Genomic DNA, 131,700 nt, shown 5'->3' on the forward strand with positions numbered 1-131,700 from the left:
ATTATGGGGATCTTCTAAGTCACTTCAGACACTGGAAGACATTCACATTGGAGCCGCGAGATTTATTTTTAACCTAAAGGAATCTACCCCCAATACTGAAGTTCTGGCAGCGACAAAATGGAAGTCCTTATCATATTTCTATAAAAAGAGGATTGCCACTATATCCTATCAGGCATTTTACAATAGAGCTCCGGCTGCTATAAGCTCTTTGTTTACTAAACACTCTCCGTTGAGAAATCTAAGGGACAATCTGAAGCTATTCGTGCAACGCCCTAAAAGTGACTTCCGTCGATCTTCTTTTTCTCACCATGCGTCTGTTCTATGGAACAACTTACCCGTGTACTTGAAGAGCAAACCGAACATTGTTTCTTTCAAATCTGCTCTCAAAGCAAAATCCGACATTTTAGATAAAATAACATTTAATGGTTTACAGGGACTAAATAAAGACGTTGTAAATTACATATATTAAAGCTATTTTACTACTTTTATTTATTTTATTACTTTTTATTACTACTGTAAATCAACTGTATATTATCTTACTAGGTCTTACATCCTTTCTTACTTACCATAATTTCGCAACTTGTTATTGTTATTATTTAAATTTTGTAGACACTCTTTAGTTTTGTAGGTCCACATCAGCTTTTTAGCTGCCATTTATCGACCTACGTGACAAATAAAGTATGTATGTATGTATGTATGTATGTATTCTCGTGTTCAACTCGAAGAGAAATTTCATATCTACGCGCGCCCATGTATTAATCTCCATGATATAGGTGGCAGCGCCCGCAAAACAAACAATTGCGTGGAGCGAAGTTTGAAACTTTTTTTGCGATAGATTCGCAAAAAGCGGAAGAGGACAATCGAAACAAAGAAAACATAAATGACTCTCGAGAGCTTATTGTGCTACAACCACAGTTGGCTTTATTTCTAGGCTCTCGAAACGAACAGGTCGTTCTTAATTGTCGTTGAAGAGAAATCTTTTTGCTAGATATAATTGGTCCAGGGATAAAGTGGCTATCGAGTAATTGACTTGATACGAATCGCATAATTCTTTCTTTGATTTTATTCGATCTGTAAGAGACAATACATAATTCTTAAGAAATCTAATGGCGAGCGATTCGTGAAATTACATGCGGAAAATACGAAATTACAATACTGAAAATCAAACTGGTTACAAAACAAATTACTCACTTCTGTGGCGTTATCCAGTCAGAAATTACTACAGAACAGGTCAGCGCGATGGGTCAGCAGAAAAACTACAGGTCGGCGAGGAATAGTACTTTCTCTTTCACAACTGAAAAACGTGTCATTTTATCTCAAGGTAAACTTACTAAAATGATTGCGCCATCGATTGTCATCAAGGCTACAATCAAATATCAATCAGCTAATTTGTAAAAATCAATCGACGAAACAATAATAGATCCTTTATTGACCAAGCTTGTGCGGCCAAGATGGCTGGATAATAGCCTCGTTCCTTTTTCTTAGCGGGCTTTTATGGACTTCGCCTTCATCTCAGCCATAACAAAGCGAAATAGACTCGACCAACATCCAGCCATCTTAACCCCACGCTAAGTGAATAACGCATGTTTATAATTAGAAATATACAGACTCTTGATTTTCATCAAGTTTATAAATGATACTCGATATGTCTATTTGGTTATCTAACTCTTTCTAAACATCTCAGCGTATCAAACACTGCCATAAATTTTTTTCTTATAATTATTTTTCTCAGGGAGGCACTTTACAGAAGAAAATGTCAGCACCTTAACGGATTAATATCTGGGAATGTTTTGAGTTGAATGACCTCGACCAGGCGGAAATGCTTTTGTCTGAAGTAGTGAAATATTAAGCCTTGAGTCAGTCTGACATTTTGATCGACACAAGAGTGTTCTGCATAATATAAAGACCAAACTGTGGATACAAACTTTATTGAGCACCCAACATCGGGGGTCTAAGAGATTGAACATAAAAAATAACATCGTAAACACATAGTCAAAAGTGAATTTGAAGCGGAATGTTTACAAAAAAGCAGCAATCAATCTGATTAAGGTACTTTATCTTTGGCTTAATAACACAAGAATAAGAGATATTCATCACATAACTTCTGCGCTTTCTGCTAAACTTTATCATACTTGATCTAATATCAGAATCTTGGTGACTTGATACTATTTTACCAGATATTTTACAAATCACAGCCGATGAAATCCTGAAGCTATTAAAATTGACCTCTGACAGTTATTACCAGAGGGATCTAAAATAAACCTAATTAAATGAATGCTTGGGTGGCAAAGGCGCGCCATTCAAGATATTTATCCTAATCTCATACGTCAATATCTTCTACATTTTTCATTTTTCTGCGGTAATCGAAATAGTTAACGCTTATTGAAAGTTTTGAAATTGAAGCATAATACTCTAATAAAGATGTGTGAGTAGTATAGTAGGCTTCATAAAGGCATTAACTGGTTTCTTAAAGGACTACATGCGTGAAAGCTCAATGTAGTCTTCATTTACTAAAATTACTTCGTCGGTCTTTACATTTCTGCCTCTCTGTTCACGATTTGTCTCAGAGGTTTCACTTAAGAATTTTTCTACAATTTTTGGAACTTTTTCTTCAACAACCATTGTTCGCTTTTTTTCTTGCCATCCTCCATCAACGTAAATAGCAACGATCTTAGGAGACGATAAAGTGAGGAACGTCAACAAAGTTTTCATCAGAGGCGTAGTCTCAGAGGTGGACAATATGGTCAACGTAAATACAATCAACACAGAAGACACGATCAATATGATCTTCAAAATTAGTTTACAGACACCTTCTCTGAGAGGCATAAGTTCTTCACATGCCATATCGAAGAGCCTTTTTGGAATTGCCATTATGTTTTCAAGGTCGTTGTCCGCAGTACTGGGTAAATTTTGCAGCTGATTAGAGCTGTGAGGAACGTAATTGACCTGATTTTGTCTTGAATTCTTGTTGTAATAAAATAAAGCGAAGGCAAGCTCGTGGTATGTTTTCGTAAAATAGCTATAGCTTGACCAGATGTAATATAAAACAAAAACGGAACAAGCCACGTAAGGAAGGTGTTTCTCTGAGAAAGAGAGTGCGAAAACGTTTAGAACAGCAAGTAGAGTACCGAAACCTGAAAATAATAAAAGTATAGCGGCACCCATTATGGGAAAAAACGAGAGCATCCAATGTAAGAAGTTCATCAATAAAATACGTCTTTTTGATTTTGTATTGCTCGGCCTGTATTGAGCGGAGCATAAGGCTGCGACAGGAGAGGTCAATAGAATACCTATTAAAGTTAACAAACAGACTACGATCACTAGCACTATTATTACAACGGGTATACAGAGAAACAGAATGATAAAAAGGGCAAAACGAACTGGCGCTGAGATTATAGAAACTCTGCGGGAGGGAATCACCGAAGCGGACGTTTTTACATAATCTACCAAACACCTTTTAAAAAGCCCCCAACATTCTACAAATATCAAAGGTTGGAGGCGTAAGTGATTTATGATGAGCCGAGGAAGTTCATCTTGACATGAAAGGATTGTTGGTTTAACCAACTTACAAACGGTGCAAGGCTTTGCTTTCATTGGCCTTTTCAAGTAAAACGATATGTAAAAAGCCTGAACGCAATAACAAAAACTGGATTCTATAGTGAATCTTTGCAAGGATGACGGCATTTCTAAAAAGCCATCAATTTTGTATTTTAAATATATTGCACTAAACAGAAATGGAAGAGGTATAATAAAAACTCGCAAAAAGAATGTTTTTATGTTGTGCCAGACTCCTTCGCTTCTAGAGAAAAAGCAATTTCCCGCTGAGCTTCGGAGACTGACGGGACTTGCTCCTTCAAGATTGATATATGGAACGCCATTTTGCAAGATTTCCGTCGGGTAGAAAAGACAAAGGAAGGCCAGAGAGTAATACATGAACACTGCGACGAATATAATGGAAAAGCAAATTAAAACCCTACTTGGCCATGCCCTTTGCTCCAATGCTCCTTTAGCGCTGTTGGTCCCGTTTGATATGGTAACATTAATGCATGATCGAAGATCATCTTTTTCCACCGCTTGATAACCGATTCTATCAAATTCAGCTTCTAAATTAATGAGATGACAAATGGTGGAAGAACGGCTGCTGTAGTTCGTGGGGCTTGAAACACTTGTTCTTGCTGGGTTCAAGCTACAAATGGCGCGAATTTCTCTTTGATCTACATTAGAAAATACATTATTTATCAATCGTTTAATCACCGTAGTCGATTGAGAGGGTCTTTTGTTTACCAAGCAAAGTTGACAATATTCAGAAGCATATTCGCTTGAGTGAACAGACGTCTCGTTCGCGCATTTGTCGTCCACTGTCTTCTCGTACCGTACACCAAGTTTGATCAATTTGTTGGTCGCCATTGAGGTTTCCATTTCACGCGTGAGTGCTGTTAGATCAGCAGTATGGACAGAACAATTCCAGTTACATCGAATTTCACTGCCGGAGTTGTAACTGTACGAGTTGTATGCAACGTGACTCAGAACAACCATAAAAACCACCAAACGAATTCGAGAAGTTGAAAGCATCCTTAAGGATCGATAGATGTCTACAACCGTCTAACTGAGGCTAAAGTTAGTGAAATATCAAATCCCCTCTAAAACCAAAGTCGTGTTTACGGCTGCACAAGCGGATAAATTTGCCGAATCAGCATTATTTACGCTCGCTTGCGCTTCAAGAAAAGTCTACGTAATGCACTAATTTGTAAATTGAAACTGAAAGTAAAATAATATGACCGGAAGCAATAAGATAGTGAGGGGGGGAGGGTGGGGGAAGAGTGGTCCTGTGGAATGAAAAATAATTTAAGTTAATGATTCTTTCTCAATGAAATTATTAGACGAGTGAAACCTTGTGTAAGTTGCAATGCTCCTTAAGCGTGGAATTCAGCGTAAGAAGAGTATTTCATTCAAAAGAATTTCACCATGAATTTCTTTTCACAAAGAATGCATTAGTGAAAGAGACAACTGTAAGATTTTTGAACAAAAGGACCGTAAAAAGGCAAGCAAAACTAAGTCCAGTTACCAAATGCGGAACTCGTGATTCGGAGTGAATCTGTAAGCTTTCGTCCGAGTTTAGGATATAAATAGCTGATTAAGAGAGAGGAAAGTTAGAGAGGTCTTAAAATCTGCCATTCCTGTCAATTGACTGTGGTTTAGCGTGGTATATTCTCTTATCGACAACGATATTCGTCATCACAGTGGTCAAAATGCGTGACTATTGCGTGACACGTTGACGTAAGCAGCATTAAACCAAAACACAGACACGAGTATGTAGAGATGCTTGTTACTGTTGTAGCCACCTTCCCGGGCATTGCTTAGGTTTCGCCTGCTAATTTAGTCCGTTATAAATACTCGTGTCTGTGTTTTGGTTGTAGGACTCCATCGCTTTAACGAGGAGCTTGTTCCTTCAACATCTGATAGGAATCAGTTGTCCTCACGACAATTGTTACTTGTCCCTGACTTCTGTTAAGCCTACTTTTAATGTTTTGGGCATCCCTAGAGGAGGGTCTCAGTAGCGTAATAGCTTTTACAGCTAATGGTAAAAATTTTAGCCAGTTTACAGCTAACAGGTGAGATCTTTTCATTGCGGTCGCCTAAAACGCTGTGACGGCGGTTTCGAAGTGTTTTGGTATCCACTTACCAAATAGGAGGCAATACCTATGTGACCTCTTTGTCATGCGAAACATAAACAGAAAATGACATGATTTACTTTGGTGAAGCTCCTAAATGGTAGCTTGGATAGCTGAAAATATCTTGTAGCTTAGAAGATAGCACGGTAGCACTCTCTTAACAGCAAATAGCAACTAACTTGACATAATCAGGACACTTATTTATTAAATGTGTAACACGATCTAACTTACGTAACATCGATTATTATGTAATTATTACGGATACCAAGAAACGTGATTCAAATGATCATTAAGTAAAGTGTAAACAGTCAAACGAAAGAGTAAAGTATAAAAAAGGGCGTTTCAAAACGAACCACATAAATCCCTAGTGATATGAGTTTCCCTTCTGATTTGCTTGCCAATTTCCTGATACCTCCTTGATAAATAATAACTTTCTTATTTTTAATTTTAATGGAGAAATTTGGTTATTATTATATCATTCAGAAGATCTCACAGGGAAGACCTGGGGAAAAGAAAAAAACTCCATGCTGTGGAGGGAATATTACCCAAATGTTTATGATGACATTGGTATCCGTTCTAATTTAGTTATCAAATTATTGGTCAACACCTGTCATATTTGATTGACCCACTTTTTTGTTGTCTTTTAGCTGCCATGTATAACAGTTCAAATAAATATGTTAAAAACAAATAATGTTGTGTTTTCGATTTAGAATTAAAAGAAGAGCGGTGCCCAATCCTTAGTGAAAAGGGTATCCCTTCCCAGATTGATGATAGCCATTCCCCACACCTGTCTTCAACAGATCCAAATAAATTGTTTACGTACCCTCGCAGTCATTACAAGATTTGGAGGAGGGAATTTTCAAGTCTCTCGTGAATCCTGTTCAATGTCATATTCTTGGTGGAATATTGTCATATTTTCCTGTTTACACATCCTATTTTGTAGTCGTTATTCTTATCTCCAATATACACAGAAGATCACAGTCATATGAACTATGCAAACAAATATTGCTTCTCAACTACAGTCTTCGTGTCTGATTTAACAAACACCAAAATTCTTAGGGATATTTGTATGTCTTTTATCAATGTGGAATATTTTCCAATAGGCCATGTGACCTGGTAAACCATGTAAACTACTAGGGAAGAATCTGATTTGAAATATCACAGTTGTTTACCTTTACCTTAGCATAGAAAAGATTAATTAATTCAGTGATATACCAGCAGGTGCCCTTTCCCAATGAGGCTGCCTGCAGTGTTTTCAATATGTGAACAAATTTTTATTAACCGTACTGCAGTGAAGTTGGAACAACTTATGAAAAGCTTAGAATGTGCAATATTTCTACGGCAGAATTGAAAATTAAATCACTGATTACTCTTCGATGCTGGGTCTTTTTACACAAATGCTTGTGAAAGCGAGGCTTTGATGTATACCTTCGCCGAAGGTATACCTCGCTACCGGAGAAGTTTCTGTTGATGTAGTAGCAAAACAGTGGCAAGATATATATATTTATCCAATTATTTCTTAAACATGTATTGTAATGTTTTATAGATTCTGTTTATAAATTGATAATAGATTCTCTGTAATGGAAATGCTTGATGTGAAGTTATTACACATTTGCATTTAACCTTTGTTTGTCGTCAAGTGGGCCAAGGCCAACACGCAATAGATGTAAACAGCACACCATACTTGGTGATCAAGAACCGCAGCGAAACTTGGTTTTTGTAATACAATATGCCATTACAAAAATTAAGCCATTATCTCTAAATTTTGTCTAATAAACCCACAGAACATCGATCACTAGTTATGTTACGATCATTTCGTCTTTATCTTTCATTTTTCAACTGTTTCTTCATCGTCAATTAACGAGGTTTTCCAGAAAACTTTAAACCAACATTGCTTGTACTGGAAAAAAAGCGTGGATAAGTAACTTCGTTTTGCTACAGCTCCTTTACCAGTGAATACCAGGAACTCGGCTTCATGCCATATAGACATTGCAAAAAGCAAACTACAGTTTTATTTCTTCACCTGTGGTGATTATCCCAAAAGAACTTTCGAAAGAGCACGCGCACTACTGATGCCTGTTAGAGTAATGATCTGCAAATTGTTGCTAAGAATGACGTTTTTCTTGGCTTTGTTAGCTCAGTTTTTCTTTTTCTCTATCAAAACCAGCATTAATGCTGAACCTGCTATAAGATTTCTCCTAACTGTACTGAGTGGTTCATTTCCCAAAATGATTGAGATACTTCAATTTGCAAGGCAGAAAAATATTGAAGCTCGTAAAATTTTTGATAGGTACAAGAAGATCATGACAGTTAAGACTGTTTGAAGGGGTAATTGAACATTGCGCGTTATGGTTGGCCTGTTTCGGCATTTACGAGTGAGTTCAGTAAGGCATTCCCCGGTGTATGGGATGTGTGGTCATAGACTTTCGTTTCGTTGTCAATATTGAACCACTGAAACATAGACTGATGATGTTGACAATCAATGTTAAGTGCAAATTTTGGACGGGGCCATTTGATTGAAACAGAGAAAGAGAGAAAAGAAGACAGCGAAAGAAAAGAAGAAAGAAAAAGAGAAATAGTAAAGAAAAATGAAAGAAAGTAAGACGAAATAGATCAAAGATGCAATAGATATGTTTATAGATATGTTTTTCTGGAGCTTGCGAATATGTCTGTTATAGATGTTGCAAGATAATATATGTAAATGTAATGTTTTCAAACACTCTCTTTTGTGGAAGAGGAATAATTTTCGACATCATCTGGAACATAGGAAATATGGTCAACATTGACAAGTAACGAGTAGATTTACCTATCCGTTTAGATAAGATCGTATGCAGTCACATGACCATCAGCCATATTTCTTGTTGAAATAAGAGCACTCAGTGTGACTAAAAAGAGAACCAACTGGTAAAGGTAACAATGATTTCTCGTGCAATTTGGTGTTCATAAGCAAGAGTAAATTGTTTCAAAGAAAACAAAATTGAACGAGCCCGTAGGGCAAGTGCGATTTGTAGTCTTTGAAAAATTTACAAGTGCTTATTACACCAAATTGCACAAGAATTCATGTCGTTACTTGTTAATAATGTATATGATAAAACATCTCGGAGTCAAGACAGACGTAAATTTTGAAAGCGTACAAGTGCTATTTGTAATTTGCACTTGTGTTACAACTTTGCATTCGTATTACACGAGAATGCACTCATTTTAAGACAATCAGAAGCGCGTAATTTTTTTCAACTATTTCAATATATGCAAAATAGTGTTGTTTGGGTATATATCAATATGGTGGTTATGCCATTATGTGCTTTTGTGAAGCCCTTTGCAATGTTATTAATCGTTATAATATACATCTCTTTATATAATGGTTAACGCTTTAGACACCAAGATTGATGGTATCACATTTCTCTTCATAATATTCTTGACAAGTAAAGATCATGAGAATCTAAGAAGTGATCACTGATACTCCCATGTTGAAAAATTACTCACACTTTTTGTTGCCATTAGTGAAAAACCGCATTCTGTTATGATAAAATATCTTTAATTTACGGTTACTCAGCTCGACTAGTCAAAAACACCTTTTCCAAAAACCTCGTGGTCTCTAAAACACATGTAAGAAGTACCGTCTAGTCCTTCTCTTGCATCATCCCCTCCATTATAGGCCTGAATCTCCTGATTCAGAGTAAACTATAGAAAAATCTGCCCTATGAAACTTGAAACGAAACGCTAAACACTTGAAACGCTAAGTTCTCAAAACAACGTACAATTTACGAGCACGCTGATACATTTCTCTTCGCTTCCCTTACTTCACTTGACGGCATCATACTCTGCCTGAGTGCCTGCTCTAGCTGCTGCAGGTCACTGTTCCCTTCGTTCGATTTTTTCTTCATTGATTTCTCCGGCTTATGTTCCCGCGGAAAATCTAGCAGTAAACCGCTCTCGGCGCCTTCGGGTACTTTCATTTCGTTCCTGTTCATTTCGTCGACTCATCCCATGCAGGATGCAATAATTGTTCCAAAATTGTTACCTTAAATTTTCGCCTCCTTCAGTCATGGGACGTAAAAGACCCTCTCTCAGTCCTGACGCAAAGTTCTTCAAATGACTCATGCAAAAGGGACTAATAGATTGATTTTCAAAGTGTTCACTTATAAATAGCTTCTCTTGTATCCAATTTTATACAAACCTTTTATGATAAGATTGCTTTACGGCCTGAAAACTACGAACCTACAAAAATTTGTAAAATCAGCTCCAAAGGGGGGGGGGGGGGGGGGGGGGGGGGGCTTTGTTGTTCAGCCGGTAAAGACACTAAAACTAGAAGTTGCGAGGCACGGCTGAGTTCCTAATCTCGCCTTTCCTTAAACTTTTCTAAGCTTGTTTTACCTAATTTGTTCAACTGGAAATCGCTTATGAAGATTTCATGACTCTCAATTTAGTAACAACACCGAGATAACTCAAGCAATTAATGTTTGATAGCCGTCATACTTAGGTCTCGATTGGGAATTGGTCAATAGGTTACAAAAAATACAGACAGAGGCGAAGTTTTCAATACTAATGTCTGAACACTTGGTGGGCTTCCCGCCGTCTGGCGGGACGCGTAATTATGCACACAGTGGTAAAGGGCCTTTCCACACTAGCTACCAGACGCTGACAAAACTTTTTTCTCTTCACCGAAAATCACATCAAAGTTTGTCCTTGCTAAATTTCAAGTGCGCTACACGTATCAGCATCCCTCGGGGAACCCCTATCCATAAGATGAAATAATTATAAAAAGGTACCTGAGTCTTATCCGTGTGGGAGTAACAACAACTGATGTCTGATGCATCCTCACGACAAACATCCTCACCCATTTCCGTACTTTTTTTTGTTTTGTTCGTCTTGACATAATTTGGTGGGGATTAAAATAACAGTACATCTGCATTTGTTAAACAGACTATTCAAGTGCATCTAGAACTCGATGTGTGCACTTCTAGTGCATTGAGTATTCTTTTGTAACATAGCCAAAGATCTTGCGATATCTACTGTTCAAGCCTTTTTTTCTTTTCAAAGATGCATTAGAATTATTTTCATGCCCAATTTGTAGTAAACTGCTTGCCTGTCACCCTTTGTTTTCGAGGTGTCCGACCAAGTATGACTGAAAATGGCACCTCGCTTTGATAGGAATCCTTTTGTTGTTGCTTCTTACTTCCTGAAATTATCACTTGAAATTCGCTCGCTATTACAAGAAAAAAAAAACAACGCGGGTAATACATATATATTCAAATTTTTTCATCACATAAAAAGTTGTAGGACCTGATAGCATCTTAGGGACGGACCATTAGATTTTTGATTGAGGTGGGGTTGTTGGGGGGTTGGGCGATAACCTCCCAAAAAATTAGCTCTTTAAAGAAATGTGTTCTTTTTTTATTTTGCATTTTGGTATGGAAATTCTGCAGTGGGTCATAACATGCTTGGAGAAACTGTGAAAAGGCTTTGCAAAGTCGAAGAAATCGAGGGCCAATTCACCAAGCACAGCCCCCATGCAACAACAAAAACTCGAGCACTGAATAAGGGAATCCCAGATAAGTTTGTTATGCAGCGTACCGGGCATAGAGATGATAGGTCTTTGCAAAAATATGAACTCCCGGAAACTTCAACTAAGATTGAGTTTTCAAAAGCTTTCGATGGTAGTGAAGCCGTGTCACTGTCTGATTCCATTGTTAGTGAAAAGGTGCCATTAAAGCGTGAAGTCGAGCTGCAAGAAGAAATCACTTGTAAATTGTCTAATCTCGAAAGACTGGAAACTTAATTGAAAAGAAATATTTATTTTCTTTCTATATCGTTTGTAGTAAAGTACATTTGTCGGAAATTTAGGCTGAAATTTGTCAAGAGGAAGAATATGATGTTCTCAGGAAGAGCAAGGATCAACTGAGTAATTGGAAAGTAAATAATTGATGAGGGATTAATATGTAGAAATTCTAATAAATTCTTCGCTTCAGGTATTTATTTGTATAAATTCCTGAAATGAGGGATCTATACAGATAAATCCCTCATTTACAATCAAATTTAATTCATCAGCTCTTCCCTGCTACATTATCAAGCCCTCCCCGGACTTTCAGTTAGTTAATATTCAAGAGGGTAGTAAGTTAAATAAAGGTTGCTGAATAACGAAAGAAAAGTTGTGCATCATGAAATATTAGAATTTAAAAAAATTAACACTCGTTTTCGCAGTACTATAATTGAGGATGGCTTCTTTCGAACAATTCTCCTTGTTGATAAAAGATGGGGATATGGGTCACATAAGTTAAACATTGCCCAAAATTTTGTGAAACAAATAACACATTTTTGACGTTGTGCTACCTATTTTTAAATCATCTTCTCCTGTTAAACCAAATATTAACTATCTTAGATATAACGTCGTCAAAGAAAGAACATTACTTGCTAATTTTAAATTGTATTATTAGTTATTTTCCCATGCTTTGATTTGTGAAACTGTACCCTGGAATCACGAGAAAAACATTGTCATTTATACAAAGTATTTTTTTTATCTCTTTGAATTAAGAACAATTTTATCATGACTTTCGTTACACATAGAATGCACCAAAGACAGAAATAACAGTAAGATTTTACGATCTAAAAGACCGCAAAAAGGAATGAAAAAATGATGATAAGTTTAAGAGCCCATTCAGTGATAAACCAGCTTCAAATATTCCTTCAGGCATAAGGATTTTTCCACAGCGAATTGGGAACCAAGCACATTTACCTTTTTATCTTTCCCCTTCTTTCGTTAACAATTTCATTAAATTAAAAGTACAACTAATCCACGTTCTGTTTTAATTTACACAATATTATTTGCAGGAGCCTCCTGCATTTACGCAATTTCAGGAATTATCCCATCCGCCCTTAGTTATCTGAAACCGTTCCCATCAACTCATTTGCTTCCGGTCATTCATTTCTAAATTTAACTATTGCGTGAACATTTATCAAAACGCAAGCGAGCAACTCGGCGAATTCATCCGCTTGTGCAGTCATTGCAAACCTTGCAAATCATCAAAACGGTAGTCTCGTTTACACAGTTTTGGACATCTATCAATCCTTGAGGATGCTGTCAACTTTTCAAATTCGTTTTGTGGTTTTGATAGTTGTTCTAAGTTACATCGTAGACAACTCGCTCAGCGACAGCCCCGGCAGTGAAATACAATGTAAGTGGAATTGTTTTGTCCACATGGCTGATCTAACGGCGCTTATGCGAGAAATGGCGAATTCATCGACGATGAACAACAAATTAATCAAACTCAGTGTACAGTACGAGAAGCTAATAGACGACAAATGCGCGAACGAGAAGTCTGTTAACTCGAGCGAATTCTCTTCTGAACATTGTCAAGTCTGCTTGGTAAACAAACGACTCTTTCCCTCAATGACATCGAATAAAAGCTCGATAAATCTGTCTCTTCATAAAGAACACAGAGAAATACGTGCCATTTGTATTTTGAAACCAACGAGAATAACTGTTTCAAGCCCTATGGACTACAGCAGCCGTTCTTCCACCATTTGTCATCTTATTAATTTCGAAGCTGGATTTGAAAGCATCGCTTATTATGCTATGGAAACAGATCCTCTTGGACTGTGCATGAATTTTACCATACCAGACAGGACGAACAGCACTAAAGGACTACAAGGAGCTTTGGATCCTAGGAGATGGCCAAAGATGGTGTTGGATGTCTTCGTAGTTGTCTTCTTCGAAATTTTCCAGTATTACTCTCTGGCCTTTCTTTGTCTGTTCTACCCGACGGAAATCTTACAAGATGGCGTTACTCATATCATTCTTGAGGGAGTAAGTCCTGTTAGTCTCCGAAGCTTTGCAGGAAATTATTTCTTTTCTAGAAAAGAGGGAATTTGGTACAAGGCAAAAACATTCATTTTGAGAGTTTTTATTATACCTCTTCCATTTCTGGTTACTGCAACCGTCTTTGCGGATTTTGAACTTTATGACCCTTTGACAAAGATATCATTCAATAGGCTCTTCATAGTGTCCGGGTTTTGTTATTGTTGTCAGGCTTTTTACATATCATTTTACTCAAAAAGGTCATTAAAAGCAAAGCCTTGTTTCCTTTGTAAGTTTTTCAAGCCAGCAATCCCTTCTTGTCATGATGAAATTCCTCGGCTAATTAAAAACCATTTGCGCCTCCAGCCTTTGATCTTAGTAGAATGTTGGAGGTTTTACAAATGGTGTTTTATAAAGTCTTTTGAAAAGTGTGCCACGGTGGTTCCTTCCTGCAGATGTTCTCGAGTCTTTGTGATTCGTCTTGTACTATTTATCTCTTTGTTGCTCTGTATACCCGTTGTGGTAGTAGCGTTATTGATTGTTGTAAGTTTATTAACTCTCATAGGAATTTATTTCACAACTCCTGCAACTGCCTTATGCATGGATCACTATGACAGACCGAGTACGAAAGAAGTATCGATTTCATTATACATCTTCTCTTTTCTCCCACGTTTTGTCCTTTGGAGCGTTTCATGGTATGGTGTCTCTAATCTTTTGCATTTAGCAGGTTACGGTGCTCTGAATGCTTCATGGGGTGTTTTACAACTCTCTTTCTGGGAGGAACATTTTCCATACGTGTCTTGTTCTATTTTTGTTTTGTATTACACTTGGTCAAGCTACAGCTCTTTTACGAAAACATACCACGAGCTTGCCCTGACTTTATACGATTGCTACAAGGGCTCAAAACGAACCCAATCTCAAGATTTTCCTTTCACCTCTGATCAGCTGCCAAAACTACCCAACAATTCGCACGATCTTGACAACGTGATAGCAATCCCAAAAGAGCTCTTCGAAATGGCACGCGAAGAACTTTCGCCTCTCAGAGAAGGTGTCTCCATACTAATTTTGAAGATCACGATGATCGTGTCTTTTGTGCTTATTGTGTTTTCGTTAGCTATGGTGTCCAGCTTTGACACAACGCCTTTGGTGAAAACTTTGTTAACGTTTTTCACTTTATCGCTTCCCAAGATCGTCGCCATCTACATTGATGAAGGGTGGCAGAAAAAATTGCGAGCAAAGGTTATGGAGGAAAAGGTTCCAAAGATTGTGGAAAAATTCATCAGTGAAACTTCTATGACAACTCGAGGACTGAGAGACAGAAATGCAAACAGCGACGAAGTGATTTTAATAAATGAAGACTGGGTTGAACTTGCCATCATGTAGTCCTTAAAGATACCAGCTTATGGCTGAAAAACAAGGTAATTTGGTATTATCAACAGAGTTCATGATGTAAATTGGCCACCGCAGAGAGTCTCAAAGCTGACGTTTCGAGCGTTCGTCAGTCGCTCTGACAGCCTTAGGGCTTTTTTCTGTGTCTTGTAAATTATCTGAAAATAATCGCATTGATGGTAGTATAGGTAACAACATAATTTCAAGTGCAATTTGGTGTTAATTTGCACGGGTAAATTTTTGAAAGATAAGAAAATTGCACGAGCCCGTAGTACAAGTGCAATTTGAAGTCTTTGAAATATTTACACGTGCTTATTACACCACATTGCAAGAGAAATCATTTTATCACTTGTTAATAATGAACATGAAAAAAACATCACAGAAAGTCGAGACAGACAGACAAATTTTGAAAGCGTGCTATTTGTAATTTGCACTTGTATTAAAACTTTGCACTCGTGTTACACGAGAATGCTCTCATTTTCAGCCAATCAAAAGCGCGTATTTTTTTCCTGTACATCATTATATGTAATATACTGTTGTCTTGGTATATTAATATTCTGGTTGTGCCATCATGTGTTTTTGTGAAGCCCTTTGCACTGTCATTAATTGTCATTAATCTCGTTATATAATGGTTAACACTTTAGACCCCAAGATTGATTGTGTCACATTTCTCCTCACAATATTCTCACGAGTAAAGATCATGAGAATCTAGGAGATGATCACCGAAAAGAGACTACTCTCATGTTGAACAATTACCCACAATTCTTGTTCTAAGAAAATGTAAGGAGACCAGAGATGAGAATTTACATGTTTATCAAGGGGCTTAAAGAGTTCAACTCGATAAGTTTGTTCCTCTCATAACTTGTTTTTTAGATAATTTATGAAGTGGAGTTTTACAACGCTTTAAATATTTCCGCCAAGGAGCAATTGTAATCGTGAATATTAAGAGAGCATATACAAAGTAGGTTAAAGATGAGAAGTTTTACAAGTAATTATCATTTCATTACGCGACGATTTCTTAAATCTGTTATATCTACAAAAACAGACAAAAAGTTGTGTTCGTTTTACATTATATTCTGTTACTAGTTCCATATCCATTAGTAAAAACCGCATTCTGTAAATAGTACACTTAAGTTTAATTCCTAGTTTAAAACACTGTGCTGAAGAAAGCCTTAGAGGGATAAAACTGTTAAGGAATGTAAACCGTCTTTGTTTACGTCATGAGGATGACCACGTTATTTTTAAAACGTGTCATATTAAGATTAGATTTAAAAAGTAATGTTCTCTGGTTGTTTGAATACAGTTTTTCATTAAAAAATATACTTTGTGTTTGACACTAACTCTGCTGTCACTTAAGGACTCCTTATAACAACATGCCCGGCCAAAAAAAGACAACATAAAACACTTGTAAAAGCCTGGACTGGAAGCGGAGAGAGAGAGGGTTGTGTCTGACAATAAACCCTGCCAATAAAAAGCTGAAACCAATATTAGGGGGTGAAGAGGAGGAAAATGGGGACAGGGGGTAGGGTGAAGTGGTAAATGAAGGGAGGAGGGGAGGGGGAAAGGGGTAAATGAAATGAAAAGGGGAAGGATAATTTTCCAAATGCATTTTTGGTCGTAGATTAGAATTTCAAGGAGAAGGTAATTCAAGAGCACAAATGCAAAATAATTGGTTCTAATTAACAACTATACACATTGCTAGCGAATCGAGATCAGCCCAACACCGCACAGTTCACACCAAGTTGTCTGCTACGACTAAAATAACTGATATCATTTCCTTTTTCTTTATTTTCTAGCTAATACTGCCAAAATATCCTTTCCGACAGCATCTCGGAAATTGGCTATTTCTTGGCTGACCAACACTGAAAACAGGCTGAGAAAAATGACATTACTCGTAGTCTTGAGATTCAGCCAAAAAGGCAAAGACACACCGATTCCCTTAAGGTAAGAGATAATTCCCCCTCAGAATTTCGGACGCTATTCGAATCTGTCAGTTAACGAAACTTAAGTTCCAAACTTATAACCTTAAATTTTCGCCTCCTTCAGTCACGGGATGTAAAAGACCCTCTTCCAGTCCTGACGCAAAGTTCTTCAAATGACACATGCAAAAGGGACTGATAGCTTGATTTTCAAAATGTTCACTTATGAATAGCTTCTCTTGTATCCAATTTTGCACAAAATTTTGCAATAAGATTTCTTACGGCCGGAAAACAAAGCACTTACAAAAATTTGCAAAATCAGTTGTTACCTAATTTGTTCAACTGGGAATCGCTTATGAAGATTTCATGACTCAGAGTTTAATAACAACACCAAGATAACTCAAGCAAGTAATGTTTAATAACAATGAAGGTAATGATCATGCATGTATGCTGATTACCACAAGTTGAATCAGCGAAGTGTGAGGCACCAGTGGAATAGCAATTGCACTCACCGACTCTATGAATCACATGGTCCAACTTCGAGGATTAACTTTCCCTTCTTTTGCGATTTGAATCGAATGAACAACCAGCCCGTCAGCAAATTAGTACCCGCCAAACCGGCCCGAAATATGTCGGAATTGCTTTGTAGTCAGCCCTTTGTTGTGACGGTAAACAAAGGTGACAACTCGCAATTTTTTTAGAATTATGCAGCTGGAAAACAGAAGGTCAAAGATTGTTTTTGATGATTCCTTTGCAAAACTTACACTTGATGGATAAGAATATCAAACCAAACTCTAAGGTGGTAGCCTGCTCCGGTCTTCCAGTCAGTAAAACGGAGAGCGATATTAAAGAATTGCGTACAATTCAAACCTACTGGGCCTTAGCTAGCATAATTGCCTCGTCTTGATTTTGGTCCAAGATTGACTTTTCTGAAGAAAAATGCCACTGGAAATGCTTAATAGAGCGTTTCTGAGCTTCCAGATTTCAAAATTTTCTTGGGGGGGGGGGGGGGGGAGGGCATGCCCCTAGGCCCCCCTTAGCGGCTCGCGCCTTCCGCGCTCGAAACTTGCCTCGTCTTGTTCTGAAGTCTGGCTATGGCCCTGACCTACCTCCATTTTCGCCCCCATCCAAGCTTCTCGCTTTTTTTTCGCTTTACCAAGACTATATTGCTTTCAATTTTACTACAGCGCTCCGTTTAACAGTGTTCCACTAACTGAACGCCTGGAAAAGGCTACGGAGATAGTGGCAAATTGTGTGTTACAAGCGTCAGTAAATCTCGCAACAATTCCAATCTAACTCCCGGACACAAATTATTTACATGTACTTGACTTTCAGTTTCAATTTCTAAATTTAACTATCGCGTGAACATTTATCAAAAAGCAATTGAGCAAAAATTGTGCTTACTCGGCGAATTCATCCGCTTGTGCAGTCATTGCAAACCGTTGCAAATCAACGCGGCTTTTGTGTGAAGCAGAACAAAATAGTCTCATTTAGACAGTTGTGGACATCTATCAATCCTTGAGGATGCTATCAACTTTTCAAATTCGTTTTGTGGTTTTGATAGTTGCTCTGGGTCACGTCGTGGACAACTCGTTTAGCTACCGTGCCAGCCCCGGCAGTAAAACACGATGTAAGTGGAATTGTTTTGCCCACGTGGCTGATCTAACGGTGCTTAAACGAGAAATGGCGAATTCAACGACGATCAACAACAAATTAATCAAGCTTATTGTAAGGTACGAGAAGCAAATAGACGACAAATGCACGAACCAGAAGTCTGTTAACTCAAGCGAATCCTCTTCAGAACATTGTCCAGTCTGTTTGGTAAACAAACGACTCTTTAACTCAATGACACCGAATAAAAGCGCGATAAATCCATTTCTTCACAAAGAACACAGAGAAATAAGTGCCATTTGTACTTTGAAACCAGCGAGAACGACTGTTTCAAGCCCTGTGGATTACAGCAACCGTTCTTTCGCCATTTGTGAGCTTATTAATTTCGAAGCTGACTTTGAAAGCATCGATTATCATGCTGTGGAAACAGATCCTCTTGGGCTATGCATGAATTTTACCATACCAGACAGGACGAACAGCACTGAAGGACTTCAAGGAGCTGTAAAGCTCAGGGGATGGCCAAAGACGGTGTTGGATTTCTTCTCCTTTGTATTCATCGGAGTGTTCATATATTACTCTCCGGCCTTTCTTTGTCTGTTCTACCCGACGGAAATCTTGCAAGATGGCGTTACTCATATCATTCTTGAGGGAGCAAGTCCCGTTAGTCTCCGAGGCCTTGCGGGAAATTATTTCTTTTCTAGGAAAGAGGGAATTTGGTGCAAGGCAAAAACATTCATTTTGAGAGCTTTCATTATACCTCTTCCATTTCTGATGATTAGTGCAACCGTCCTTGCGGATTTTGAACATAGTGCTCCTTGCAGTACCCTATTAAGCAATAGGCTCTTCGGAATATTGTTTGGTTTTTGTTATTGTTTTCAGGCTTTTTACATATCATTTTTCTCCAAAAGGTCATTGAACTCAAAGCCTTGTTTCCTTTGTAAGTTTCTTAAACCAGCAATCCTTTCCTGTCAAGATGAACTTCCTCAGCTAATTATAAACCATTTGCGCCTCCAGCCTTTGATCTTGGTAGAATGTTGGAGGTTTTGCAAACGGAGTTTCCTAAATTATCTCAAAAAGTCCGTCACGGTGATTCCTTCCAGCAGATGCTCTTTAGGTTTTGTGATTCGTCATATACTATTTATCTCTTTGTTGCTCTGTATACCCGTTGTGGCTGCAGCGTTATTGATTTTTGGAAGTTTATCATCTTTCATAGGCATTATCTTCACTGCTCCTGCAATTACGTTATGCAAGGATCACTTGGACAGACCGAGTAATTTAAATTCAAAAATATCGCTTTCATCATTCATTCTCTCTGATGTCACACACCATGCCCTCTCGTGCGTTTCATGGTATCGTGCATTTGACCTTTTGCTATCAGCAGCTTTTGGTGCTCTGAATGCTTTGGTAGGTGTTCTACAACTCTCTTTCTCAGAGGAACATGTTCCATACGTGGCTTGTCCTGTTTTTATTTTGTATTACATTTGGTCAAGCTACAGCTCTTTCACGAGAACATACCACGAGCTTGCCCTGACTTTATACGATTGCCACAAGGACTCAAAACGTACCCAATCTCAAGATGTTCCTTCCAGCTCTGATCAGCTGCCAAAACTACCTAACAATACGCACGATCTCGACAACGTGATAGCAATTCCAAAAGAGCTCTTCGAAATGGCATGTGAAAAACTTTTGCCTCTCAGAGAAGGTGTCTGCCTACTGATTTTGAAGATCTCAGTGCTTGTGTTTTCTGTGTTAATTGTGTTTTCCTGGGCTACGATGTTCAGCTTTGACACAACACCGTTGATGAAAACTTTGTTAACGTTTCTCACTTCAGCGTTTCCCAAGATCGTCGCCATCTACATCGATGGAGGATGGCAGAAAAAATTGCGAGAAAGGGTTGGGAAGGAAAAGGTTCCAAAAATTGTGGAAAAATTCATCAGTAGAACTTCTATGACAACTCGAGGACAGAGGGACAGAAATGCAAACATCGACGAAGTGAATTTAGTAAATGAAGACTGCATTGAGCTTGTAGTCATGTAGTCCTTAAAGATACCAGTTTATGGCTAAAAAAACAAGGTAATTTGGTTTTATCAACTGAGTTGATGATGTAAATGGGCTACAGTAGAGTCTCAAAGCTGACGTTCCGAGCGTTCGTCATTCGCTCTGTCAGCCTTAAGGTTTTCTTCTGTCTTAGAAATTATCTGACAATAATCGCATTAATATTAGTATAGAAAACAGTATGATTTCAAGTGCAATTTGGTGTTAACATGCAAGAGTAAATTTTTTAAAGATACGAAAATTCCACAAGCCCGTAGAGCAAGTGCAATTTGTTATCTTGGAAATATTTACAAGTGCTTATTTCACCACATTGCAAAAGAAATCATGTAATCTCTTGTTAATAATGTACATGAAAAAAACATCACAGAAAGTCGAGACAGACTAAATTTTGAAAGCGTGCGCGTGCTATTTGTAATTTGCACTTGTGTTACAACTTTGCACTCGTGTTACACGAGAATGCACTCGTTTTTAGTCGATCAGAAGCGTGTAATTTTTTCACGTACATCATTAGATATAATATACTGTTGTCTGGGTATATATCACTTAGGTGGTTGTGCCATCATGCGTTTTTGTGAAGCCCTTTGCAATGTCATTAATTGTTATCTCGTTATATAATGGTTAACACTTTAGACTCCAAGATTGATTGTATCACATTTCTCCTCACAATGTTCTCACGAATAAAGATCATGAGAATCTTGGTAGTTTTACAGATAATCAATTCGTTGGCATTTGTTAAATCTGTTATATTTACAAAAACAGACCAAAAACTATGTTCCTTGTTATTGGTCCATAGCCATTAGTAAAAAACCAGATTCTGTAAATATAATACTTAAGTTTAATTCCTAGTTTAAAATACTGTGATGAAGAAAGCCTTGGAGAGATAGAAATGTTATGGAATGTAAACCATATCTGTTTACATCACGTCATGAGGATGACCACCTTATTTTTAAAACGTGTCATATTAAGATTAGATTTAAAAAGTAATGTTCTCTGGTTGTTTGAATACAGTTTTTAATTAATAAATATACTTTGTGTTTGACACTGACTCTGTTATCACTTAAGGACTCCTTACAACGCCACGCCCGGCCAAAAGTAGACAACATAGAACACTTCTTAAAGCCTGGACTGGATGAGGAGAGAGAGGGACAACAAATCTTGCCAAGAAAATCCTGAAACCAATATATGGGGGTTGAGGAGAGGAAAAGGGGGGCTGGGGAGCGGGAAAGACATAGATGAAGTGAAAAGGGGAAGGATAATTTTCCAAATGAATTTTTTGTCGTGGATAAGAATATCATGGAGAAGGCAATTCAAGAGCACGGACGCAAAACAATTGTAATCGCCAAATAAACATTCCCTTAATCGAGATCAGCCCAACACCACACAATTCACGCCAAGTTGTCCGCTAGGACCCAAATCGCAGATATCATTCCCTTTTCTTTTTACGCTAATACTGTTAAAATATCCTTTCCGATAGGTCAGTGATAACATAAGCGCATCGTGCATCAGCTCAAAAGTAATGCCTACGTAGCCACTCTTCCCGATTTCCTTCAGAGGCACTTTCGCTTTGTGATGCCGTCATGAGGTGCCTAGCTTCTCAAGCTAGTCCAGCGTCACGAGCCATTTTGTAGAAGATTCCCTGTTGAGCCAAAAGAGCCTGTGGAGTGTCAAACTCCATCATGAAACCTTTGTCCAGCACCATGATCCTGAAAAAAACAACAACAATAGACTCACATATCACTCAGTGCAAAGTTCTGTTCACTCCGAGACCTCCTCCTCTTGAGGAAAAAAAGGGATCAAAGTCAGAATCTGGGCAACTATTCACCTACCCCTCCCCTAACCCAATATTAACCCAAACTTGTTATCGGTTGACTGTTGTTGGGTTAAGGGAGGGGTAGGTTCGCAGTTGCTGATAGCACATGAATTAGAATTCACTAATTTCATCCAAAAGATATGCGACTTGAATATTCATATTTCCGGCTGGGCATAACCTTCACAGAAGGAAACCAAAAGTGCCACGGCCACGTAATGAGAATTCAGTTAAGTTTCCATTCAGTACTGTACAAATATTAAGCAAAAGAGGCATTACTTCTAGACTGGAACTCACCTTCCCCCTCCATTCTATCACCCCTGGGAAAAGCTTTATCCTTACTGCATCAACATGTGAGGAGACATGTAACGAGTGCAAAGAGAAGTATTAACTAAGGAATGCTTTACCTTGTATAGTCCATAATAGTGTTGAGCCTGTGAGCAATGGTGAACACAGTGCGGTCAGCGAACTCTCGCCGAATCGTGTGCTGTATGAGTTCATCAGTTTCCAGGTCCACTGCGGCCGTGGCTTCGTCTAGAACCAGGATCTTACTTTTACGGAGCAGCGCACGCGCTAAGCACACCAATTGCCGCTGACCAACACTGAAAGAATGACAAAAATGACCGATTATCTCTGGATATTCAGTAAAAATGTCCGAAAAATCCCAACATTCAAAATGAAGACGAGTGCAAGACTTTTCATACGTAGTAAGTTTTATGTACATACAAATACAAAAGTCATTTTCTCGTCAAAGACTTTAAACTTTACCTCGTTTTAAATCAGTGGATTTGAGCATCTTGGAAATGGGCTATTTCTTAATTGATAAGCACTTAGAGCTGGGTGAGAAAATATGAATAAAGGGGGTAAGTTTCTAAAGAAATTGTAGTGATGCGTCGGTGGGAGAGTATATCAGGGTAATTTAGTATTATCAACTGAGTTGAAAACGTAAATTAGCCGCCGTAAAGAGTTCCAAAGTTGACGTTTCGATCGTTAGCCCTTCATCATTCCAAACTTATTACCTTAAATTTTCGCCTCCTTCAGTCACGGGATGTAAAAGACCCTCTTCCAGTCCGGACACAAAGTTCTTCAAATGACTCATCTCTAGAATCTTCCAAAGCTCCTCGTCCGTGTGACTGTCAAACGGATCCAAATTGACACGTAGCGTTCCAGAAAACAACACGGGATCCTACATCGCAAAAAAAAAAAAAAAATGGTGATACAACCATAACTAAATACTAACCTATGTACAATAACAATACGTTTTCTAAAAAAAAAGAATTTCATCAGCGATATCAAAACCATTAATAGCTTGTCATTCTATAATTCTGTCAACATAGTGACATGGGTTCACCAATCTATATGTTCGCTATGCAAACTTATGTAGTGCCCAAGTATTTTAGTCTACCTGTGGAATGATAGTAAGCCGTGACCGCAGATCCTGAAGACCAATCTTGGCGATATCCACACCATCGATAACAATTCGTCCACCAGCTCTCTCAAGAATACGAAACAAGGCTAAAGTAAGAGTTGACTTGCCTGCACCTGTGCGACCGACGATACCGACCTGAAATGTATGTAAACTTCGTAAGTAAAACTGCCGTTAAACTAGGAAGATTTCCGTGATAAGCGCAGTTGTAAGGGAAAACCTTGCTTAGATTAATGTAGGCAAAGAAAAAAAATGGCGACCAGAAGGTGTTGAAAGATGAAGGCTTTCCTTTGAGCCCTTCAATCCTATCTCTCATGACCATAATGAAAATAAAACGCTTTAAAGTTAAGAAAAAAATACAAGCCGTGTTTATGATACATTCTCAGGGATCAGTACAGGAAGACTGCAAACCATTAGCTATGAAACTGTCGAATTTCTCGGTACACGTGCACTGGTTTTCTTTACTGATACAGAATGTTTTCAACACACCTTTTCTCCCGGCTTAATATCACAATTGATCTGCTTCAGCACAAGAGGTAAACCTTCTCTGTATTTTAAGTCAAACTCTTCTATGACAATGTTTCCTGCCTCGGGCCAGTCCTCTGAGGGTCGATTATCTGGAATAATCCACTCAGCCTAAAAAAGCATCCACACCATAAACGCAATATTAAATAAACACCACTACAATTAAAAAAAATCCATGTCTTTCCAGATTCATGATCCGCACGATCCCTTTAAGGAACACTTTAATACCAGACCAAACGTAGCCAGATTAACGTCTATGAAGCAATGGGACAATTTTTCACATGGCATAAATGTCCTATCAGTTCTAAGATCAAACCACACCTCAGTGGGAGTCTCTGAGTATTCCTTCACTCGTTCTACCGATACAATGTTCGTCTCCAGATCACTGCTCATTCGCACCATCCAGTTAAGCGTTTGGGTTACCTTGCAACAAGAAAAACGCAACATTGTTAAGTTTATTAAGACTTTTCTTCAAAGAAATCTTGTTTAGTTCGAGAATTTCTATTAAATTTTTTGTTTTGGATCTTGAAAGTTGTTCTTGAGTTGATTTGCTTCGGTTCGTTTGTTAAGTCCAAGCAGAACACGACTTCGCTAGTTCCCAGAAACAAAACAATCGGTGTCTCGATGGAAACCATTTTAGAGCGGATTTCTTTTGAGCGCTTCAAAGCCAAATCCAAAGTTATTACAAAAGCGAGTTAGAAAAAAACAAAATTTCACAAGGTGCCCATGAGAACTCAAAGAAATAACAAACCAACTCCAGAGACGCTGGAGAAGAAAAACAAAAAAAGGTATGTCGAGATCACTTTTCACTTCTACATCCGATTGACGGATAGGATTACTCGAGGTTTTTAAAACAGTACAGCAGCACTTCAGACATTCGCTTGGCTGTAGTACAATCAGATAGTAATAGCCATTGTTGTCACTTTTTAATGATTTAGCACCACGACAAGTCAACTACTTTACCTGCAAAGCATACGTAACGGACAAGCCGACGAGACCGCTTTGTAAAGAATTGCGGCTAACGACAGCAAAAACAGCGGCGAAAAATATGATCAAGTTACCAATAAACTCCAGACGTATAGCGAGCCACCTGAAAATAAAAAAAAAAAAAAAAATATATATATATATATATATATATATATATATATATATATATATATATAAATAAGTAGATATATTGTTCAAGGAAGAGAGAGAGGGAATCCCTGATTGACTGAGTGAGTGAATGAATGAATTAAGTGATGTATGAATTAAATGGCAAATGAGGGGATTCTTCGCACAACCTTTGCGTTTTCTCAGATACTGGAGAACTTCAAGTTCTAACCGAAAAAAAAGTTTAAGTGTTCGGGATTGAAAAAGTAGCAAAGAACACCCGAAAAGCAGTAAGGGCCATTTGAAAAACGGACCCGTAAGTAATTACTTGATCACTTATAAGAGTAGCCGCCTTGGCATTCTGCCATCACTATATTTTTTACCTATTTGATGATATTGAGGGATAGTAGGAAACTTGGTTCTCATCTACAATGGCATAGTTGCCTTGTATGAAGCGCTGTTGCTGAGCAAAGGCTCGGATGGTGGAGGTTCCGTTGATGGTCTCCAAAAAATTGTTATATATTGGTGAACGACTGACAGACTCAATCCTTTTCAGCTGACGAGAACTTGCCACGTATATCCTCTAAAGAAAAACCGACAACACACAAACAATTACATTTCCTTCCTATTTTCAAAAAGGAGAACAAACTGGCTTCAATTGCAAATGTTGTTTTTCTTGGGTTTCGCCTTGCAAGAGAGGTGAAATAATTGATTACGACGTTTTCATTCACGTGGTTCATTACCCTAAGCTCTGTTCCTGAAGTGAGCCGCTAAGTGTCCACGTGAGCTCATTCCCAGGACCTTACTTAGACCCCACCGTTACCCACTTCTCAGTTTTCAAAAGTCCTTTTTTCAAGATTTCCTTGATAAAAATATTTTTCAGACCACATGCTTAGATAATCTAACAAACATAGAGGAAGCATCCAGTCTTCCATCATAGCCTTCCCTGTGCATGACTATCACAATATGCTATTTTTATCATGGCTACAACGAGCCGAAAAAAAAAACCAAAAATATGATGAGTTCAGCGATAATAATTTTAAGTTTCCTGAACTTTTCTTAAATTCCCAATTTTACCTCATTCCCTGACCATGATAAGGTTACCTTTTCCGGACCTGTAGCAACCAGGTCTCATGGAGACCTGTTACCAACTATAGATAAAGATCAGATCAGTTTATGAGCCAGAGTGGCCGTGCTATGCGATTTTATGCTGGTTTCAGTGGCATAAAACGACTAGAAACATTACTCTCCCTGCCATCCCTTGACAGGATATTACATCTGTGTGAAGCGAGGCACTGTGAAAGTTAATTGCGTTACCGAAAAACACAACACAATGAGTGGTAACGTACCTGTATAAAAATATACAACACTCCCAGAGGGACAATGATAGCCAAAAATATGGGTGTGGCAAAGCTTATCGTGAATATTGAGGCGATGACGGCGAAGAACGTCCGCAGGAACGATGACACGCTCCTAGGCACCATATCATCAATGCCACTGATGTCCTTAGAGAAGCGGTTCATGATTCTCCCCTGTGGAGTGGTCTCAAAAAACGACATAGGTGAGTGCAGAATGTTGTCCAGCATTCTTTGATGAAGATAGCGGGACGCTATTATTGTTCCAGTCGCCAGAGCTAAGGCTTGCAGCAGCACTAACACGCACTGGGACACGCCTAAAGCACTGTAAACACCAAGAAAAAGATCGCGTTGGTCGTCTGAAGTTACATCCGTGGAGCTCCACCGAGCGAGCCAAATTCCCGAGGAGACTGAGGCAGCTTCTGCCAGCACTAAGAAAAAAACGACGCAAATGGACAAGGGAACTGTGAGAGACTTTGCATAGGCCCAGAACACTTTCAGTTTCACCTGGAAGAAAAAAACACGTTAAGACTTACTACCTTAACTGAAACATGGTTTATCATGGAGATGTTCATAAGGTTAATTAATTTTCCAAATTCAAAACTTTACCAGATTTTTTACAAACCATGAAGATTTAGGACTCGAGGCAAGGACGCGAGCCTGAGTGGAATGGGGCTTGTCAAGGTGTTCTCTCTAGTTTGGAAATACTCTGATAGCACTCGTAAAAGGTCATTGCCAAATGACCGACAAAAATTCAGCATACGGCTTTGATGCTGACAACTTTGTTGCCACAAAATTCAGATCATGTGAAGTTTGGTTTGGGATATTAACATGGCATGTAAATCCATTTATTGTTCCAGATTCTCTTTAAAAAGCTCTCCAGATCCAATAAATGAATTTGATATTCTCCGGACTTTTTTCAAGAACCGAAACTCTTTTTGAAGCCTTTGCTCCACAATTTCTTTCCTTTGACCTATACACATTCTTCTTGAGTCAACTGCATGACATTAAAAAAATTATCCGAAGCCGAATCTCACCCTTCCGGTTTGAGATTTCTCTTCTTCAATCATCCTGTCAGCCTGCTCCTGATCTGGTCTTGTAAACTGACAGTCTAAATCAGCAGTGTCCACAGTGATCACCGACATACTCTCTGCTCGCTTCAGACGTTGGACATCCGAGCGACTATCAAGTCTCTCAAGGCTGAGTCTTGAACTGAACTGACCATCCACTTCCTCCACGTCTTCTACAACTATTTCTGGCGTAGGGTCCTCGGCTGTTCCAAGAGAACAAAAGCATTCTTTTTACTTTGAAAAACGCTTTTTACACCAAATAACTCACTATATACAAAAGGTTTCCGATAATCAGGTTTATTAATAACAAACTTTCTCGCTCGCTCGCTACCAAAATCGAAAACATCCCGGGACGTTTTAACGCGAAATAAATTAATTTGCATAAAGCGAGGTTGCTCTGTTAACTTGTCACGAACTTGTCACGCAATATAAACGAAAATATTCCGACTTATTTCAACCCCAAAAAAAAATCTCTGTGGCTCAACTGACATAGCGTTTGAACAAGAACTCCGAAGGTCTTTGTCCGAAAAAACGAAGGACCCTGTCTATTTGTCCTATGAAGAAGCTTCCGACAAATCTTAAACATCTTCCTTTAAAATGAGTACTGTAAGTGACACTCTGATCTTGTCGGAAATTGGCATGTCCTCTAGTCCCAGATCACGACGGGAAACGAGGACAAAATAGGGTCAGGGGCAGCAGAGGATAGGAAGAACAATGAGGAAGCAGAGGAGGGGTATGAAGATAAAAAGAAAAAAAACAAGAACCGTCAGTTAGCACTCACTGCTACTGTATTCAACTCACCATACTCAAGTTTTGTCTGTTCCTCTGTGGCATATGTCTTCAAAAACTCGGCAAAAGCTCCCTTGTTCTTGATCAGCTCAGTATAGGTGCCGACCTGTGTAAATAAACAATCATATCCCAAAAATGTAACAAATTACTAAAACGTTCAGTTCTTGCAGTCATCTATCACTTGACAGGATAACTGGCAACGTCGACTGGGCAGAGCCTAAATGATTCAGAATTTGCAGTGCAGCAGGACGCGCGTTTCTCCGCCCGCTGGAAGACTTGAGACGAGTCAGGGAGAGATTTACCGTGGTCTGGCACTAATAACAGTACTCAATAACTTATAGGCCTCTTGCCGGCTGGCTTTGCTCCAGGCTTCATATTTTCCCGCGGGCGAGAAACGCTAATGCTTTGTCCCAGGCCTCATATTTACCCGAGGGCGAGGAAACGCTCATGCCAAAGCGCTAATAATGAGTGGCTTCTTGCAGGCTACAAAATTGTCATGTCTATTGTATGAGGGAGCCGCTGAGAAATGTTCATCTATCAAAGAAACAAACAAACCTCGGATATTCTGCCATCTTGTAAGACAATGATCTGATCCACTTGGGGAAGGAAGGCAATCCCGTGTGTGACAAGGATACGTGTCTGGCAAAGACGAAAACACAAACAAAGCATTTGATTACGTTTGCAAGACGAAATGCCGCGGGTTTGTAAAAGTATGTTTTTCATAAAAGCATCCGTTCTATCGAAATGCGATTTCATCCATTGCAACCATAAAGGCATTCAGAAAATGGATCTACTTAGGGTGGTTCAAATTAGTTTTGTTATTTCTATGCATCAATTTGTAGATAAACTGATACTGCCACTCTTTTTAGTACACACCGTTTTCATGATTTTGAGTTTACTATGTGCCCTTACCTCTCCCCTCCCCTCCCCCCTCTTGTTTCCGAGGGAGCAAATTAAAGGAGCTACTATTCATAAAATAATTTGTTTTTAAAATAAGGAAACCTTTTAAAGCCATATTAGCCACGATCTGTCTCTTTAAAACCTGGGTACACCAGAAAGCGTTTCGAGTAAAATCTGTCTTGAAACACCCTTTTATAGATCTCGAATGATAGAATCCTAAAACAAACAATAAATAAATAAACTATATACTGACCTTCTTTCTAAGTTTTCCTCTTGGACCTATGACCTTATCAAATATGTGTTTTCCAACATGCGAGTCCACAGCACTGAGTGGATCGTCCAACAGGTAGATATCAGCGTTGAAGTACACAGCACGGGCCAAGCTTACACGCTGTTTCTGTCCACCGCTAAGGTTTATGCCCTACACATTGAAAGCGGTTCACGTTTTTATCATGACAAGAGTGAATTGAAAAGCATATAATTATCTTTCACTCCTTCCTCCTTCAGTTTACAACGACTACACAAAAAAGTAACACATCAGCTTGCGAAAGAAAAAATTTATGTGCAAATGGTATATTATCACAGTAGATACTGAAAGCGATTTATAGAAGCTTGTGAGATGAAGATTTGTGTAGTGACCCGCTCAAACGAGACGATGGCATTCATTTGCCACACGAGTATTTGACTTTAACGCTGAAGGACAAGACTTCATTAATAAAAATTGTTAGAATTTGCTTTTCCCGATATAATTCGTCCTTATTTGTTGATTCTTCTCTATCAATTTCCCCGAGTTCTTAGCCGAATCATTGGAATTTTAAAATACATTCTAATATTTATAGAACTTTTAATTTTTATCCAGTGTAACCATTTTTCATTGTAATGGAAGCTACGATATCAAAAGCCAAGTTTACGACTTTAACTAGCGTATGTGGCTGGGCAAAAGTTCCATTAACTTTACCCTTTCTCCAATCTCCGTGAGATCTCCTCCAGGCAGGATGTCAAGATCAGTCTGCAGTGCACACGTGTAGATTGTCTTGGCGTAACGTTTGGATTCAAAAGTTCTTCCAAATAAAATGTTATCCCTGAGAGTTGCATTCTGAATCCATGCTTGTTGGGGAACATAGGCCACTGATCCCTAAAAAGGAAAAAAACATTTACAATATGAACTGAAGTCTTGGTCGATTTTAGATTCCTGTAAAACATATTCTAAACAATCAATGTAGGATCCTTGTTTTTGCCCAACCGCTTGCGCACTGGAAACACGTCAATCCGTGACTTTTCATACGAAATCCGAACTCAACTGATAAGATGTATAAATGTACCTTCACATAAACTCTTCCATCCAGTTTCTCCGTTTCTCCGAGAAGAGCCGAGAGCAGAGTAGATTTCCCACAACCAACCTGGCCAACAACAGCAACCAAAGAACCACTAGGAATGTTGATATTAATGCTGTGTGAAAAACAAAAACAGTTCCGAAATATGTTGTGATATTTACTATGAAGCTCGCTCCATCTCGGCTGAGATAAAGCAAATCCTGTTTAATGACTGGCTACCCGAGTCATCTTGACAGTTGGAGACTGCCCGCGAAGAGAAACGTGTTTGTGAACGATTTACATAGCCTGTAACATCTCGACAACTTTTCGTTTTCTGTTTTTCAGTTTTAGCAACAAAAGCACCAAATTACATCCTTAGACATTGAAAAGGAAGAAATCCACGCGGGTTTCTTGCATGTACTTTGCAATTCTTGGGTAATCGCTTTTGTTACATACATTGTTGTTGCCGAGATCTCTCTATATTAACCACGTTCTTTTTCTTTTTCATGCAAGAGAATTTACCTCTTCCTTAGTCAGTAATGCAGAGAGAGGTTGGGAGGCTGATCTTTCTTTAAAAATAAAAGGAAACAGCAACTCACTCTTTCAAAGCTGGTTTGCTATTCGTGTCCCAGCTGAATGTCCCATTCTCAACGTGGATGTCTTGTGTGCTAACTGTAAATTAAGAGCACATGGGGCAACAGGAGTGGGTTTAACTTTGTGGACATTACCATAAATATTTTCAGTTTGTTTTGAAAAATAATCCAGGGCAGCAATGGTTTAATTTTTGCTCACTGTGTGATTGGTCCAGATTACTCGCGCCTCTTTCATTGGCCGCTCAGTGTGGTACCGTTGTTCTGATTGGCCATTGTGATTTCCATTTGAGTTTAGTTTTACTCATAGCCGAGATGAACTACACGGAGGCCTAACGGTTGGAGGACTGGACTCCTGTTCGTGAACTTCAGGTTCAGCCTGACAAAATACTAGTGGAAGGGGGAGTAACCTTAGATGAAATAACATCCCATCCAAGGGGGGGGGGGGAAGTACTCTTCATGCTACAGAAACCGAGATAAGCTTCAGCGGGATGAGCCACAAGGCTCGATTGCTGACTTAAACCATTAACTCCCAAAATCTCATCAGTAATTCTCCTTACTGTCTGCCATACAGTTCTTGTGACGTTAGTTTGGGGAATTTGGTATTGGATCAAATGTAATCCTCCTGCTGACATTTTTCTTAATCTCATCACTTGTCTGCTTGATATTGTACAGATATTGTATGAAGAAATTCTGTCCTGGGAACCCATGGGAGTTAAATGGTTAACCTTTACCTTTCACGACCCTTATTTGAATAGCGCTCTAAAGATTGTTTACACTCACTGTGTTCCGGCATGTTCTTCGCCACATTCTCTGAATCAAGTTCTTCTAGGAAAAGAAATTCTGTCAGGCGTACGATGGAAACTCGTGCCTAGCGATGCAGGATAAGAGTAAATTAACATTGAACAAGAGTAACAACAACAACAAAAACAACAACAACAAAAACAACAACAACAAAAACAACAACAACAAAAACAACAACAACAACAACAAACAACAACAACAAAAACAACAACAACAGTAGCAGTAATGGTTGCGATTCCAGCACAAAAGAGTGGCGCACTTAAAACAACTTTTTCAAGGTCGTTGGAAGACACACTGTGTATCATAACTTGACTTGCTATTCCGTCGACCGCGTCGAGTGCCTTTTAAAGAAGCGACGTGACTGGCGACCATTTACGGTGGTTCACGAGATATCTCACAGGTTAAGGACTTTAACAGCTCACGAGAAAAAAAAGAAAATGCTCCTCTCATTTTTGCTTACGACCACTAAAACCTAATTAAAGAGCACTAGTGCTTGGTATATGACAGTCTAACACAGATCGCAAGATTGGCGAATCTTTACTTACTTGTATTGGATTTAAATCAGTCGCAGCTTGGAGCGCTGCTAAAGTAAGCTCTGAGGGAAATTTTATCAGCAGACGAAGGACAACAGTTTGACCAAATAGCTACATACCTGGATCAAGCTGATGATCACATTTGGAAACATGACGAGGGGAAAACGTAAAATGTTGAAGAGTGAAATTGCAACAAAAGCTTTAGATGCTGTAAGTTCATTCCCAGTCATGACATAGATCGCGAAGGTAGCTAATGAAACCTGAAAGGCGAAAGAGAGGAAAATAAGTAATGGTGATTTAATTCCTTCGAGGCCCGTTTTTGGATTGTATTTCTCAGGATAACTAAAAAATCCTCGGGCCCTATAATTTTCCGTCCTTTGAAAAAGATTCTTCCCATATTCCAAAACAAATACTTCATCGTTTAATATCATATGTAAATCAATTCCTGCTGATGTCGCGCTGTAAATCTGCTTATGAGCCCCCGTTGGAAAACAAGGTTAACTTCAACACCAAAACTTATGAAATGAAAACACTCTCTCTCACGCTAAAAGGAGATGCAAAAGTCTTGGCACGCTCTCCTACACCTTCAATATTTTTTCTCTAACTCTCATTCCCCCCCTCTTCCCCTTCTCCCCCAGTCGTGTTGCCTGGTGTTGACAAAATTATCCGTAAACTATTGCATCATCGTTTGGGGGACTGGGGAGAAAGGGCAGCGATCTTAGCACCCACTGCTGTAGCCTGGGTTCGACTCCCAGACCTTATGGGCTGATTTTTTTGGTTGCTTTTCGTCCTCGCTTCAGTTTTTCTCCCTCTGCAAAAATCAACATTCAAAATTCCAATTCGACTTGGAAACAGTGGACAAGATGAGCCATTTTTATTATTACTTTTCTATCATTACTCACCAGAAATGGCGCACAAGTGAACGTAAAGGCGAATGACGCGTTAAGGTAGGAGAAATTCCTCAAATGATGCAGCTCTGTTTTCCGCATTTTAGAGACCATTTTCATGAATGACGTTTCCCAAGCATAGAGTTTGAGGACCTAAAAAGAAAAATTAGGTTTGAAATTTTACGATACAAGTCACAAATTTGCCTTAAAAACAGAAATTCGTACAACTACATTCCTTAACGATTGAACCCCAAAGAGTGACTAGCTTCTGTAAAATGTCACTCCTGAATCAAACATTAAGCTCGCAGGAGTAAAGGAAATGATCACTAACTAAAGATGGTCGTGATTATTCTACAAATTCTCCTTGTCAGCACCTTAGAAAATGTTTAAGGAACAGTTTGGAGAATATGCATACTGATGTTAGGGTGACTAGAGTTACAGTATAAGAACACTTTCCATTGCTTTATCGCTGTAATAAAAACCCACACGGCATGCTAGGAGACCACGAACAAAGTTTTTAAATCTCGAGCCGAAGTCGAGCTATTTACAAACTTTTCAAGCGTTCTGTCAGCATCCTTAGTGGTTTAATTATCGGGAAACTGATTGAAACTGCGGTCTATTGAATTCAACAAATAACTACAGGTTTATTAGTATGATAGACGAAGCGATCAGAATGCGCGTAACACCTTAGTTATTCTATAAACTTTTCCATTGACATGTACTCATGTTTACGCAATAAACTGCGATCTGACCTCCGTGCAGATAATTTGCACAGTTTTGCGTAATTACCAAATATTTACCTCGACTTCGAAAGGCATGAAATTTTATCATCTAGGTCGCTGAGAACGACAAAAATGCCTTAACATGCACAGAAACCACTGCCGCTAATAGAACATTTCAAGTCATCACTTCAAATTTAGGAGTGATTCTCTACAAGGGTACCTTAATTCCATTCAAAATCTCATTCATCATTTTGATCCGTTTATCTTTGGCACCCATTTGTTTCACCTGCAAAAGGAACGATTTTAAAGAAAGTTGAAAATAAGAAAAAGCTACACTGCTTAATTAAGAGAGGCCCCATTTCGAGTGATAATATATATGCATTATTGACCAAGCATTAGGTTAAGATGGCGGAACGTTGACCGTGTTCTTTTTTTATCTATTTTTTTTTTGTGTGTTTTTATCTTCTGAGATGAAGTGTTGGTCCATAAAAAAGCGAAAAAAAGGAACGAGGCTGATATCCAGCCATCTTGACCAAACAAGCTTGGTCAATAAAGGAATTACCGTGAAGCATAAAGATAAGATAAGATAAGAATCAATAATGAGTTGTTCAATTTCGAGCGCTGAAGCGAATCTCAGATCACCTTATGATTAAATTTTGTTGATGCAAAATAAACTCACGAAGTACGTTAATGTTTTCTTTGTTATGGCTGTCTTCTGCCACTTTTTGCGACTCCACTGCCGAAATTGCCCAAAAAATCTCAACCTTTGAAAGTATATAGGGACCTCGACGTTGATCAAGATAAAAATTGCGAATAAATTTTAATTTCTGCCATGTAAGTACGCCAAATGGCGCCTTTGAAAAGAAGGTTAAGCTTAAGGCCTTGGATGGCCAAAACAGCTCTAACTACATTTTCACGGCCCGAAGCTGGTAGTACTAGACAAGGGTCTAACTCTACCATAGTTGTTCTTTTCTGTACCTGAAGCTTTCGCGAAAGTCGCGATACAAGAATATTGGAAGGAATCAGTAGCAACATAACTCCAACACCAGCAAGAATCGATGGACCCATTGTACTGTACAAGAAATACAACGAGACAATAATCTGGAGCGGACCAGACCACAAAATGTTCACATAGGTAAGGAGATCCATTAGTCGTTGTGCATCAACAGACATTAGGTTCACCATTTCTCCGGCTGTTGATTCTTTACGTGAGCTGTTGTTCAGGAGAAGGGCCTTAAAATAAAGACGAGAATGTTAGGAGTTCCAGTCGGAAAGTTTGGGGTAGGTAGAGTTGGTGGCATGCGAGTTCTTCACTGCTACTGAAACCGCGATAAGCTCCAGCTGGATGGGTTTGTGACCTAATCACTTCTTACTACGCGCGCAATTTTTGCTTAAACGCATTTGCGTGTGGTAACGCGCAGTATGCGTGTTTGACGCGAGTAATATGCGAGAATTGCACGCGAGTCAAGCGTGTGTAATGCTGCATGTGAATGGTACTGTACCTTTGAATATACCATGCCAATAACAGCTGTTCTGATTTTCATCCCAAGCACAGTGACAAGGTGAAAGTACTGCTGGAGACAAATGGACTGGACTAGTGCAACTACAAACATGCTGACGCCATAGACGTACCCTCGCCATGTTTCAGTATTATCTTTATCTTCTATAAAACCTATTAACAACCTGTAATAAATGAATAGACATTAATTCCCTTTACTAAAAGGGGTATTAGTTTCCAAAGAAACCGTGGTGCTGCGTCAGTGGGAGAGTATAACAAGGTAATTTGATCTTATCAACTGAGTTGATAACGTAAATTGGCCACCGTAAAGGGTTTCAAAGCTCAGTGAAGTTTCAAGCATTAGCCCTTCACCAAAGCAAAGAATAATTCGCATAGATCGATTTTTAAGTCTCAGCTAAATCCTATCAGACAATCTTTCCATTATCCTAAATTTTCAAAAATGCTTTTTAAAAAATCAGGTTTTTGAATAATTTCCTCTAAAAACTAAAACTCTTATTACTAATAGACTCTAACTCACCTTAACAGTTGAGGTTGTACAAACTGAATGCAATCATTCAGGAATTTAAAAACAACTGCCAGCAGAAGTTTATCCCAATAAAGTCCAAACATGATTTTTGATAGGGAAGGTCTTTTCTCCTTTTTCTGCTCCTCTGAAGAAAACTTGACATCTTCTTCAGCATCATCTGGTTTCAGCTCAGCTTTCTCGTTGTCAGTGGGTTCTGTGGTTTGAGCACTGCCTGAAGCTCTAAAGAAAAACACTTTCCTTTACCTTAAATCGTTATGTGAGTTAAAACTTAATAATTGTATTAATTCTCGTTGATTGTGAAAATTAATCTGCAATTGTATTGGTTATGCTTTATTTTGCTTTGTAATTGGTCTGCAAAACTTGCGTGCCCTCTCAACCAGTCAGATGCAAAACTAAAAACAAATTTTAATTTTCTTCGCTTCAGTAATATTAAGCTTCTTTTTTTCGGCAGAATTTCTGTTGGCTCATTGTGACATCTTCCTTTTTCCCAATTATCATATTTATTCAATAATGTGCCCTGGAGGCTTATCAAATGTCTTGAACCTTGAGAGTAGGGGCTTTTTGAGGTGATGTGCATATTCAATTTTTTCACTATTTTCATCAAATACTTAGTTTATCTTGCAACAAAACAACAAATAATAGCGATAAGTGAAAATGTAATGTACCATTGACATAGATTTAGATATTTTCAAGCCAGTAAAGAAATACTTGTGATAATCAATAATTCTCTCGTGCACTTCTATTTTTTTCTTTTTTTCTTTTTTCTTTTTTTTTTGGGGGGGGGGGGGGTAAGGGGTTGGTGCTTGTTCAAAGCTGGGTGCTTTTGGACCTTTCCTATCTACAGCCTGGTGAGTGCCTATTTGAGGTGGACTTTTAATCAAATACATACAGTATAGTGATTTTGAGTACCACAGCACTCATTTGAAACTAAATGAAATTATAGTAGCTAAAATTATTAACAATGGTTTTGCTATTATTAAGCTGAACATGAGAAAAGGTTCCTTATCTCATGACTTATCATTGCAGATCACCTTATGGAACTTTCTGCTTCCTTCCACTTTTTGACAAATGGTGGAACAACTGCTGATGATCTGTTAGTTTTGTTCAGAGCCCATAAATCTGCATCTGTCAAAGGCCTCTTGAAACCTTTAAAAATCAAACTACAAGAAAAAGCAGCAATAGGTTAGAATTAAGAAAATTTCTCATTCAAACTCTAGTTTAATTGTCACCCATTATAGGCTACTCATGATGAATACTTTCAAACTAATAAACCCTTTCATTCCCATATGAAGATGTGGCCTGAACTCTGGTCAGTGCTCTGCACTCCAAGTTGAGTGGTCATATCTGAGACCTGACTGGGTCCAAGTGTTGTGTTCTAATAGGCAAAACAATTCACTCTCACAGTTTCTCTCTCCACCCAGGAGTTCAAATGGATAAGACCAATTGTCAGGGAGGTGTGATGACCCCCCTGGACTAGCATCTCATCATCCAGGGGGGAATAGTGATTCTGCTGGTCACTTCACGCCTTGGAAACCTGGATAAGCTCTGGCTGGGTGGGTCACTTGGCTCTGGTAGACTTTATTTTACTCCCATTAAAGGGCTTTAGCCCTCAAATGATTAAAAATTATAATCAAAATTATTAGTAATGACATGGGCAGAGTTGGGAAAAGCCAAACAGCTTGATTGTGATTGTTTAATTTCAGACTTTAAAATTGTTTTCAAAACACATGTCAACTGCAGAATTGCAATTACCTTGTGAGCCACATAAATCCCAACCTGGAAAAAATATTTGCAGAATCTTCAGGGCATGGTTTCTATAAGAGAGAGGAAAAAAAAAGCAAAATATTAATTATAATCTATCATATTTTGTCCACTAATAAAACTCCTCAGGAACAAATCACATGACTCTCGCTGTGACCCTCGTACATGTAGCCCTTTTTTCATACTTACCCTGACCAAATATTTGAGAAACAAAAAGAATTTGTAAAAATGACATAGAGTTTCTTTATTCCTTACAAAAATTTTGTCCATCTTGACTTTCTGTCATACCTTTTTTCATGTAAATTATTATCAAGTAACAACATAATAGTTTCTCATACAATTATTAATTTTTCATGCAATTTGGTGCAAATGAGCACTTGAAAATTCTTCAAAGATTACTAACTGCACTCACTCCACAGGGTGTTGCAATTTTGTTGTCTATTAAAAATTTATTTGTGCTTATTAACACCAAATTGCACTAAAAATCATGTTGTTACCTATGTAAATAAGATAAAAATATTAAAAGAGCCTACTCTGTTTTCAGCCTCTACTGGTGCTTCAGGAAAGAACTTCAGATCAACTGATGTATTCACCAGAGCTGCAGTCAGCTCTGCTCCTTTTGCAATCCCATCCTCTCTTCAAAAAACAGAACAAAACAAAACATAACAAAATTTAAAAGTACTTATATAACAAATTATCAAGTTAAAAATGCTGTTCAGCAAACAAACTAATATGCCACAAATATTTAGTAGACCATTTTACAGTTGTAAACTCCAGTTGCTAAGCCTTTGATTTGGAGAGAGGCTGATAGTGACCTTGTTGTGATTGAGACCAGTATCTAGTCTAGCATGATAACGAAGTAATTTACATCTGAAAAGCAGCAATGTTTGTAACATAACATGGTCACTCTTAGCATCACTCCTGTTCAAAGACTTGAGCAACCAAGCACACATCTGTAAATTGGATTATTAAGTTCTATTTTTGAGAGAATTACTCCTTTGGAAAAAGCATAGGGTAGGGAAGGTTTTTTTGCTTTATACTGTTGTTCTATTGTCCTCTTCTGGGCAGTGTGATTTAAGAGAATACAGAGACTTCTCCAAAATGTGATGTGGTATTAAGAGACAAATATATCAAAGCAGAGATTTCAAAAAATTGATTTGCGAGCAAAGAGTGAGTTTTGCACAGCCTTTGATTGTGATGTCTTGGCCATCACCTTCCTGAGGGGAGGGGGCATGGGTACGGGAGCATACTCCCCTTGAAAATTAGCAGAAAAATTAAGTAGCTAATACATGCATTCCTTTATTCTGAGCAAGAATTTCCAAATGAAGGAAGGTGTTTGGTGCAAGTACAAAGAGAGCAAGGATTAAATTATATCTAGAAAATCATTATTTCAATTGACAGATAACTAGTATTTAAAACAACTTAAGCCCCAGTTTGCTACTTCAGAGGCAACATTATAAAAGAGAAACCATGGTGAGAAATTAAGTTTCAGTGTGAATTAATGTAAATTTTTAGATCTTTGCCTAAATATACAAGATAAAATCAGATAAGCCTAACTAATACACATGTACATTGTAAGGAACATTCCACTTGTAACTTACTCTTCTTGCGTCAAATCATCCTTCAGAGGAACCACACATGTGCTGGGAATGTAACCCTTTTCTCCACTGCTGACATGTTTTACATAAAGCCACCAGTCCACATCTCTCCCAAGAACTTCAAACTTCTCTCCAATTTCCACCGACAGCTGTGCAGCAACATCTGGAGAAGTGTTCACAGCTTGCTCTGATTCAAGGTCATCTTCTTCATTGGGTTTGTGTTTCTGAACTGCAACCACAAATAAATCTTTCTTGCCCTCTGCCATAGCTGAGAAGTGTAAATTTCAGTGTAAATGCACCACCTAATGCTGCAGATATGTTGTAGTCCTAAATGGAAAAGCACAGCCATGAGAGAAAAAAAAATGTGTTCACTGAAAGTTTCTACATCAGTCACCAATGTATCAAATAGGTATTAGGTATACTTAAGTCTGTACTTGAGCCAAAAAGTCCATCCACCTAGAGCTTATCCCAGTTTTCTCAGCATGAGGTGACTGAGAGTATTAGCATTCCTCCCTAGATAGGATGCAAGTTCATCGCAAAGTTACCCCCCAACATTTCATCAGGCTTCCCTGAAAACTTGCTGGTTCCTATTTGTACCCCTGGGTGGAGAGAGGAACTGTCAAACTAAAGTGTTTTGGCCAAGAACACAACACACTGATCTGGCTTGGTCTTAAACCAAGCCTCCGTCTTGTCACAGAGTCCAGTGTACTAGCCATCACACCAATACATCTCCCTTCTTATGTATGAAATGATTAACCTCAATTGCTGTTTGTTAGTTATGAAATAATACAGAGACCAATTTCATTCTAATAGACAATTTTATAGTTGTGTACTTAGTTGCCAAGCCTTTGATTTAGCATAAGGCTGAAGGTGACCTTGTTGTGATAGAGACCAGTTTCTAGTTAGCATGAGAACAAATTAATTTACTTTTGAAAAACAGCAAGGTTTGTATCATAACATGGTCACCCTTAGCCTCACTCCTGTTCAAAGGCTTGGCAACCAATTACACAACTATAAAATGGATTATTGAAAAATATTAATGCTGTCCTTGAGTAGACACAGTATTGGAAATGCTAAACATTTAGTTGGAACTGTTAATAAAATTGAGTAAATACAAAACCGGGATATAAACATGATGAATAAAAATAATTTTAACAAAACTGCAAAGAAAGAGTGTTTCTTTTAGGCTATTCAGTTTCCCAGTTTTGGTCATATTTGATACTGATCTAATAGTTTTTACTATCTGTATTTTGGTTTTTGATTTCCATAATAAACCACTGCCATTTTCAGTTTGCCGCTCTCTGAATGCCAGGGGTTTTTTATGCATGAAATCAGCTTGACTTTGCTGTGTTAAATTGTCTTGTTCAAAGACCTTGTCTTGTCTGCGTTATTTAGGATGCTTATTACTCTCTACAGGTTTTCTGTTTTGAGAAATAACTTTTAAGCTTTGAGAAACAATTTGGGCAGTTTTTTGGTTTCTGATTAAATCTCTATGAAACAACACCCTTACAAGCCAGCTTTTTACAAATATCAAGACACAATTATGTAATTCATCTTATGAATGCATAGATTCTACGTTGCTGCGTGTCTGTTCTGCAGAAGAAAAAGTTGGAATGTGGTAAGAACATTGGTGACGCACTTAGTTGTGCTGCATGTGTCCCCTTTTTGTTTCCTACCACATCTTGACATCATTTGAGACCAATTAGTGAACAGACGCACAGCAACCATTGACCTTAGTGCTACCACCAAGTAGTAGTGATGATTTGGTTAAATTATATCATTGAGTAACAGACCAATACATCGACTGACTAACTTTACAGGGTTATCAGAAAGAAGCAGTAAAAAAAAAAAAATAAATAAAAATAATAACACTCGACAGAAGTGCGAAATTACAAGGATAAAAATCGGGAATAATATGAATAAACCAGCCTACATGAACAGCAGTAATTTGACTCACTCCCCAAAATACTAAAATCATAATAACAATACACTATTTAACGAAGTACGTCTCATGCAAACAAAATTAAGGTACAAAATGCAGGCAGAATTCAATCTTGTTTGAGACACCTGGCAAGTCCAGAGGGGAAATTAGAGTTTTTTAATTACGCTAGTGTCCATTTTTTTGATAACATATGTATTGATTGTAGTTTCCGACAGAATCTGGTCTTGTGTGAAGAATTACACGGAAACATACCAAGATTGCAGTTGTAAAAATCGTAAGTTTATTTTTCATAAAAAAAATGGTTTCAGTCGGCTGCTCATATAGTTTCAACTGGGAGAAGCAAAAGCAAAATAAAATGTTCCACAGGGCTATAAAAAAAAATGGGGGTCATTTTTCGTGGTTCTCTTCCTGAGGGAGTTAAGATTAAACCTGCTGCATGAACCTGCAACAAAAAAAAGCGCTGAGGTTTGCTATTTGCTTCGAACTAAAAAAAGCGCGCTTTTTTTTTGTTGTTGTTGCAGTTCCTTCGACAGGCAAGAGCAAGGACTACTTTGAAATAATCTCAGTGAAGTTTAGCTCAGCTTGGTCTTTGCGTGAATCAAACATTGTAGAATTATGTTTCGCGCGGGAGACGCGTGACTCATCAATTTCACCTGACGCCTCGTGGCTAATGTTCACAGCGATGTATGTTTGTTCATGCTTTTAGAAGACACGAAACAAAAGAAAATCTGATCAAAGCTTACCTGAGACTGCAGTAAGCACAAGAGTTTTCCTTTCCAACTTTGCCAAGCAACGCGATTCGGAAAATATATTAAGATTTACGATGTACTATGATTCATTTAAAGTATGATCCCAGGAGCTCCTGGGTCAACCACTCAAAACCATTTGACAGTTGCATAACGATCGATCTTCGGTCGATAAACGTCCGGAACTAAGTCCATCGCCGAAGTTTACCGAAGTCCCTTCGTCGACGTCGGCATATAAAAAACACGTGTGCCCCCACGCTTGGGTCATCGGATCGCGCGTACCGTACGGTAGGAGGAGCTGGCGAGACGATCGCAGAGGTGCAGAGAATATTGCTCTTTGTTTTGGGATTTTCCAAGTGGTTGCGCCTGAGGTGAACCTGTTAGATTTTGCAGTCACGTTAGCTGATCGAGCTGTAGTAGATTTCAAGGGAAGATAATTCGTTGTCAATCTCATTTTTCCGCCCGGCTGTGTGAGCGTTTCAAGTCCGCAAGTGATATACATACCTGCAAAGAAGGCGTTGAATTTCGCGGTAAGTATCACATAAAAATTCTTATTTTCTTTTATTTAGAAAAAATCAGTTTGGGGATATGTTTTGAGTAAGATCACTTGATGTGCATAAACATCCATGTCGCCAAAGAATCGAAACGAGCTCAGGTCTTTGTTTGAAGTTAGTAAAACATGCCCGGATACATGAATCATGTATGTCCTTATTGGCAGCTGCAATTGATTGTGTTAATTGCAATACTACGAGAAAGAAAGCTGAGATGTAGACAGATTGCTTGTCTGTGAAATTTGCTATCTGTAGTCCATCGATCAGCATTCCCTATTGAGGAATGAAATATACGAAGGCAGATCTTTCAGTTGTTTGTCACAACAGCTTGCGGTATTACTTTTGTCACACAATGACCAGATAAACAACAGACTTCTTGTTGCAAGGTGCGTTTCTGAATCGATTTAGCCGGTTACGTTAGGAAAGAGAATTACTCCAGCGACTTTGTCATTAAATCAGAAGCATAACGTCTTGAAAGTATTTAGAGCGCTTTTAGCGTGGGCATGATTCTCGACGCTGGCACACACCCTAAAGATGTTTGTTGTGGTTAACTATTGTTTCTGATACACGTGCATGACATGTTAAATTCGCTTTACGGCGATGTATATTGTTTGTTTCTGCGAATGAGTACGATATGTTTTTCAAGCCGGTGTCATCCGAAAAAATTCAGATACAGCTTGGGTAGCTTTCCGCAGTCGAGTGATTTCGATGCGAAAGTGAATGTTAATATTTTATCGATTTTATTTTTGGATCGCTCGCAAAATGTCGATCGACTGATGCCGTTCTCTGCGTTATGGCTTTCCCTTCTTATTTATAATTGATTTTACTCAAGCTGTTTTTATTTAAACGAGACATCTTATCATATTCGTAATATAGCTTAATGAAGGGTGAAGACCAAAGCAATATCGCATATTCAACTGGATTTCAATATCACGTTTACAAGTTTCAACGCCTTTCAAATTCCATTTTTTCCTTGTAATTGTCATTTGCGGACAAATGAATGACAGATGGAAGCCATAGTATATTTTCATGATAAATTTGTAAGCTGCAATTATTATTGTAGTGATTTGTGTTTTATGTTTGTGTCTGTCGTGATTTGTCTTTGGAAAGAATACCCCTCACGACAGTGTGTTTTCATTGTTGATTTCAAACTTTCAGTGACCGTCCCATGCGATGAATAAATTCATTTAAGAGTAGATGGGCGGTTTTGGGCTGACATTCATTTAACAGAAATGAGAGCCAAAAAAAAATGTTAGTTCCATGGAGAAAAACAAAATTGCATTCACGGCATAACAGTGTGAGACAAAAAGATGCCTAGATTGTGTAATATCCACCCCAGTACTTGTTGTGTCTTCTAGTCCCACAAACATCCAAACATACCTAAAACACAAAATAGTCTTCGTTCTCAGAATTGGCAGTAGCATTTGATGTGAAATACTCGTATGATTTTGTAGACATCAGTTATGGGACTTTAAATTGCAATTGTGGGGATATTAAACTGTGTGATTTTGTAAACAACAGCTATTAATGATTTCAGGCCATGCTAACAGCTATTTTAACCCTCAAAACCCTGAGGGTGATTTATATCTAATTTCTCCTCACAAAATCACTGCTGCATCAAACATCAAGGTCATGGGAATAAAGGATATGATCATTAGCTAAAGAAGGTTTTGATTGATGAGAAAATTCTCCTTGCCAATATCATAAGGAATTTTTGGAGAACAGTATAGAGAAAATGCATCCTGATGTTGGGGCGTATATAGTTAAACACAAACAGAAATTCATACAGAATGAGTAAAAGGATAGAGACAGTACCAACCCTTATTTTTAACATTTGGACAAGTTCATATGACTGTAGACAGTGGCAATGTTAACATAAGATATGTGCCAGCTACAGAGTGGAATATATTTTCTGTAGCTGTTAAAAAAAAATACAGTTATACCCAGGGGTTCAAATGAATGACAGTCTGCAGACCCATTCTGATCTTTAAAAGGCTTCACAATACTTCTCACTAGAGTATGTTGACGCTTTTTAAAACCCCCAAGGTGACCATCTAAAATCTCCTCACATATTATGACCCCTGAATCAAATTAAAAAGCGATTATCAACTAAAAAAGCTCTTGATTGTAAAACAAAGTCTCCTAGTAGCACCTTGAGCAGTGCATTAAGAACAGTTTAGAGAATATGTATACTGATGTTCTGTTGAAAAGATTAAGATTCTATTGGTAAGACTTACAGGTCTCTCTTTGTGGTTACAGCTGTTTATTCTTACACTGATAATTAATCATAAGAGACTTTAGGACACTACTGGTTAATTTTAAGTAAAAAAAAAAAAAATCCATCTATAGCCTTACCTAGAAAAAAAAAATTCAGGATGAGAGAAATTTCTGGTCTCCCTCTTCCCATGCCTACACACATTCTTACCAAACCATATGGCTCTTTGGCTGTTTGTAATATGTCAAAATACTCTAATCATACATGTTCCAAGTTCTGAATTAAAAGTTAACGACTCTTAAATTTGACAGTAAACAGTTTGAAGAATTTTAAATTTGAATCAATTCAAGATTTGATGATTTGAAATTTCATGTATTTTTGAAAGTTGAGAAATGGTTATATGAGCTGATTATTGAAGTTGGCAGGAATATTCTTCAATTTTGTATCTGCTTTTTTTTTTCTAATTTCATAAATGATACCCTAGCCTGTTTTTTACTTTCTTTCTTTCCATGCAGGTGACTTCTGTTATAGCTCATAAAATATTTATCACCCTAAAATTAAATATTCCTGTTTTCTGTTAATTTTTCCTTTTAAATGTGTAAAGATTATTACTTATGACCAATAAAAAGCTTTGTGGGCACCATTATCAGTAATGTTTTTCCATTTGTATACAAAATTCTTGTCTAGAAGATTAAACAGGAAATATTTTAGCATTTCTTTTATTTCTCCAGACTTCTATCAGATTCATTTTTACTGGCAAACTCAAACAATCTCAGTTTAATTTGTGTGTCTGAAATTCAACTTTGTGTCCATTTTGTGCATAATATTTTAGGTGAATGTTTTACTCAATTTCTTCTATTTGCATTTACATGTGTTCATTCATGTAGTTTTATTGTTTGGTCTGTCGTATAGCTGCACAACACATATCTCCCCACACTCGTTACTTGTTACTGACTTTTTGGTTGATGTATTGATCTGCAGACTTGTTGTGATATTCATTTTTGCCTGGCAGTTCACTTCTTGTAAGAAATTTTGATTTATTTTTATGAATGAGGCAACGTTTTGGTGATAGAAAACATGGTGTTATTTTTCAGATAATGGAGAATGGTACAAAGGAAAAAGAGGAGCTTGGGGCTGCTTATCTTCAAGAAAATTTTGATGTTGGTGGCACTGCTGATGAGGTTCAGTATACATTTTTTTTCACTTATTTTTTTGTCTTTTTTTGTCCTATATTTCCTGACCAACAAATGTCAGGCATGTTCAATAAATTAAATGGACCTATTCTGAGCATTTGGCAGTATGCACCAGGTATGAATTTATTTTCCAGCCAGTGGCAATCAAGTTGTCTGATCAAACTATATTTTGAACAAATATCCATTACATCACATCTCAATTAACAAACAGAACAGACAAAAATTACATTTTAGTGAAGGTTATCCATTCACTAGCAGTCATTTTGAACCCTGAGAATTGTTGTAGTAAGAAAATAAAGTAAGAGGAAAAAAAGTGTACCATATGCAAAGGCTTCATGTTAGCCTTAAACTCCCATGAGTGACCAAGACAGAATTTCTCACAACATTTCTCCGTACAATATCAAGCAGACAAGTGATGAGAATAAAGAAAAATATTATCAGGGGCTTCACTTTGCTGCATGCAGCTGGGAACACACTTAAAAAGTGCTCCTGACAAAACACTTGAGATTTTTTTTTTTTGGGGGGGGGGGTGTTCTCGGAACTCTACAAGATGTTTTCAAAAGGGCTCAGAATATCTCTAAACATTTTCACAGATATGAATTGTGTCACCTTAAAATATTGTTATACTACTAAGATAAAACATCTTTTGCGTTTGACTTAACTATTTCACTCCCAGGATTGATAAAAGCATTATTTCTAGCTACAATGTAAGTAATTGTTGCGCATAGAAGGAGCACATAAAAATGTCATTGTGGTAGTATTTTTTTTTTTAATTTAATGCTCAATTCTTAGAAAAAGGCTATGAGACTTTAATATTCAGCAGACAGGGAGAAGAATTTTTGTTGAGATTTGGCAAGCAAATGGGTTAACACCTAAAATCCCAAGGTCCGATTTTCAATTCTCTCCTTTAGCTGCTACACATTTCCTTGTAAATTAATTTCAAGAATTTGGTGCTAGAGTAAGAGAACAGCTTCTGCCTGACAAGTTTGAATGTTCTCATTACCTGTTTGCTGGATAATGTATGGATATTATAGGGAGAAGTTACATGTTAATCACTTCTGGGAGTCAAAGGGTTAAAAGGTTGATGGTAGAGAGGATGATGACAATGATGTTGAATTTTTTTATTTTTCTCTCCTGTAGTATGGGAAGGCAGATGACGACAAAGCTGTAACCACACCTTTGGTGAAACATGCTCCTGAGAAAGAAAAAAAGGGCAAGAAGGACAAGGACAAGGACAAGCTTGAAGATCTCAAACAAGAACTGGAAATGGTAGCATAAAAAAAATGATTTAAAAAAATTGATTTCTTTCAATGGTGACTAGTAGCCTGCCAGCATGTTCTCGTTACAGAGCTTAAGATCTGACTACCGTTACCACTACAACTACAAGTTCTGGCTGGGAGTAGAGTGGCACTTGTCCCTCATAGTTGTCATCAGTTGTGACAAATTTGTAACTTTAGATACAATCATGATGTTACGCAAGAGAATGTAGCTTTTTCTGCATCAGGAGCACACTTCACAGATAGATGTCAGGCCTAACTGAATATACTTTCTTTGCAATTCTCTGTTGTTTTTTTATTTCCTTTTTTCTTTTTTTGGTATTCCTGAAAAAGTTTTATCTGAAAAAAGAAGAATTTTGACTCACCTTTCAACTCATAGTGCAACTACAAGATTTCCAGTAAAACTCTTAGTGATGGGGTGGCTACAAAATTATTCAGAGTTTGCATGACCTGTCACCTTGTGAAGAAGGTGCACTACTCTTAACAAGGAAAACTCACAGTCGTAGTTGTTCTCATTGTCAGATCTAAAGTTTTCTATCAGCTCAGCGAGAGATTTGTTTCTCTGCTTGTGGAATTATTTGAGATGAGTCGCAAACAGATTTGTTTGGGGTCTGGCAGTATTAATTATCACTTCTACAAGTAGACTCCTTACACACCTCTGGCCAGCTCACATGGCTCAAGGTTGTAGCGAGGAAATGCTGGTGGAGAAGCACTATGATGAGGGCCTGCTTGTATGCTATGGTGAATAACTGCCGTGGAATTGTGTAACACTTATCAAAGTTTCAGTCTATCATTTGATGATAATTTTTTTTTTTTCATTTTTGAAGGATGAGCACAAGATACCACTTGAGGATCTTGAAGCCAGGCTCAGCACTGATTTGCAAAAGGTAAGAGTTATCTACTATGGATCACTCCAACTAGTGAGAAAGATAACCCTTTCACCCTTTAACTCTTAGATCAAATTTGTAATTCTCCTTACTGTCAACCATACAATTCTGATAATGATAGTGCAAAGAATTTAGTATTGGATCTACTAATTATCCCCAAATTGATATTTTTCTTTATTCTCATCACTTATCTGCTAGGTATTGTATTGATATTGTAAAGAGAAATTCTGTCTTAGTCACTCATGGGGGTAAAAGGTTAACATCAGTATGCATATTCTCCATACTGAGCACCATACATTCTTTAAGGTACTGACAAGGAGAATTTAATCAACAATCAGGAGTTTCTTTAGTTTCTTTAAAATCATTTCCTTTATTCAAGTGGCCTTAATGTGTGATTCAGGGGTGATATTGTGGGGAGAATATAGATGCTAGTCATTCCTTGCAGGGATTTCTTTAAGGTTTTAAGTTGCCGAAGCTTTTTTCAAGGTAAACAGTTGTGGGTCTCAAAATCCAATATGGCAGACAAAAGGTCATATTGCACTTTCCTGCCACTTCAGCAGGATTTGTCAAAAGACAGTCCCCATCAGAACATCTTTAAACTAACCTCTAGTCAGAAATCTTTTTTATGTTTTCAGAAAAGATAGGCAGTGCAAATTTATATTTTTATTGAGCCCAAGTTTCGACGTTATAAACATCATCTCTGTATGGGCTCTCAAAGCAATGGAAGTAGCCAGCGAAACCTTGCAGAGAAGCTGGCGTACTTTGCTGGCTGTTGGCTCTTATCTACAACCCTCTCCTTGGGGTCAAGGGATTAAATTCAGGCTATTTCTTACTGGTGATACTATAGTTCATGTGAACCCTTCCACACCCAGGGGTGACCCAAAGGGATGTTCTCCCGAGAATGTTAGTACATTATAATTTCAAAAAGTGAGGAGACACAAGGAAAGATGTCAACAAGGGAATGGTGTTCCAATTAACAACAATTTCTCTGAGTTATAATTATACAAATTGCATTGTGGGCAGTGAGCAAAACTGAGTTTGAGATCTTTGAGTTAAAAATTGTAGAGATGCTTAACCGTTTCACCCCCAGAAGTGATTAACATGTAACTTCTCCCATTTAATATCCACATGTCATCCAGCAAACAGTTAATGAGTATGCTCAAACTGATCAGACAAAAGTTGTCATCTTGATCTAATACCAAGTTCTCATACTAATTTACTAGTAAATGTGTAGGAGTTAGAGAGGAGAATTAACAATCAGATCGTAGGAGTTAAAAGGTTAAAGTAGGTACTGCTATTATGGATGAGGCAAAGCATACAGACTCAAATGCATTGTCATGTTTTGAAAATTACACAAGCATAAGCTTTAACAAAAGTTTTATAATAATGTTCCCTAAAGGGTCTCACACAAGAGAAGGCTAATGAAATCTTTGAGCGGGATGGACCTAATGCTCTGACTCCACCACCAACGACTCCTGAATGGGTGAAATTCTGCAAACAGCTGTTCAGTGGCTTTGCCATGCTCTTATGGATTGGTGCCTTTCTTTGTTTCATTACTTTCGCCATCAAAGCATCCACAATGGAAGAACCAGATAAAGATGATGTAAGTAATGAATATTACATGTTTAATGTATGGCCTTGAGAGAAACAGTTTGTTTTATTTTCCCGAGAGTCCTGATGTTTCTGGAGACGAAGTTGAGGGAAACAGTAGGACTTGAGGGAAAACAAAACTAATTAGTTTCCCTTGGGACCATACATTATGTGCTGTGTTATCTATTTAGACTTTCCTTTAAACAATCATATGGCAAAAACAGACAAAAAAAGAGGGCATAACTTCTTTATTCACACACACATGGGTAACAACTGCGCAATTGTATCCTGGCCGGGATACTTTCGAATTTGATCACGGGCATATGACCAAGAATCAACCAATTACAGTGATCATTTTGTTGAGTGAAAGTCTAGGTATATAACAATGGAGAGTTACCTGGTGCTGTTTGCAAACTTGTTTGAGCTGACATGAATGATCTGTGTTTGGCTCATGTCCAAGGAATTTTGCTAGTGATGCTTACTTCTTTGCCATGGGATCTAACTTACAAGCAGGTCAGGCTATCACAGATATGGACCAATAGGATCTTTAATTTTAAATACAAATGATACAACATGTAACGTTTTTTAGACTTCAGTTCAGTCCAGTTATACAAGTTCCTTTTTTTTTTCCTTTCAGCTTTACCTTGGAATAGTTCTTGCCACAGTGGTTATCATAACTGGATGTTTCTCCTACTATCAGGTCAGTGTACCAGCTTTTAATACTTTAAACAAAATTCCTAACATCAAGGGCATATATATATTTTTTTGCAATCCAAGTGGCTACATGCAAAATTTGCTTGTTGAAAAAGTTTATGGTGATTATGGGTGCATGTAGGCTCCATAACTACACAATCTCACAGTTACTTATTTTCTTTTGCTGATTTCTTGAGTTAAGGAGGCCAAGAGTTCTAAGATTATGGAGAGTTTCAAGAAAATGGTCCCACAGGTAAGAGAGTGATCGAAATTTTCATATGATTGTAGTTAAGTTTTACCAGCAGATCTGTGCCCAAGAAGTCTTGAATTTAAGACTGAAGTGCCAGTAGGTCTCAAATTACAAATTTAACAAAACTTTAACCTGGCTCCTTGTAAAGAACAATAAGGCATTGGAATGATCAAATTACTTGCCTCATCATTGTGGATGTTGGAATGTAAAACTATTATTTATGGGGTATGACAGAGTAAATGAAAATTTTAATATTTTGCAACTGTTAAAACTTGTATTCTATACCAGGTATGTAGAAAGACAATGGTTGGTCTGAGTTTGGTTATCAAATAAACGTTTTGTTTTTTTGTCAAATAGATAATGGTAATACTGGTAGCACCGAGTGGAGTTCAATTCGGTCTGTAATCATTCGAGTGATTCTTGGGAGTCCGATTTGTTAATCATGAGTATGATTACAGACAGAATTGGATGACACGAAGTCCTGTTGCCAATTAATCAAAACTGTGACAAAATTTAAGAAAGAGACTAGACATCTGTTATACCTTTTCACAAGGAAAAAACAACAGTTAACTCGGCGAAATGCGAGACAACTGCACGCGCACGTGACGCGTTCTGTCCACTTACACAGGCATGACGTGTAAACTGTCCCTTTATACTGTCCTATTATACTGTCCAATTACAAGCATGATGCGTAAACTGTCATATTTATGCTCAAATCGAGCTGGTGAACACCAATCGCGTTCGAGCATTCTATCATAGTTTTTACTTAAGGTGCTTATCAGTTACTAGTGTTGGACATGGAAAAAATCTGAGTTCCCACAAGGAAACAAACCCTAGACCTCCACATTTCTTGGTACAGTGGTCTGCAATTGACCCCTTCTTTGTGGGGAACAAAGAAACTTTTTTCTTGCCGTTAACTCTGTGAACCTTTCAAGACATGATGTAACAGTCCTTTTCTAAGATGTAGAGTTCATGGAAACAAAATGTTTCATTCACAGGAAGCTACTGTCCTCAGAGATGGGGAGAAACATAACATAACCGCAGAAAAACTTGTTGTAGGGGATGTTATATTTGTGAAGTTTGGAGACAGGGTACCAGCAGATATCCGTGTAACTGAAGCACGAGGTTTTAAGGTACATTCTTTTTGTGTATGTAGTTTTCATAACTTGGTTGCATACAACTGTTTGTGGAAAGGTTGTCGAAAAAGTGCAGTGCACGCGACAACCACGAAAGGCATTGTGGGTAGTTTTTAGGTCACGGTTCCTTGACATCAGGATCTCAAGGAAATCTGAGAAAGCATCACTGTAAAGAAGAGGTATAGTGGGTTTGATGAATTTAATTCGTTCTCAAGATTGACTTTTAATTCTCAAACTGACGAGAAACAAAAATAGGAATGACTGATCTTAATGAACGACGAAAACGATGTAAACTTAACGTTGAGTAACCTTTCGAGGTTTTCACGTGCACCATGTCTTTTTTGTGACAAGCTCTCTGCAAACAGCTGTATGTAACCCTTTTCATCCTTTACCATCACTTACTAGAGTAGTGTTAAACCTTGACACCCTAACATCATTATGCATATTCTGTATACTGCGCTCTAAACATCTCCTACAATGCTGACAAGGATAACTTGTCAAATAATCATGAGCTGTTTTAGTGGGTGATCAGTTCCTTTATTCTCCTGACCTTTCTGTTTGATTCAGGGATGATGTGGTAAGGATAAATTAGACGCCAGTCACTCTTAGGGGTTATAGGGTTAATTATAATCATTGTAATCATCGTTATTGTTATCCATTGTTGTGATCAGTATCACTGTTGTCATTGTCATCGTTATCAGGGTCGGGTTGTTCGGAAAGGTGTTAACGTTTATCTAGGTTTAAAAGTTAACCTTGGATTTGATTTCTCGTGTAGATGGGTGTGTGCAAGAGCTAAGAACGAGTTTCATCTCCGTATGACTCAAAATTAACAGGGGAAAATGCAAACGAAAAAAATCCCTTTGCAGAGCTATAAAATTAAATTAAAAGTTTCACACTAACTCCGGGTTAGTTAAAACGTGTTTTAAAGAACCTGGCCCAGAACCATATTTATTAGTCTATCGGACAGATTCCATGTTGCAGTGCGCTTGTTCAGTAAAAGATTACAGATGACGTCATAATGTGGTGAGAACAAAAAAAGCAGCACACAAGAGGCAGCCGAGTGTGTCACCGATGTTCTCGCTACAATTTGACTTCTTCTCTGAGTTATTACTGAACAGACCCACGGTGACATAAAGTGTATCTGTTTTATATTAAAGAAGCAGAGATTGTTGTTGGTGATGTCATATATGCATCTGCCCTCCAAAATATCATAAGTTATGATGAAAGAACCAATCAAAACTCGTAAATAATTCAGCTCATTACATAAATTGTAATATTTACGATCATTTTTTCTTTTTGTACCTCTAGGTTGACAACTCATCTCTCACTGGTGAATCGGAGCCCCAAGCACGCACCCCAGAATTCTCCCATGACAATCCCTTGGAGACAAAGAACTTGGCATTTTTCTCAACAAATGCTGTTGAAGGAACCTGTACTGGTATTGTTGTTCAAACAGGCGACAACACTGTCATGGGACGCATCGCTAACTTAGCCAGTGGATTAGGGTCAGGGAAAACACCCATTGCTGTGGAGATTGAACATTTCATTCACATTATCACAGGAGTTGCTGTAACTCTTGGAGTGACGTTCTTTATTCTCTCACTGATCCTTGGATACCACTGGCTCACTGCTTGCATCTTTTTAATTGGTATCATCGTTGCCAACGTGCCTGAAGGTCTACTTGCAACTGTAACAGTTAGTAATTTTCTATGAATATTTTCCATGTTTACAGTATGAATGACCTTTTTTCAAAGCAGCATTCATTTTAAAACTCAAGTTAACTTTATAATCAATAACACGTTTTCTGGCGTGTTATGCATCTAATTATGCTTAGACCTGTGGCATGCGTGCATAGTATTTTTAACTTCTTCCAACAAGTTATCTGAAAGAATACAAGTCTCCAGTCTTGAGTAGTCTGCTTTTATTGGAATTCATCATGGAAGAAGGAAAACTTCTTCTCTATTGTGGCCAATTTACATTATCCCCCACCAATGCAGCATCACAGTTTTGTTACCCCCTTCATTCACAATAAATTGGAGTTAATTTGCAGTTTTCAATCCCAAGGAATTATTGTTTTTTTAAGTATGGGGTTCTCTTCCCTGAGCTGGATAAAAAAATCAAGATCTTGGTTAGTTTTCTGCACTATTGAATGCATATGACTGTGTGAAACATTCATAATAGGCTTACATTCTGATTCATCGCTCAAGGTTTGTCTGACTCTCGCTGCTTAATGAATGGCAACCAAAAATTGCTTAAAAAATCAAGATGTTGATAAATTTTATATGCTGTTGAATGCATACGACTGTGAAACATTCGTAATTGGCTTATACACTCTGATTTATCACTCAAGGTTTGTCTGACTTTCACTGCTAAACGAACGGCAGCCAAAAACGGCTTAAAACATCAAAATGTTTATTAATTTTCTATGCTGGTGAATGCATGACTATTTAAAACATTCGTAATTAGCTTACACACCCTGATTTATTACTTAAGGTTTGTCTGACTCTCACTGCTAAACGAATGGCAGCCAAAAACTGCTTGGTGAAGAACTTAGAGTCAGTTGAGACTTTGGGAAGTACATCCACCATTTGCTCAGACAAGACAGGAACCTTGACTCAGAACAGAATGACCGTGGGTAAGTGTTGTACGAATTGTACATGTATGTAAAAACTTCTTAACTGCACAAGAAATTCATTCGTTACTGCATAGAAGACAAAAGTTAGAGTGCGTGCCTGTAGCTTATTAGGATGGTCTGAAAGCTTCATCTGCCTGAACTCAATTTCTGTAACCCCTATGAAGAATTTTTCAACATTGCTCGTATGACATGCACTTAGACATCGATATCTGGCTTTACGGTAGCTTTCACAACCCTCAGCTGCCTAAAAGCTCCTTAGACGGAGCTCTGCAGCTTAGGGATGACTGAATTGATGACTGAGAAACATAACTCTCCTTTTCTATAACATACTCACTCTGAATTTCAATGCTTCACTTTCAATTGCAATTTACATGTATGCTGTTGTCAGTCCTTATTATGAAAAATTTTTTTTTCAAGGAAACCAAACAAAATGGAGCGACGTCTTTTATTTCAAACAGAGGAATGTGATCTTTGAACACACTTAAATATCGATAATGTACTAGTTTTCTGGGAGATTTGTCCATTTACTAGATATACAAAGACATCGCTTTTTTATTTTCTCTCTTTTTTATTCTGTAGCTCACATGTGGTTTGACGACAAAATCTTTGAAGCTGATACAACAGAAGATCAGTCAGGAACTCCAATGGAAAAGGTACACTTTTGAAAAATCCAAGCTCTCGTTGGGATAATGCCAGTTTTTCTTCTGTAGTTGTTGTTGTTGTTGTTGTTGTTATTATTATTATTATTATTATTATTATTATTATTATTATTTTTATTATCATTCACTGTCATTAATGTGATCATAGACTCCTGTTTTTCATTATGTTATTATAGACTTTTAATGCTAATTATTTTATCATGGACCATTAAGATTGTTATGTGAAGATAGCTTTTATGTATACTAACTTCTAGTATACAGTAAATTCTTGAATTAGTGTCACACCTTAATCAAGTTCCATTCGGAATAGGTTTACCCTGGTACCAGCGAAAATTAACGGAAAAAAAATTGATAGATAAAAGAGCACTCCTCTCTCCCAGGGATTTCAGTAAGAGCCGATTATAGGCAGTCTGCCATCTGCTCTCGTGTTCCCATTTTTATGTTGAATGTAACAAAAGTAACAATTTTACCATCTGTTCTGACAGACAGAAACCTGGACTGCACTCGCTAAAGTGGCGGGTTTATGTAATCGTGCAGAGTTTAAGACAGGACAAGACGGTGTACCCGTACTCAAAAAGTAAGAAGCTTCGGGCCCCTAATTTTTAAGTTATGCTAATATATCTTAATCACCATCTTAGTTGGCGTTTGAAAAGATTGGATTTATAACAGAAACCGCCATATAGCGCTTGGCTTGTCTGTCCTTGGCGTTCTTTTAGTAAAACGTGGCGACATAGCAAACGGCAAAAAGAGCACCTGGCATAGACCAGTGCATAGTATTTTCTTGGTGAAAATCATAGCTGCCATATTTGATTTTTACAGCAGCGGAAGGCTAGGGCGAAAAAGATGCTTGTATCAACGGGCGAGCGACGTTCAAAAAGGAAGGACTGGGGTGGGACAGTGGAAATTTGTCGCCTCCCCCTCCTTCACCGTCCTCTCTAACTCTAAATCAAACATCGCCGGCCGGATAAACGATCGCGAGCTTGTAACGTTAACTCGTTCTAATTAGACACCTGCATTACAGGCTATAGAGCGCATGATTTTGAACAAACCCAAGATGCATTTGCTGCAAAACTTACCTGAAGGGAGGCCCGAGGAAAAATTCCGGTGGGGGGTGGGAAAGAGAGTAACCTTGCCCTGTGTACAAAACCCCTTTTGAAAAACAATTGCCATAAAGAGAAGAAATTTACAAACATAATTACAACTTAGAAGTAAAAAATATATTTAATTTTTCAACAGAGAGACCAATGGAGATGCCTCAGAATCTGCTTTACTAAAATGCATCGAACTACAAGTAGGAAATGTGGCTAAAATGCGCGAGAACAACAAAAAGGTGGCAGAAATTCCCTTTAACTCCACCAACAAATACCAGGTGTCTATTCACGAACAGGAAGGTGATGAAGATCCTCGTTACCTTTTGGTCATGAAGGGGGCACCAGAGAGAATTTTAGATCGCTGCTCCACAATTCTCATGAACGGCAAAGAGGAGCCCCTTGATGAGGCGAAGAAAGAAGCCTTTGAGAAGGCGTACTTGGAATTGGGTGGAATGGGAGAGCGTGTGTTGGGCTTTTGCCATTTTTACCTGGATGCTGAAAAATTTCCACCCGGATTTGAGTTTGTAGCTGATGAGGTGAGTTCAGGTTACAATAGGGCTATCTTTTTTATACCTTTTCTTTTTCTTTTTCACCAGAACGCCATTTTACCTTAATGGGAAAACGGAACGTATTTTCGTAATTTTCCTCTCCCCATACGCAAATCGTCAAATATCCGCCCGTATTATGCGTTAAACCATCGAATGAGGGGTATGCATGTAATGTTGGTGGGAGATTGGAGTCCGATTCGATCTGAAATCTTACTAGTTGTGAACAAAATCAGAAGACCACGAAGTAGGAGTCCGATTCGCTAGACTCCAAATCTCTAAGTCGAAGAGCCTGAATCCTTCGTGGGTCACCGTGTAGTGCTCTCTGCAAGGGCACTGAACTCACACATTGCCTCTCTCTACTGAAGGGTAACCAAACTGTTAAGGTAACCAAACTTTAGAAATTTCAGCTTTCAAAACTCTTTACAGAGGCTTATCAGGTTTGCTTATCAAGTCAGTTAATAAAACCAAAATAACCTTGTTATACTCCCTCACCAACACAGCACCACAGTTTCTTTAGAAACTTACCCAATTGTAGAGGAAATAAGCGAACTTAGGGAGGTAATTTCGTTTTGTAGATCACTCACATCTCAAAACTAGAACACAGTACCTGAGGAAACCGAACAAAGAAGCTTATGAAAGTTTTCCAGCTGAAGAGTTTTATAGAATTCTTAAAAGAGATAATACTGTATATTGTTTTTTTCTCTGCTCTTAGCCTCCCAATTTCCCTCTGGAAGACTTGTGCTTTGTTGGTTTAATGTCTATGATTGATCCACCTCGCGCCGCTGTTCCCGATGCGGTCAGCAAATGCCGCAGTGCAGGAATCAAAGTCATCATGGTAACAGGTGATCACCCAATCACAGCCAAGGCCATCGCAAGGGGCGTAGGAATCATATCTGAAGGTATATGGAAAGCCTGAAGGTCGCGGTAGTCCTTAGTCCTCAAAATTGGCTCGAAACGCTTGGATTCGAGTGTTATTATCTTAGGAAAGAAAATTAACAAACTTTCCTTTGAACCATTCTACAGAAACTGAAACTGTGGAGGACATCGCCGAGAGGCTGGGTGTCCCTGTGGCTGATGTTAATCCGCGAGATGCCAAAGCCATTGTAGTTCACGGAGGACAGCTCAAGGTAGCAATTAGTGTTACCGTTGTTGATTTCGTTGTTGTTGCTGTTGTGCTAATTGAGGTCTCAATATGTTTTCCTGTGGAATGTGACTCCATTAATATAAATGAGTTCAAGGTTAACGTTTATAGAAACCCTGTGAAAAAAGGAAAAACGTAGATAGATCTCTAGTTCCCGGCAAATGCAATTTTTTTCATTATAGAGGCCAAACAACTGAAAGCAGACGGCCATAAGTTCAATTTTTACCATCTGCTGTTTACCGTTAGCTTGTCAGAAGGCCGTTAGTGCTAGCGTATCTCCGCCCGCGGGAAGATTTGACACGAGTCGCGTCAAGGTTTCCCGGATGTCTGGCATAAAATCCCTCACAGACCCCTCGTCAGTTCCCATTTGTTCAAGGTCCCATACTTCCCCGCGGGCAATGACGCACTCATGTGAAAGCGCTTAGTTTTCCACCTACTTCATTGCACGGACCAATTTTTCATAACCTCATCTGTACTGCGTTTGAAAAAAATCATATTTTAGCTTGAACAAAGGGATTCAGCATGCATGATATCTTGCACCTCATCACAAGTTGTTGTGCACATTCAGTGCTAATCTATAGTTCTCTTAATTTCTGTTTCATTGTTAGGATGTCTCAAGTGAACAGCTAGATGATATCTTGAAGTACCACACTGAAATTGTATTTGCCAGGACTTCCCCGCAGCAGAAACTGATCATCGTAGAAGGCTGCCAGAGACAGGGGGCCATTGTTGCTGTGACAGGAGATGGTGTTAATGATTCTCCAGCTTTGAAGAAAGCTGACATAGGTAATTTTCTACATGCCAAAAAACTTCCAAGTTTCTGAGTACGTTAAAGTTGTAAGTTGTCACTTAAATGACTTGCCTTACGACTAAAGAATGTGGTCGTTGAAATGCCGAGGATAACGAAAAAAAGTCCAAAATTCTGAGGAGGTGTTGTTGTGTAGTAGTTAGTCACTGTAAAGTGTACCCAAACAAAATGGCATGTAGGTCGAGAAAGTGGAAAGTCAGAGTCAACAATTTTGGGTGAGTGAAGCAAATTTCAGATTATATGGCGCTCGGACTTGACATTTATGATTGCTCTGTGTTTGTCCTTATTAATGGAGTGTCGTGTCAAGGGTTATATTATCAGCGTGATACGGTCCCCTACCCACCCCCCCCCCCTCTCAGCTCCGTCCCTTCACTTCAGCATTATTGTTTAAAGCCTAACACTTTTTTTGTCTGTCCAGGTGTTGCTATGGGTATCGCAGGCTCAGATGTGTCCAAACAGGCGGCTGATATGATTCTGTTGGATGACAATTTTGCCTCCATTGTTACTGGGGTTGAAGAAGGTGGGATAAGCACAAGTTTGTTTCAAATTAGTTATAAATGTTCCAAATGCTGAGATTTGTCCTCGTTTCATGGGCAAAACACTTTAATCTATACATAGGATTATAAAAGGGTACTGTTAAATTATTAGGAAAGCCTTATGAAATTCCTTGAGTACAGACTTAACCTTACTTGCCAATAGAATTAAAAGTAGGTAGTAGTCTGTTTATGATGAACTTTCATGGAGTTTCTCACCTGAAAACTGATGAGAAAACCATGCTGCCTTCCTTCTGATACAACAGACGAGGTTAATTCCTAACTGAATAAAGTTGTGTTATTGTAATTACATTGAACTTTGTGTTTTCCTTGGGTATTTTTTGTTTTTAGAATAGAAAAACCATAGACCTGCGTGTTTCATCTTTCCTTCTCCAGGTCGTTTGATCTTTGACAACTTGAAGAAGTCCATCGCCTACACTCTGACCAGTAACATTCCTGAGATCACTCCATTCTTGATGTTCATCATAATCGGCATTCCACAACCTCTGGGCATTATTACAATTCTTTGTATTGACTTGGGTACTGACATGGTAAGTACAGCAGGCTCCAGCGAATAACATAGTAGACATATGTAAGAAATCAAGCTTAATATGATATTATGATCATTATTATTATTATTATTATTATTATTACTATTATTTTTTTTCCTTTTTAATTCTCAGGTTCCTGCCATTTCTTTGGCGTATGAGAAAGCAGAGAGCGACATCATGAAGAGGAAGCCTCGTGATCCCTTACATGACAAACTTGTTAATGAAAGGTATGACGTTCAGAACCACCCAAGTTAAAGGTGGCTCTCAACATAATCCACAGAGTTAAGACTTTGGCAGAAGACGAATCTTGATACGGTTATATATCATTGGCTGAAAATTACTGGGTTTCTCGGTTGCAAACTCGCGAAGGTGAAAAATTAAGGTGTTTTTTTTAAGGTGGCAGTGTCGTTATGGTAACCTTTAAAATAAATGATCAAATCTTGTTGATAAATGGTTGGTCTTTTGTTTAATATCATTTTCAAGAAAATAAATCAAATTGCGGAGTCACTAACCCATACTAGCAAAAATGTTGAAAATTAACTGAACTTTCTTGAGTCATCCCAGGCAGACAGCGCAATGAGAAGTTGGAGTATCATTTAATCCCCAAAAGATAAACATTACATTTTCCTCTTAGAGCAAGAGTGCTTGTTGATATCTATGCACTGTTCTGTTGAACTCTCATAATTTTCCTTGAACCTTTGTTGGGTAATACCGAGCGGAATTTTTTCAGCACGATTCTAATATCAACTCTCTCTTTCCAGGCTAATTGCCATGACTTATGGACAAATTGGTTTCATTCAGGTGAGTGAAGTACCAAATTCTAACAAAACGGTGTAAATTGGTCATTCTGCAGACCAACATATCTGCAGCTACGCGTCATTTGAACCACGTCTTTATCGAAATATTAATTGTCCTTTAATTGCGCTGTGTTCGCGAGGAAAGTACTCTCTACTAGTGCTGTTCGCTCTTTTAGAGTCTGCAAAAGTGGGTTTCAGAAAAGAACAGGTAACTTTTTTCCCCAAAGTGACTCGCTAGTACCTGCACTCTTTTTCGTTTCATGCTGGAAAGAAATTGAATCACAGAGGACAAGTCTGTCGTTGCATTATGGAATTACTGGTTCATCTTGCTGCAGTTCCATCTAAAAGCAACACAGAGGAAAATTCTTGTCCCGTTAATTTAAGTTAGTTCTTCGAGTTACCTGTCTTGGTATAAGTGTTTATCTGTTTACAAGTATTTTATTGTCTGTAGGCTTTGGGAGGCTTCTTCACGTATTTCGTCATTATGACTGAAAATGGTTTCTTTCCAACTCGCCTGTTTGGTATTCGATCGGAATGGGAAGACAGAGATAATAACAGCGTACCTGACAGCTATGGACAGGAATGGGTGAGCCATCTCGATTCATCGACTCTTGTACAGTTTCTGGCTATAGCGGAGCTCACAGCGCGTGCGCAGCGAAGCCCCATTTTCATAGAAAATTGTGGTAACCCGTCAAGCCGAAAAATGTTATATGATAATAAGGAGTTATTTAGCCAAAACTGTTCTGTCCCAAATATACAGTTTCCTATTATGATCTTGCAGCCTATGTCTCTTATGTCTCGGACTTGTTCAACCCTAACGAGCCAACTTCACTATAGAAGATTTGAGATTGAAGTTTGATGTTGAGAAAATATGCCACGTTTGCTCCCTACCTTTCTAGACAACAAGGCCATTTCGATTTTCTAAATCTTACGCACACACTTAATCAGTTTTATGTTTTAGAAACTTTTCCACATGTTTAACACATCACACTTACTTTATATACGAGGATTTCTATTCTTTTAACCCATGAGCTCTTAGCTTTTAACATTATTTTTCCTGTAGACGTACAGCCAGAGGAAGATTTTGGAGTACACATGTCACACAGCTTTCTTTGTCAGCATTGTAGTGGTACAGTGGGCTGATCTGATCATCTGTAAAACTCGAAAGAATTCCATTATTAAGCAGAAGATGACGTAAGTTGACATGTATGGTGTGTTTTTTTCGTTTTTGTCGTTTTTTTTTCCTACAATATTTCTTTAACAAACGGATATAGTACAATGTTAACATATCTATTCGCACTCTATCACAATGCTTCAATCTGATTGGTTACGCTACTCGCCAACTATTCCGTGATAGATTGTAAGTGAAGAGAGTAGCCCTACAGTCTGTGGTTGTAAAAAAAAAAAAGGAAAACGGTATGAGCCTGTCTTGTGTAATTTGGAACGACTCATGGATTTATTGTAAAATGACTAGATTATGCACTCTCGATTTCTACGCGTGATGAGTCGGGCTTCGCTTTCAAATGGGACCAGTCCGCCGGATTTATTTTTTAATCATCATTTATGTCAAGTTTTAATTTTTGTTGATACCTTTTTGCATCAGTAACAAAGCCCTGAACTTTGGCCTTGTCTTTGAAACTGCCCTCGCTGTACTGCTGTGCTACACTCCTGGTCTGTCTACTGGTCTGCGGATGTACCCATTACTGTAAGTACACTCTGTCGCATAGAGCGCCCGTGGATAAAGTTTCGTACAACCAAAACCAAAAAATGAGAATAGACCAATAAAAACACTGGTTCGTACCTCAAAGATCCAATGAAATCTCGGAGTAAGATGGGGAAAAGGCGCCGGAAAACGCGAGTTACCAAATCACGATTGCTTCAGTTTTGTATCCGAGTGATCGCGAGGGAGCTTGTATTTTCTAGACCAATCATGAAGCAAAGTAAAGAAAAAACCAAAGCAAAGTACGAAATCCCGTATTGTTCTATTAGCAGAAAGACTTTCGCTGTGATTGGCCAATCTCGATCCGTTGGTAAAATTAGTTTTCCGGGTTACTTGGTTGTATTCATGTGGATGGTGCTTGTCGTCGTCAACTTTTGTGAAGAGGAGCCTAATCCAATTAACACAGACCGTAATGAGCACATTTTGTTCTCGGGTTAAAAGTTGTGCAGAGTTAAACCAAGTAGTTGATCGTTTAGTTTGATCGCCCGGGTCAGTGTAGTCCTGAGAAGCACTATTGTCGGTAGCATTCACAAGAGGAAGTTTTTAAGACTTAAAGCGTGGTTTTTATATGTCGGGAAAATCACAGACGATCAGCAATTTCATTGTTTCCCGACCGTCCCAGATTCTTCCGCACGCCATCTTGCGGATAGGAGAAATGTAGACTAGGCAACAAGAGGACTGGTAGCGAGCTGAAACTATCCTAACGTCTCTAACAATGAAAATTGAAGTTGTCGTATATCGTTAATGATCGCCGATCATCGAGGAGACTAGAAACGTTCGCGATTTTCCCAATTTGTCGCCGATCATTCTCCAGACAGTCGGGAATCTCTACGATATCCAGTTTTCAATTGTTGAAACAATCTGGGACGGTCGGAAAACAACGAAATAACCGTTCGTGTGGAATTTTTCCGACATATGAAAACCGGGCATTATGATGACTTCTGCTAAGGTTTCCGAAACTCTAAACAGTCTTCCCAAAAACTAGTCTCATAAGGACGATTAGACTTAACGATTAACTGTCACTCTTTGGTTTAAAACTATTTACAGTTTATTCAAATAGTTTGCATATTGTGTATTATCTTTACTTTCTTCTACAGGGCTCAATGGTGGTTCCCGGCCATTCCTTTCAGCCTTTTGATCTTTGTGTACGACGAATGTCGTAGATATATCATCAGAAGACATCCGGGATGTAAGTCATTTCGCTTTGGTCAATCAAAAGAAATTGAAAAATAGAGAAGTAAACTTGTTTTCAGTGTTTTTTTTTTTCTGGCCTGGTCTGCCCACATTCTCCTTTCCCTCGTTATCAGAGCGAGGACAGGGAGGTGGTGGTGAACAAAACGCACTTCGTAGGCGCTTTACTTTGTATTAAAATCGATAAGAGATTTTTTGATTTCTTTTCCTTTCATCATCATTATCATTATTATCATCATCTTTTGTTTAAGAAATTTGTCTGCAGTTAAGTCAGGCTTGGGTGTTGCGACTTGCATTCTGAAATCGTAGACAAAGTCTTCAAAGCATCTTTTCTTTTTTTCAGTGAAGAGGTTTATCCGCCCTCCCCTCCCCTCCCCTCCCCTCCCCTCCCCTAATCACGATGTTGTCGTTTTGTGGATATAGCACTGATTGTGTTGATTGACATGTGATTGGAATTGGAATTGGGAAGAGTGGAGCGGGAGGAATTGTGGTAAAAAACGGTAGTCCAATCTTACTTCAATCTTGCCACTTGTGAGCGAGTGTCCAAAAACCTTTTGTCTGACATTGTTGATCTATGCAAAAAAAAAAAAAACTAACCACTTGGGCCGACTTTTCTTGTTTTCTTTAGGTTGGCTGGAACAAGAAACTTACTATTGATGAAAACCAAAGCGAGTATGATGCTGTCAGTTGCGTGCAGATGAATTGAGATCGAATTGAATCACGTTGAAAGCGGATTGGATCACGAAAGACTGTTAGTTAAATGCCTCTTGCGCTTATGAATAATGTTTCAGAGTGAATTTATCTGCCTTGAATATTACAAAGGCATGTTGCAATGATTATATTACTACCAAATGCTTGTAGCCGTTTTTAATTTGCCAAAACGAGTTTTGAAAGTTCAAGGATTTTTCGTACTGTCCTCCCTCATGACTGAATGAAATTGAAAATATTGATGAGTTGAACAATTCTTTGAAATCGAAAGGAGGTTGTGCTTTTCGAAGGGAAAAGATATTTTTGACAATCCACATTGGTAATTATTTACTCCGTCCATACAAAATTAGTCATTACATACATAAGCAATAAAATGAGCATTTTTTAATGTTTTTCTGTGTATTGACTACGGATAGTTATATGGTCGTGTGTGTGGCCAAGAGGAACTCTGTATGTATCGTGATACAACAATGCACTGCCCGAAACAGCAAGAGCCAGCCAGGGCCCAGTTGTTCGGAGGTCGATCGGCGTTAACCCAGGATTAAATTTAAATCAGGATTTCTTTGTTCAAAAGCCTTTTTGGGATAATTTTCTCTTTTCTTTTTAGAGCATCCAATAATCAAATTTTGGAAAAAGAACATTGGACTGAATTTTCTTTGAAAGCTTTAAGATCTGAAACCAGATTTCACACTAACCCAAGGTTATCTTAATCCAGATTTTGTCTAAACCTCTCGCTTTGATCTTTAGCCTAGAGGGAAGATTTGTACAATGAGTGAAAAAAGTAGTTGGTACGTCTCCACTTAGTAGGCGGTTCACAACCTTCCACTCAACATAACAACCAGGAATCTTGTATTTTATCTATGTAAGTCAAGGGTATTTACCCTTCCTCTCCTAGGATCTCTTTTAGTAATTCTCGCTACAGTCTGCCTTACAATGGTTCGAAGAATTAGTATTGGATCTACCAATAATCCTCTGAGTTATATTCTTCTTTAGTCTTATTTCTTCTCTACGTGATGTTGTATTGATGTTGTACGGGGAAATTCTGTCTGTCACTCATAAGCCGATTCCCGGGCGATCTACCGCTGCCTTATGACCTCTTACCGCTGTCTAGTCAGCCTTGCGTGCAGGCTCTCGTATTTGAGTTTCGCCTCATAGCCCCTTTCAGGATTCAGCTGCCTATTACGCCAATAGCATTGCTTATGGAAAAAATTATGAAAGCCTTGAGAAGTTACCTAAGGTCCACTTCTTCCCCTGTGTTGCAATGAATGACTAATTTATTAAAGTAACGCCAGGTAACATTGCAATGGAAAAGAGGGGAGATTAATGCAAGTTTGAGAAAAATAAATAGTAGAACTTGCCGAGACTTTTGCCTCTCGTTGAGGGAACGATTAAAGAAAAATAAAACGATGTGGCAAGTTACCATTTTTAATGACGGTAAATTGATTACAAATCCATCTCATATAAGCTAGAACGTAAATCAAAGAAAATTGACACGTATCATCAGCAGGTAAAACTCTGCCATTGACCGTCGTTGCTATCTTAAAGTTCCCTAAATTTACAATGAAACAGTTACATTTATACTGTATCATCCAAATTGCGATGCATGCAAAGCAAACTACTCTACTAACTTAAGAGCTGCCCGAAGGTTAGGTTAGCAAAGAAACTTAAGATGCAAAATTCAAGTTTTAGCAAGTATTTAACCACGAAGCTACTGCTCTAACACTTTCTCTAAAACGAATGAGCACGATTCCGAATCAATTGATAGACTAAGTCGATGTTGAAAATTAAGCATAACATTAAGATAACATTCCTCGTCGTATTTATGCTATAGTTACCACGGCCTTTCCCTCTACGACACTAACTTCGGCTATTTCTTTTGTTTTGTTTTTCTTGTTGGTGCTGCTTACAATGTCGTTGCTGTCGTTTCGATGTTGACACAAAATCCGTTTTTTAGGGAAAGTCGATTGATAAAATACCTCAAAGGTTGTTTACTAGTTCTAAGGCCGTGCTACTATCAGTAAATCAGAGATTTTACTCAACTTTAGCCTCTTAGCTTTAAAGCTTAATTCCAAACTAATGAAAACTGCTCCGTTTCCGATCTTAAAGGTCTTAACATAATGTAGAATAAATTCTAACAAAGTACGATAGCCAAATCTAAAAATGTCTTACTACAAACGGTCCGTTACAATGAGTTCACAAAATAAAAAAAGGAAAACTCAGTTTCATTCTTTTAAATATATTAATGGAGTAACATTCGTAAAATTACTACAAAATGCTGCGCGAGAAAATTACTGTGCCAAGATTAAACTGAATGAGGACAGCGCTTTCTATTCTACCGTTCAGAGGAGTGATAAAGACTGTAATTTCAGTATCTGTAATAATTGAGGGACAATTCGTACAAACACGCTAACTGTATTCCTTTAACCCCCAAGTCTTGATCACACTGCAACTTCCCCTAGCTGGTTTAAAATACCATCCGCCAATCAGGTGATGAGACGAAACAAGCTCATCACGGGGATGGTGTAATCTGGCGTTCACACCAGATTCCCTCTGCCAGTTTAGAGAGTAATGCACGGAGGGTAATGAATTAATAACCAGAACATGGAGGTCAGAGGATTGAAAGAGAAACGTCATGGTTCATCCTTTACTAACCACATTCCTTTCTGATTTGTTTTCCACTTTGCTACCTTCCGACCTAACAAAATAAATTTTTTACAATCTTTTTCCTACATCGGAGGTCACTTCGGACGTTGCTGTAAATTAGCACCCTGACGTCACTCTTTCAAGACCACATACATGTACACAGTTTCACGAATTAAATTTTAAAATACCGCTGATCACAAATCATGGTACAATTCTGAATTCAACGTTTTACAACTTTACGTTTCCAGAAATCGTTCCGCTAAGAATACAGACACACCTAAAGAAACTTAACCCTACACACTTAACACACACATTTGACTAGCTAAAGGCTTAGTTCTAAGCCTGATACATAGAGAATGGTAGGATAATTAAAAAGGGAAAAAGTTGCCACTGATATCGACAACTCTGCATACTTAGGAGACAAAGTTAGTTGAAGTCTGCAGTTATCAGGTAACATCGAATGTCAGGTGATCAACAATTCTAATAGTAAGTCTCCTGGTCAAGCCAGCCTGAAAAGACAAAATGAAGACAGTGATTAACAATAGACAGAGAGGATTTTATTCCATTCCTGATTAATATAATACCCGAGGGTAATTTAGTATTATCAGCTGAGTTGATAACGTAAATTGGCCACCGTAAGGAGTTTTAAAAGCTGACGTTTCGAGCGTTAGACCTTCGCCCTCCTTGTTACACTCACCCTCCAACGCAGCACCCATAGTTTCTTTCGACACTTATCCCCTTAATTCATTTGATATATTACCTCCTTCGGTTTAGAAAATACGACCCACCAACTCAAATATGAACGATTTGCCTTCCATTTAATTCAATTGCTTGTGTGCTAAATCTTTTTCCTGTTTGTTTATTCAATTTTTTTTTTTTTGCTTGTTTACTTGAGGGCTTCCTTGCTCACGAGTTTGTTTTGTTTGGCAAGTTGATTCCTTGCCTGGCTGTGTGGTTGTCCAAATGTTTTTGTTTGTTTTTTGCCCACTCCCTTGAAGACTTCGAATTTCTCCCTAGATAATATATAACACGTCACCAGGAGCCTTAGAAGGATAAAACATATGCAGTCGGTCTCACTCGCGAGAGTACGCTTATTCCGAAGTCGCAATAGGCCATTTTACAGTTGTGTACATAGTTACCAAGCCTTTGATTTGGAGTGAGGCTGGAGGTGACCATGTTGTGATAGAGACCAGTATCTAGTTAGCATGATAACAAAGTAAATTACATGTGAAAAGCAGCAACGTTTGTGTCACAACAAGGTCAACCTCAGCCTCATTCCTGTTCGAAGGCCTGGCAACCAAGCATGCAACTGTAAAATGGACTATTACTTTTTGTCGTCATTATCTTAATGGCTGTAAAATTGGCGGGAGAATTTAAGACCAATCCCAGAAAAGCAAAACCTTTGAAATCCCGGATTACTATCGTGATGTCGTAAGACAAAACCGGCTACTTTCGTTTATGTTGTGGTACTTACATCCGGGGTATCTACGCAGAATGTAACGACGAATCTCGTCGTAAATCCAGATGACAAGACTGAAAGGCATGGCTGGGAACCACCACTGCCAACTGAAAACAAAAAGATATCGATGTCACCTCGTCATTAGCTACACAATAAAATGTTTCGTCCCCGATTGGTAGATGATAAATGCATGAATAGGTCATTTTGTGCAGGACGAGAATTCCAACCTGACCTCTATTGAAAGCTACGTTTTAAATAATAACCAAAACAGCTTTATACGTCGCACACTGTACTTTCACGAAGTGAAAATCCTCCCTCTAATGGCTACGTCAGCATAAATTCCACAATTTTTTTCTATTTTTTTGTCTTTGGCGCCGGGGATTTTTATACTTCATGTTCGCATAATATCAGCCACGGTTTTCTGTTACTCCGTTTTCCAAACTAATGTTGTTTCTATGTCAAAGTCGCGTTAATTTCCCTCAATCTGAAACTCTAGCAACTATATCGTTTAATTCCATTGGTTGGAAAGTTACCTCTCCATCAATTTGCGTTAATTCAAGTGGCGTTAATACCAAATATATTGTCTAATCGAGCTGCAATTTCTAACGACGAGATTTTGGCATCATACGTGTTATACGTATACGCTACTTACGCTAGCGGGTACATGCGCAGTCCATTGGACATGCCAGGAGTGTAGCTGAGGAAGGCAGCTAAGCAGGTCTCAAAGACCAGACCGAAGTTCAAGAACCAGTTGCTGTGGATAAATAGAGGGGAGAGTAAACACGTCCGTAAGAGCAAAATAAACATCACAAGGTATATTGAGCAGAATGTGAACGCCACAAATCACATCAATGTGTGCAGAATAGGTAATCTTTCCCAAAAATGCTTAGGGTCATCCACGGAATAACTTATTTCAAAGGCGGCTGTGCCCGGAATAGGGACCGTAAGGCGAAACCCAAACTCGACGAGATGTTGACAAGAGAGCAAGTACTTACTTCATTCCCTGTGTGAAGAGAGAATTTCTCCTGGTCTTACAGATGATCAGATCTGCCCACTGCACAATCACAATACTGACGAAGAAGGCAGTATGGCAGGTGAACTCCAGGATCTTACGTTGATTGTAAGTCTGCAAGGAGCAGTGAAAATTGATCATCAATGTGATAAAGTATGGGTTAATGTGCAGAGGCTACGACCTTCTATGCAAGACTATCCTTCCCATCATTCCACAGGTTGAAGGTGGACTCTCGCAGCAGAATCCTTTCCGTCTGCTCCGTAGTGTACGCCTTCCACGTGAGGAACACGAGATGCCATCGATAGTCCCAGTTACAAACAACAATTGTTTTGTAAAAATTGCGATAAACCGCCAAAATAACTATCCAGAAAAAACCTCTGACAATTTCAGACGACTACAATATATATTAACTACTCGGACGCACGAGGATGATGGACCACGATAAAAAAAATTCGCTATGGCATTACAGTATTTATCTTCCTAATTATATTTTCAGGACCAAAATATCTGTTTGAAAAGTTTCCTGTTTTTTCAGTGATTTAAAACTTTGCATGAGCCCTGAGTCTTCTTTGTATCCGAAAGATTTTCTTCATAGGTTCATCCTCTTAGCGGTTAACAAAACTGTTTGAAAGGAGTATCGATTTTCTTTTTAAAACTTTTACACTTTATTACTATACTTTTCATTCCTTTTTTTTTTTCCAGCAAGTTATCACGTACCCACTCCTGGCCATAAGAATCTTGTAAATCATTTATCTCCCTGTTATCCCAGGGTCTTCTCAAACCAAAGAGATAACCAGGCAAGAATCCATTCTCTGCCATGATGACAAAGTACACAAAGAAACCAGCGGTAGCCTGCAGGTAAAGACCAATAAGTAAATCTGTGAGACGCACGGGCCGATGACAAGAGTCTTTGGCTTTAAGCTGAAGGATCTGGGTTCAAGCCCTGCTGGCCTGGAGACAGATAATTCTTCCTTTTCTTCTGCTCATCGTCTGCTGAAGTTAATAACTGGGTTCTTTTGGCCGCAAGGGCCACTTCAGCCGTGTGCAAACTTAACATAATTTGCCAAAACTAAAGAAGATTCATAAAGTTTCTTCAACATTTTATGCAAACGGACATTACCTGAATCATCCCAATTTGACCGTAAGCCATAGCAATCAGCCTGCAAATCAACAAAAACTACGTTAGTACTGTAATGGCGATGTATAATTACTCACAAAACTGGATTCATTGAGCGGTTTTCCATTAAGTGTTGAAAGTAATCCGGGATTGCATTGGTTTGGCTTTAGTCCACTCTGTGTTTGGTCTACAAAAACTCGCACCATTCCCCCAACCAATCAGATGCACAACTAAAACAAAACACGACTTGGTCACCAGCCTTCTCCCGCGCTTAAGGCATTTTTCTTTGGTTTTATTTTGAGTTCTCCTAGGTTTTCATGGGTCTTTTCCTTTCTTCTGATTGGTTGATGTGATGACCGCGTGGTTTTGGTGTTACGAAAATTACTTAAGATAGAGTAAATTTTAACGAGGCTTCAGCAGTATGCAGCCGGAACGCCGACACTCAACTGAAAATCACTCAATTCATCAAAAATGCAATGCTTCATTCACCTTTCATTCACAAGTTTGTCGTTGAGAGGATCACGAGGCTGACGCTTCATGATGTCTGATTCGGCCTTTTCATAAGCAAGTGAGATGGCGGGAACCTTTAAGACAAAAAAAAAAAAAAAGATTTAAGTCATGAGAACAAAGTCACTGGTCACCACTTCAGGCAGCTCTTAACTATTCCACAAATTCTCCTCGTCAGAACCATGGGAAATCTATATATGACAGTGCGGAGAATAGACAAATTGATCTTACGTACTAAAGAGTTAACAAGCAGGGCAAAATTCTCAGTCACTCAGTGTTCTCCTTTTCAGGCAGTAACCGGTAACATTTATCGCCAGTAGTACCTCTTATTGCCGTTTAAAATTGCTTGGAATTCTTGAAAATTCAACAACTAAAAGGATTGCTCAACCGGTTTGAAAATTTATTTTCCCTGTCATGCTTAAAATAAGGGAGAATACTGGTCACTAGTACATACCATGTCAGTACCCAAATCGATACAAAGAATTGTCACAGTGCCGAGCGGAAGGGGAATGTCCAAGATGATAAACATCAAGAAAGGACTGATTTCGGGGATGTTACTGGTCAGAGTGTAGGCGATGGACTTCTTCAAGTTGTCAAAGATCAAACGACCTGAAGAAGGAAAGATAAGACACGCATGTCAAAGGTTTTTTTTATTCTAAAAACAAAGAATACCCAAGATAAACACAAAGCACAGTATTATTGCAATTATACAATTTGACTTCGTTGAGAATTAACTTCGTCTGTTGTATCAGAAGGAAGGCAGCATGGTTTTCTCATCAGTTTTCAGGTGAGAAAGTCCATGAAAGTTCATCATAAACAGACTACTTCGTACTTTTAATTCTGAGATGCCAATCCATCGCAAAATTACTACCCCATCCCTTCTCTCCCCCCCCCCCCCCCCCCCATCGCATTTCAATTGGCCGGTACCCATTTATACCCCTTGGTGGAGGGAGGCACGGGGAGAGTAAAGTGTTTTACCCAAGAACACCACACAATCAGGAAATTTTCCAAAGACATGATCCAACCGGAAACGCGAAATCACAACCACAACAAGTGATAGCAAAACATGAGACAAACCTTCTTCAACTCCAGTAACAATGGATGCAAAGTTATCGTCCAACAGAATCATATCAGCTGCCTGTTTGGACACATCTGAGCCTGCGATACCCATAGCAACACCTAAAACGTATACAACATGTGGATAGAGTCAGGATTCTGGGAGAATAGTTTAGACTGTTAAAAAAAGAGGTTTGAAAGAAGCTTATTCATCAGTCAAAGTTTCAATATCACACAAACAAGGAATATCATAAACTCCGACATTTTGCCAAAAGAAAACAGTCATGATCAAGATCACATCATGAAATACAGGGTACGAAAGTTTCGAGGACATGAATCGAGTTTTGAGTTTAAACTGTCAACTTACTTAACTTATTTTTGAGCAGTACTTTAGGTGACAACTAATCGTCGAGATGTGAGAAGCAGAACAGGCATTTAATTTAGTGAATGATGTCTTAGAACTCTAAAAAAAATACACACCAATATCTGCCCTTTTCAAAGCTGGCGAGTCATTGACACCATCTCCTGTCACAGCAACAATGGCCCCCTGTCGTTGGCAGCCTTCTACAATGATCAGTTTCTGTTGTGGAGAGGTTCTTGCAAATACAATCTCCGTGTGCTCGGACAAGATTTCATCAATGTCGCTCTTAACCATTTCCTTCAAAACAACATTTAAAATCCAGATCAGCTTAAACCCAGAAAAAAAAGCAGGGACCCGATTATCGAGACTTTCATCCCTTTCACGGCTCGTCTTGAGCTCGTCTTGTCGTCTGTTACTGCAGTGAAACATTTAAAACAACTACCTGATACTTTGAAACTTAGAAAAAGACATGGGCCAAATGTGTAAAACAGGCAAGAAAGGGATATGTGGTGGGCAATGCATGAGCTACACATGTAACTCCACGAGTCAAAATGTTACCTACTTCATAAATGATATTTAGAGTTCACTTGCCAATGGAGGAGTGATGCAGGATGCGATTTTTAATACACTACCAGAGAAATCAAACTTAATCTTATATAAGCCAAAGACAGCGCTTTCCATTGGTTGACCGGCGTAAAAATCAACATGGAATGATGGGAGAAGACTGGAAAGTTTTCGCAAACCACTCGCCCCCAGATCAACTTCTTCAAACTTATCTCGTGTTGTCAAAACATCTTACGTGGGTTATTTGCCAGCAAACCAATAAAAAGTGCAGTTTATTTCTTAAGAAGTCATCAGTTTACTAGGGCTACATCTGCTGCCTTTTTTTAAATACCTTCAACTGCTGTCCATGAACCACAATGGCTTTGGCTTGTCGCGGATCAACCTCTTCTATTGGGATGTTCAGACGAGTGGCAATATCTTCAACAGTCTCAGTTCCTGGAAGACAAAGAATACTAGAGGGTTACAAATTTATAAAAACAATCACTGTCACAAAAACTCTGTTCCGCTTTCCGAGGATACAAGTAATAAACCTATCGAATAATTTTGAGTGGTTGAATGTAACGACAAAAATTACGATTCTTCGTTGGGCACTTTCAAACAACATTTTTTTATTCTACGGTTTCAGTTACAATACTCTCTCGCGAAAAAAAAAACAAAACAACAACCTAGCAAACTCAATCAAATTAGAAGCAACTAATCAGGCATAGTTTTGGGGCCGTAGGTCCGAACGATAGTCAAAGACAAAATTATGTACAAGCACTGTTTTATGCGCAAAACACTTTGCCGAAAAAGAAAGACAGCTTGTAGTCTATGTTTGTGACTGAAGATCTAAACAGAGAAGTATCTTTTATCAAAAACTTACCTTCTGAGATAATTCCGACTCCTTTGGCGATGGCCTTGGCTGTGATTGGATGATCACCTGTCACCATGATGACTTTGATTCCTGCACTGCGGCATTTGCTGACAGCATCAGGAACAGCGGCGCGAGGTGGATCAATCATAGACATTAAACCAACGAAGCACAGGTTTTCAAGAGGGAAGTTGACAGGCTGAGTAGCACAAAGGTAGAGGAATTTAATTTAAGATATTATAATGCACATACAGTAGAACTTTGCTAACTCGAACCCAGTTTACTCGAACCACCTACTGACTCGAACAATATTCGATTTCCCTCAAATTTGACCCCATTTTCCCAGTCATTTACTATCAACTAACTTAAACTCAATTAACTCAAAATCCCCGTTAACTTGAACAAACTTCGCCTTCCCTTGACTCAAATTTACCACGAGAACTCGAACTTTTGGTGAAAACGGCCAGAGAGAAACATTCAAGTGTCAAAACATAGATTGAGACGTTCCATTCTTGAATCGCAAACGATACAAACGTCGTAACATTTATGAAAAAGTAATACAACTAGCTATGATTCCCAAACTAAACATTCATTTTAAAGCAGTTTGCAGAAATTATAAAAGCTGGTACTTACCTCATCTGTGTTGAACTCAAATCCTGGAGGGAAATCTTCCAACGGCAAAAAGAAATGACAGAAACCAAGCACACGTTCACCCATGCCTCCCAGCTCGAGATAAGCAGCATTGAAAGCTTCCTGCATTTTCTCATCAAGCGCCACTTCCTCACCGTTCATCAAAATTGTTGAGCAACGATCAAGGATTCTCTCGGGAGCACCCTTCATCACAAGAATATGGCGCTTGTCGTCAGGATCTGGGTTTTCATGAATGGATACTTGATACTTGTTGGTCGAGTTGAATGGGATCTCGGCAACTTTGGTATGTTTATCTCTCATTTCCTTCACACTTCCTTCGGATAGCTCCACATACTTCATCAAGGCAGATTCAGAGGCATCTCCTGAGCATTCCCTGAAGAAAAAAAAAAAAAGAACACTCCTTCAACTCTTTGGCCTGTAAGAGTGACCAGCATGTAAATTATCCTCACAAAATCGTATCTGAATCACACCACTGAGGTCACATGAATACAGGAAATGATCACCAAAGAAGCTCTTGATTGGTCACCAAATTCTCCTTGTTAGCAACAAAGGAAAAGTATAGAGAACACTATGAAGAATGTGCAAACTGATGTTAGGGTGTCAAGGGTCAATAAACTGATTTAAACTTTGCCTATATGTCTCCTAAGATGAACAAATGTTGCTATAGTTCTCACTCATTCTGATAGTACACTTATCAAAAATGCATCATCCTGATTATTGCATTTCAATTCAAACAATCTAATTCTTCATCTCATTGTGGGAAATTGTAGTAACTGCTGTTGGAGAGTGCTCAATACATATGAGTATAGAGCAAAATACAGTTCAAAATGACTAAAAAATGAAACACGTATGATTTCCTGTAACTCTGAGTTTCGTGCTCGTACTTGTCATGCAGATTTAAAATGAAATCTGTCTGACGAGTGCGTAAGCACAAATCTCAGAGTTACAGGAAATCATGCATGTTTCATTTTAGTCATTTTGAACTGTAATTCTTCATCTACAATTCCTTGTTTAAATTTCTTTTTAAACTCTCTACCTCTACCAGATTCTGAACCTAGTTTCACCCTACTATATCCACACTGAATTAAATGGCAAGATTATGAGGTAAAAGGAAATGATAGTAGAATAATTAAGTTGTTGGTTGCGACAAATTCTCCCGTTAGGTGCTAAAGGAATTGTATAAAAAACAATGAGGAGAATATGTAGACTGATGTTAGTTCGTAAAGGTAAAGTCAAGATGCATGGAGTTTGCTGGATCTAGAGAGAAAGTGATATCTGACACTCACAAATTAAAACTTTAAGCAGATTTGGTGTGCAACCCAAGTTGTTTTTTTTTTTTTTAGGGGTTGCTGTTCTGCATGCAAAATCAGCTCACAATACAAGAACAAGAAGCACACAATACCTCTTCAAAATTGGTACATGGTCTTGATCAGCTTTAAATACTGCTCTGTTACAAAGTCCAGCAATTCGAGCAAGTGCCCTCCATGTATCTGATTTCTGACGAAAAAAGGGATGTTAACAATACCTGGAAAAAAGGTTCTTTCCACACAATCCACTATTTTTAAAAAACCCTCAAAATGACTCACTGGATGGTTTAAAATGCAGCTTATCTGGGACTTTTCCCACCACACTAGGGAGCTTGAAAGCTGAAAATGTCTCTCACCTTATCGAAGGAAACTCCTGATTGATCTTCAGTTGTGTCAGCCTCAATTGTCATGTTATCAAACCACATGTGGGCTAAAAATACAACCAATTGTGGTTAAATATAGGTTTGGCCATCCAATGAAAGTGACTCTTTCATTATTAGAAGAATGCGAAATGAATTAATGGCAGGTTATGAAGCTGTGTAACAAAGACACAGGCTAACAATAATATTGGGGCATAAAATAGTTCCCTTTCCTTTAGTGCCAAAATATCCAAATATCAAGTCTCTATCACATTTCTTATAACTTTTCCTCTGAGAATTTGGTATTAAATAAAAAAAAAATCACCCAATCCAAATTTCATGATTCTTATGACCTTAATGCTTAAAAAACCTTTAACCCCCAATTAAGAGTGAGGGGCTTCCAATTTCTCCTAACAGTATCAATACTGAATTGAACCGTGAGGTAATGAGAATATTGAAAAAGGATCGATGACTCAAGAAGCCATGGATTGGTGAAGAAATTCTCTTTCTCAGCCCCTTAGAAAATATACAGAAAAACTTAGGGAGAATATCTATTCTGAAATTAGTGTAAAGAGGGTTCAAATGTTGTGATATAAAAAGAAAAAAATCCTTTTTGGGCACTCCTAGGGTTGAAAGAGTGAGGACAGCAGTAGAGTAAAAATCATTTGAACAGTTTTGTTACTCTTTCAATCAATGATGGACAGGTTATAGAGTGTTAAAAGATTGTTTCTTACCCACAGTCATTCGGTTTTGAGTGAGGGTACCAGTCTTATCAGAACAGATTGTGGATGTACTGCCAAGAGTCTCCACAGCCTCAAGATTCTTCACTAAGCAGTTCTTGGAAGCCATTCTCTTGGCTGTTAGGGTCAAACACACCTTCACAAGGAGAAGGTAAATAATGAATTATATTAAAAAAATAATGGTAACATTGAAATACTAGTTTGCAGGCATTGTACATGTGGTAATCAAAGCCAATGGGATTGTACACACTGATGAAAACTGGTCAGATAAGTTTTACCTTAACCAGGGTTGTTTATACCAGCTGGTTAGAGGCAGAAAAACTTGCCACCTAACCGACTACTTTTTATTGGGCAACTTTGCAAACTGTGAGCAGTGACAGACAACAAGTCTTTGTGAACTGATTCTAACAGCATGGCTAAAAAAAGTGATACTCAAATATGTCCCAGAATGCTGGAAATGATGTCTCAGAGAGAATAAAATTTCAACCTTTTTCAGCAGTGTCTGCCCCTGGATTCTCCTTGGAGGGGCATGATGTAATGCAAGTGTCTTTCAATTGAACACCCCCTCAGTTCAGATCACACATCAATCACATTTCCTAATGACAACCCTGCTTTGCTGAATAAAGATTAATTCTAAACAACAATTACTTCCACCGAAAAAAAGAATTCATGATGTAACTTAACAGTTCAAATAAAAGATTGTAGAGTTTCACATGAGAAGTCACACAAATTTTCCCACAGAAGCTGGTCCAGGGAATAATTCTGGTAAGGTTTTTATGCATTCTTTGCACAGACATTTAAATGACAAGGCATGTCTACACTTACTGTAACAGTTGCAAGAAGACCTTCTGGTACATTGGCCACAATGATACCAATCAAGAAGATGACAGCTTCCAGCCAGTTGTACTTCAGAATAAAGGCAATGATGAAAAAGGAGACCCCAAGAAATACAGCAACACCAGTAATGATGTGGATGAAATGTTCAATCTCAATAGCGATTGGAGTTTTGTCAGAGCCAAGACCACTAGCCAAGTTAGCAATACGTCCCATGACAGTGTTGTCTCCGGTTTGTACAGCGATACCAACACAGTTTCCTTCCAGTCCATTTGTTGAGAAAAAAGCCAGATTTCTGGTCTCTAGAGGATTTTGATTGGTACAGTCAGGGCCTCTGCTCTGGGGCTCAGATTCACCCGTGAGTGAGGAGTTATCCACCTTGAAATAAAAATATGCAAACAACCATGCTAAATATTATTAAATAACATGATAATTGGGACAAGATAAGGGAAAATAGTGAATACATCAATTTGAAAGATAAATTTGGCACTAGATCTATATGGATTTTTAAACTGTCTAGATACAGGGAAAGGCCGCAGACTGCCTTATAAATGCCTCTTAACCGACTTCCCAGTGATAGTACAGCATCAACTTTCTGTATATATACCACACACAACCCACTACTAAATTCACTGACAAAGGGCTAATGCTTGTGATGTGGGCTTTAGAAATTCTTAATGGTAGCTAATTTATTTTATCAACTCAGTTGATAAGACCAAATATCTTATTGCAACAGGGATTGAATTTTCCTGAAAAGAATGGGGCATTTTTTTTTAGTGGTTAGTCTTGTCAACAGGTTGATATACCTTGAAGCCTCTGGCTTCCACTACTCTGATATCAGCAGGAACTCTGTCCCCACCCTTCACAAAAATTATATCACCAACAACAACTTCTTCTGCATTGATGGTGTGTCTTTCACCACTGCGCAACACATTTGCTTCCTGTGGAACCAAATTCTTAAAGCTGTCCATGATTCGAGAACTCTTAGCTTCCTGAAATACAAAACATCACCACCACAATTAATAAGATGAGGCTTCTGTTAATTACTAATGACAGAATATACAAACCAAGTTCAAAATCTATTGTATACCTAACTCTAGGCATGCCCAGTTTTCTCCATTTCAGACAGAACATGGTAAAATTTACTGCTTGTGGTACGTAATGTTACTGCCTACAATAGCTTGTAATTCTTGAAAATTCAACAGTCTAAAGAATTGCTCTATCAGTTTGACAATTTCTGGCTTGCTATAGTAAGAGAGAACACTGTATACCTGGTAATATGAGAAAATCCCAGTCACAATCACTACAGCAGCCAATACAACCCCAAGATACAACTGAAATAAAAAAGGTCAGAGACACATTCAGCCTATGATTTGATTCCAGCTTGGACTTAACCAAATAAACTCCACCATAACTACTAGTACAGACTTAGTAAAATCTGTACACAAGCCTATTAGCAGTGTTCTCCAGAAGCACTGGCAGCCAGCATTTTCACTGGCCACCCATGTCTCAAGCACTGGCTCCTTTTGTTGGTTAAAACCACAGACAACAATTCCCTTTTTTTGGTAAGATAATTTCGAGCGTAGCTTGAATTTGCCCTTGATTTGGAAGCGCCAGGTACTTTACAATTTTAGCTGACTACTTCAAAATCTGTGTAGAACACTGCTATTAGCTCACCCAGCCAGGACTTATCCCGGTTTTCATGTAGCATGAAGCAACTAGCTAGAAGTATTACAACTCCCCCCTGGAAGAGATCCTAGTCCATCCCAAGGTTTTGCCCCCAGCATTTCACTAGGCTTCCCTGAAAATTCACCGGTACCCATTTATAAACCTGGGTGGAGAGAGACGATATGTGTGTAAGAGTTTCTAGCCCAAGAACAAAACACTTTGACCTGGCCAGGTCTAGAGCCCAGACCTCTCAAACCAGAGTCCTGAGCACTGACGATTAGGCCACTGTGTTAAGATGGAGCAACTTACTACATCACCCCTGAATCAAACATTAAGATCATGAGAATCACAGAGATCGTCACCAACTAAAGAAGCACTTTGATTGTTGAACAAATTCTCCTTATCAGAACTGTTGGAAATGTCTAGGGAGTAGTATGGAGAATATGCATACTGATGTTGGGGAGTAAAGGGTTAATGTCAACTAAATGTATGTGCATACATTATCTGAAGGTGGTTCCTCTTCTGTAAATACAAGAATAGTATAGGCGACGAAACAGAGAATAGAACCAATCCACAACAGCATGGCAAAACCACCAAACAGCTGACGACAAAACTTCACCCACTCAGGGGTCGTGGGTGGGGGAGTCAGAGAGTTGGGGCCATCTCGCTCAAGAACTTCTGCAGCTTTTTCAATGCTAAGACCCTGTTTAAAAAAGAGTAATATTGTCAAGTCTTACGAATCAAGAGGCCAATGATTCTCATGGTTCACCTGGTTTCCCAAGCATAAAGTCAAACCTGTATTTAGCAGTCACCCACAAGAAATGGTGTAGTGACTGCTAAAGAATAAAGGTATTGTAAACAAAATAATAAAAAAAATGCCACTTTGTCATAACTGACTGCTTGGTGTACACAAACTCCCGCAAAAACACTATTACGGTAACATTGATTTCGGGAGAGGAACATGGATTAATAATTACTTGAAAGATTATTCTTAGTTTTATCTTAGTGGCCCAGCTTTCAGTGATGGTTTGACACAGGCACAGGACAGTAAAAACGGGCTGTTGGGACTTACACTGATTCAGGGGAAACAAATTTGAGAATCTGACCATCAACCGCTTAGTAAAGGGTGATCTGCAGAATCAATAGTGTAAAGAATAGGAATATTACCTCTCCTCCTGGATCCTGCACAATTCATGAGATTTCCTTTCTTAAAATATTCTCATGTTTCTTTGGAGCAAAATTTGAGGGCAAAATTTTCTCTTTCCCCCCTCTCTGATACAGTTTGAATTCCCAAGCAGTGATTCTTAATGGGGTCATAACCTGTGAGTTTGTTTGAACAAATCAAGCATAAAATGACAGCACTTGACCAGTGTGCAAATATGTTATCCAGTTTTGGAAACATTTCTGTGTAACCCTAAATCATTCCAAAACAAAGCTGTAATTGCAAAGTTAATATATTTCGTTTGACACTGTTTTCTTTATGCAAGAACTATATGCATAATGTATTATGGGACTGTGCTGAAATCTTGCCCCAGTTTGTTCTGGATTTTATCAACAAATTGACCGTTACTATTTTCTTGTCGACAAAAATAGAATCGAGTTTTAACTTAATTATCTCCTGTTTCTCATTCATAACACAATAATTTACTTTCAAACAACAACAGATGAAGTTTACAATGTGCAAAGCAGATAAAAAGTACTCTGACTATTACAAACATGAAAGAAAACAAGAAAGACTAATTTAAAGAAACATCTATTCAGTCAATCCTTTTGCTCTCCTCTGCCGGCGAGTCACGGAAATGTCATGAGAAAGATCGATGTAATGTGACGCTGCCTGATTTAGAATAACAATTATGAACGTAACGACGGGTTTGCAAATAGGATACAACTAGACCGCGCTTTACCAAACAGACTTCTCCTATACGAGAAAGAAAATGATTACGTAGACTCAAGGCAATAAAATTAATTGCAACATTCTTTGGGAATTCAACCGATTCAAATCCCGCTGATTGAAATTTAAAGTACTGGGTGTTCAATTCTTCGATGAATTAATGATTTACTCGAGTCTCGAAATGTTTACGAAAAGAAATCGCTTTACACCATCGTCTACAAGCGAATCGAAAATCACATTCAACCACTCGAGGCCATGAATAATAGATAACTGTAATGCTTTTAGTGAAAACCCACGTTTGCTGAACTTCATCAAAAACATGCCTTTACCGGCCACACCGATCGATGCGTTCATGCAAATCGGAAGGACGCACAGCAAAAAATATAGACAACTAAGCAATTTCCGTCAAGACCTACACGTCGCTGTAAATCTGCTGTATTAATTTTTACAACAACATTCGATTTGATGCAGCCTATACCGTGAAAGTTTGTGCCGAAATTGAAAACCGCAGATATAGTAAAAATTTTGAACAGACATCTAGCTAATCAGGAGACAGAAATAATGTGAAAAGAAAGTTCAAGTTTGAAAATTCTAAAATCGAAGCCTGTAAGACTGTAAGATTGAACTAAATAAAACATTTTAATAAATTTAGTTGATTTAGATTTGTATTTGAGACAGGAATACTTGTTAATCAGAATCCTGACGGTTATATCATGAATTCATAGTACTACAGTTTACTGTTCGTGTCGTCAAAGAAAAGTAAAGATTCAAGCGCAGTAAAAAAAAAAATTAAGGACTAGCGATCAGGAGATATTCGATGTAGTTTTACGTACATTTTTAATGCTTCGAATCACTATGAAATTTGCATACGTGTAGTAAGCCGGCTTGAAAACGAAGTCTATTTGTTCTCGAGGTTATATAACGATTAAACCCATTGCGATCTCAAGAGTAGACAATCTGTCAAAGACAGTCGTCGTTAACGATTCAGTGACAAACTAGTAGTGATAAAATATACGAGAAGCCAAAAAAAACACGTGCTTACCCTTTCCACATTCGTTTCTAAACGCCTGCATACTTCCTCCAACTCGATTGTATGCCAATCCTAGGATCGATAACGGGGAAAATTAACTTCTGCTGTGACAAATCACTGACTGAAGAGGCCAGACAGTAAACGTTCCACTTACAATTTCTAATTCTTTCTTGAGATCCTCAAGGTTTTCCTTCTTTTCCTGTTTCTTGGCTTTTCGCTTTGACATCTTCTTAGCGGGTTTTCCGCCATCTTTTTTACCCGCACCATCATTCACTAGGGGTGTCGTTGCGACACGGTAGCTCTGACTTCGCCCAAACTAGAAAGAAGAAAGCGTAAAAAATCATTTCGCTACTAGTTTCGAAAATCAAAAGCGGAAAGGAGTTTGAAGAAATAAACGATTATCTATACACCTCCTCCTCCTCTACGTCCGCCATTTTAGAAAACAACCCCTGTGGAAACCCACGTGGAGTATTAATAAGTGCCAATCATATACCACGTGAACAGTTTGGTGTGAAACTACAGCAAGTCTAAACCAATATGGCGGTCGTCATGGACCTGCGGGAACTCGCTTCATTACACGTCAAATTTCACGACATGTGCCTAATCCCGCAGTTCCTAATGCTGGAGCTAAAGCACTTCATGTGATTTTAATCTTGAGATAACTCATTTGAGAAAATGTGTTCCATTTCTGGGATAAAGTTTCCTCGAACTTTCGTTAGTAAGACATAAACACAGCACACGGTCGCCAACCGGTTCTTTAAAATTTAGCCGTGCAATATTCAAGTGATTCCTGAAAATGCTTAAGATTCTCTCCAGGTACCTTGTATCACTAAGAAAACATTTAAATGTTACAAAAGCGTAATATTTTCACAAATTGGCACCAGTCTCCTATTATCATTCAGAGGGAGATATCAAGGATTTAAACACTGATAACGCGAGCGATGTTTGCGTAGAACCCTCTTCGAAAATCATTGAAGTATGGATCTTCGAAAGGAGCTTTCAAAATTAATTATTTGGGACTAAACTGGCTCCCGTTTGTCTCGCTGATCAGGATAAATATTTTAAAATTAGTATGAGTACGAAGAAATATTAAGCCGAGACGTGTAATACTGAAAAGCTTTTATTATAGTTATACTTTGCGTGCGTCCAAGCACAGACCTGAAACCTTATCTCAAACTAAACAGCAAAATATTTTTGTTTCGGCAAAAGTGAATTTCCAAATCCTTCAAAAAGCATTGCTGAATGAAAAGAATGAAAACTGCCGGCTTAAAAACTACATCAATAAATTTTCGTTTTAATATTGTAATGCATAATGAATATAAACATTATCGGAACCCTGTTAGAACAGCAGGTTAAAGTTGCTTCCACGTGCATCAGCCAATACAGCGTTAAGTAGAGAGCGTCATTAGTCAAGTTCAAACTTAAATTTTCTCTTTTCGAGTTGTAAACAACTCACGCAAGATAGGGAATAGGCTATGTCATGTAAGCGACATGTCTTTGTCTCCTTTTCGCCCGATCATGTGTGGGTTTTAACCGATGTTCATTATTTAAATAATTAAAAAGTACTGGCTGTAAACCAGTATAAGTGAATATTGGAAGCCGGATATATGTGCTAGCTGGGTTCAATTGTATGTTTAGAAGTGTTAACACTGTACTTTGATAAGGTCAGTTCGGATATTTTTGACGTCAAGAACACGTGATGCTTGCGTGTGTCAGCCCGGGGTTACGAGTTACGTAATGTGCGAGCAATCGCTGAAATCTTAATCAAACTTATTTGTTTTCTTTGAAAACATTTCTTTGCAATTCAAAACTTTCCACTGAAGTCAAACACGCGTTTTTCTCAGTTTAAACTCACGATTAATTAATGAGATATTGAAATTCACCGGTTAAAGAGGCAAAAGTCAGTCATGCATAACTAAAATAGACTTTTTAAATTTAGAAGTAGATCGCTTCAGAGTTCTGAACTTGTTTCATTTTGCAAAGAATGTTTCTGTATTTGTTCCGTTCATTCATCTAGCAATTGTTTCTACCGAATTTGTTTCGAATTTGTTAAGTTCTAGTTTAAAAAAGATTTTGAACACGATGGATTTAGCGAGCTTCGTCAGCGGCGAACGGCGTGTCCTGAAAATGTGATTACTTAGGCAACGAGGCACATCGCGTAGCACGCAAAGTTTCCAAAAGAATTGAAGAAGTCGTTGAAACTTCATTGTTGAAAATGCTGAGCTAATCGTTCTCGATTGCGAATAAGACACCGCCATTGGGTTAATTCAACTCGAAGTCAATCAAGGTCATACTTTACCAAATTTTCTTTTTCCTCGGCGCTTCCTTTTGCTGCTTTACTCATTTTCTCTGTCGCCCAGCTGTGGCTGAAGCCGTTGAAACCAGTTTTAAAACGGGTACTAAACGGCTTTCAGATCTCAAACCGCCAGGGTAGGACTTAAACAAACTAAAAACTTCGGCCTTGGTGGTCGTAAAAGTTAGCCGGCTCGCAGCACGAGATACTGAGTAGCGAGCACGCTTGGTAGACGCAACTATACAACACAGTCAGTCGGTCTTACAAAATTGCCGGGTCACTGAATACAGTATTGGTAAATTGGTAAAAAGACCAATGGCAGAGCAGCTAAATTCGATATTGCCTGTTTGGTGTTCTCGACTTTGTATTTTTACCCAATATACGTCAAACAATCAATATTTCCTTTTTCTTACAATACTTGGCGTAATTGTTAACTACAGGAATTCAACTTGAACTAAACACAATAAAGATTTAATAGTAATATTGGTCTTTGAATATATTTTTGTTACAGTTTGTCAGTTAAAAACTTCACCCGTTTTCTCTTTTGTTTTATTTCAAATGTTTCAAAAATTTTTCATCGAAAACGACATTCAGGGGTTACTAACGCGATTCAGCTTCGTTTAATTCAACCGTTTAACTCCAAGTCACAACATTCCTCAAATGCACAAGTGAGACCTATTTTAATACACTACAAAACAGTGAACCATGACGAACTATGAAGATGCCAAGGGCTGGCTTCTTTTCAAGCTTCTGTAAACATTAATTTTTAGCTTTTAAATGAACTTCACAGCCCTTAAAGAATTCAATTTTTGGTCATTGATAACGAATGGTATATAAACAGAGCGAAAATTTTAACCGTCATAGTAGAGTCAGTGATTTAATTCAAAAGCCCTGAAGGGAACAAATATTCATAAATATTCATACAACTCCAGCTTTAGGCTAAGTGAGATTACGCACTTTAAAACTGACCTGAAGCAATTTTGATACTGCTATTTAAAATGACAAGGACAGGCAAAACTCAATCAAAGAATCGCAAAAAGAATCTATGAAACGTGTTTACAGAACAACTGCTTCCTACACGAGCAATTTTCACCTTGTATCCAGCGAGTGCGAAGAGACGCCGAATTCACAATGACTGTAATCGCAACTATGCAAATCGACTGTTTTGAACTTTAAACTATAATTAAGTTATAAAACACAAGTCTCCGGGGTCAATGTTCCAATCCTAATGTGTCATAATCAATAATAAGGATATAGATTAAGACATCGGGGATCAAACTGCGCGGAGATCTCATTGGTTATTTTATTTTTTAGATTCAAAGGAGCAATACGTTCATACATAACAGGCAATCAAATTTGACCGAGTTTCAATATTCACGAGATCGCGTGCAGTCACGCAAAATTTTTACTCACTCCTCATTGGTTTTAGTTCTTACTTTTTCAATATTCTATTGTCTTTAATTTACAGAGAGAGTTAAAATACTACTTATCCTCTGCTTCTGAAGAGCCAATTTGATATTCGGCTCAACTAAATCGACTGCTTAACCCCGAACCAATGTCGATTATATTTGCAGGCGATAAATCAAGCAGAAACTTGTTGAACAAAACATGTGCTTACCGATTCCGGCGTTCCATCCACATCATAGTTCTCCTGAACGTACAGTCCGCCCAACAATTCTTTGTTTTCAGCCATAGATTCCCGCTGAGAGGAAAATAATTGGATTAGAGCAGATCAAATTGTAGTAAAATGGTGGATGTCAAACTTGGCAGATGAATGACAGAAAGTTCGACTTGCGTAATTCATGCAAACGCGGGAAATGCTTTAATCATTTGATGATTGGAAAAACTAAATAAAAAAAACAACTTTATCTAACTATGTTTAACTCAAGGGGCATAGTTCACTGTGTTAAGACGATTAGGGGAAATACAATTGATTACCGCGTGACTTAGTTGTGCACTAATTAATGAGGCCGGCCGGTCAACGTGAATTTAGCTGTGAGAAAGTTGCAAGTGACGCGCGAAAGAATATCTGAGAGATCGTTGCATGCCTACTCGTAATTATAAGCTATGCCAGCTAAAGTACACGAAGCTTAAAAGGAAGAGAATTGAAACAAAAAATCACAGGAGAGGAAAGGCTTTCCCTTTCACATATTATTTTACTGTGAGGTCAGTTAAGAGAAAGTTATCTTGAAAGACTTTTCACGTTTTAGCATTTTTCCCCTTCTTGCTCAACTAAGCTTCCTTCGCTAATTGTTAATTCCATAAAATAAAATGTTTAACCACAATCATTCGCATCCAAATTCCATGCTATTTTCATAAGAAATAGCGCTAAGCATAGAACGTAAAAATATGCTCTAAATTTAACGCTCTCGTACGTACGAACTCGAAGAAAACCTTTATTGAGAACTCTCAAAAACATTATATTTTCCGCATAATGATCTTATACCACTTAAACTTCGTCACTGAACGGACCAAAGTCAATTATATAGATCAACTCATTTCCGCCAAAAGGTCTGCAAATACGTCACCATGAATTAAAATGTTTATATATATATATAGAATACTCGAATGCTTTGTATAGCTTCTCGACGACATTTTAAACCACAATTGAGAAGCAAAAGGAGTCCATATACAGCAGGAATGTGTCACCAAATGGTAGTAATTTTAGGGATCGATAACAGTTTGATTAGAAATTCGCGTAACTGCACAGTTCTAAACTTGCCAAAGTTGCAAGCTAGGTGAAGCTTTCGTCAAATTTTGGCCAACTGTGCGGATTGCGTGTTTTAACCTATATATTCAACGAGTCTTTAAAAGAATTTGGTTCAAATATAACACAATACCTCCGTCATTTTCCAGATCTTAAAATATAGGTCGAGTAAATGAAGAAAACTCCAGATTGAATATAACAGAACTCATACAGGCGTACGACTGCAAGGTGTCACGTGACATACTTATCTTTTTGGCTGTTGCGGCTGGCATGTCGTCAATTATCCGTCACGTTATGTATTGTGCTTTGCCATAAAAATTGTAATGTGTCTAATACGCAAAATGTTTTCAAAGCTTTGCGACCGAAAGAGTAAAGTTTATGTCCAAGAGGCAACCTTAACGAATGTTGTCAAAATTGAGGCTTCCAGAAGCAAAATGTTTGCGCGAAGATTCAGCCTTATTCACAGAAACTAACAGCTGAATATCAAGGGCACATTGAAAATATTGAAAACGCATTAAGACTAAGATGAATAGGCACGGAAACATTTTTGGTCGTAATCGAGAAGAACGGGAAAAAAGAGTGATGCTTTGAATGAGACAACGTTTGAGTTTTTTATTATTTTCGTTTGTGTAGAATTTAGTAATTCGAGTCTCAGGAGCGCGCGCAGCATGTGACTGGAGCGACCGCAGTTCAAAGTCCCAGGAACTGTTTCTAAGACCTCAACATGTGACTAAATGTATTTTAAAATCACTACATGAACTTCAGACTGTCCCGCCTAAAAACGTCTTGGACCTATGGCGCACAAAATCAAGCTGAGAGTTGTCGTGTGTTTATCATGTTCCATCTTTAGCCATCTATTCCGAGTTACGAAATTTAATGGAGATAGCGGCTATTTTTGACAGTGCATTGACGCAAGCTCGAGCCGGTGACTCAAAATAAAACAAAACAATTACAGCAACAACGTCCTGCTCTTCCTATAACAAGCGTCTAAAAACTCTTTACCGGCCACCAGCAGCCTGTAATACAAGCTTTCCCTTGAATCTTAAATAGCCTTTTTGACGACACAAAATTGAGAATAGCGATCCTTTGAGCGCAAAGTTTGACGCGTGCGACAACTAAGTTAAAATCCTTATTGTGAGCCCCGTGTCGTTACGTTGTGATAACGGCACGTGTTTCCTTTTTAAAAACTAAACTCGTTCCCAAGCTCTTCCCTTAAGAAGAGGTGTTTTACCTCGGCTTAGGGACTCTTCATTGTTTATCGCCTGGGAGGAGGGGAGGGGGGATCATCACATGGTTTTCAGAGGGACGGAAGGGGAGGAGTCGTCGCTGACAGGGTATAAAGACGGGACTTAAAAATATTAACTGCCAATTAACCGTTAGTTGGAGGGGTTCAAAAAATCCTCTAAGTGCCCCCCTTCCCCACTGCCTCAACCACAACCCCTCCCTCCAGGCTAAACAAGGGCCGGTTCCTTAGGGCTCTTTTAGCCACAAAACCCAGCGGTTATTAGAAGTCAGCGGTAATTTGCTCTGAACATATGGCCAGGTATTGTCGCTGTTGTCACGTTTACCGTTATTCTTGGATTGATTAAATTACTTTCTCCTTTGAACATAAAATGATCACATTGAAGTATGGTTGTGGAGCAGTTAACCTAACTCTTACAGTGGTAGGTCGCCATTGCCACCGAGCCGACAAGATTACCTCGCTGTAGAAATCTTTCCACACCGACTGTTTCAGTTGCGGTAGAAAGATGTTTGTTATAAAGACGAACAACGCCCTCGCGAATTTCATAGAATAAAACCAAGCTTTAAGCAGAAAACCTTCACAGAGCAATAAAAACTGAAAGTGAAATCAGGATTTACGTGTTAGTTAGACACACGTAAGCTCGCTTTTCTTGTCCACGAAATTTAAACAAATTCCGACCACAATTTCAATAAGTAATGAAGATGTAGGCCATAGGGTCTATGTCACGGCTGTGGCAGCCTGAGTATTTCTAATCCTCCCAGCAACTAAGTGAATACGAAATTGCGTGAGCTCCCGGTTTCTGCCACAGTTATGAAAAATTTAAACGATAAAATGCAAGATCTAGGATTATTACTACTTTATAAATTTCTGAGGTTTCTCGTCCGATAATTTTGGAAATTTAAATAAATTCTGACCACGAATTCAATAAGTAATGCAGATGTAGACTATGGTGGTTGCGTCACTGTGGTAAACCTGGTGGTAATGCAAGTGCCCTCGGCATTTGAGTGAGTACTTCGAAATTATATGAGCTATAGATTGCTACTGTAAGTTATGGAAAATTAATACAAACCATCGATATCTAAGATCTAAGATTACTATTATTTTAAAAACTTCTGAGGTTTCTTGTACGATCAAATTGGATATAGATTTGTAATCTGCTTAAGAACTAAGTCGTTCTCAAATCGCCAACATTTTAAAGGAGATAATTTGGAATATATGAATAACTTTTGTAATTCAAACACGAGGTTGTATGTCAACTGATATAAACAGATGATGATTGTCGTGAATTTAAGAGCGAAGGGAAATTCTTTTTCATCCTGATGTATTTGAATACGACGTTTGAATCTCTGCATTGATGGTTTTTATATTTGTTTAAAATTTTCCCTTCCGCGATATCCTTTCCTAGATCTACAACCGCTTCCGGACAAACTTAAAACCGCAAATGAACTGAATAATATATCTATTTTCGACTCTTCACACAAAGTCTTCACACAAACTATCGAGCGCTGATGAAATGAAGCCTTCAATTATCAAATTCATGCAAAAATCAAGCGCTTCGTACGAAGACTTCAAGAAATTAACTACAGCTAACATGGTTCTTCGATCAGTTGAAAGGGATTCGATCACTTTCAAAATAAGTACATCATACAATTAACTAAAACATTAAAAAGGGAACGAACCTATATACTTCTTACACCACAGACACACGTGCTTTCAATGGCTCTAGCTCCTGTCGCTAAAACTCTCGTTTCATGGCGAAACCAGCCGCAAAATTAGGTTCTGACGCCTCTTCCTCAAAGTAAGCGCCTGCTAAGTCCCCCAAGCGACTATAGTCGCACCGAAGGATATTTTTCTAATAACATCATTCTAAAGAACCAGTAAGAATCGACTTCATTGTAAAATATATTTTCGCACCTGGTGGCTTGCAGCATGATATAGCACCTGCTAATTTAACCGGTCCCACTCCTCCCCTGTACATTTTAATGCTATTGTCAGGAGCACATTACTTGGGCTCATAATCAGATTCCAGATGTAGATTCCACTGTCTGTCTTATCATGTTACCGCGTCAGGATGGGCACTAGGTAAGATCTCTCTAGCTCCTGTCGCTAAAACTCTCGTTTCATGGTGAAACCAGTCGCTAAATTAGGTCCTGACACCTCTTCCCTAAAGTAAGCGCCTGCTAAGTCTCCCAAGCGACCTTTAGTCGCACCGAAGGACATTTTCATTCTAAAGAACCAGTAAGAATCGACGTCATTGTAAAATATATTTTCGTACCTGGTGGCTTGCAGCATGATGTAGCACCTGCTAATTTAACCTGTCCCACCCCTCCCCTGTACATTTTAATGCTATTGCCAGGAGCACATTACTTGGGCTCATGGTATTGTAGATTCCACTGTCTCTCTTATCAGGATGGGCACTAGGTAAGATCTCTCTAGCTCCTGTCGCTAAAACTCTCGTTTCAAGGCGAAACCAGCCGCTAAATTAGGTCCTGACACCTCTTCCCTAAAGTAAGCGCCTGCTAAGTCTCCCAAACGACTGTAGTCGCACCGAAGGACATTTTCATTCTAAAGAACCAGTAAGAATCGACTTCATTGTAAAATATATTTTCGCTCCTGGTGGCTTGCAGCATGATGTAACACTTAACCGGTCCCACCCTTCCCCTGTACATTTTAATGCTATTGTCAGGAGCACATTACTTGGGCTCATAATATTGTAGATTCCACTGTCTCTCTTATCAGGATGGGCACTAGGTAAGATCTCTCTTTCGTATCGTCGAATGTTTTATTCAGACTTAAATAAAAGAGTTAAATTTTGTGAAAAATATCTATCCTAAAAACACATTTTTTTATGGGAACGAAATTTCAAACCCAGAGGAACGAAATTTCAAACCCAGAGGAACGAAATCAGCCAAAATAATATTAGTGTTAAAAAGTGATTTATTGCAGAAGTATTAAGGTATTTACAAGCAGAATATTAGTACTGTCTTCTGATTCTGTTCTTTTCAGAACACTAAGAAACACTTTCACTGTCTCTCTTTAAAATAAATTCTCAGACACTCGCATACTCTCTCCCCCTCCCTAGAGTTATGTTTGACCCAATGCGCGTCACTCGTTCCTATTTGAAATTCACTGGGGAGTTTAATGAATCTTATTCGGTTATTTAACAAACAAGCTTCCTTTATGATATATCTGTTCTCTTGCTGGTTCTTATTTAAATTATCACATCTCATTTAACAACCAGTGCAAAAGGTATTAATATATTAATTGACGTGTTTTCTAGAGGTGCAAATATTTTGTAGAATCACACACGCGTATATGAATAACACAACAGAAATTTCACCTAAGAACCTGAATCCAGTATTCTATTCTTTTCTTTTCCATACAAATCAAAGTGAAATAGAAGCAAATATCTGTTACAATCCTGTCTTAAAAGGAACATTCAGGTATGTAAATGAAAGAATAAAAGATGTTGAAGATTCAAACGATTCAAAATTTTACTTCAACCGGACCACATTTTAAAATGGCAAACGAGACAAAGGAAAATTTCTATTAAAATCTCAGTTCCAAAATTTCATTTCCAGAATCGAAAGTAATTTAATTTTGCTTTTAAATAAAATGCCCTATAAAAAAATCTCCAAATATCTCTTAAGAGTTCTTTGTCCTTTTAAGATTATCTGTTGCCACGGTTACGTAACAGTTTCCTTAGTGAGAAATATGGCGGACTTGCTGCCTAATGACCATGCACTGATCACGGTCAATAAAAAGGCTGTTGGTCTTCACTTCAATATCATCTTCCAGGCGCTCCTTGTTCCTCAGCAAAGCCATGAGGGAGGCCTCGGCCTCAGCCAGACGCATGCGCAGACGATCTATTGAGACGTTGATCTCGCCGACCTCTCCAACCAGTCGGTACTGTACAGGATCTCTGCAAAGCTCGACATTGGGTCTCAAAGAACGCTTGTCTAAGCGAGTATGGGCAACTTTAAGTGGGTTCTCTTTGTCTGCAATGGCTTGCCTGAGATCACGGACGTTGTTCTCCATAGACGCTATTTCATCCATAACCTATGATAGAGCAATTCAGGTTTAGCTCTAAAAAAATGAAATTTAAATTCACAGCCACCTTACTCGGTCTCTACTTTGAACTATTTAACATTTCTGATCTTCGCAGACACGGACAGGTTGAGATTGGAAGTTTCACATGGACTGAGATTTTCTTGGTCCAGCAATCGTGAAAAATGGTCAACATTGTTTAACGTCCAAAACAAAAGCTTTTATATGTTTTACATTGCGCCTGAGTCTCACTGGCACCTTGTCATATTTTCCTGGGTTCTGATTGGACACTTTGATTGCTCTGCGTTTGTTTTTACGACACTTAACCACAATGCAGTGTAACGTAAAGGAAACACTTACCCTGGCCAATTCTTTCTCGAGCGATCTCTTAGCAGTCACCGTCTCCTCAATACGCTTGCTGAATTCATTGTTAACAGTCTCAAAGATGTTCCTCAGGTCGACGTAAGTCTGCATCAAGATTCCATTAATCTCTGATCGCAGAGCCACAGATGCCTTGCGTTCCCGCTCTGCTTTGGCAATGTTCTCTGAAGAGTAGGCCTCCCATTCATCTGGAGTGAAAGAACTGGAAGAATACCACAAGAACAAATAAGCGTAGGTTATTTGACAAAAAAAAATTCAACTAAGGAGGATTTTAACATGATGATCCTTGCAGTAATCAGGACATTAGTTGCATGCAAACTGGTTTGGGCTTCGCTAGCTAAGAAGAACTCTATAGCTCTGTAGTATGGTCTGAAACAACGAAATCGGAGGGTCTTTGGCTCGAGTCCCCAGGGTGAGACTCAGAGTTTTTATTTGTTTAAGTTTCGAGGTATCAAATATCACATAATTGATTGAAGCCGTCAAATTTTAAGACTGTCAGTATATGATTATACATTCTCCCATTCGCTGCTATACCCTCCTAAATAAGTAAAGAGAATTTTGGTGTTTCATCCCAAGTAAAATTTTCTTCTTCTTGTTGTCGTTCAGCTAAATGTTCCTCTAAATTTCAAGGAAAAGTTACATACTTTACAGTTACATACAGTTTAAGGATCGATTGAAATTTTTAATGTCATTTTAGAAGTGGACTTCTGAAAGAGAGAGGTCAAGAATGGCTTGCTTCCCAATTTTCGTTCTGAAAATCTAACCGTGTGTCAAAAAATTTTTACTCTTATTCGTCCGCTTATCTCGTTCCTAATATAGTAGAAAATTTAAATTTGCGGCCTAAAAGACAGAGGAACCAGTTCATGAGACAAACTGTGGCAAAGGGAAGTTCTTCGGGCATGTCACGCAAAGTCTCTGACTGCGTTGCGTGACTATTGCTAATCAAGTTCACAACACTAGCAATTATGCATGTTCAAAGGGGGTACGTTTCTAGAGAATCTGTGGTGCTGCGTCGGTGGGGGAGTATAGCAAGGTGATTTGGTTTTATCAACTGAGTTGATAATGTAAATTGGCCACCGTAAAGAGTTTCAAAGCTGACGTTTCGAGCGTTAGCCCTTAGTCAGAGCGAAGGGCTGAAGCTCGAAACGCCAGCTTTGGAACTCTTTATGGTGGTCAATTTACATTATAAACCCAGTTGATAAAATCAAATCAAATGATTCATGTTCACTTACTGTTGTTGGATCGTGACCGAGTGGGGCGCAAAATGGATGTCCTTAGAGAAGTTTGTTAACGTGGAGCATTTCCCATCAATCCCAAGGGAACCGTACTTGTCGCCAAGATCTTTTTCCAGCAGAGTCTTCGCAGAGCGTAGCAACCTTGGAGAAATAGAATGTGTTGCTGATTGAGCATATCAAGATGTATGAACGCTTAACTTATTGTCTTAACAACTATTGCGAATTATGGTGATTAGCATCCAATAACATCACCCATGAGTCAAACATCAAGTAAATGACAATAAAGAAAATGATAACCAACTTAAAAAGCTTTGATTGTAAAACAAATTCCTCTTGTAAGCACCTTGTGAAATATATAGAGAACAGTATGGAGAATATGCATATACTGCTGTTAGGATGTGAGCAACCATTTTCAGACCTTTTCATGAACGATTTTTCTTCAGCTGGCGAGAAGTTGTTAAACAAAAATTTGCGCTCAACGAGATTAAGTTACACTCCGAATGCAGAAATAACGCGCATGGTCAAAAATATGGCAACAATTCCAGCAACGATGTACATCCAAATTGGCAACGGACCAGTCGAAATTGTAATAGTTGCAAACGTGATCTGAGAGATATCTTAATCTATCAACAGAAATTTAGGCTCAATACTGGATTGTGTGTGACAATATTTTACACAATAGCTGTCATATTTGTGGGATGACCTCAGTGTCAATGCCAAGTGTAGTGGAATTAGGGCAAACTCATGAACTTACCACAGCTGTTCGTGGGCTTGATCCATTGTTTTCTTAAGCAAAGCCCGCACGTTTTCAATCATCTCCACTTCCTAGATAAAAGAAAAATAAATGAAACGTAGTTGAGTTTTTTTCGACTCCATACAAAGCATTGTAAGAATCAACCAAACGAAAATTTTTAGCATCGAAATTAGAGCGTTGGATAAGTATATTATTTCAAAATGACTTGGGAAACCGTGCAAAACTATTACGAAATTGTTTCTTATACCGAGTACATTTACAGGCCCTTAGTGTATTAAACTACAGGCGAAGGAGAGCTGGTTGCCATAGTGACCAATTCGTTGACCATGTTATAACAGGTTAAAGTTTATCACTGCTATCACGATAAATACAATCTCTGCGATCGAATAACACTTGAAAAATGGACAGGAGATGTTTACACTCCAGTACTTTAAAAGTTCTCAAATCGCATAAGTACCACGGTTCCCTGTATATTCAAATCTCGCTCAGACTGATCAAATTAAACTTCCCTTGTTGTACAAACAATAGGGAAGCGTTACTGACGCTTACTGAGCCGTTTACTTTTGACTATATGAACAACTACGAGGAAAAGATCGACCGGGAAATATCTTAGATCATCGTAGAAAAAATATTTTGTTTGAAATTGAAAACCCAGTGAATGCTTCCTTCGAAACTTACTACTCCAAACCACCGAAACAGAAAACAAAACATCTTGATATAAACAGAAGGCCGGTATTGTCGTGTATTCAAAGAATTATCATATTGGACACGAAGGCCATTATCTATTAGCACAGAAATATCGCTTATTCATAGATCCTAAAGGTGTTTTAAGGCTGCGTAACCGAGGTCAGACGATAAATATATTGTCACCCTAAACCACGAGCGATTTCTCGCGCGACTAGTAATCATCACTCCTAATCTCAAAGCCATACGTAACATTTTTAAAAGTTCTTAAAACACATAAAATTGCGCATTGGAACAAAGCCCACAACTTCTTTATCTCAACTATCCCCTTGAAAATCATTAGCAAAATTAAGAAGAATAAGCAATAACTCGGTCTAAATGGATACAATTAAACTCAATTTCTCGATGCTGGCTCCAGGGTAATTGAAAACAAAGTAATTTCCGTACCTTGCTGATATGCGTTTCCACATTATCGTGAACAAGATCGATCTTGACTCTCCTCTCTCTGTAATCCAGACATTGCTTTGCGACATTCAGAGGCTTTTCTGTTGCTGCTAAGGCCTTTTCCAAGCGGCCGATAAACGCCTGAAGGGCCTTGATCTCGGCGACCGTTTCGGCATGTTGTTTCTCGAGTTCGTTCTTCCAGTAACTTATATCATGGATGCGATGCTCAAGCTTCTTGTTGACATCTGTCTGCGTGCGGTGTGTGAGAAGGGCTGTCTCTGTTCGAAGCCGCGCGCAGTCATCTCGAAGCCTCTCCGCGGTCGCTCGTTCCTTCTCGCCTGAGGAAACATTAAGAACGTTAGAGGTTCGCCATTGCTGTGGAGTGTATTTATGTATAGCGCGCTGTGTGACGGCTGTGTACGGTAAATGTTCTAATCCAGTGGAAGATCCGTTCAGTATCTTGGAAGGAAATTCAAAAGACCTCGATAGAGGTCTAAGAGAGTAGTGTGGTGATGTGTATGGCCGGCCAGTTTGAAACGATGCTGTGTATGTTGTCTCATACGGTCCGCCTGGTGGTCTCAGATATGGAGGAGGATCGAAGGTCGATGAAGAAAGAAACTTCGCTGTTTCTACAAAAGACTGCGTCATCTCGCGTATCCTGTCTTCTGATTAACTCCTCTGCGAAAATAACGGGAAGATTACTCGAATTTTCTTGACGATGAGTACTTTACAACTCCTTAAAAGTTGCTTTAATGGAGTGTAAAACTATGTCTGTTTAGTGTAACCAAAAACTGCTATATATCCGGTGGCGTCGATGGTTGCTATGTTACCGTGCGGCCCCACCACTCGAACGCTTATTGGTGCAAAAGACAATAAGCTGTCGAAATGCCGGTTTGTGATTGGCTTTCGTAAATCCAACCGTGTTGAAAAACTCACTTCCGGTAGTCTGATAAGCCACGTGCTTGTCTGTTTTGTAGAGACAGAAAAATCTCTTAGCAGAAATATAAAATATTACACCGTTAGAGTAAGGTGAACCTTTAGAAATGTTCACAGAAATTATGGTGTTTTTCCTCAGAGCACAGGAAAATTGCTCATAAATACTTAATAAACTTCGGCCCACAATTAGTGTCTTTTGTTCGTGTGATTCCTTCCGAAATGCGAAAGCTTTGCGCTAATAACTAATAATTCAGTCCTAGAGCTAATTTTAGGTAAATTAATATAAAAGTTCTTACAAACTGCAATACGAATTGCAAAAAAGTTATTTTTCATCGATAGCTTTTATATCATTCCTGCACTCAACTGCAGTAAAAGTATTATATATGCGAAATTCTTAATTTATCTTTTCGCCTGTTTTCTTGGCAGGTGTTATGAAATTTCCATCTCCTTTGTTAGAATTTGAAACTGTCTATCAAACGCTATCAATTTAGGGGCAAGATATCACGGTTGGAGTTTTGCAAGCCTATTGTAGACACTTGTTTTCTGACAATATCAGTTTTCGAGACAATCGACATGTATACTGTAATCTATTGCACTTTGCATCACCTGTTCTACACTATTTTGACAATTACGTGTTATGCTAAGCGGATTACTAATGGAACTCTATAAGACCGCAAGCAGGAAAGCAAAAAAAGGAATAATTTGTCCTTCAAGATTAAAAACGTTTTTTATATGGGGTTCATTGAAAAAGTTCCATTCACGAAAAACAATATGCACTCAAGACTATAAAAACCTCGATGTAAAAATAAGTCTATAGAACATCTTTATTTCTATCGTCCAAAGCATCTCCTTAGACCGAAAGTTAAATGCCAGAAATAGTATCTGAGATCCTACAACCAGAATGATTTAGTTTGAACAATGATTAAAGTAAGATATAACGAAACAGAAATTCAGAAAAATTCACGGAAAGTTAGTATTTAAAAGCTATGAACGCAAAACAGGTGAAAAGGCACAAAAAGACATATACGAAAACAAAAATGTCAAAGCGCCAGAGGAAAGTACCTATTTCCATGCGTTGCCAGGAACAACGGGCTATAAGCATATCTTGCATAATAAACGAACGCGATCTGTTTCATTTTCGGAAGCCTATGAATGATAATGAAAGTGTGCTTACAATTCTGAGGCTTAATTGTTTCTCACATAAGGCATTGTGCTCCGGATTACTTTAGAGCCGATTTCCCGCGCTTGTTATTGGTTCATTTGGTTAAAAGTTATCCTCTAAATCTCATGTTTTGTTCTGTTTGAAATGGCTTATTGACTTGGTTTTATTTCTTCATGAGTTCTTCATATCACCTAAATTGGATGATCTGTGAAATGTTTTCATAGGCATAGCAACGTCCTAATGTATTGCGCGCAAATTCATGCTATCGAGCGGTGCAGTCATGCAGTAAGAGAAAGTTTTGAAGTATTTGCGTAATGTAAGAATTCCGTTTGGATTCTGGCGTTTTCTTTAACCACACCGGCAACCGGCCTCCTAATGAGACGCAAGTAGATCGTGTTACAGTTTGAGAGCTAAGTGATCGACGATTGTGAAGAGAAACTGTTTGTTAACTGCCACCGGTAGAAAATTTATATAGCATAGACAGCGACTCAGTAGTCATTTACAGAATGCTTAGCAATATCTGCGCTACACATTTACAAAACTTAAAGTCAGCGTCACAAACTTCAAAATAACTGATCAACACAAGAAAATAATTTTCTTTAAATAGACAAATAAAACAGAACGCTCAACCTTGAGACTTTCTATCGAAAGACGAACGAAAACATCCCGCTGAATTTTTAACGAGTTCATTAAAAGTCAACCATAATTCATCTTCGTCACTTTGTTATCCTTGTAAACATTAGCGGTATCAATCACACAACCGTTGTTATCATTTGAACGATTATTAGGGAAAGACTAAAATCCAAAAACAATCTTGTAGCTGGAGCTATTTTTAACACTTTGCTGGTTATCATAGTCACACTGCCCTGATCATTTTTGACGAAAATCTAACGATGACTGTTTCAAGAAGAACGCGCAGGTTAGTTTTACATTTGCAAAACTTTCTTGCGCATAAAGTAAACTTTTAGATCAAATAAATATTTGATTAAGAGACAAGGCAAACTTGAGACAACGCTTTCCGTGTACCCTTTAATGTACAGAAAATATCCAAAAAGTATACAGGTATTGAAGAAATTCCTTTGATTCTGATTTCATTTTTTTTTTTTGCTTAGGGTATGCAAATTATCGTCATCACCAAGTACTGTAACCTCGCCGATTCGTGGAAGTACTATTGTTGCCTAGCAACTCTATTTGTCAAGTCTAGGTTGGAAGAAATTTCTAGGTACGTTTGATAAATTTGATGTCATCCAATTTTTTTTTTAGATATAGGTTTCAGTGAACGTCTCTCAGACGTTCACTGAAAGTCTTTCCATGATTGTAAAAATCTTTCCATGATTGTATGGATGTTAAACTTTTCCCTAAATGGTAAAAGCTATGTTATCGCGCGAACATAGCTTATGCTATTTATGGAAATTTTGTAAGTGTCCCATTTTAATTCAAATGCATGTGACAGATCATTCGCGAGCATTTGCAGTGAAAAACTGAAGCTGGAAGATTGGAAACAAGAAAGCAAGGAAACTGAGATGACGCGAGTATGGGTATTTTGAACCGTTTTACATCTAGTACGCAATTTGACGCTTCAATTCACCGGTGACCTTAACAGCCAGGACGGCAGATGGAAACTTAAAAGATTTGTCCTCGGTCTCTGTTCTCTGGGTCTCTTCATACGTGCCCGGTTTCCGAGATCTCGACACATCCCTGCTCCTTAAGAGGTGTTCAAATGAGCGGGTGATCTGGCTCGGTTCACCAGATCTCGATTGGGAACCGGGCCGAAAAATTTTCCCATATGAACACTTCGGCTCGCGCTCAGTTCCCCGGGGAGAATATTTTTCCAACTACGTATGTCACCGATTAAGCCGTTGGCGGAGTACGGCTTCAGACAGCGTGGCAAATGAGCATATTTTTTCGTCCTCGAAATCGAAAAGATTTCTTTGGCAGGAAAAATTATTAACAGCTTAATTGAATGACTATAAATCTAAAATGGAATACAGAAACTTCAGTTTTTGACGCGGACAAACGAATCTGACATCAGGAATTGCGAGTGGAAATGACGAAGCTTTATGCAGACGATGTGTTCATTTTTGTTTTGTTTCTCAAATGTCGCGTAAAAACTAGTCTCCAGGATCTTAGCGCCTTTTCTCGTTTTAGTCAGCGGGCTGAAATTTCTCCCATGAACCCCAAACAATTTCGTCTCGGTAAACGAGCCAGTCGGTCAACCGGACTCATGTAAAGAGGGCCCCAGCCTACGCATATTTTGGCAATTTCACGTTGTTGTTTTGCAGAGGAGGGCTGAAAAAGTCATAAGTTTTAAAACGCACGTGCAGAGTTATTCTTCCACCCACTAGAACCTTTGTTTTGCGTGTCTTTGTTGCCGTCGCCGTCGAGGTTGGCAAGTCCCTGCAAGTTCCTGCAACAGCTTGAGAAAACCGACTTAGAATTCGAAATCCTGAAGAAAATAAATTTCTTAAAATTCCAGGTGATGTAAGACAGTTATCAACAAAGTTTCTGTTTTAATTAATTGCATTTTGTTGCCGAGTCCTAATTTTTACGATTTTCAAACAATCTTTTGCTGACCTGCCACGCGCGCAGTGGATTGTTCATACTTCATCTTTGGTTAATTCTAAAACATTTCCATTTTTAGCTGTGATAGTTACGTGTTTTTCCTACCTGCAAATATTATTAGAACAGTGTGAATCCTCCCTCGTCACGAAGTTATTGACATGGAAAAATGGATTACAGCTCTCCATGAGGTCAAGTCAAGTTAATTATTATTATCACAATTATGACGTAATGTAGGTTTAAAATGTTTGTTCAAAGGTTTCTAATTGATAAAAGCAATTAAAGCAATTTTCGGTCGAGCGACGAAATAAACCTGGGAACTGGGGATGAATGAGGTTTTTGGTTGTTTTACCTCACTACAAATTTGTACAGCGATCAGGAGCAGCGGCTATTTTAGTGTAAAGAGAGGTTTAGGCAATCTCCTCAATGGGCAGAAGAGAACGGGAAAACTGTGTCAAAAGAATTGGGGTTTTATTTAACAGTTTGTCAGTTGCGTTAAAATTAGCCAGTGCATGGGAGAAGACGAAGTGTTAGAGGGGACGAGATATGTAAATTGCAATGAATTTTAATAAAGTCATACAAACTTCAGTTTTCATTGGACGCGAGAACATGCTTGAATATTTGTCTACGGATTTCATCTTTCCCAGAAGTGAAAAGTGTCGGCTGAAAAGGAAGCTCAATGAAAACTGTGAGCTTCAAGAAACAAGTAATCTGTCAGGTGAAATATTGTGATAAACCCCCCCTTTCTATGGCTTTACCGGTTTCCAACAAGCGCCTTGATTGGCCAAAGACCTACTTGGGGTGTTGATAGAGCACGAGAAAAGTTTAAAGCGAGTAATTTGTAGATTTTTCGTATCCATTACACCACAAAACTTATAGAAAGTGCGGTCTATTCGAATGTAAGATAAACCTAAATTTTCTATTGGTTTACCGGTGCGATAAACAAGAGGTTTTTGACCAATCGGGGCACTTGTAATATCTCGGTTACTTCAAATTTTTACTGCAAATTGTGAAATTTAGAACGATCGATATAAAAAAATGACTTTTTAGACAAGCGCTGAAATATGTTTCTGTTTTCTAAAATTGAAATGGTCAGTTACCATATTATTGTTTGCAAGAAATAAATTGGGTTTTAAATAAGCGCTGCCCTCGTATGAACGCCGCCTTCGAATAAACGCAGCACTCGAATCACAAAAAAACACAAAACTGTCTATGGTCCGGACTAACAGTCATTGATGTCAAGTTATTTACAAGACATGATCATCTGTGTTATCTACGTGAAAGATTTCTTCAGTTTTTAAAAGGCTGAATGACAACAAAACTGGTTCCTGATTTGTCGCTGATTCTTTAAATATTCATAAATATTACCTAGCTTAAGCTATGGTATATTAAGACGCGTGACACATTTAAACCAGTCACCAGCGAGCTAAAATATTTGATGAATAACAAACATACGTAATCCTATGTTTTCCAAGAAGTCCGCTTTAAGGCTCATTCATCAGATGCTGACTGCGTAGAGTTAACGTTGTAACACTGAAGGAAAAATCTTATAGAAAGAGAAAGAAGATGGTCGCTTTTAAGGCAAGAACTGGTTGTGATGTTGAAAACAAAACGGAATAGATAAATTCCAACCAAAAAATCAACTCCTATTATCGAAAAGCTTTTTATATTGTTCTAAGATACGCCCTGTAAAGTTTCCGGCCACTGAAATACTGGCTTTGTGTAGAAGTAGCCCTGTGTTTTTTCAATGTGCTCTTTATACCCAGCGTCAGAAGTTTTCCCACCAAAAATTAGTCGCAGAACAGTCATGAGTCAAACCGTCCAGATAGTTTACATGCGTACCAGATTTATTCGATCAAACGCCGCTCTCGAATAAGCATCACATCATGATTCGATAAGCTCTATAACGTGTTTTTTTCTTTTTTATTTAAAATGGTCAGTTACCATACTATTGTTTCCAAGAAATAAATTAGATTTTAAATAAGCGCCGCCCTCGAACAAACACCGCACTCGAATCACGAAAAATTCCATAAATACGGTATGTAAATAGCGCCTTTTCATCAGATTTCCCTGAAAATTTTCTGGTACCCCATTTATTATACCCCAGGATGGAGAGAGGAACTGTGAAAGTAGAGCGTCCTACCCAAGAACACAGCATAAGTACCTGGCCAGGTCTTAAAACCAGATCTCTCGATCCGGAGTCCAGCCCACTAACCATTAATGAAATCCAAGTTAATATGTTAATCTTAAAAATTCTCTTCTGGCTGCCACGAGAAAGCTAGCAAGAAAACTTATTGTCCAAACCTCTGCCACATCAGTTTGTTTTGCTTGTGTCTAGGTGTCTAGATTAATCATATCACAGGAAATGGTGTAGACAAAACTGTCTATGGCCTGGACCGACAGTCATTGATGTCACGTTATTTACAAGACATGATCATCTGTTTCCCCTATGCGAACGATTTCTTCAGCTTTAAAATGGCTGCATGACAACAAAACTGCTTCCTGGTTTGGCGCTGATTCTTTAGCGGTCTTAGAAATAGAGGGCTGAATTTTTGATACTGGAGGGGTATTTTCTGGTTTTTTTCGGTGAATGACTTCAAGAAGAGCCTTTCTTAGATTTTGATTACGCCAACAGTAAATTATGGGGTTAAAAAGTGAGTTGAAGACCGCAGCACAATCGGTCCAGCTTATCAACGCCATTTTCGTACCCGACTCAAAAACATTTGTGAAAGCCTGAATTGAGGCGACAGTTATCAAAGGCAAGTAGGTCAGTACTAAAGTTCCTAGAATTAAGGATAGTGTAACGGTTGCCTTGTTATTTACATCTTTCTTCAACTCTTTAGCTTCTTGAGGTGACAGCTGTCCTGACTGTAGGCGTTTTTTCTGTCGCTGTGTTTCAAGGAAGATGGATAGATACATGGACGTTATGCCAATGATACAAAGTAACACGAGTAAAGCAGTCACAACGATATTCACCGTCCAATATAACGCATATATGTTCGTTGTACTTTCTCTGGTGGCAATCACAATTTCCTGAATCGTTCCAAAAACTGTGATGACCCACGCAACAACCACAGCCTTTTTGATCCTCTGTCCTGTGACAATCTCTCGGTACCTTAAGGAGAACTTTACAGCAATATATCGGTCCCCGCTTATCAAAAAGAGAAAAGTCAGCGTAGCAATGCTTTGTACCCAGAAAACTACAACGTGAGCCTTTTCTAACTCACAAAATGGACCGATCTCAAAGGCTCGCTTCACGTTGACCGCTATGGCAATGGGTATAACAACCAATCCGGCCAGCAAATCTGTCCCCGCCAAACAAGCTAAGAGTTTGTTTGAGTTGGTTCGCAGTTGTCTCTTTGTGGCCACCACTAAGATGACTAACCCGTTTAATGAGACGGTTGGGATAAGCAGTATTGAGAGAATACATATTAAAGCAATCAAACTTCTGTAAATGTCACCTGTGAGATACGACTCGCGCCAAACCATTCCTCCCAAGTAGGTACACTCTTCTCTATCTCGGTCAGTTGAGTTCGCCAGGAAAGGTAACTCCTTAGGAGCAGTGGCCATTCTAGAGTGAAGGGTTGGTTGCTTCTATCCACATAGAGCTTCAAAAGGTTAATTTAAGACCGAGACGGCAATGGGTTTGTTTATGCCAAAAATCCCTCAAGCCTTCTCCCACGATTGGTTTATTAGAAGTGCACGGATCAACGAACGTTTAAACACCACCTTAATGGCGTCCTCTTTTCCTGTATTTGTTTTGCTCTTTATTTGCGTGGCTCAATGACTCATTTTGTGTAAAGCTAAGCATCTGTTTCTCATTGTGTTGATTCCATCCAATATTACGGACTTTTCCAATAAGGAATTAGTTGAAAACTCGCTCAACGGAAAAGGGACGTTTCCAATTTAATAAAATAGACGTTGTTGAGGCGAATTTTATGTTTTTTCTTCTTTTTCTTTATATTTCTCATGCTCCTCGTACCAGTTATTAAATTACGGGTGTTTTTTTGGCTTTTTCACTTCATTTTTTTACCGTTTTTTTTGGCACTTTATGTGCCGTCGACATGGAGGTTGTAATTTAGCAATTTGAAATCTGACCCTTTCTTAATTGAATGCCGTGCGCCAGTTTCAAATTTCAACCGTGGCTATCCAAAGGAAATACGGAGCGACAACTCGCCCACTTTTACCGAGACAGAAAAGGAAATTAGACCAGTCTCTTTTAGAATGGGATCAAGATGAGTTAACATAATTTGGGAGATGCTTATTCGAAATGTAAGCAAAACGATGAAGGCGATTCTTCGAGTCCCAAATGCGCTAACTAGTTTAAAAATCCTGCACAGAGTGTTCGCTGAGGTTCTGACCACCCTTACGGCCCTACCATCACTCCAAGCAGCGACGATCCAAATGACTACGATTTTTTACTCCGAGCCCTTATTTGCTTCAACTACCGATGATCGGGACTGTTCGAACACGAAGATCTTTACAGAAGGTAGCATTGGAGAAGAGCATAGTTTCTGGCCAATTGCTTTGGAAAAGATAGCTCAACGAACTCATTTAGACTCTGAAAGAAGATTGCTAATGAAAAGGGCGAACTAAGGATTTAAAATTTGGTCCTGTCGTGGCTCCTTAGTCGCGTTGTTAAGGTCTCTCCTGGACAGGATCGCTGGGTCCACGTAGCGGAAATAAAAACCATTATACCACATTTATCTGGAGAAAGCTAAGAACTAACTATGTTGAACTGTTGTCGAGCTCTTGGACGCTTATTCAAGTTACTGCAAAATAGTCTGAATCGATGTTTTACTGAATAAATTAGGCCATCCTGTATATTCCACGTTTCACACTCTTATAGAAGTGTGTACCGGTTTTAATATTTGATCCTGTTTAAACCCGTTCTGTGCGAGTGTATCGTGTTTGCTATTTTCTCTCAGTATTTGGGAAGTGTCGTTTTTCTGTCTTTGTCTGTATTTATTCAGTCCCGTCCTATTTTTTTTTTAGTATATTATGTAAATGTTGCTTCTCTGATTTTTTTAAATTTAGTTCTTCTTCACCAACAGTTTATAAACTCTTCTTGTCTTCACACGTTGAAAAGGATAATAGACCATCCGCTGAGCTACAGTTTATCATTTTATTTTAGAGTTTTTATTAAAGCGGGCTTTTGCCTCTTTAGAGGTATTACATTATTTCGTTTAACAGTAATGATGCCGCAATCACCAAAAAATGTGCATTTCAGAGAAATGACGGGCTCTCCCACGCTCATGATAAGACGAAAATCATCTTTCTCCAGTTACCGTGTTCAATTAGAAAGATGTTGCCATCTTTCCAATTTCTAGTTCAGTTTAATTTTCATAGCTTTTTTTATAGTAATTCTTACTGTTGATTCTCCGGCTGACTCATGTTTAAGAATTATTCATAGATTACGTGGAGGTGAATAGTGATGGTCATTTTTCAGTAGAGTACAAATAACACGCGAATAGAGTACAAATATCTTGCGATATTTTACGGTTATTTGTACAGTTGGTTATTTTGCATTGTAAAAAAGCGTATTTAACCAGTCGGCTGTGCGCTACACTTTTCTATCCGCCTTTCTTTTCCCGCCCTATGAGAGATGAGGAGAAAGACCTAACAGAAAAAGGAGCAGTTGGATGATAAATAACTTCTTTGACATTTTGGTGTGTAGTATGCGAGTTGTGCCGTATTTTTAACGAAATCGTAGTCGATATTTGAATGTCTAACAATGAAACGGCGAAAAGAATCTAAGCATTAGGCGTAAAAATTGACAAATTTAAACCAATAGTTGCAGACCCGTTGTAGGAAAAATTAACCGCAAAAAACTAAAATCTCTTATGACAACAATGGCAAGATGTTAACTGTTAACCGTAAATTGACTAAAAAATTTTGACCGTCAGCACAAAAAGCCGTCAATTCATCCTCATTTATGTGCTCCGATTATTTCTGTCGTATAGAAACAAAGCAAGTGGACGAAAGCCAGCTGTGAAAGTGATATCTTTTCATCTCTATATACACTCTTATCGATAGAGGAACAAACTCGTTTCGTAGAGTCTTGTGATACTGATTTTATAAAGCTTGTCGGCATCGATCAACACGGGCTTTTTTGCGAGTGAATGCGGGATATGACATTTAAAGGAGAGTTACAATATGAATAAACGCCTTTCTGGCTCGCTGCAAATTTCCCTTTTGTCCTCAAAGCTACGCTTCTCGGCCAAATATATTTTTCCCACAATTTTCAGCCGTGGAAATATCCGCCTGAAGGTGTTTATCTACCAGGTATTATCCAGTTTAAACAATGGTATATTGAGACGCGTGACGCATTTGAACCAGTCATTAGCGAGCGAAAATATTTAATGAATAACAAACATATATAATCTTCCCAACTTAGAATGTTTTCCAAGAAGTCCACTTAAAGACTAGTTCATCAGATGCTGACAACGTGGTGTGACAATTGTAACACTGAAGGAAAAATCTTAGGAAGAGAAGGGAAATAGCCACTTTTAAGGCAAGAACCGGTGGTGAAGTTGAAAACAAAACGGAATAGACAGATTCCCACCAAAATATTAACTATTATTCCTGATAACGTTTTTCCTCTTTTCTAAGATACGTCCTGTAAAGTTTACGGCCACTGAAATACTGGCTTTGTGTAGAAGTAGCCCTGTGTTTTTTCATTGTGTTCTTTATACCCAGAGTCAGAAGTTTTCCCACCAAAAATTAGTCGCAGAACCAGCCATGAGTCAAACCGTCCAGATAGTTTACATGTGTACCACATTTATTCGATCAAACGCCGCCCCCGCCCCCGAATTTATTCGATCAAACGCCGCCCTCGAATAATTACCGCATCACAATGCTTTGATCACGGTTGGAACCTCTGAGTGAACCAAACAGAAATCCTTTCGAATGAAACAGTTCTGATGTCGAGAAAGCATATTCCACATTGAAGAAATGTAAAATGGTTTCCGTGTTTACATAGCCTGATGTAAACACGCGGGAGGTTGGGAGAACAGTCGATAAGCTGCGCTTATCTCGTGTTCTCCCAACCTCCCGCGTGTTTACATCAGGCTATGTAAACACGGAAACAATTTTACATTTCTTTTATAAAATAACTAATGAAAGAGGAACGAAAACCGTGTTTACATACGCTCATGTAAAATGGTTTTATGGCTAATCAGAGCGCGCGTACCATTTGAATTATTTTATAATAGATCTTTATCCATTCTATTCACTCTATGTATTGAAGTGGTATTAAGAACGAGTCTCTGTAAGAATCAAACATCTTGTGAAATAAAAATTTTCAACCCCCCTTCAAATTTTGCATGCAGCTAGGCACTCGGGGGGATGCACAAAAATTCCCTTTTTAAAGATCGCAGCACTCTTGTTGCCATGGTAACAACGACTGCTTGTTCGAGGCCTGGGGCCTCATTTTCATACAAAAACGTCGCAAAAAAAGAGTGAAATGTTTATTTCTCTGTCTCAAGCTAAATACAACATTACAAATTGTCACTTCTACCATATATAGTGACATCATTTGTCTTCACTTTGATTCATTCAATTTTCTCTGGGAGTGAATGTGAACATACCAATAGATTATTCATCTCGGTACAGTTTCAGTCATTTTTGTTGTCGGGTAAAACAGGGAAAATTTTTATCCGAATTTCTCCAAAAGTGCACCGATTCTGGAACTGAAACTACCCACCTAGCTGCTTATAATATTCTAGTTTTTAAATATGTAAAAATCTCTGCGGGCCTACCTCTACTTTTTATAGGGGCAATTCGCAAAAAAAGCTCAAAATGAGACATTGCATAATTTGGCGATGTTTACATCCAATGTTCTCAACAACAAATGTTTCAGACAAATGAAACGTGCGAGGCTTTGAAAGAATGTCATCTTATGAGCAATATCCCAGAGAGAAATCTCGCCTCTGGTTGTCATCTTTTAAAAAAATTGATCAACCTTCATGGAGGACTACTCGACGTACAAACATATACCTCAAATCGTGTGCATATCATACAGATTCTGAGTGCTGCACCTTCTTTCATGGGAATTTTAGCGACCCGAAGTCCTCTGAAGATACACTGTTATACTTGTATGTCATTTAAAACATGTTGAAGTCGGCTTATCTACACGAAAGTGTCCTCATGCCGGTTATTTGTCACAAACATGTACGTTATCACGGTGGAGTGACGCTGTATTTCTCCATGAGGTTTCCATCGGTCGCTCCAAAGAAGACAGGAAATGGAAAATTTTCATATATGTCAGCAGATTTCTGCTTTCTGGAAAACCTTGATTCAACGCTTGTAAACACTGAGAATCTAAGAGTATAAATCGTAACTTCTCAGCGGCAGTACCATATGTAAAACCCAGTTGCAACAATAGCAATTTGAACGACATAGGAATCTCCTTACAAAGAGCAGATTCGGGCAGTCATCATTTCCTTGTGACAGGAACTAAGATATTTCAAATCATCTGAAAACTGTCAGAAAACTGTTAGAAAATTTGCATAAGATATGACCAGGAGAGACTTAATCACCGCCGCAGTGCTATCGAGTCAATCAATCAATGTTTCCTTCCATGTCTTGATAAAGAAAAAATCATAACAAAGTTCGAAATAAAAGATTTAATGAAATCATAATGTCATAATTCCACCTTTCAAACAACTTATCATCCACACGCAGATCGTAACTTGCCACTTGAACGAAACTCCCCTTGGTTACTATGTAATCTGGATTGCTTCATGTCCTTCAGGAAAAAGAAGCGATTTCATCACCATTATTTTCCATATTTTTCTCCCGGTTATCTTTTACAAGCTGAAAGAAAGATGAATATAACGCAATCTCCTAGTGATTTACACTAGAGGAAGTCAAAGGTCTCTTTAATTTTCTCCTGAGGTGGCCGGCTCACCAGGAAGAAAAAGGAGATCATTCGGTCCAATAACGTTAGTCTGTGTAGATTATCAAGCTAATAATTTGAGAAGATTGTGCCCTTTGGTTCATCAGTGACAGCATTAATTATTTCAAATCTGTATTTCTCGGTCCAAGCGACACCAAAAATAGTTCCTTTGTAATTTTGTAAGCACTTTCTATAGCATTTTATTGTCAAGGGAAATGAATCTCAAGACTCAAAGCCAATATAACGTTCGAGCTCGTGAAAGACTCCCTGAAAAAAGTTAAATTTTTAGAAATTGATTGTGACGAAATCCCTGTTCCGTTTTCTGCGCTGCAGGGATACTGAGTAGATCAAAATGTCCACTTTTTGATGATTTTCGTGCGAGTGGTACAAATTGCTATTGTAGCGACTGGGTTTTACATGTGGTACTGCCGCTGACAAGCTGCGATTTCTGCTCTTAGATTCTAAGTGTTTAAGAGCGTTCAATTGAGGTTTTCTTTTTTGTTGTTGTTTTTACTTAGAATGCGCGGAAATCTGCTGATATATCCAAAAATGTCCATTTCTCGTCTTCTTTGGGGCGATCGATGGAAACTTCATGGAGAAATACAGCGTCACGCCATCGTGACAACGTACATGTTTATGTTTTTCAAATAACCGGTGTGAGGATAGTTTCGTGTAGATCAGCCGACTTCAACATGTTTCAAATGACATACAAGTATAACAGTATATCTTCAGAGGACTTCGGATCGCTCAAATTCCCATGAAAGAAGGTGCAGCACTCGGAATCTGGATGATATACATACGATTTGAGGTATATGTTTGTAGTTACGTCGAGTAGTCCTCCATGAAGTTTGATCAATTAGTTTTTAAAAGATGACAACCAGAGGCGAGATTTCTCTTCGGGATACTGCTCATAAGATAACATTCTTCCAAAGCCGTGCATGTTTCATTTGTCTGAAACATTTGTTGTTGAGAACATTGAATGTAAACATCGCCAAATTATGCAATATCTCATTTTGAGCTTCTTTCGCGAATTGCCTCTCTAAAAAGTAGAGACAGGCCCGCAGAGATTATTATATATTTAAAAACTAGAATATTATAAGCAGCTAGGTGGGTAGTTTCAGCTCCAGAATCGGTGTACTTTTGGAGAAATTCGGATAAACGTTTTCCCTGTTTTACCCGACAACAAAAATGACTGAAACTGTGCCGAGATGAATAATCTATTGGTGTGTTCACATTCACTCCCAGGGAAAATTGAATAAATCAAAGTGAAGACGAATGATGTCAGTATGTATGGTAGAAGTGCCAATCTTTAATGTTGTATTCAGCTTGAGATAGGGAAATAAACATTTCACTCTTTTTTTGCGACGTTTTTGTATGAAAATGAGACCCCAGGCCTCGAACAAGCAGTCGTTGTTACCATGGCAACAAGAGTGCTGCGACCTTTAAAAAGGGCATTTTTGTGCATCCCCCCTGAGTGCCTAACTGCATGCAAAATTTGAAGGGGGGTGGAAAATTTTCATTTCCCAAGATGTTTGATTCTTACAGAGACTTGTTCTTAAATTGCAAATTGTGAAATTTAGAACGATCGATATAAAAAAATGACCTTTTATACAAGCACTAAAATATGTTTCTGTTTTCTAAAATTGAAACAGTCAGTGAATTTTTGATATGCAAATTAAGGTCGAAGAGCAGGGTCTCCTCTAATCACGCTGGTATGAAAAATATTTCAGCTGATGTTTCCATATTTTGTCTGTGAACTAACTGAATACATCTTGTAACTTGTAGCAAGATAGAATTCCGTGAGCTACATTGTCGCAGTCGCTGCGCGCTAGACAAAATCTTTGAAATTGACACTTTCGATCGCTGTTCACAGGAGTGGTCTGGCCAAAAATGATTTTTGGCCTGTGGCGACGCAAAAAAAGAGAATTGGAGAACAACTAAACTATTTTTGAAACATGTGCCCTAAACCCTTTTCATGGGCAAAAAATAAAAGAAAACTTTTTTCCGACGGGAAGTCGAGAGGACCGCTCTTAGCGGGAGCGACACTTAAGAGGCTGAATAACAACAAAACTGTTTCCTGATTTGTCGCTGATTCTTTAAAGGTCTTAGAAATAAAGGGCTGGATTTTTGATACTGGAGAGGTATTTTCTTGTTTTGCTCGGTGAATGATTTCAAGAAGAACCTTTCTTGGATTTTGATTACGCCAAAAGTAAATTACGGGGTTAGAAAGCGAATTTAAGACCGCAGCACAAAAAGTCAAACTTATCAACACCATTTTCATACCCGACTCGAAAAAATTTGTGAAAGCCTGAATTGAGGCAATGGTTATCGCAGGCAAGTAGGTCAGCACTAAAGTTCCTAGAAGTAACTCCTTAGGAGCAGTGGTCATTTTAGAATGAAGGTTTGGTTGCTTCTATCCACATAGAGCTTAAAAAGTAAATTTCGTAAAGAGACGGCAATGGGTTTGTTTACGCCAAAAATCCTTCAAACCCTTTGTGCACGCGTAAATATTATCTAGCTTAAGCTATGGTATATTGAGATGCGCAACACATTTAAAACAGTCACCAGCGAGCGAAAATATTTGATGAATAACAAACATATATAATCCTATGTTTTCCAAGAAGTCCGCTTTAAGGCTAGTTCATCAGATGCTGACTGCGTGGAGTTAACGTTGTAACACTGAAGGAAACATCTGATAGAAAGAGAAGGAAGATGGTTGCTTTTAAGACAAGAACTGGTTGTGATGTTTAAAACAAAACGGAATGGATAAATTCCAACCAAAAAATGAACTCCTATTATCGAAAAGCTTTTTACATTGTTTTAAGATACGTCCTGTAAAGTTTCCGGCCACTGAAATACTGGCTTTGTGTAGAAGTAGCCCTGTGTTTTTTCATTGTGCTCTTTATACCCAGAGTTAGAAGTTTTCCCACCAAAAATTAGTCGCAGAATCAGTCATGAGTCAAACCGTCCAGAAAGTTTACATGCGTACCAGATTTATTCGATCAAACGCTGCCCTCAAATAAACACCGCATCGTGATTCGACAAGCACTAAAATATGTTTCTGCTTTTGAAAATTAAAATGATCAGTTACCATAGTATTGTTTGCAAGAAATAAATTAGATTTTAAATGAGCGCCGCCTTCGTATAAACGCTGCCCTCGAACAAACGCCGACTCGAATCACGAAAAATTCAATAAATACGGTATGTAAATAGCGCCTTTTCATCAGGTTTCCCTGAAAATTTTCTGGTACCCCATTTATTATACCCCAGGAATGAGAGAGGAACTGTAAAAGAAAAGGCGTATTGCCCAAGAACATAACGTAAGTACCTGGCCAGGTTTTAAAACCAGATCTCCCGATCCGGAGTCCAGCCCACTAACCATTAATGAGATCCAAGTAAATATGTCCTCTTAAAAATTTGGAATTCTGTTCTAGCCGCCACGAGAAAGCTAGCAAGAAAACTTATTGTCTCATCCTCTGCCACATCAATTTGTTTTGCTTGTGTCTAGATTAATCCTATCACTGGAAATGGTATAGACAAAACTGTCTATGGCCTGGACCGACAGTTATTGATATCACGTTATTTACATGACATGATCATCTGTTTCCCCTATGCGAACGATTTCTTCAGCTTTAAAATGGCTGCATGACCGACAAAACTGCTTCCTGGTTTGGCGCTGATTCTTTAAAGGTCTTAGAAATAGAGGGCTGAATTTTTGATACTGAAGGGGTATTTTCTCGTTTTTCTCGGTGAATGACTTCAAGAAGAGCCTTTCTTAGATTTTGATTACGCCAACAGTAAATTATGGGGTTAAAAAGTGAGTTGAAGACCGCAGCACAATCAGTCCAGCTTATCAACGCCATTTTCGTACCCGACCCAAAAAAATTTGTGAAAGCCTGAATTGAGGCGACAGTTATCAAAGGCAAGTAGGTCAGTACTAAAGTGCCTAGAATTAAGGATAGTGTAACGATTGCCTTGTTATTTACATATTTCTTCAACTCTTTAGCTTCTTGATGTGACAGCTGTCCTGCCTGTAGGCGTTTTTTCCGTCGCTGTGATTCAAGGAAGATGGACAGATACATGAACGTTATGCCAATGATACAAAGTAACACGAATAAAGCAGTCACAACGATATTCACCGTCCAATATAACGCATATATGTTCGTTGTACTTTCTCTGGTGGCAATCACAATTTCCTGAATCGTTCCTAAAACTGTGATGACCCACGCAACAACCACAGCCTTTTTGATCCTCTGTCCTGTGACAATCTCTCGGTACCTTAAGGAAAGCTTTATAGCAATATATCGGTCCCCGCTTATCAAAAAGAGAAAAGTCAGCGTAGCAATGCTTTGTACCCAGAAAACTACAACGTGAGCCTTTTCTAACTCACAAAATGGACCGATCTCAAAGGCTCGCCTCACATTGACCGCTATGGCAATGGGTATAACAACCAATCCGGCCAGCAAATCTGTCCCCGCCAAACAAGCTAAGAGTTTGTTTGAGTTGGTTCGCAGTTGTCTCTTTGTGGCCACCGCCAAGATGACTAACCCGTTTAAAGAGACGGTTGGGATAAGCAGTATTGATAGAATACATATTAAAGCTATCAGACTTCTGTAAATGTCACCTGTGAGATACGTCTCGCGCCAAACCATTCCTCCCAAGTAGGTACACTCTTCTCTATCTCGGTCAGTTGAGTTCGCCAGGAAAGGTAACTCCTTAGGAGCAGTGGCCATTCTAGAATGAAGGTTTGGTTGCTTCTATCCACATAGAGCTTCAAAAGGTTAATTTAAGACCGAGACGGCAATGGGTTTGTTTATGCCAAAAATCCCTCAAGCCTTTTCCCACGATTGGTTTATTAGAAGTGCACGGATCAACGAACGTTTAAACACCACCTTAATGGCGTCCTCTTTTCCTGTATTTGTTTTGCTCTTTATTTGCGTGGCTCAATGACTCATTTTGTGTAAAAATAAGCATCTGTTTCTCATTGTGTTGGTTCCATCCAATATTATGGACTTTTTCAATAAGGAATTAGATGAAAACTCGCTCAACGGAAAAGGGACGTTTCCAATTTAATAAAATAGACGTTGTTGAGGCGAATTTTATGTTTTTTCTTCTTTTTCTTTATATTTCTCATGCTCCTCGTACCAGTTATTAAATTAAGGGTGTTCTTTTGGCTTTTTCACTTCATTTTTTTACCGTTTTTTTCGCACTTTATGTGCCGTCCACATGACATGGAGTTAGTAATTTAGCAATTTGAAATCTGACCCTTTTTTAATTGAATGCCGTGCGCCGGTTTCAGATTTCAAACCGTGGCTGTCCAAAGGAAATACGGAGCGACAACTCGCCCACTTTTACCGAGACAGAAAAGGAAATTAGACTAGTCTCCTTTAGAATGGGATCAAGAAGAGATAACATAACTTGAGAAATGCTTATTCGAAATGTTAGCAAGACGATGAAAGCGATTCTTCGAGTCCCAAATGCGCTAACTAGTTTAGTAATCCTGCGCAGAATGTTCGCTGAGGTTCTACCACCCTTACAGCCCTATCATCGTTCCAAGCAGCGACGATCCAAATGACTGCGAATTTCTTACTCTGAGCCCTTATTTGCTTCAATGACCGATCATCGGGACTGTTCGAACATGAAGATCTTTACAGAAGGTAGCATTGGAGAAGAGCATAGTTTCTGGCCAATTGCTTTTGGAAAAGATAGCTCAACGAACTCATTCAAACTCTGCAAGAAGGTTGCTAATGGATACGCCAGAAGGGTGAACTAGGGATTTAAAATTTAATCCCGGTCGTGGACAAGAATTCCTTTCGTGTACGATGGCTCCTTGGTCGCGTTGTCAAGGTCTCTCCTGGACAGGATCGCTGGGTCCACGTAGCGGAAATAGAACCATTATACTACATTCATCTGGAGAAAGCTCTGAAATATGTTGAACTATTGTCGAGCTCGTGGACGCTTATTCAAGTTACTGAAAAATTGTCTAACTCGATGTTTTACTGAATAAATTAGGCCATCCTGTATATTCCACGTTTCACGCTCTTATAGAAGTGTGTATCGGTTTTAATATTTGGTCCTGTTTAAACCCGTTCTGTGCGAGTGTATCGTGTTTTCTATTTTCTCTCAGTATTTGGAAAGTGTTTTTTTGTCTTTGTTTGTATTTATTCAGTCCCGTCCTATTTGTTAGCATATTTTGTAAATGTCGCTTCTCTGATTTTTTCGGAATTTAGTTCTTCTTTACCAACAGATTATAAACTCTTCTTGTCTTCACACATTAAAAAGGGTAGTAAACCATCCGCTGAGCTACACTTTTTTCTTTTATTTTAGAGTTTATTGAAGCGAGCTTCTGCCTCTTCAGAAGTATTACATTATTTCGTTTGACAGTAATGATGCCGCAATCACCAAAAAAATGTGCATTTCAGAGGAATGACGGGCTCTCCCACGCTCATGATAAGAAGAAAATCATCTTTCTCTAGTTACCGTGCTCAATTAGAAAGATGTTGCCATCTTTCCAATTTCTAGTTCAGTTTAATTTCCATAGCTTTTTTATAGTGTTTCTTATTTTTGATTCTCCGTCTGAGAGTCATATGTTAGAATTATTCATAGATTACGTGGAGGTGAATAGTGACGGTTATTTATCAACTGCACAAAGTAGAGTACAAATAACACACGAATAGAGTACAAATATCTTGCGATATTTTACGGTTATTTGTACAGTTGGTTTTTTTGCATCGTAAAAAAGCGTACTTAACCAGTCGGCTATGCGCTATGCTTCTCTATCCGCTTTGCTTTTCCCGCCTTATGAGAAATGAGCAGAAAGACTTAGCAGAAAAATAAGCAGTTGGATGATAATTTATTTGACATTTTGGTGCTTAGTATGACGAGTTGTGCCCTATTTTAACGAAATCGTAGTCGATATTTGAATGTCTTACAGTAAAACGGCAAAAAGAATCTAAGCATTAGGCGTAAAATTGACAAATTTTAATCAATAGTTGCAGACCCGTTAAAGAAAAAAATAAACCGCAAAAAAACTAGCATCTCTTGTGACAACAATGACAAAATGTTAACTGTTAACCGTAAATTGACCAGAAATTTTTAACCGTCAGCACAAAAAGCCGTCAATTCATTCATTGACAGCCTCATTTATGTGCTCCGATTATTTCTGTCGAAAAGAAACAAAGCAAGCAGACGAAAGGCAGCTGTGAAAGTGATATCTTTTCATCTCTACATACACTTTTATCGATAGAAGAACAAACTCGTTTGTCGCCATCAGATTAACACGGGCTTTTTTGCGAGCGAAAGAGCGGTTTTTGCGGGATATGAGATTTAAAAGGACTTATAATATGAATAAACGCCTTTCTGGCTCGCTGCAAATTTCCCTTTGGTCCTCAAAGCTACGCTTCTCGGCCAGATATATTTTTCCCACAAGTTGCAGCCGTGGAAATATCCGCCTAAAGGGGTTTATCTACTAAATATTATCCAGTTTAAGCAATGGTATATCGAGACGCGTGACGCATTTGAACCAGTCATTAGCGAGCCAAAATATTTAATGAATAACAAACATTTATAATCTCCCCAACTTAGAATGTTTACCAAGAAGTCCACTAAAAGGCTAGTTCATCACATGCTGCATGACAACGTGGATAATAATTTTTACACTTTTCTAAGATACGTCCTGTAAATTTTCCGGCCACTGAAATGCATGGCTTTGTGTGGAAGTAGCCCTGTGTTTTTTCATTGTGTTCTTTATACCCAGAATCAGAACTTTTCCCACCAAAAATTAATCGCAGACTCAGCCATGAGTCAAACCGTCCAGATAGTTTACACGCATACCGTACTAATTCGATCAAACGCCGCATCATGATGCGATGAATACTTTCGATCTTTCTTCATTCTATTCTCTCTGTGTATTACAGTAGTATTAAATTTCAAATTGTGAAATTTAGAACGATATATAAAAATAACTTTTTAGACAAGCACTAAAACATGCTTCTGTTTTTCAAAATTAAAATGGTCAGTTACCATACTATTATTTACAAGAAATAAATTGGGTTTTAAATAAGCACTGCCCCCGAATAAATGCCGGACTCGAATCACGAGAAATTTTATAAACACCACGGCGTATAATCAAGTAAATACGGTATGTAAATAGCATTGTTTAGAAAAAGTAAACTCTATACTCGAGTCAAGTGGGCCACCCAATCCTCTGTCGGCCACACCAGTTTGTATTGGTTTTGTCTAGACCAATTATATCACAGGAAATGGTATAGAAAAAAACTGTCTATGGCCAGGACTGACAGTCACTGATGTCACGTTATTTACAAGACATGATCATCTGTTTTATGCATGTGAAGGATTTCTTCAGCTTTAAAATGGCTGAATGACAACAAAACTGCTTCTTTGTTTGGTGCTGATTCTTTAAAGGTCTTAGAAATAGAAGGCTGAATTTTTAATCCTGCGCTGTAAAACGAAGAGTTGATTTGGCCCAAAAAATGAGGCCAAAACGAGTGAGTCCAGTTTGGTACTGGCTTGGGGTCAATTCGGCCCCACTGAAATGGGGCTGTTTTTGACACCAATTTTTGGGGCTAAATCGACCCAATTGTAACGGCCAATTTGGAAAATACTGGAGCTACATTGGAATTTAAAGGGGCAAAAACAGCCCCCCAAATTTCAGCCCACTCCCAAATGACCCCTTTAAAAATAGCCAATTCAGCTCCAATGAGGTACCACTTCAGAAGAAGAGGGCTCTTTCATCTCCTTGCCAATTTCCCCCCTTACAGACAAATAATGAAAATACACCACATACTTTATCTTTCAAACACTCATTTATTGGGGTCTAGATATTGTTTATGTAAAAACCTTTTACAGTGTATGATTTTACAATTAAGAATCTTAATTGTGGTAAAAAACAGACAAACTTTGAAACATCATGTGAAAGAATAAAATATACACACATATTTAACATTAATTCAACCATTTTCTAAAATAGATCTCTTCCCTAAATCAGTATACTTCTAAACAGTGCAAAAATTGCTAGAAATAACACCCAAGAGACACTTGTGAGTAAAGCTTCCCTTTTCAATGACTTAGCAAATGTGATAATGTAAGGCAGCTTATAATCAAAAGTGATTTAAAGTACAGAAAATTATCAAAATAAGACAAAGGCAACAAATGGTTTAGTTCCTGCACAAGAATATAGATCTTGTTTGATTTGTGCATCTGAGAAACAAAGAGTCTTACAGCAGCATTGAGTATTCTTCCAGTGGATTTGAGAATGCATGCACTCATAATGCTACTTTAGATATTATCAAAATATAAACTTTCAGCAACTACTACCTCAGGCATTTGCCAAGTCATTGAAAACGGAGGAAACAGTGGCAAGAGTCTGCCTGTGCCCAATTTCCAATAATGCTTGCTCTAAAACAGTCAACATTGCCGTTTACTGATTATAAGAAACATTGAAAATATAAATGAGCCAAATAACCCAATGAGAACATCAAGAATATTTTCTTGTGGGAAGTGACAAATTACACTTCCCTCTGTTACTATATACAGGAGATTGATGTATTGAAGATCTCCAACAATTAAAATTTGTGCTGGACATAATCTCTGATTGCTGAATCAACATCAGCTACGCTATGCAATAAAAACAAATTTTACAACCATATTAAAATTAAGCCAAAGTGCAAAAAGTGCCTGTAGCCAGTAAAAAAAAGAATATTATATAATGTTTTTCTAAAACACTATAAATGGAAGTGGAAGTCTCGCTCAATGTGTGTTATTTGTCTCCCCTTCAAGGCTTGAAAACATAATGTGTGACTCCCAAAATATCTGAAAAGAATCAGCTATTCCATGTGCAATATTTATCTAATGGTTTGATGACAGGAAGTTTCTAAAAAAATCGCAAAATCAAAAAAACTAAACTAAAAGAAGGCAAAAAGTAAAAACAATAATGGTGATCATCAATGATGTATTTTCACCAAACTGTATATGCACTTATTAAGAAAAGAAATCATACCTCTGTGCACTTTAGTTTTAGTTTAGTATTCATGAATTAATAAGGATTGCTAATAGACTTAAAAAACAAAACAAAGAAAAGTTTCTTACCCTCGATGGTAGTTGGAATTTTGAAAGCCATCCAGGAGGAACCCTATAGGTAAATGTTTGTTTTCAAAAAAATTAAACTGTCTGAAAACATCCTATCAATTCACTAATATTTTAATTTACCAGATTTAAACATTGGGTTTACTTTGTTTTGTGCATGGTGCAAGTAAATACATATCTAATACATCTCAATAAAAATAAAGCAAATCTCACCATTTTTGTAGGTGCTTTCCCCGAGATTTCTCATCTTTAACTGACCAACTGGCACCTTGTGTGTTTTCCTTTGGGATAAAATCGAAAGAAAGTAATCGATAATGTACTCTTCACCATCCTGCTAAGTTTAATCTATAAGAACTTACTTAGACAATGCTCAGTTCTGTCACCTCGTCCGTAAAACAGAGATCCTTGGGCGATTTACCCTTTTCTTTCGGTGCCGATGTCACTTCTAAATTTTCATAATCGCTGATGTTTTCTGAATCATCAATCGACGTTTGAAACGTCTTACTCGAAGGACTTGATTCTGTTCGCTGAAAGAGAGAGAGCCAAAAAATCAGCTTAAGTGGATGCAAACAAAGACATAGACTAAAAAATATCAGTTCATCTTTTCAAGAAAAAGATTAAGAATTCAGAGTGAGAGATCCTAAAATCAGAGAATCTTGAAATAATTTAAATCCATCATGTGCAAACGCAGTATTCAAACTGTAATCTCTCGGCGCCAAAATTTGATCACGTGACCTTAGTTGTGAAACCACTGAGACTCAACAAGACTCAGGAGAAAAGGCGAACCATGCATGCTTCAAATTCTCTAGTAAGAAAATTAATTATCGCACCGACGAAGAACTCGTGTCATCTCCAGGTTCAGCGTTCATTACGATCAATTTCTTGAACTTTAGACGCTCTTTTCTAATAGGGATGTAGTGCTTTGGTACGTCTGCATCTTAGGATATGGCAAGGAGATCTTGGCCATCGCCACCGTCCTTTTCTGCAAGATAGGATACGAACAAAGATGAATGGAGCGGTCAAGTTTGTGTATGTAAAGTTGCAATAAAATGTGTTGTTAAGAAAATTACTTTTGCTTACGTATACCTTTCCTTTCTTAAGTCTCATTCCATGCGACTGTAGCCAAGAAACAGCCTCTTCAGTTATGAATTCGCTGCTATAATTAATTATTGTGTCCGATGCACGCGGTCTAGGTTCGACTAGTGCGATACGCAGAAGGAGCTGCTAAGATGCGCTAGCATAAGAAGGAAGAATTTTGGAGAGAAATATCTTTTATGATAAAATTTTACTCATTAAAAAATTCACAGTATAAAGTCGAGTAAGTCAATCGATAGTTTATTGTGCCGGTTTCGACCGAGTGAAAAATTTACCTTTACCGGTTTATTACCCTTATAACATTCCCAAATCCCTACGTCCTTGTGTCGTTTAAGTCTTGATGGGACTTCCATCTAACCAAAATTATTGAGAATTTTGGGATAATTATCAGTCATTTCAAAAAATGCACCTCGTTGGGGCCAAATTACCTGTCCAACCCGTTTTAGCTTAAATAGTCCAAAACGAACCTCGAGAGGCTAAATTAGCCCTCAAGACATTGGGGTCAATTTGGCTCTCTTCATTTTACAGTGTGGAGGGTTATTTTCTTGTTTTGCTCAGTGGATGATTTCAAGAAGAGCCTTTCTTAGATTTTGATTACGCCAAAAGTAAATTATGGGGTTAAGTGAAGTTAAGACCGCAGCACAATCAGTCCAGCTTATCAACGCCATTTTCATACCCGAATCGAAAAAATTTGCGAAAGCCTGAATTGAGGCAATAGTTATCGCAGGCAAGTAGGTCAGCACTAAAGTTCCTAGAGTTAAGGATAGTGTAACGGTTGCCTTGTTATTTACGTCTTTCTTCAACTCTCTAACTTCTTGAGGTGACAGCTGTCCTGCATGTAGGCGTTTTTTCTGACGTTGTGTTTCGAGGAAGATGGACAGGTGCAAGAAAGTTATGCCAGTGATACAAAGTAACACGAGTAAAGCAGTCACAACAATATCCAACTTCCAATATAACGCATATAGTTTCGTTGTACTTTCTCTCGTGGCAATCACATTTTCCTGAATAGTTCTAAAAACTGTGGTGACCCATGCAACGGCTACAGCCTTTTTGATCCTCTGTCCTGTGACGATCTCCCTATACCTCAAGGGAAACTTTACAGCAATATATCGGTCCCCACTTATCAAAACGAGAAAAGCTAGCATAGCTATGCCTTGCATACAGAAAACTACAGTTTGAGCCTTTTCTAACTCAAAAATGGACCGATCTCAAAAGCACGATTCACGGTGACTGCAATGGCAGTGGGTACAACAACCACATTCACGATTATACCACATTCATCTGGAGAGGCTAGGAACTAACTATGTTGGATAGTTGTCGAGCTCGCGGACGCTAATTCAAGGTACTGCAAAATAGTCTGACTCGATGTTTTACGGAATACATTAGACTATCCCGTATATTCCACGTTCCACGCCCTTAAAGAAGTGTGTACCGGTTTTGACACTTGGTCCTGTTTTAACCCGTTTCGTGCTGGTGTATCGTGTTTCCTATATTTCTCTCAGTATTTGACAAGTTTTTTTTTATTGTCAAATCTTTATATTTATTCGGTCCCGTCTTACTTTTTAGTATATTTTATAAAGGTTGCTTCCCTGATTTTGCGAAATTTACATCTTCTTCACCAAGAGATTATGACCTCTTCTTGTCTTTACACATGATAAAAAAGGGTAATAAACCATCTGCTGAGCAACACTTTTTAATTTTATTTTAGAGTTTTTATTGAAGCGGGCCTTTGCATGCCTCTTCAGAAGTATTCCATTATTTCGTTTCACAGTAATGCCTTAATCACCAAAAAATGTGCATTTCAAGGATATGACGGGCTCTGCCATGCTCATGATAAGACGAAAATCATCTTTGTCTAGTTACCGTGCTCAATTAAAAAGATGTTGCCATCTTTCCAATTTCTAGCTCAGTTTAATTTTCATACCTTTTTATAGCATTTCTTATTTTTGATTCTCCGTCTGATTCATATTTAACAATTATTAACCGAATAATGACTGTAAATATATTTGAAAATCGTATATGTGCACTGCGGTTAAAGAAACGAAGATAGAAGTGATCCTCGCAGTTATGAACACTACTGAACTAGTCGCTGAAATAAGGCCAGTTAAGTAAAGGTGAACAGTAGTGGATAATTGCCAATCCACGAAACGGCGAGGTTAATATTGCATTCGAAAAATGCATTTAAAAAGATCGTGAAGATAGGTCACCGTGCTTTTTTAAGAGATATAATGAGCCAAACTTACCCCAATCAATCCATCGCTCTGACGAAGGGTTAACGCTCGAAACGTCAGCTTTTTTACTCTTTACGGTGGCCAATTTACGTTTTCAACTCAGTTGTTAACACTAAATTACCTGCTATACTCTCCCACCGACGTAGCACCACAGTTTCTTTAAAACTTACCCCTTTACCCCTTTTATGCCTAAACTGGCATTAACTACGCGCATCACTTTATCGGTTCATGATTCATTTTGACGTGGCTGGAAAAAAGGGCTTTTAAAGTAACATTTGAAAAAAACTCGTTAGGTAGAAAGTCTCAAGCAATTGAAACAATTTGATATATTATTTGTGGAAAAATTACGTAATTTTAAACAACATTGAATCAAATGGTTCTTCAAGTCGTTGCTTTCAAGGTCAAAGTTTGCATCATCGAGTAACGGGCTTTGAGCGATTTTTAGCTTTATCCTTTTTTCCCTTTAATGAATATTTTCTTAATTTCTGTAATTTAAAGGGGATAATTTATACACAAAAACTATGCAATAAAAAATATCGGTCACCGTGCTCGTTCAAGAGCTAAAGACCATCGTGCCTCTTTACCCGATCCATTTATTAAAAAACAATACCGCGTTCTCGAAATGCGCACGCTCATTCGCCTGATTACGTGTTTTCATGCGCAGTAGAGGATGTGCAGTCTAACGCTGAGGAAGCACCATCAACGCAAGAAAGTTAGTGATGAAGTTAGTGGTAATGATGCATTTATTGCGCATTCTCTATATAATCATGTTCAAATATGCTTCATAACACTTTGCCGGAGGTTTTGGTCAGATTTTATGGAGCAGTTAACAACTTTTGAAAGGAAACTTGTCAGGTTCCGCCAGTTTAGCAAGTATTAGATTAGAGTAGTTTAGCAAGAGGACGGGAACGTCATTTCAGAACGGCGCGCGCAGCAAAAATGTCGATAAGAGACTGGGTCGAGAACGCCGTCGCGTTGTGTTGAAAAGTGATTTGGCAGTCGTTGCAACGAGAATCATCACCTCGGCTTTTTAAAGATCACCATCACCTTTGAATTTTCGGTTTTATAGACCACTCTAAGGACAACGAAATTATCTTCGTTGAGAGTTATGTAACAAGCGCAAACAGAGGATAGTTATAAAACGACAAATAAGTTGTTAATATGAATCCACATGGGCGATTAAACTTTGAAATGATTCCAGTTAAGTCTCGAGTCTGCTGATTCATCCATCAGATTTTGAATCCTACTTAATAATTTTTTTCTATGATTTGTGTCGCTGTCATTTCGTTTCGTGCTACTAGATTTCAGCACAACTCGTTTTTCTTCATAATTTCGTAAAGTATAATTTGGAAATCGTCGTCGTTTTTCCCCTTGTTTACTGAATATTCTTCTCAATTATGACAGTACATCTCTTTTGAGCACCATCTTCTTAGAGTTGAAATGCATTTTGAACGGAATTATCAAGAGTTATGGCGAAGCCATGTAGAAACCAAGCGACCCAACGGTGGAGTTGTTTACGATGAGTCCCTATTTATCGGTGAAAGAATGAAACTAACTCAAACTAGTCATCAACGAAACGGTTTGACTAAGGATAAGACTTCGTTCCTGTTTTATTTTTTTTTCGTTTTCGTCTAATTTAATTTTTTCTTAAACGAATGAAGTCGTTCAAGACTGCATCAAATTATTAGATTTAGAAAGCCGTGCCGAAATCAAGTTGATTGTCATCTTATTTCGAAGCGAGAGCATGACTTTCTTGTCTTAGTTTTCACCAGCGCCAATCAAACATTTCAAACATAAGAAAAGTGCATACCTGAGCTATTCTCAATTTTTTTTCATCTCTGACTTCAATTTGCAGAAAAGTTTTCAATCACGGTAAAAACGACAATATCAATAACTAACACTGAATAATACAGTGGGTAGGCGTCGTGATATTTCATTTTGATAAACTTCAACATGAAGCAAGTTTAATTTATTGATGAATTGATTCATGATAAAATTAACAGCAGCACATTCTTAGAGTTTTCATACAGGATTAAAGAAATATATCAAAGAACAGCCCTTTCGCTGTTTTAAGCCTTGCTCAATTACAAGTGTACTGAGTCCTAAAATCTTGGATCCAGCGCTTGCCAACGGTTGTGTTTCCTCTAATTTCGGAATTTCAGCATAAATGAAGCTGTAAATTTCCCCAAAATACACCGGATAAACCAAAGGAAGGGACTCGGTTAAGAAATGAGTTCTGAAATTATTCCAAACAGCATTACCTCGTTTATAAGCGCAAAATTTACGCAAATCCCAGGCGTTTTGATCGCGACGGGAAAACCAGCGTAATAACGTTCTCAACTTGTTGGGGAGAACGGCAACGCTAACACCGGAAGTAGAAGCAGAGTCGTGTCCAGACTATCCACGCACTTTCCCGTTCTGAAATCAACACTTCGGAACTGGAAAAGCTCGGGTTTGCCTAAAAATATTTGATAAAATAGCTCGGGTTTGCACTTCATATCAAACTCTTTCCCCAGCGCGACGAACATTTGTTTTTCTCGGTTCCAGGTGTACGCGACCACTAAGCCTTCGTGATGCATAAACATGCTCTCTGTTGCGAATTTTCAAAATGGCGGACAGGCTAAAGAGGGAAATAAAAAAAGCAAAGCGATTTTTCAACAAATACTTGACATAAACCCCCTTTAGAAAGGCGAATCCACAATAGAAAGATACAAAACTGTATGATATTGAGATCAGGGAGGTTGACAAAATCAACAAGAGAGGTTGAAAATTCATGACGTTGGCTATAGCACATGCTTCGATGAATGGACACCCTTGAGGGCCGATAGAGGATCTGGATATTTTCCGTTTGTTCGCAGCGAAAAGTTGTTCATTCCCTCGGAAAACTCTCTAGAGGATAGAAAAGAATCGTTCCATGGCCAACTTGCTCGTGAAATAAGGAAAAAGCTTTGGTCTGGACGGCGAGAGGACCCTGATATAAACATAGACCTTAATGTTGACCAAGATGTTTTCATGGAAGGTGTTGGGAGTGTTTTGCCCGGCGTTCTTCAACGAGGGAAGATAGTTTACCAATCGGAGTCAAATAGGGTGCTTGATTCATATCTGGGGCTGAAGTGGGATGAAAGAATTTTAAATGTAGCTGAAGATTTTGCCTATGTAATTCCAGGAACTATTTAGTATCGGCTGGGACAAAGAAGTCCAATCATTGAATACGAGCTCATCGTTGTTGGTGTTCTTAAACCCTTTCATAACCTGCTGCCTCCAGGAACTGAATCCTGTTTTTCTTCAGAAACAGTTGTTTGAGGGCATCAACCCCTTTGTGAATTGTGGATCTGAAGAAATCTTTAGAAGCTCTATTATTGGATTTTTCCAAGCCTTGCTGTGTGTAATATGCTATGTTCTGATAAAGTGACAGGAACTCAGGAACATGATAACATAGTGCATGCATGTAGGGAGTGACATCTTTTGCTTGGTAAACTTTGAGAAAGTGCTCAAACCATGATTTGCTATTTCTTTGCAGTTCAAGAATACCCTCTTCAGATGTAAAATCTAGCCTCAAATCACCAATTATGTCCATAAATTTAGCCCAGATCACTTGTATGTCTTTGTTTTGAAAAGCATAGGTCAGAATTTTTATATTCTGAAAGAGTTTCAACTTTTCTGGTTCAGTAAGATCTCTATATTCCAGCTTTTTGCTCTCTTTGTTGATTCTAAAATTAAAAGTGATTCCCATACTTTTGATAAATTCTTCATAACATGCCATGTGTTTATATTTATCTCTTGGGAATCTATCAGAGGTTTTTTTTCTTGTAAACAAGTTAATCAAAACATCTGAAATCCTCAGAAAAAAATGTAATATATCTATGATGACAAGGTCCATAGGTATAAAATCAAATAATGGTTGTGCCTTACAGTTTAATTTCCTTCCAGTGGAAAACCTTGCTATTTCAGTGACAGTTCTAGCACCAAATTTGGGGTCATTAATTGACCATGTTTTGCTTGTGTCCCACCATTGCTCCCTGGGACACTTGCACCACACACAAGCATAATCCTCATTTGCCCTGCCTAAACCACATACCAGTGCTAAAAATTTCAAATCTCCACCTAAAAAGTATTCAATTTTATAGGTGCAATTATTTGCACTTATCTCCTTTAAGTTTGACATTTCCATTTGAAGGTCTGCTAGGCTGTCTCTCAGATTATGATATGTCTCTGTAGTTTTTATAACAGCAAGTACATAATTTCCCTTCTCAGCCATTGCCACATCCTTTTCATTGAGAATAGTAAATGTGAAGTTGACAACTGTAAGCTGCTTTCCAATATTTGTACCATCACCGCTAAGCTTGATCTTAATAGTTTCTCCATCATTGATTTCTCCATTCTTCTGAAGCCTAACAATGTGCTCTTGCAAACTTTCTGCAAATCCTAACTGAACACCTTCAGCATCTCCTGGTGTTGGTTTCAAGTTCCATTTACTGTTTAGCTCATTAATTCGCTTCTTGATGGAATATGTATTGGGGAGACCATTAGCCTTGGTGGCAATTTCATGCCAGGCCTCATTTGAAATATTGAATTTATCTTTGAGGTAGAGCCACATATTTATGTTATCAATGTCATAATTATCAAGGGCCTTTGGGTCAGACTCTGTAAATGGTAGCTCTCCCTCTCCAACAAGATTGAAAGTTTCATATTGATTAGTCTCAGTGTTGAGGACTTCAATTTTGGTTGCAACAAAATTGTACAGCCCAAGAAAAGAGAGTGTAGTTTGACACTCGTCCTTCAGTTGGTTTTTAATTCTCTTTTAATGGTGCTTAGAATAGTCATAAAACTTCTTCTTAGCAGGGCCTCTACCTTTTTTCCCATTTTTAATCACTTTTTTGGCCAATTGAATAAATCTTTTCTTGTAGAAGGCCCCTTTCTTCTCAGCTTTCTCGAGAGCTTCTCGGGCTTTTTCATCCACTCGCAATCGCTTTGCCTTCTCCTGTACCAACGATTCTTCTAATTTTCTCTTTTCTCCCCTTAACTGGCTGTTCTCATCTTTAAGCTGATGCACATCAACCTCGTTGTAATACACCTTAAATCAATACCGAGGGCCCGCTTCCAAATTGCTAAGAAGTGCATTTAATTGCCTTCCGCCACGATTACTAGCTTTCTTGACAGCTTTCTGAAGGCTGAATATTTTCTTTCTGAAGACTTCTGAAATGCGGCTATTGATTATTACACCTCGTATACCTGATTACTCAAACACTTTGTTTACGATTGTTGAAAGGACCGACTCATGGTTTTCTCCGTCTTCGTCTTTACATTGCTTTGAAATAGTATAGATTAGTAAGCTGAAACGAAAAATTAATCGGGGAAGTTTACGAAAAATACAGCCAACAAGCTTAGAAAAGGCATTTATTTAGACTTCATACTGCGACAAACTTCACAAATCTTACTTGTTTATCTCGTAAGTAAACGATGGCAGATTAATTCCCGAAGCGCTCTCTGATTTTCCAGATCCCTCTCCTACTGCTTTCACGCTTACAAAACAGGAAAAATCAAAAGGAGGAAGATACAGCTGTTTTGAAACGCCATTTGACGAGGGTAAATCTGCTTTTTGTTCGACACTTTACATATCAAAACAAAGGAAATTTGTTACTCTTTTTCATTCTGGCGGTACATTTTTAATTTGCGCCTGCGTAAAAGAGGTATCGTTTGAAACCTTTCGCTTGGTTGTGTTTTGATCAAAAACGCCTTGTTAATTTCACGCAACCGCTCGGAGAAAGGTAAAAATGACGGGGGTAAATCTGCTTTTTGTTCGACACTTTACATATCAAAACAAAGGAAATTTGTTACTCTTTTTGATTCTGGCGGTACATTTTTAATTTGCGCCTGCGTAAAAGAGATATCGTTTGAGACCCTTCGCTTGGTTGTGTTTTGATCAAAAACGCCTTGTTAATTTCACGCAACCGCTCGGAGAAAAGGTAAAAATGACGGGGGAAAAACTTTACCTTCAAGTTAGAAAATTAGCGAAATAGAAAGCCAAAATATTATAGTTTAAAATTTCAGAGGTACATTGAGTGCTTTTTCCGTAGAGAATTCGCACGATGGTAAAATATTCGAAAATTACACTCGATTTGAGTGGGGCGTTGAACTGGGCGTGGTCGCTATATTCATGTTAAGACTATTTGTACCCCATGAGTTTGATATGTTTATGAAGGTGGTGCTTAAAAAGATGTATTGTCATGATTGAGAAGAATATTGGTAAACAAGGGGAAAAACGACGACGATTTCCAAATTACACTTTACAAAATTATGAAGAAAAACGAGTTGTGCTGAAATCTAGTAGCACGAAACGAAATGACATCGACACAAATCATAGAAAAAATATTAAGTAGGATTCAAAATCTGATGGATGAATCAGCAGACTCGAGACTTAACTGGAATAATTTCAAAGTTTAATCGCCCATGTGGATTCATATTAACAACTTGTCGTATCTACAACTATCCTCTGTTTACGCTTGTTGCGTAACTCTCAAAGAAGATAATTTCGTTGCCCTTAGGGTGGTCTATGAAACCGAAAATTCAAAGGTGATTGTGATCTTTAAAGAGCCGAGATTAGGATATTGAACAACAAGTATAACGTTGACGGCTTGTTGAAACGACTGCTAAGTCACTCACTTCTGAGACACAACGGGGCGACGTTCTCGACCTAGTTTCTTGCCGGTATTTTTGCTGCACGCGCTGTTGTCGAGTGACCTTCTCGTCCTCTTGCTTAATCACTCTATTGAAAACAAGTCCAGACAACAAACTTACGGCTTTGCGAGAAGTGCGTGAGTTCTTTATCCAATTACTGATCGACGTCTTTTCAACTTTTCTAGAGAGCTTTTTTCCGGTGAAAATCACAAGCAAAGGTTCCCCTGCGCTCCTTTGAGAAATCAGGCAGAGAAACTGTTCTTGTAGACATAGTTTAATGCTACTCTGGTTTACAGATTTAATGAATGTAACCGAAGAAGTCACAATACATAGACCCAACGTTTCGACACTCCTGTCGAGTGCCTTCATCAGGGGTAGTCTAAACACTGCAACAATTAAGAGGTCCTTTTATATGATCACTAATTAGCTGCCTTTTTCCAGACCAGGTGTAAATAGGCGTCAGGAAGGAAGCCGCCATCGTCACGATTTAAAGGAGCGTGGGCGGAGTTAATATGCCAAGCCTCCAAACAAAGGCGCTGGTGGTCACGCCATGAAATCATAAATTTACGAATCTGTAAAGATGCCGTAAAGTAAGTGTAAGATTATGGCGTAACATACCGTTCAAAATTCAGTCAGTATGGCGTAACATACCGTTCAGTCAGGGTATTTTCCCTATCGAAAAATTAATTTTCGTGTCGGAAATCAATTAACAGGGTCCGTTATTGTTGGCCTCTTTCTGACCTCCTCATTGTCTGCTATTTCCCGTGTCTGATATTATTTCCCGTGTCTGATATTATTTCCCATGTCTGTATTTACTGAGTGGATTTCGACTTATCGCCGTGCTTTATATTAGTGCTCGAGTCCTTAAATTATTCGTTACAATCATCGAGTCCGTAATTGGTCTCTTTCTCGGCGACAAGTTTACACAGAGTCCACTTTGTTTGAAAGCTCTTCGAACTTTGAGGCATTTTCTTCATCGTGCTGCCTCATTTTCTCTCTTAATGATTGGTTTTCTTTCAAACACTCGTCCAGTAGCACAGTATAACTGTCGCTAACGCTGATGTGGTCGGAAATTCTTGACATTTGTAAAAGAAAAAGAGTCCACAGATCACTTCACACGCCAAAAGTAAAGCCAGGAGTAATCGCAAACGACGCTAAAAGGACGCTAATATTCGCGCCATGAATACAAATATATGATGTCTCACCTTCTGATAGGCTCATTGCAGTCTCGTGAATACGATCCTTTATCAAATTGTACTGAATTTGTCGGAAGAATCGTCTGAATTAAAGACGATAGGCTCATTGCAGTCTCGTGAATACGATCCTTTATCAAATTGTACTGAATTTGTCGGAAGAATCGTCTGAATTAAAGACGTAATTTAGTGTTAAGAACTGAATTGAAAATGTAAATTAGCCACCGTAAAGAGTTAAAAGGCTGACGTTTCGAGCGTTAGCCCTTCACCAGAGCGATTCACGAAGGGCTAACGCTCGAAACGTCAGCCTTTTAACTCTTTACGGTGGCTAATTTACGTTTTCAACTCAGTTCTTAACACTAAATCCCCTGTAATAGTGTAGTTTGATCGTCCGGGTGAGTGTAGTCCTGAGAAGGACTGTTAGAAGGACCGCTCAAAAAGAGCAGGTTCATAGTGTTTTCCCTGTTTAAAAACTCTTTCCTCGCT

At 38.4% G+C, this 131,700-nt stretch overlaps 7 protein-coding genes across 9 annotated transcripts; 2 read left to right on the top strand and 5 right to left on the bottom strand.

Moving 5' to 3' along the window:
- Nucleotides 1–12,636: 12,636 nt before the first annotated feature.
- Nucleotides 12,637–16,139, top strand: LOC136281750 (uncharacterized). The gene has a single exon (XM_066168636.1). It carries the CDS (start codon nt 12,745–12,747, stop codon nt 14,848–14,850), a length of 2,106 nt encoding a protein of 701 aa, XP_066024733.1. The 5' UTR covers nt 12,637–12,744; the 3' UTR covers nt 14,851–16,139.
- A 4,315-nt stretch (nt 16,140–20,454) lies between these two features.
- Nucleotides 20,455–42,481, bottom strand: LOC131786107 (multidrug resistance-associated protein 1-like). Its single transcript, XM_066168191.1, has 28 exons — nt 42,344–42,481; nt 39,662–39,985; nt 38,594–38,696; nt 38,052–38,113; nt 37,331–37,459; nt 36,291–36,518; nt 35,757–35,937; nt 35,233–35,487; nt 34,475–34,540; nt 33,548–33,685; nt 32,765–32,905; nt 32,092–32,179; nt 31,318–31,390; nt 30,728–30,854; nt 30,364–30,540; nt 29,659–29,826; nt 29,061–29,144; nt 28,518–28,611; nt 27,684–27,919; nt 26,641–27,153; nt 25,675–25,874; nt 25,163–25,289; nt 24,521–24,622; nt 24,164–24,310; nt 23,654–23,812; nt 23,268–23,434; nt 22,656–22,850; nt 20,455–22,144 (listed from the first exon to the last, which is right to left on the bottom strand). The coding sequence occupies exons 2-28, from the start codon at nt 39,922–39,924 to the stop codon at nt 22,036–22,038; spliced, it is 4,332 nt and encodes a 1,443-aa protein (XP_066024288.1). The 5' UTR covers nt 39,925–39,985; nt 42,344–42,481; the 3' UTR covers nt 20,455–22,035.
- Nucleotides 42,482–42,603: 122 nt separating this feature from the next.
- On the top strand, nt 42,604–64,908 carry LOC131786106 (sodium/potassium-transporting ATPase subunit alpha-3-like). Its single transcript, XM_066168183.1, has 26 exons — nt 42,604–42,716; nt 42,815–42,876; nt 46,207–46,293; nt 47,446–47,574; nt 48,410–48,469; nt 49,869–50,072; nt 50,697–50,759; nt 50,955–51,005; nt 52,001–52,135; nt 53,447–53,833; nt 54,632–54,773; nt 55,353–55,426; nt 55,918–56,009; nt 56,669–57,059; nt 57,784–57,970; nt 58,095–58,198; nt 58,821–58,998; nt 59,439–59,540; nt 59,950–60,104; nt 60,237–60,331; nt 60,866–60,905; nt 61,353–61,487; nt 61,965–62,095; nt 62,505–62,606; nt 63,719–63,810; nt 64,441–64,908. Exons 3-26 carry the CDS (start codon nt 46,210–46,212, stop codon nt 64,467–64,469), a joined length of 3,162 nt encoding a protein of 1,053 aa, XP_066024280.1. The 5' UTR covers nt 42,604–42,716; nt 42,815–42,876; nt 46,207–46,209; the 3' UTR covers nt 64,470–64,908.
- A 1,025-nt stretch (nt 64,909–65,933) lies between these two features.
- Nucleotides 65,934–90,630, bottom strand: LOC131786132 (sodium/potassium-transporting ATPase subunit alpha-3). 3 transcript variants are annotated; one of them, XM_059103128.2, is made up of 24 exons: nt 90,492–90,630; nt 86,481–86,564; nt 82,724–82,885; nt 82,582–82,641; nt 80,148–80,351; nt 79,252–79,314; nt 78,787–78,972; nt 77,972–78,358; nt 77,141–77,282; nt 76,404–76,477; nt 76,143–76,237; nt 74,723–75,113; nt 74,102–74,288; nt 73,571–73,674; nt 72,795–72,972; nt 72,336–72,437; nt 71,713–71,867; nt 71,241–71,335; nt 70,755–70,794; nt 70,352–70,486; nt 69,618–69,748; nt 69,275–69,376; nt 68,638–68,729; nt 65,934–67,672 (listed from the first exon to the last, which is right to left on the bottom strand). In XM_059103128.2, the coding sequence occupies exons 2-24, from the start codon at nt 86,553–86,555 to the stop codon at nt 67,644–67,646; spliced, it is 3,189 nt and encodes a 1,062-aa protein (XP_058959111.1). In that variant the 5' UTR covers nt 86,556–86,564; nt 90,492–90,630; the 3' UTR covers nt 65,934–67,643. The 3 variants fall into 3 exon arrangements, with proteins under 3 accessions (XP_058959111.1, XP_058959112.1, XP_058959113.1); XM_059103129.2 differs by lacking the exons at nt 86,481–86,564; nt 90,492–90,630 and adding an exon at nt 84,869–85,133; XM_059103130.2 differs by lacking the exons at nt 86,481–86,564; nt 90,492–90,630 and adding an exon at nt 82,980–83,125.
- A 1,100-nt stretch (nt 90,631–91,730) lies between these two features.
- LOC131786098 (tektin-1-like) lies at nt 91,731–97,131 on the bottom strand. The gene is made up of 5 exons (XM_059103086.2): nt 96,361–97,131; nt 95,230–95,300; nt 94,473–94,616; nt 93,220–93,442; nt 91,731–92,871 (listed from the first exon to the last, which is right to left on the bottom strand). Exons 1-5 carry the CDS (start codon nt 97,003–97,005, stop codon nt 92,515–92,517), a joined length of 1,440 nt encoding a protein of 479 aa, XP_058959069.1. The 5' UTR covers nt 97,006–97,131; the 3' UTR covers nt 91,731–92,514.
- A 6,304-nt stretch (nt 97,132–103,435) lies between these two features.
- Nucleotides 103,436–104,584, bottom strand: LOC131786066 (histamine H2 receptor-like). The gene has a single exon (XM_059103048.2). The coding sequence runs from the start codon at nt 104,582–104,584 to the stop codon at nt 103,436–103,438; it is 1,149 nt and encodes a 382-aa protein (XP_058959031.2).
- Nucleotides 104,585–113,545: 8,961 nt separating this feature from the next.
- Nucleotides 113,546–114,646, bottom strand: LOC131786067 (beta-1 adrenergic receptor-like). The gene has a single exon (XM_059103049.2). It carries the CDS (start codon nt 114,644–114,646, stop codon nt 113,546–113,548), a length of 1,101 nt encoding a protein of 366 aa, XP_058959032.2.
- Between the last annotated feature and the right edge of the window lie 17,054 nt (nt 114,647–131,700).

Source organism: Pocillopora verrucosa, chromosome 6, assembly GCF_036669915.1.
Source record: "Pocillopora verrucosa isolate sample1 chromosome 6, ASM3666991v2, whole genome shotgun sequence".
NCBI classification, from domain to species: domain Eukaryota; kingdom Metazoa; phylum Cnidaria; class Anthozoa; order Scleractinia; family Pocilloporidae; genus Pocillopora; species Pocillopora verrucosa.

Coding starts and splice junctions, on each gene's coding strand:
- LOC131786107 (XM_066168191.1), bottom strand. CDS start 39,924: ATGGCAGAGGGCAAGAAAGATTTATTTGTGGTTGCAGTTCAGAAACAC. Junction 32,180..32,764: donor TGATCATCAGCTTGATCCAG/GTATGTAGCTAT, acceptor CTGCATCGCTAG/GCACGAGTTTCCATCGTACG. Junction 23,435..23,653: donor GGCTTACTATCATTCCACAG/GTAGACTAAAAT, acceptor TTTGCGATGTAG/GATCCCGTGTTGTTTTCTGG.
- LOC131786132 (XM_059103128.2), bottom strand. CDS start 86,555: ATGGCTGAAAACAAAGAATTGTTGGGCGGACTGTACGTTCAGGAGAAC. Junction 78,359..78,786: donor TGGAAGCCAGAGGCTTCAAG/GTATATCAACCT, acceptor TTTTATTTCAAG/GTGGATAACTCCTCACTCAC. Junction 73,675..74,101: donor AGTCGGAATTATCTCAGAAG/GTAAGTTTTTGA, acceptor TTTGTCTTCCAG/GAACTGAGACTGTTGAAGAT.
- LOC131786067 (XM_059103049.2), bottom strand. CDS start 114,646: ATGGCCACTGCTCCTAAGGAGTTACCTTTCCTGGCGAACTCAACTGAC.
- LOC136281750 (XM_066168636.1), top strand. CDS start 12,745: ATGCTGTCAACTTTTCAAATTCGTTTTGTGGTTTTGATAGTTGTTCTA.
- LOC131786066 (XM_059103048.2), bottom strand. CDS start 104,584: ATGGCCACTGCTCCTAAGGAGTTACCTTTCCTGGCGAACTCAACTGAC.
- LOC131786098 (XM_059103086.2), bottom strand. CDS start 97,005: ATGACGCAGTCTTTTGTAGAAACAGCGAAGTTTCTTTCTTCATCGACC. Junction 95,301..96,360: donor TGGAAACGCATATCAGCAAG/GTACGGAAATTA, acceptor TCTTTTATCTAG/GAAGTGGAGATGATTGAAAA. Junction 94,617..95,229: donor CAAGCCCACGAACAGCTGTG/GTAAGTTCATGA, acceptor TATTTCTCCAAG/GTTGCTACGCTCTGCGAAGA.
- LOC131786106 (XM_066168183.1), top strand. CDS start 46,210: ATGGAGAATGGTACAAAGGAAAAAGAGGAGCTTGGGGCTGCTTATCTT. Junction 48,470..49,868: donor TCAGCACTGATTTGCAAAAG/GTAAGAGTTATC, acceptor TGTTCCCTAAAG/GGTCTCACACAAGAGAAGGC. Junction 55,427..55,917: donor CAGGAACTCCAATGGAAAAG/GTACACTTTTGA, acceptor CTGTTCTGACAG/ACAGAAACCTGGACTGCACT.